This window comes from Quercus lobata, chromosome 2 (assembly GCF_001633185.2).
Source record: "Quercus lobata isolate SW786 chromosome 2, ValleyOak3.0 Primary Assembly, whole genome shotgun sequence".
In the NCBI taxonomy this organism is placed as follows: domain Eukaryota; kingdom Viridiplantae; phylum Streptophyta; class Magnoliopsida; order Fagales; family Fagaceae; genus Quercus; species Quercus lobata.
The window spans coordinates 7,011,722-7,155,900 of NC_044905.1; the positions used below are offsets into that span (position 1 = coordinate 7,011,722).

The window sequence follows — 144,179 nt, forward strand, 5'->3', positions numbered from 1 at the left end:
TTTTTTCCTTATTTTACAATGCATTATTTTAAAATAATAATGTTTTTTTGACAGTTAAAATAATAATGTTAAAGTAAGAGAAAAGTGGAAATAAGTGAGACACGAAAAGAGAGTAATAAATAGGGGAAAAAAAACTATGTGCATGTTGCTACTCTAGCAACATGCAAAATCTTTTGCATTTTAGGCCTTCTAGCTCACCGGATGTGGGTGTTTTTTTTTTTTTTTTTTTTTTTTTTTTTTTTTTTTTTTGTGAATGTTTAGTGAATAATGTAAAATCTATTTTGCATTTTACTGGGTAATGCATATCGTAGTGGTCCTAGGGAACAAAACGCATCCTACGAATATCTCATTGTCCTATATCTCTCATATGGAGCAAAAGAAAGTACTAGTAAATGGGAAACAACGCCGCTTGCTGATGTTATCTTTTCCCACTAAATAATAACAACAACAATAAAGCGAGAGTTTTGATTCTTATCAAGATTTCCCTCAATAAAATAAAAACAAAAACTCTTATCAAGAACAACCGACAATATCACTAAACACTTATTTTGGATAAACACTTTGGTGTGATGAATTATAATAGGCATATATAAAACCAGTTAACTTTATACGTCACGCAAAGTTCAATCTAAAAATTACACACTTTTTTGATAAACACTTTGATGTGAAGAATTATAATAGGCATATATAAATCCAGTTAACTTTATATGTCACGCAAAATGCAATCTAAAAATTACATATACATTGTAGACATAAAGAGTTAAAAAGACTGTTAACCCTTTGTTTTTTTTTTTTTTTTTCTAGTGAAAATAAAAAATAGTCCCGGAAAAAGTTTTCTAGTCGGTCCGAGATTACCGACAAATAATAACTCAACACATCTATCAATTCCGAAAGTACCCTTCAAAAAGAAGTCGAACCAGCCATGATCAGTGATCAAAAGCTGGCCTTTTTGAGGGACGTTACGGTGAGAGCAGCCCCCAACGGCGTTGAATCGACCTCGATATCGATCGAATCGTATCGAAGGAACAACTCGACCACCAAAAGTCGAGCCACCAAGATCACCAAGTCCTTTCCAGCACACTGTTTGTTCCCAATACTTGGGCTCTCAGACTCTGGCCCATTCGACCACAGCACGTGCTTCAACAATTTCTCACCTTCCTCACCCACAAATCGATCCGCCACAAACTCTTCAGCCCTCTCGAATATTTTCGGGTCCTTGGTCGCAAATGGCTGGTACCCAAATATCATTTCACCTTCCTTGACTCGAAAAGCAGCGTCGTGGCTCTCGATGACTAAGTCTTTCTTCGCTTTCCCGTATTGTAGAGCAACTGGTGGTTCGATCCTGAGAGATTCGTACACCACGGATTTCATCAACGGCATCTGTTCCATCGCGGCCATCGTGATATTCCCACCGTTGGATCGGATGACTGATCTGATCTCTTCGGCTAACTGGGTGTGGAGTTTGACCCCAGCTCGACTAATCCACTTGACCATGTTTGGGAAAAGGAATCTCATGCCTCCATAAGAGTTGAAGCAGGTTGCAAAGAGCAAGTTATGGCAAGCTTCTTCTCTCGAAATGCCTAGCCTTTCAGCCTCGTCGAGAACGAACCCTGAGGACGCGTAGAAGAAATCGTATAGCTTTTGATAATCAGCTTTGACCAAAGCTGGAGGGAGACGAACTGTGCGAAGAAGAAGATCATCGAGATGCTTTGGAAGACCGAGAGTGAACAGTGGGCTAAGCTGTACCAAAAGCCACTTGCCGATCATCTTTGGCGCATCGAGTCCAAGCTTGGTATCAACTGGGTTAGTCCCATACAGAGATCGAGCCAAAAAGTTAAACGCAGCCAAGTCACTTGGCTCTCCAAAAGCAGCTTTTCCTTTTGTAGCGAGTTCATTCTCGAGGCCCTCAAAGAGCTCGGTGTAGCTCGAATGAAACTCAGGGATAATATGGTCTCGACGAGCCTTGAGGTGAAAGAACAAGAGGCGCTTGAGCTTGCCGTGGTTTGGCTCTGATGGGTCGAGATAAGAGAGGACTCTGTAACCACCGGTGAGTTCTGTGGAGGGCATGAAAGTACCAGTGAAAAGGTCTTTCTTTTCGACCTTTGTCACGTCGAACAACACGGGAAAGCTTTTCCCGTCGAGCAAAACGACGACGTTTGGGTTGGAAGCGATGAGAGGACCCGGTGGCATGTTGGCTCTGAACACCGTTGACTGGTACTTCTGGACTCGAGACTTGAAATATTCATCACGGCCTTGGTTATAGAAATAATCAAATCGATCTCTGATTGGACCGACAAAAGGGAGACCATAGTTTCCCGGGATTTTTTTTATTGGAAGTTTGGTGGGTTCAGGTTGTGCCACCACCGTGGCCGGTGGAACCGACACAGATGGCTTTTCCGACACAGAGGCAGTGATCGGACGGACAATAAATCGACGCGTGGAGGGCTTTGATGATTTTCTTGAAGATTGGAACTTTGGTTGCAGAGAAGGAAAAGCTAAAAAAGAAGTGGATGCCATCTTAACTACTGGGATTTTCCTTTTCTTTTTTTTTTTCTTTGAGAGAAATCTAAGGCTAAAATGTTACAAGGATTTATGGGTCTTAACCTTGTGGTTTTGATGCAGAGACTCTCAACAGTCTTACTAAAAAGGGTTTTTTAAGAGGTATGGGTAGTGGCTTGTGGGGAAGGGAGAGGCTATATATTTATAGTGGATATTGAGTGGGAATTGGTGTGGGGTCTCAAAACTCGCATCAACGAGAGTCGTGAAAGGTGTGCAATATATGTAATACTTTGTTTTTGTTTTTTAATTGGTATAAAATTTACTTTTTTTGCTTAAGTTTTTAGAGAAAGTTTTTTTTCCTTAAGTTGATTGGATGAGTTTTCCACTTTTAAATGTCTCTGTCATGATGAGCTATATCCCACTTTTATTTTAGAGACCTATATGCATCATCTTTGATTTTTCCTTTTCTTTGGAAATTGTCAGCGTATATGCCTCTATTTTGTCATCTACAGCAAGGAGTAGGTGTATTTGTAGACAAGCCAATATACTTCCTAATTTGGATTTTTTTTTTCTTTTTTAAGATAGAACCTGTGTTTGTTTTTTATAATAGTTTTTTTTTTTTATTAAGTCAACAATTGGTTTTTTGCGTAGCGGAGATTGAATTTTGAATCTCTTATTCAATTTTTAGAAACTTTACCAGTTGAGCTAATTGAAACCTACTTTCTTAATTCGAGCTTTGATTTGTCTCCCAAAGGTTCTTTTCTTGTTACTTTATTATGGACTTTTGTGCAACGTTTGAGTACAAATGCACAATACATTATGCTATTTTCTTTGGGAAATTAGTTTCTTTGAAAACTTTGATAATGTTTTTTTTTTTTTTTGCTGAATAAAAAAACTTTGATAATGTTAGTTACCCATAAGTTTGTAATTATGATAAAAGTGATTAGGTACTTTATGGATTTTTCTATCTCTGTGTAATTATTACAAATAATACTAGTAGTTAATTCCAATCTTGGTTTTGTAGAGCTTGTTATTCAACTTAATGTCAAGGTTGTGAATCTTATCCTTCCACAGTTCCATTACACGTGAGTTTAGTTTAAATATAAGAACAAGTACGTTGTGACCTAATTGAGTGCCTTATCCAAGTAGTAACTCATTTAATAACTCAATACAATATCTAGCATAGAAGAATATCCAATTCATGATGTAGGATCTGCATTACCTAATTTAAGAGCCTTATCGTAGAGTAGTAAAAAAAATAAAGTTTTGAAATTGTTTGTCTTTTAGTAATTAAGAAAGAAAAAGTTAGGAATCATATTTTAATGAAAAAAAATTAATTTAAAAATTATGAAAGAATATTTTATAGTTTTAGAGTCTCGGTTAATGATTTTTTTTTTCTTAAAAAAAAAAAAAAAAAAAAAAAAAAAAAAAAAAAACCCAAATCCCTTTCAAATATATTTATAAAAAATTTATATTAAATGATGTGGAGTTTTCGTTATAAATAAACAAAATTAAAATAAAATTGTTTTTAAGAAAATTTGTTTTCGTTATGAGAAACAGTTTGTCACATTAATTTGAAGAAAATGCTATATAACTCTTCTGTATGTATTCATGTATTGTACCAAAACTGTAAGGACACGATTCGTAACGAACCGTAATAGTGTTGGGTCCGTACGTGAAAATGCCCAAACAATATCATTTGTAGAGCGTGGGTTTGAAAGGCTAGGCCTTGGTCACTAGATGGTGGGTTTTTCGTGGTGTTCATGCGTGGTTAAGTTTTCTTCACCCCTGGAATCTTTCTCCTGGAGGTGGGCTGGGAGGCTCTAGTTTTTGACCATTTTTCTCAGCCCCTTCTCTAGGTCACTTATTTTCCCTTTTATACTGGCCTGTATTCGCTGTCCTTCGTCCACGTGTAGGGTTAAACTTTCCAAGACTGATACTTGTCCCATCAGCCCATATCCAAAGTCGTTGGGGGTGGTTGTAAAAGCCAAAGAATGCGGCTCTGTCAGGTGCAGAGCATTGAATGGCAGTAAGGGCAGCTTTCCCCGGATATTTTAGATTTTCTTTCAAAGTTAATCCTATACCGTTTTTGCCCCTCTCTTCGGTGGGACTTTGGGTTTGCCGAGGACTGAGCGATCTTCGGCGGTATCTTAAGACTGTCCTATACTCTACATTATTGGCCTTGGGCCATAACTCTCTTCGGCTTGGGCCTTTGGACTCCCTACGAGTAAACGGGCCCGGCCCATAAACTATTGGGCCCCACAAAAACAATAATGATCATTTTTTTTTTTTTTTTGGTTAAAATTTTTTTAGAGACCTATATGCATCATCTTTGATTTTTCCTTTTCTTTGGAAATTGTCAGCGTATATGCCTCTATTTTGTCATCTACAGCAAGGAGTAGGTATTTATTTATTTTAAACTATAATTATTATCTATCCTCGTTTACTTCAAAAGAAAATTCAGCCATTTCCAAAAAGGGCCCAGACGATTAAAATTATTATTATTTAAAAAAATGAAAAATATGCATTGGAAAACGAATTGAGGATGGCTTTTTAGTCCTAGCGCAAGTTTTCCACCACGTGGTAATTTTACTAACTACAATGTGGCAGAGGAACATTACACCACCGTCTTAGGAAATGTCTAATATTCTGACACGTGCGTAGCACTTCACAGTCAGTAATGGAGTCTAAAGATGTAAATTTTGACCTTTTACTTTTTAGAAATAATGAAAAGAGGTCCAATTTTTTTTCCTTCTTAAGAAAAGGAAATTTCATAAAAAACTCAATTAACGTGTTAAACTTATAAAACTACTTATTTCAATTTGAAGCTTCTGTGGAGCTTCGTTATTTTGGACAATAACAATGCAACAAAAAAGAAAAAAAAGACGTTGATAAACTTGGGGCATGTTTCATATACTTGAGTAGCAATTATAATCGGAATAATAACCTTTATTACTAATAATAAAAGATGTAATTGATCAAATTAAATCAAGTTAAATCTATTCACATTTGGTTATAACATTAGATTTATATTAATTTATGAAAAATTTTACTTATACAATTATTTGTCCTAAAAGGAACATTTTAAAAATTTTAGAGACAGAATTTTTTTGATGAATTTTTATATTTATAATTATTATGTGCATATGGAAAGTTTATATTTTTTAGAAATATATTAATTTTAGGCTAAAATATTATTTTGCTCCCTAAATTTTACCATAAGTTTGTTTTTTATTCCTAAACTTTTCTAAAAATTCATTTTCGTCTCTAAACTACCGACAATGTTTCACTAAATGTCCTTAAACTTTAAAAATATATATTTTTTCATTCCTAAAATATTGAAAGTTTTTATTTTTTGTCTTTATTGTTTGGCTCTAAACTATTGGGGAAAAAATCTCTTTACAAACATTAGGGACAATTTTTTTTTTTTGTAATTTTGGTAAAGTTTAAGGATAAAAATAATGTTTTATCCCTAATTTTAAAAGATACCACACCTATTAAGGAATAATTATTAGCTATTACATCACTTTTTGGAATAATTATTGCTCAATTTAAGAAAAATTATTCCAAAAAATAATCATTATTTATAATAAATATGCAACCAAATAGTTGAATAGTTATTTCAACATACCAAAGAAACATATATTTCACCTAAATAACGAACTTCGATTTTTGGCATGTAAGATTCATTTTTCAATTTTCCACTTTAAGCAACCAATTTCTCTCTCTGATCAAAGCTTTCTCTCTATTCTCTATGATTAATGACTACTAAATTGATTTATTAACAATCCCAAAGGGAAATGTATAATATTATCAAGAATTTTTCATTATTCTTTATTTTGTTATTGTGTAGGAAAACATAGACAAATAATGAAGATGGACAAAAACTTCAAATTAAAACAATTTCATATCTTCGCACAAAAAAAAAAAAAAAAAGTTTTCATAAGTTTGAAGTTTGAATTAAATATAAAATATGGTATAAAATAGGTGTATAAAATTAATCAACAAAAAAAGAATGGTGCATAAAAATAAAACCCTCCAAATTCACACTTTCACACTAAATCCATTAAAATAATGACATGTATTCACTTTCGATTACGCGTCGCTATTACAACATATATAGACTGACATGACCTTAAATAACAAGAGGAGAGGCCACATGTCAGTGGCATTCTTCAAGTCATACGAGAACATATGGCGTTCGTCATGCACTCAAAGCACTAGACTCAAGCCAAGTTCTTAAATTAAAATGAATTAATAAGTTTGAATTTTAATTAAGTGAGGGTTTGGATACACGTTTGCGTTTAAAATTTGCGTTTTCTAGCTTTTTTTTTTTTTTTCCCCATTACGTGAATAGTAACATTACATGGGTTTACTGTGCAGGAGATAAAATGCATTGTTTACGCACTATTCACGGATTCCACTATTCACACATTAAAAAATTATTTTGTTACAGTGTTTTCAGTTTTCAATTTTAGCAAAAATAAGTTGTATCCAAACGGACCCTAAATACAAAATATGGTATAAAGTTTTTTTTTTTTTTTTTTGAGAAAGAAAACTGGGAACTTTTATTGAAAAAAAATATATATATATATATATTTATATATTGTTGACTAGAAGAATATCATGATAATAAAAAGAAATATCCTCTATCCACACCGATAAACTCTTCGCACTTTCACGACTTTCACAATTTGCTCTAGGTAGCAGGTGAGGCCGCGGGGTAACAGTAACGTAGACAAGTTGGGTCCTAATGCAGCGTGTGGGTAGACTTTTTATTCATTCCTAGTCAAGCCCAAACTAAGGACGGAGTTGAAAATTACTAATAGGAGACTATTATTATTATGTGATTCCTGATCCGATCCAAAAAAACGAAAGCAATGACCATTAATTATGAATGATTGTGGGTTTGAACTTTGAAGTTGAATGTCAACAAAAGGCCGAGGTCAAATGTCCGTACCTTATCCCACTCTCCGACCGCGTTCCTATTTACCACAACTATGTATTATCAATTATGTAATGAGTTCGGTTCTTCCGACCCCTCCAAAAAAGCAAAGAGAAACTTGTTGTGGTTCTAACAACCGGCCAAAAAAACTGCACGTTAATGACACACGTGACTTTTCTACTTGAATATTCTGAAATGAAATTGCGCAGTAATTCAGAAGAGGACGCCGCCATTTCGATTTGGCCGGCTGTGGAAATCAGAAAAATGTGGGAATCGTTTGCAGAAAAAAAGTTATAAGTAGATGATTTTGAGTTCTTCGTCCATGCATGCTCAATACTATTCTGCCTGATATAGAGCTGTCAATGGTGGTGGGGGCGGAAAATCTTTTTCATGAATATTGGATTTTGGATTCCAAATGTAAGTGATTCCAAAATCTTCTTCATGCTCAACGTGATTCCAAAATGATTGGAAATTTATGGACTCAATTTGAAGCTATACGAACCTACCTTCAGTTGGAGGACCGTCCTTTGGTGTTCATTAATGTTTTGCTGCAGTAACGTTACCAAGGCTGGATTTTATTTCCACCTAAAATATTGTTCAGAAAACATTTTCTCCAATATATATTCCGAAACATTATAAAAAAAAAAAAAAAAAAGATTAAATAAGAACAATACATAGTTCAAATTTCTTAATGGTTGTGTAAGTGAACAAAAATTAGTTACCAATCCCAAATGGATAGGGAGTTGATATGAAAATGCCCAATACAACTAATTTGTAGAGAATGAGTTTCCAATATAAACTTTTGTATGCTTTAATAGTTTAATTTCAAGTCTATTGGAAAAACAACAAGTAAATTATAAGGAAGAAGATTTCAATGTTTAATTCTTCCTCGATCAGGTTAGTCTAAGGATTTCTAGTTCATATAATATTCAAGTCTCAGTTACAGAGTAATGATACACAAAGAAAACATGAACACAAGTACTGAAAAACATAGATAAATCAAAATTTTGTTAAGTAATGGTCATGACAGACAATCGCACCATAAATAGTGCACCCTCATACATTTAATAATTGCACTTGGTGAATGACGGTGCTCCACATAAACAATATTGTTTATGTGGACCTCTCCATTATGACTTTGTTGATTTTTATTAAAATTTTGATTTGACAGAAATTATTCAAGAGATGGAGCATCCTGTCTATTGTCAATCACCCTAATGATTGATTGCTCAATTTGATAGTTTATTAGGGAGATTAAACTTGACCCCATAGTTTAGAGGGAAAAGTAAAATTAAACTTTTCTTTAAGTACGTATTATAAAGAAGCTTATTCTTGTTTCCTAGCTAAATATTTTAACCAAATTCATGATTGATGGTTTAAACGTATGGGCATATCTATAAAACTTGAAACAAGGTAAATCCATTTTTTATTTTTAGAAAAAAGAACATTTTTTTCCCCCTTTTTTTTTTTCGATGGAGGAAAAGAACTTCATGAACAAAGGCTTTAGCTGTTATAAGATCAGAAAGAACTCAGCAAACTTTGACAGAATTCAACTCCCAAAATGAAGTTGCAGTCTGTCTCTTGAGGGCTTCTCGACCACCCCGAAGTCAGGATTATCCCCCACATTGCGTGGTATCTCATGTACGCAAATTTCACTCGGTAAATAGTCTCTTAAATTCGACTTCAAAATTAATTTTAACTCTTAAACACTTGTTATTTATATTTGTTAATTCTCAAGGTTTTTGCAAATCAAGTTGGAGTAAGGGATCAAAGATATAAGTTTGGAAGTTCTTAAAAAATGTAAGGGTTTTTATCGTATTAATACGACCCTTTTTTTTTCTTTTCTTTTCTTTTTTTTTCTTTTTTATAAACCATGCATGCTTTTGGTCCTTGAACCATATATTAGAATTTCAATTCATCTATGAAACTCCTGAAGTCTAAGAACAATTCAATCTCATCCTTATCCCCACTTTACCTTAAGAAATCAGCTTTAATTCTTATTAGTACGAGACAACAAAGTTTGAGAAAGACACAATTTTGTATAATTGCAATAGTCTCTTTGACATCAATTGGGGATCAAAATAACATTGCGTCATTTTTAGAATCCAACAACTAAATTGACATAATCAGTATTTTAGAACAAGATTAATTTAGAGATTAAAGTAATAATTTAGACTTTTTATTTAATATTTTGGCTAAAATCCAAAACTGACCCTCTCAGTTTCACCTTTTATTATTTCAGTCCTCTAAGTTTCAATTTTGTCATTTCAATCCTCTAAGTTTCAATTTTTGTCAATTTAGTATTCCATTAGGGTTCAGTTAAGTAGTGCCACTAAATAAAGCCAAAACAACACCATTTGGGCTCTTTCCCTCTATTTTTTTTTTTAATTTAAATTTCGTAATTAAGACAAAATAAGAAAATGTTATTAAAAAAAGAAAGAAAGAAACATGCCCAAACTCGATGAATCTATATGCCAAATTGAGAAAATCGGGGGAAAAAAGGGACAGGGAAAAAGAGAGAAGAGAGTTAGGGATCGGTAGGGGAAGAGACTGAGATTGATAATTGGCTCGTGAATATCACGAGTTTGATCGACAGTGACAATTCGTTGAAGGGCCACGAGGAGGATCGGTTCACTTCAGCGGATAAGGTGATTTTAAGGTGGGATCCGAGTTTGGAAGGTTCGAGAAGGTTGTTGAATTGGGAGGACTCAGGTGACGAGGCCGATGAGTATTTGCTAGCGATTGATGAGATTTTGAATTTGATGGACGAGTTATCAGTTTGGTCCGATTCCGAGATTGTGGATTAGGCTCATTCGACAATTTAGCATGCGATGTCTCGGCTTGAGGATGAGTTCTCTATCTCGATCTATCTTTCTCCCATAGTCCAATCTTGTAGTCTCTCTCTCTCCCCTTTTTTCCTTCTCCCCATAATTCTCAGTTAATTGGGTGGATCTAGGGTGTCAATCAATTTTGATTTTTTAGGGGTAGAAATTTTTTTTTTTTTTAATAATAGTTTTTTTTTAATGGTTTTAATAACATAGTTTTTTATTTTGTCTTACTTAAAAAAAAAAAAAAAAAAAAAAAAAAAAAAAAAAAAAAAAAAACCAATGTAGTTTTGCCCTACTTAACAGCACAATAAAACTGAAGTTTAACAGAATACTAGGGATTGAAAAAAATTGAAACTTAAAGGATTGAAATGACAAAATTGAAACTTAGAGGACTGAAATGATAAAATGTGAAATATAGAGGGTTAGTTTTGGATTTTAGCCTAATATTTTTATGCCATGTGAGAAAGAATGACTAAAAAAATGATTAATTTAGAGATTAAAGTAATAATTTGAAATTTTTATTTAATATTTTTATGCCATGACAGCCATGTGAGAAAGAATGATTAAAAAAAAATGTTTCTTTCTCCTAGTTTGTGTTGGAATGAGATTTGTGCATGTTCGGAAAAAGTTAAATAGCTTCTTTTCTTCTTTTTTTTTTCTTTTTTTCTTTTTGCTTTTTTTCTAAAGGTTATTTATTTTTCAAAGGTTAGTTTTTAGCTTTTTGTCATATATTTAACATAAAACTTATATTAAAAAATATATATATATATATATATCTTCTAATAAACACTATATAAATAAGTTATCGGAAATTACGTGATTCCCAAATGGACACGCAACATATCAAGTTTCAATCTCAAACACTACTTTAAGCTTATTTGCTTTTATTTTATCCTCAAACAACACTTTAATAAGCTTATTCGCTTCTTTTATTTTTATATATTAGAAGTGAGAGGAAAAATTACTTTAAACAAATAAATTAGTATTTTTGAAAATAAAAAATTGACATAAATCTTTTAAGCTTCAGAATGGCAAAAAAAATTTCCTTTTATTTTTTGGTAATTGACATCAATTTCGTAAGTGACAAATGACTTTTTGCTTGAAAATAAATGGCCAAGATTGCGGAAATTCTATGGGTTTGACCATGTGTTTTGGAAAATGGAAATGCAGAACTCGTCAAAATACCAAACAAAAAAAAAGTATACTTCGTCAACGAAAGTGTCAATGAATAAAACGCTGTGTTGACTTACTTTTCCCGTGCTCTCACTTTTCAAAGCTTATTTTCATATCAAAAAAAAAAAAAGATCATATGAGAATTTATATTTAGGACAAAACTTAACAGCACATCAACTAAATAATTAAATAAAATAAACCCACATGAGAAAAGTTATATAGTTATTTAACTAAAAAATACACATTCATCTTACGAGAAAAAAATTCACATCATGACAGAATTTTAAAAGTAGAACCTAAAAAACAATATTTAAGTACTATATTTAAGTCTTGTCCTTATTTTTAATATCAATTTATTGAACTTAAAAATAAGTTCGACAAATAGATAATTATACTAAAACAAAGTTATAAAAAATAGTACATAAACTCTTTTCTTCTTCTTCTTCTTCTTCTTCTTTTTTATTTTTTTATTTTTTTTAAGAAAAAAAGTAATAGTGCATAAACTAAATAAATAAAATAAACCTAAAAATCAATTCTGACTAATGAAGCCAAGCATCAACACTCCACAATGCTAAAGCCAAATGTAAGGAAGATTTACCATTTCAAGCCTTAAAATCCTCTCCATCAAAAAATGCTACCACCAACTATTGCAAATTTTTTTGCAATAGTGCTACAGTGCAATTCTATTTTTAGAATTGCATTGTAGCACAATTCTAAACCAAAATATTATTTATTTATTCACATTTCTGACTTCTTTCTCTCTCGTCTCTTCTCTGTTTCTCATCTCCATTCTCTCTCCACAATGGCCTCTCTCTCTCTCATCACATCTCTCTCTCACGGTGGGCTATTCTGACGTGGGTCGTGGGTCCGGCGTGGAGGTGAGGCTGGGAAGTCGAGATCGGCATGGTATGGTGGCGATTTCTGGGTTTTTTGGGTCCAAATCAGCGTGGTATGATCAGCGGTGTGTTTAAGCTTCTTCCGACATGGCTTGCGGCGTGGTTTCCTCTCAACAAGTGCAGGCAAGCCGAGTTGTACCACCCATGGAAGTGCGAGACTAAGCGCCAGAAATGAACCCCACCGGGAAATGCGAGATTGGGCTATTCAATGGTCATTTTCTTGAACCTCGCCAGAAATGAAGGCTCCGGCGGAAGTTCCAGACAGAAATTTAGGAATTTTTGTTTGTGGGTTTTGTTGATTGATGCGTTTTTGGTTGATTTATGAAGTTTTGGGTGTTTGAGTTGATGGGTTATTGCTGGATTTTGTTTGAATGATTTTTGGGTTTCTTGAAAATATTCAATGGCCTTTTTCTTGAACCTCGCCGGAAATGAAGGCTTCGATGGAATTTGCAGATAGAAATTTAGGATTTTTTGTTTGTGAGTTTTGTTGATTGATGCGTTTTTGGTTGATCTATGAAGTTTTGGGTGTTTGAGTTGATGGTTATTGTCAGACTATTTCACCACCTCGACGAAAATGAAGGATTCGGCGGAAGTTACAGAGGGAAGAGCTGAAAATGAGAGAGAGGAGAGAGATGGGAGAGAAAAGAAAAAATTTTGATATATATTATTTTATTTTGTAAATATATTATTTTAATGAATAAAAGAAGGAAATAGAAGTTTGGGATGTAGAGGTATTGTAAAATAAGATGGTATAATGATAAAGTGAGTTTTTAGAATGGTAAAATAGAATAGCATTAGCATTTCCCAATGCTAATGCTCTAAGTAAGGGTCCATGTGTTTGATTTTCTTAACAATTCAATAATTACAATAATAGAAAAAAATGGGGATTTAAATTAGGTTCCCCTTTTAAAGAACAAGTATTATTAAACTGACACCCTTGGCATTTAATTTTAATTTTTTTTTAAAGTCAGTTGTGGAGAGTGGAAGAGTCCTCACCCTGGCCTTTAGCCCAAGAAGTAATTGGGCCACAAGGAATGAATTGGGCATGACCTGTGTATTGGAAGGAAGACTTAGAGGGTAATAAGCTATGGAAGAAGGGAAGCTGGATCATCCCAAGTATTACAGAGGAGAAGAGCAACATGAGAAATCAGTTCCCGTGGAAAAGGTAAGAAGCTAACTTACCCGAGGCATGGTGCACGGGTAATCTACATGTAGCTTCTAGAAGATGCTTGTAACCGTGAGAAACTTCTAGAACGCACAGGAAGATTGAAGATTTTTACCACCGCATTAACGAGGGGGTTCTCACCTAACCTCTGCCGCTTTAAATATATATAAGACAGCCTGAATAGTACCAACACCCTCAAAAGTCAGACCTCCAAGATAAGACAGGGAAGGAAACCGATAAAGTAAAGAAAAATATCTCTGATAGTGCAGTTGGCAACAGAACATCTATAGAGATAAGAGCAAGAGATGTGCCTATAAAAAGAAAAAAAGGGAGGTAGGAAAAAGAAAATGAAAAAATAGAGAGAAAAAAGAGAAAGAGAAGACAAAAATATGTGCTGTATAAGAAAGCAAGAGTATGTAATACCTCGAGAATAAGAGAATATCCTATTGTAATAGTGTAGCTTGATATGGAAAATATGTCATCTAAGAAATCCTGTTTGAGTTTCCCATTGTTGAGTGTTTTTTCCCTGTTACTTATTTATAAATAAATTGTGATAGACATTTCACTTCTGATTCGTGGACCTCACTACGGGCTCGTTTTTGTCCCCCACATCAGTAATTCACAATTTGTATCTTTATTCAACTAATTTCTCAAGCCAATAAATTTAAGCTATTCAATTGAACACTTTGAAAGATCAATTTTTCCCTTGCATGTCCTTTCTGCTCCATTATAATTGAAATGCAATAATGCTTTGTCATTTTTATTGTAAGTTCAAACACTTTTTGTATTATTGAATGGCAAGTACTTATATTGAACTAAAGGTTTAGTACCTGTTTGGATTGCGTTTCTGGTCCCCAACGTTTGCCGTTTTGGTTTTTTTTTTTTTTTTGAGAAGTCAATTTTCACGTGATTATGCACTGTTCAATGAGTCCCATGCACTATTCATGGGACTCATAAACTTCTTTTTTTAACAAAACTTTCATTAAAAATAGGTCACACAGCACTATTCACGTATTTAAAAATTATTTTGTTACAATGTTTTCAGTTTTCAGCAAAATAAGCGGTATCCAAATGGACTCTAACTCTACATGTGGAATAGGATCCCTCTAGTGTGCACATTTTATTATTGTTAATGTTTTACTTTTTATTTTTAATAGAATTTTAACTTATAGTGTCTTTTAAAAGATCAATTTTGCCCTTGCATGTCCTTTCTGCTCCATTATAATTGAAATGCAATAATGCTCTGCCATTTTTATTGCAACTTTAAACACTTTTTGTATTATTGAATGGCAAGTATTTATATTGAACTAAAGGTTTAGTACCTGTTTGGATTGCGTTTCTGGTCCCCAGCATTTGGCGTTTTAGCTCTTTTTTTTTTTTTTTTTTTTTTTTTTTTTTGTGAAGTCAGTTTTCATGCACTATTCACGGGACCCATAAACTATTTTTTTTTTTAACAAAACTTTCATTAAAAATGAATCCCACAGCATTATTCACACATTTAAAAATTATTTTGTCACAGTGTTTTCAGTTTTCAGCAAAATAAACGGTATCCAAATAGACTTTAACTCTACATGTGGAATAGGATCCCTCTAGTGTGTACATTTTATTATTGTTAAAATTTTACTTTTTATTTTTAATAGAATTTTAACTTATAGTGTCTACTCTTGAAAGATCAATTTTGCCTTTGCATGTCCTTTCTGCTCCATTTTAATTGAAATGCAATAATGCTCTGCCATTTTTATTGTAACTTCAAACACTTTTTGTATTATTGAATGGCAAATACTTATATTGAACTAAAGGTTTAGTACCTGTTTGGATTACGTTTCTGGTCCCCAGCATTTGGCGTTTAGGCTTTTTTTTTTAGAAGTCAGTTTTCACGTGATTATGCACTGTTCAATAGGTCCTATGCACTATTCACGAGATCCATAAACTTTTTTTTTAACAAAACTTTCATTAAAAATGGGTCTCACAGTACTATTCACATATTTAAAAATTATTTTGTTACAGTGTTTTCAGTTTTCAGCAAAATAAACGGTATCCAAATGGACTCTAACTCTACATGTGGAATAGGATCCCTCTAGTGTGTACATTTTATTATTGTTAACATTTTACTTTTTATTTTTAATAGAATTTTAACTTACAGCGTCTGCTCTTGATAATAGTTATTTATTAAAATTTTACTTACTTTATATAACATTATAAATAGTATATTAAATAATGTGACACAAAAAACTTTTAAATTTGTAATACTAATCACGACCATGAAATAGATCAATTAACAAGTGTATCAAACATGATATTACCATAACTTGATTGTATTAAGTTATTAATATGATGCATGCCCTTGTTAATTGATTTTTTATACAATTTTGTTCGTTCTCTCTCAACTAAATCGTGAAAGTTTTCTGTGTGCTTTGTCATTGTTGGATGAATTAACACTTTCAGTTGTACAACACTTCTCGAAGGCCTTCCAGAGTCTTAATTTTTTGGACCAGAATCAGATCGAGTTTGATGTTTTCCTGAAAGCCCTCATTATCGCATGCCCTTTTTTTATGCACTATATTGGTGGTTTGTGCTTTGTTTATAGTATATCTTATTTATGTTACAAACAAAAAATATTCTCAACCAGTTACGTATTTTTGTTGGGGATGGTTACAATGTACTGTACTAATCACATGATTTCTTTCATATCCCTTATGGCTTTATTGGTTAGATATGCACATGGACATGTCTTTTTTTTGTTTTTTGTTCTTTGTTCTTTTAAAGATTGGTGAAAAGTTTCACTAATATTTTTTAACCCAATTATCGTGCAGATATTGTGACTTCATTATCTTTTGAGGCCCTATTTTACATTGGACTTGCAACATTCCTATTTGTAAACCGAACGAGTTCAAAGGCCTTATCTGCAACTTAAGCCCTCGTACGTAGGTGGGATCTCATCACAGGCCTCAAACTCTCAAAGGGTAAATGGTACATGCTTTTCTCACAATGAGACTCAAGATTATTGTCCTTTTTGCTGTGTACTTATTTGGGCCACCATTGCTTGACTTATCAATCCTGGTCGATGTGGTTCCTTTTGTGATTGATTGTGTTGCCCAACTTGCATTTGAAAGCATACTTTACAAACGTGGATCATCTTGTTGGCCCTTGGTTCCTATATAATCTTCGAGGTACATGGGCTTGTAATTATTCAAATGTTACTTATTTAAAGCCAAAATCATGATTTTGTTGATGGATTTGAATTAATTTGACAGGTCTATAGACTCTGTTACCTGTGAACCATGAACGTAAGCCATTAGGTTGATCAATGTATTCATTTGAAAATAACTTAACTAGCTTTTTACTAAAAATATGTAATCTATTCATTAGTTTAGCCGTGATATAGTTACCTTTTATGTGAGATTCTTGTCAAAATTCGATACTAGTCTTTGTCTTACCAAAATGTCTGAATTTTATTTTTAATTACTTAAGTTTTTGTACAGTGTCACACTTGGTACCATTTGGATAAGGAATAATCTATCCATTATATAAGTGGGCCTAAAGCAGGTTTTGTGAGAACAATGAAGATAATTACTTGATTTATTGTCAGTATCTAATTAATTTATTAAACTTTGTCTCTCTCTTTTTTTATTTTTCAAAATCAGAAACAGAGCTTATAAAAAAAGTGGGTTCCGGTTAATTTATTTGTATTTTTAAATAGAATAATATTAAATGTTACTTATAATATTATTATTGTTATTAAAACAAACTCTAGGGAAATTCTGTCATTTCTCCTATAAATTATTGTGTTTTTTTATAAGAAATTTTAAAAGGTCGGCCGTGAAAAATGAAGAGGGTGAGGGGGGTTGCCTTCGATTGGAACGTGAGCTCAAAAATGGAACGTTATTATCTTCTTCCATTACAAAAATAAAAAAATAAAAAAATAAAATAAAAAATAAAAAATGATAATTGATTTTAAATCATTTGACATTATTTTTTTTAGGAAAATTAATTTAACATTAAATTTACCTTATGATTTTTTTTTTTTTTACGCAAACAACCAAATTTTCCTATAAAGGGGAATTACAGCAAAGAACTATTTTCCTCCTGGTATAAATAGCTCAGTTTCTCTATCCTATTTTTTCCATTCAATTTTAAAATTTAATACTAGTAGGATAAAAAATAACTATTTCTCTTTTAGAAAATAAATAAATACATAAATAAAAACCCTTCATAATTCATACTCCAAGTCATATTTACAAAAGGGTGAAGCCATTTAACTTGAAAAAATCAGATAAAACTGGTCGCACTCTGCTAAAACCCTAAACCCCACCCAAACAAACCAAAAAAAAAAAAAAAATGGAACTGCAATCGGTTTGTCATGGGCTTCCCTCCCCAAAGATGGGGTTACCAACTCATCGTTCGGTCTCTCATCAATTTGTAAGTACCTACTGTTTCTTTCCTCAAACTCCCAACTTTTCATTTCAAATTTACTCTCTCTCACACTCTCTACTCTCGAATTTATTCCATTTCATTATTATTTGCTATTCTTAAGGTTTCTACAAGTCAGTTTGGATTGAGGAATCAAAAATTTCGACTTGGGGTTGCCTCAAAATGTAAGTTTTTCTTTTAATATAGTAGACTATATGTTTAACTGCCATTTTGGGTTTTGGGAAATAAGCTCTGTTTATGCTTTGATATTTGATAGTGTTTTTGGTATCTTGAAATGCAATAATGCTCTGATAGTGTTTTTATTGAATGGGTTGTTTGGTCCCAGCATATTTGAGGCTTGGTTTGAAGAGGGCGTTTAAGGAGTCTTTAGTGCTGAACTCAAAAAAAGGAACTATTGTATGTGCTGTTAACTCTAACCCAGATGCTCAGTTGGGGGTTTTGGGAGGGGAGAATTCTGATTCTGGTGTGCCTGTTACTTCATTTAATGGGGTAGAGCCGTTTCGTGGAAAATCGGGTTCGATTTCATTTTCTGGGTTGAGCCACCAGCTGGTAGAGGAAGGGAAATTGCAGTCAGCCCCTTTTAATGAAGAGAAGGGATCATTTCTTTGGCTTTTAGCCCCTATTGCGCTGATATCATCTTTGATTCTTCCGCAGTTCTTCTTTGCTAACGCAATTGAAGCTTTCCTGGAGGACATGCTTCTCGTAGGTATTTGTACTTCTGCAATCTTTGTTCTCCTTTATGAGCTAATTTTTGATAGCTTTATACTGCTTAAAACAGATTATATTATGTTCTATGTTTCACGTTTTAATGATGAATTGTAGGCAAGGGTCAATTGTGACAATGTGTGACTTGGTTTTCTACTTTATTGTCTGGTGATATGTAATGAGTGGCTGGTCTTGAACTATCTAATTGTGTTTTCCATTCAATAGAAATGCAAATACCTGTTTAAATACTTTTTGATCAAGGAGATGCTAACAGATGAGTGTATATGGTGGCAAAGAGAAGGCCTTGTGGACATCATTTGAGGTGCTTAGTTGATAAGTCTGATAAGACATGGTTGCCTTTTATCTAAAATATCTTTTAGATATGGGTTAAGTATGATTGCTAGTGCATATCAGGGATTAGATTTGTTAATTAAGTGTTTTCATCCTTAGAGTACAAAGGCTCCTTTTTTTTAGTAGTGAGTCTCTTTTATGTATTTATGAATTTCTTGTAAAACTTTTAGTTATGCAGTGGTGAGAATTGGTTTTAAGCATGTTAGGGACTTTGTTTTGAAAATGAATAATCAGATAAATGAAATTGCCAGGCTGTGAACAGGTGCCTCTAGCAAGACAGCTTTCCCTTTTGCCTGGTTAAGCGATAATTGACTGTGATGCACTAGGAGTTGGTGATATTTGGGTGCTGGGCTTGGTGTAAAGAACTTATCAATTCCCTACTCCCCTGTTTCCTCTTTTAAATTTACCTCCCAATAAACAATAACTGAAAGAAAAAAAAATATGGAAGATTTTGTTTGTTCCTTTTTGCCTAAAGCATCTTCATCTTCTTAAAGATGGTGCTTAATCTTAGAACCTAAGCAGGCTTTGAGTGCTGCTGATGTTGCAGCGTCCATTGCTACATAATTTTGTATATCATGAGTCTAGGATTTAAATTTTGAAAACATATTTTGGTATTAGTTACTAATGTTATGCCATGAAAGTGAGGAATCCAATTTATAATGTTTTTCAATCTCACTTGTAGAATTTAGAAGACCCTGCAGCTCTCACAAGTCATGTTATTGATTTCACTTTCTTCCTTGTTGATGTGTAGTTATACAGTTTGTCTGCAATCCTTGTAAAATAGTTTGTTGGGATCTGTGTGCATAGAACACTTTTTCAAGAACAAATTCCATTGTTTGTCAATTCTGTCAATCAAAGTCTTCCCTTGTTTCTTTGTTTTGAACCTTAGTTTGATCTTTTGGTGAAAATGAGCTTCTTTTTCATGCTCAAAACTGATGTTTTCCATTTTTTCAACATTGTGTTAATGTAGTCTTTTTTTTTTCCCCACTAATCATTTCCATGTCAATTGTTATGTAGAAATTGTGACTTCTTTATTTTTTGAGGTCCTGTTTTACGTTGGTCTTGCAATATTCCTGCTTGTCACTGACCGTGTTCAAAGGCCATATCTGCAATTTAGCCCAAAAAGGTGGGGTCTCATCACAGGTCTCAGAGGATATTTAACATGCGCTTTCTTCACAATGGGCTTCAAAGTCATTGCCCCTCTCTTTGCTGTGTATGTAACCTGGCCGATGATTGGCCTGCCAGGCCTGGTTGCAGTGTTTCCTTTTCTAATGGGTTGTGTTGCTCAATTTGCATTTGAGAAGAGTCTTGAGAAGCAAGGATCGTCTTCTTGGCCCTTAGTTCCTATTATTTTCGAGGTATATGACTTCTGTTGATTCAAATGCTTCTTTATGTAGCCCATATCAGGGTTTTGATGAATTTAAATTAATTTGGCAGGTCTATAGACTTTATCAGCTGACCAAAGCTTCCCATTTCATTGAGAGGTTGATGTTCACATTGAAGGACCTTCCTGCTTCTCCAGAATTGCTGGAAAGAAGTGGTGCCCTCTTTGCTATGATAGTGACTTTCCAAGTTCTCGGTGTGGTCTGCCTGTGGTCGTTGATGACATTTCTTTTAAGGCTTTTTCCTTCTAGACCCGTAGCAGAGAAGTACTGATGTTTGCATGGGATGCTGTATTTCTTTTTACTTCTTCTTTTTATTTTATTTAATTATATATATATTTTTTGTGCTCATGTTCAAGTTCTGTACAATCTCAAACTTTGTATCCTTACTTCGTTAGTCATGTTGTAGAATCTAAACTGGTGGCTTTGTATTGTAGGGTTGATGCGGGGTTTAATTTTTTTGGGAGGGGCAGCCGCCCCCGCCGGGTGGGGGGGGGGGGGGGGGGGGGGGGGGGGGGGGGGGGGGGAGGTGGGGTCAGTGGGGTGTTGTAAAAGGGGGAATGAGTTAATGAAATAGAAACAACACTACTAGCAGTTTTTCTTTTTTAGTATATGCCAGTTTTATCAAGATTCTTGTAGTTCAACTAATATCATCTAACGTTTCCAGTGGAAATATCCAGGTTTCAAATCTCTCATCTCCCAACTATCGAAATTTAAAATAAAAAATAAAAGTATATGCCAACCTTGTCTAGATTTAACAAGGCTGTTGATTTTGTTTGTATGATGAAGCATGTACCCTTGATGCAAATATTTTCTAACACTTCTGAATGAAGGGAAATTCAAAACTCAAACACTCGAGCTTTTGAAGAATATCTGCAAAATTGGTAAACGTAAAGAAAGGTTTTATTCGTTAAACCCAATTTAAAGTATAGAATAAACGATTAAGTGGTGCTACAGGCACTAACTTTTTCACACCCCTTCACATGACTCATATGTGCATCCACTAAAAAACATGTGGGGTAGAAAATGTGAAAGATATGGTGTCAATGGACTTACCGTTAACAATTACAAGTGTGCTATTATTAAAGTTGCACCGGATGAAATATTACAAAAGTTACATTGCTTAATGATTTTTTTTATTGAATATATGCATATCCATCTTTGGATTTTATTTTCTTCTTATACTTTTTATTTTTGCAAAATTTTCAAGATGATAAGAGATCAATAGCTATTTACTTTACAAAATATTTAAATTCCAATTTTTTTATGTTTTATACATAAAACACGAATCTATGGATCAAATAATAAATATCTTATTAACAGAAAAATTGATGTACATGTTAAGAAAAATGAAAATGTATAATTCAACGATAGAATTTTTAAAATATTAATTTAATAGTGAAATTTGGTGTGTATGCGTTCATGTTCCTGTGGGTGTGCACTTGTGGTTATTCCCCAACACCTAGTTTCTAGATTTTTCATGTAGTATAATGCAAGATTCACTTGTAAAACATATACTGGATTGTCATAAAATTATCTGTGTTTCTTTCACATGTACACATCACAATAAATGTATACTTGTTTTTCTCTTTTTAAAAGTAAGAACATTGCCAATACCATCTAAACATACAATGTGTGCAACTTCATCATTTCAGGAGAAAAAAAAAAAAAAAACCTATATTACTTTAAGAGTGCATTTCTGCAGAGAATGCCCTTGGACTGTTGAACAATATGATTTTATTTCTGAAGGCCAACCATGTCATCAAATGACATATATAACCAAACTTCACGCATTAAGAAGGAACTCAACAAACTCTACAGCAACCAAGCCTAAGGAAGTCTATTGATTCTAAAAAAACCCAGTTCTTAATTACCAATAATCCCTACAGGAACATTTTCCATCCTTGAAATGATGAAACCTTTTAATGTCTCTAACGATAATCTCTCGCTTCTCAATACTTGATAGGATCTTAATGAAATTGTGACAATCAACACAAATCCTGAGGTTTTTCATGATCCTCAGTGTGGTCCCAGGAGGTGTATTGATAAGCCCGAAAGCAACGGCTAGCCTTTCACTGTGATATAACAATGTCTTCTCTTTTGCTTCATGGTCAAGATCATGTAATACATGTCTAGACTCAGGCACATAGCCTGCTTCCTTCACCTCCTTACTTAAAGACCTCAGTTTTTTAAATGCCTTGCTCTTCTCTGGACTTGCTTTCTTTTGATTTGAAACCAGCATGTCCATTACCTTTTTTTTATTACTAAGTTTCAAACCAGAAGGTCCAGCTTTAGAGTACTTCTCCAATGTCTCCCAAACACGGGAACTTGGTTCAATTGGCATATTTGCAATTAACTCCTTTGCCTCAGTTATCTTCTTTGACTTTCCTAGAAGATCAACAATAGCCACATAATGCTCCATTGATGGAGTAATTCCATAGTCCCTGCTCATTGATACAAAGTGTTCTTGCCCATCCTCCACTGCCCCTACGCATCGACATGCCATAATAACACCAACAAAAGTAAATTCATCAGGCCTCACTCCATCTTTCTTCATCATTGAAAATATCCTAAGAGCTTCTGCTCCTTCCCCATTTTCTGCCAGACCCACTAGCATCTTATTCCAAGAATCCAAGTTTCTTTTCGGCATTTCCTCAAACACCCTTTTCGCACAGCTTGTATCACCTAATTTACAGTACATCTCTACAAATTTATTAAAAACAGCAATATGGGGTTTTGATGGAGACCTCATTGTGTACTCAAAGACCCTTTTTCCAGTTTCCAACAACTTCATATCCTCACAAATTTGCAGCAAGTCAATAAGGTCTAGTGAGTCCACAAAAACTCCATTCTTCTCCATTTCATTCATAGCATCAAGGGCTGCTTCCACGTTTCCTTCTCTGCAAAAACGCTGGAAATCCAAACTCGCTAGATTCCCTACTTGAAAGCTAACAGCTTTATGCTGAGAGAATTTTGAAACAGGCATTGAATATTTCCTCTGTTTGGTATGGAAGCCCCTCCTAGTAACTTTTAAAGCATTGATAGACTTGTAATTCACGTAGCCAACACACCCACCCACTAGCTCATGAAATGAGCTTTGAGAAAGAATGAAGCTTGGTTTCTCAGGTGCAAGCGTGGTAGAATTTCTAACTCCTGGGATTGAGCAGAAGCTGATAAAATTAGCAACCCCTTTAGCCATATATGGTGTTTGTGAAAATGTCGGACAGAGAAACTCACGCTCTCAATTTTGGCAAGGTTGTATGATAGTAAAGTCGCTGAGAGACTCACAGCTTCTTGTTGTTTTTTCTCTGATTTTTGAAGAAACCAAAGTATGTAATGTAGTTATGGAAAGCGTAATTGGGATCAATTAGTAGAGGATAGCGAGGAGTGATCGAATGTTCAACTGGAACGGAATGGAGAAGCAGAGGGACACAGAAATAAAACCGATGAACTGTGAAAAGAATGGATAATTGTTCTATGAAAGTCGACTTCCATATAAGTTTTTGTTTTTATTTTTTCCCCTACTTTGATAAGGAACACATCACAGCCTGTGAATTTGGTTTGGAAAATATCTTATTGCTGTTATTATGGAAGCACATCTCATTATTATTTATTTCATAAACGTGTTTAGAACTCTTCGATTATCTAATTATTCTTTCTTATGTATGTAGTCTCTTATTTCATATACTCCAAGGTTATTACATAGAAGAATCACATGTGGTGGCTCTAAGATACTAGCAAGAGGTTTCGATTCTTTCGAATCTATGATCTCATGGATATCATAAGACCTTAAAAACCACTAAACACGTCTTATTATAAAAAGAACAAAGTTTCTTTCCAAACTAGTTTGGAGAGAAACTTTACAAACTCTTCATATATCTCTATATTGAGTGTAAATTTTGAAAATCTAACCGTTAGATTGCATGTTCTTATTATATTCTTCATGCATGTAAAATTTCAAGAAGATCAAATATCAATTGCTATCTCATCGAACAAATGTTAAAATTTCAAATTTTTATGATCTAAAGTTGTGTATAAAAAATAAGTTTATTGATCGAATAATAAATAATATCCAATTTGAACGAAATTTGATATGCATGTTAAGAACATAAGGAACATGAAATTCAACGGTTAGATTTTCAAAATTCACACAAAAAAAAAAAATTTTGTTCTTATATAAATTCATACTTGTTCTCAGGTACTCTTTTGCTTTTACTACTTGCCAATAAGTAATATGGATTTATCCAAAAATAACTTTTTGGTTTTTTAAAAAATGATTTCTAACCTTATGGTTTAAGAGGTGTAATAAATTAAATCTCTGGGTTAATATAAAATTTCAACCTGCTATCCAACCTAGCTTTTTCTTTAATAGTTGAACTTGCCAGACTCACATGGAAATCTATATCATATTCATGTGAGCTAGTGCATGATGGAGAAGGCTAGATGGTTTTGAGCGAGATGATGCAAATTAAAATTTTAATAACAAAATGACAATTGACTAAAATTTTGAGGGTGCAATTTAAAGATTAGGGAGACAAATGTGTTTAAAAAAAACCATGTGATTTCAACAAAATTTTATGTTCCTATCGTAAATCCCATAAATTGAGGGAAAAAGGCAAATTATAATTTAAATCTAATACTTTAAGGGTTGTTTTAATTTCAAATGTTCAAAATCAAGCCTTGAAGTTTGAGAATTGATACTACAACAAATTAAACATTAAAATTTTTGTTAGTTTTCTCAAAAAAAAAAAAAAACCGAAACTATAATGTTTAATTCGTAATATCTCTAAGTTTGAGGGGGGTTAATTTGAAACACTTTTAAAATATAAGGATTAAAATGTAAATAAGAAAACAATGCCTAAACCCTAATATGGGGTATTATAGTGCTTCTCTTTCCTATAAATAAAGAAGAACGCAAAGAAGTGAAGCCGTCCCGTCCTGCACAGATTCACAATCCTCACTCCGCGCAGTTCCTAGGTAAGTTTTAAGATTCAGGTTTAGAATTCGTTGTAATAACGGGTTTTTCTATGAATCATATGTTGTACATGTGAATTGGGTTTCTCTATGATGATGAACATTGATCAAAGATGACGAGTCCGATGTTTATCCATTCACCTTGACGACAAAACGAGGCATTTGTCTGAGAGAAACCCAATACACCCTTTTGGTTCTTATGTATGTAATGTGTCTTAAAATTTTATATTTAGGTATGAAATTTTTGGGGGATTTCTCTGTGATGATGAAAATTGATGACGAGTCTGATCTCTTTATCCATTCACCTTGATGACAAAACGAGGCATTTGTCTGAGAGAAACCCTCTCTTTTGTTTTCTGTTTGGCTTTTTGGTTTTGGATTTTGCCTCTGTTTTGTTCTGTATTCTGAGCTCTGTTTCATTTATGTTTCACATTAGGCTCAGCCAAAAATCACTTTAAAGTTCACATTTTTAATGTACAAAACTATCCCATTTTTTAGATCGAAGTAATGTGTGTGAAACTGGGAAATACTGTGATATATTCTAATTGCAATCTTGAATATGAACTGTTGCTCAATGTGTGGGACTGGAGATGTGTTTTGTTTTGGACTCATGAACAATGCTGATTTGATCACTGAAGATTGTTACAACGTGATCAGCTGTGTTGATATTAGTGACAAATCTTATAATAATAACTCTACAACATAGATTTTGAGGCGTTGGTGTTTGGTGATTTTAAAGACCTTATCAGTTAGGCATGTAAAGGGAATAAAAGGGAACAACGGTGGTGACAGTGCGAAGAGTAATATTGGTAGTATGATACCTTTCAAATGAAATTTGAACATGGGGTTTGGATGCATAAAAATTCCAAGTTCAAAGTTTCTCACAAATTTTGTAATATAGGTTTTACCCAAGAAAGGGATATCAGTATGTTAAATTTTTAATCATCAACTCCAAGGTAAAATCTCACTTAAAAATCTTGAATTAAAATTTTTAGACACAGACAATTATCCTAAGTTTTGTTTAGTCGAAATTAACAGGTTTGATATGAATCCCTATAAGATTAGGTGTTTAGGGTACTATGCTTATGTTAAATTTTTAATAATCAACTCCAAGGTAAAATCTCACATAAAAATATGGAATTAAAAGTTTCAGACGCAGACCAATTATCCTAAGTCTTGCTTTGGAGAAATTAACAGGTTTGATATGAATAGGTTTGATAAGATTAGGTGTTTAGGGTCCTATGCTGTACTTGGGCTGTGAAATAAACCTTTTGATGTGGTTGAGAGGAGCTGACTAATGGTCCATTTGGATTGAGGGAGAGAGAGGGGTAGTAGAGAAGTGTAGAGTAGAGTAGATTTAGCACAAAATTAACTTATTTTTAGTCAACTCTATTCTACTCCTCTTCACTCTTCCTCCTTCCCCCTTCCCCCTTCCATCCAAACAGGCCATAAAGGTTAATAGGTAGGGATCAGATCATGATTTTCAAGTATCTCACCCTAGAGGAATACATCAAATACCTAAAAAGACAGTCTGGCTATAATTTTCATCACTCTATAATGACAACCCAAGGAGGTTACTATAAAGTATAAACTATAGTATATCATGAGTTCAACATGAACTTCAAGTTGAAGCAAGCTAAATCAAATATGTTTATGGTGAAGCACTTAATATATAACTAACCTTTCATGGAAACAAACTTCTGATCTGCATATATGATCTCCCTATCAGGCTGTATACTCATTTTGGTTTGTATTTGAGAAGTGCACTCAAAATTGGATGTGGCCCTATTGACAACCTTTATCATTTACTGTAGTTCTTTTCCGTTTCCAGTCCCCCCACCCCGCTCTAATTATCTCAGATTTGATTTCAAATATGGAGCATTCTGCAAAAGCATTGGGCAGAGCCCTGGATGATCTCATTTATTCAAAGGCAAAGGCCTTCTTACAACCTTGTGTCATAACTGTCTGTTGTTCACCATCTTTCATTTCAGCAGAAAACTTCATCATCATACAATGCTGTTATTACTTTGGTTCATTGTGGCTCCCCCCCCCCCCCCCCCCGCCTTTTTTTTTTTTTCTTCTTATTTTTATTATGTGGGGAGGGGTTTCCAGACATGGCCTTGTTTTAACAGATTCCTATTTTTCTAAATTGTGACTTTATTCATTGAGATATGCTGGTTTGTGGATACAATTTGAGAAAATGTGGCAATGATGATTCTAAGGCCTTTTATTTACTGAGGCATTACCTATGATTTTTTCTCAAGTACTTTTGAGCCACATCTCAATTCTTGTATTTTGCATATCCTTTTGGAGCTTTCATTTTCACATTTTTCTGTGTTTTCTGTCTATTAATTTTGCTTTGTAAAAACTATTAGAGTTTAAGTGGAAATGGCTGTGTGGAATTTTCTATGTATGGGTTCATGAACTTATGATTCATTCCCCCCTCCAATTTTCTAGGCCAGGGAACCTAAAATGCAGTGCACTAATTGGTGACCAATTGGATGGCCTTAGTGTTTGCCTCAAGTCTATCTTCAATGAAATTGGGCTCATAACCCTGAATTTCTGTTGAAGGGCTTGTCACTATGGCCAATGGTGATTTTGAGGCTGGTACCATGTTTCCAACCAGCCAGTAATGATTCCTATTCATTTAGACACTCTTCGTCATTAAAATTTTATATCTTTTTTGTTTTCTATGCCTCTTCGTGTTTTCTTTTGGTTTTATCAATACAAAGCAAACATATGTGATAGTGGGATGTCACTTTTATTGTAAATTTCATTTGAAATGCAAGAAAAAAGTTTATTTTGTTGAACCTCCAGCATTATGGTATGGAACTTACGGTGCCTGTATATTTTTATATATGGAGTCTAGTAGCGTGTCCTTCACACTAAGGCACTTATGGTAAATGGTCTACATTTGTGGCTGAGCTGCTAAATCACTTTTCTTGTTGAAGCTGCTGAACTGAAAATTCTTTGGGTTTTTGGAGGTTTGGACCTCCTGCTTTTGAGGTACTAATGATGTTGGACTAAGCTGTCTGGGAATGTAGTGTTACCATTTTGTTTATCCAATATTTATTCAATGTTGGTGCTCTGGTTTCTGCCTATCTGCAAATGAAATTCCTGGCTGCTGATGGTCTATGGTGGTCTATGGGTTTATGTATATTTGAAACTCTTGGTTGTTGTTGGGTGGTGGTGTTATTCTTCATTTATACGAGGTGCCAAAAATGGGGATTGAGAACATGTAATACTGTATCATGATTACATAACATTGTTCACGATTACATTACTCCCAATTAAGTTAGCTATTATATTCCGGAAGAGTTTTTTGTGATGTGCTGATATCATTTTTAAGCAATGAATCTGTTTTAATTTTTGAATAACTTATGAATGAAATGTTTCTTGGCAACAATGGTACTGAAAATTAAGCTGAAAAATGATGCTGCTCTAAAAGGGATTTGTAGGAATTGCTGGGTGCTTGCTGATTTAATTTAATGCAAGCAAGGCATGTTTCAACTTGCAAGTAGCTTTTGTGAAGCCGCTATAGATTATTAATGGATGGTGTACATGTGGGAAAATTTACAACTTAAAAGTAACCTGTTGTGTTTTGTAACTTGTGTTTTTAACTGAAGCCGTATAGGATTTATCACTACTTCGTCTCCAAGTGGAGGTGCAAAATTGGACTCTTAATTTTCCACTCTAATTTTATTTTACTTGCGTACTGGGAAAAAATAAAAGACTTAAAAGAAGTGTGTGTTAATGATTTTCCTGATGCATGATATTATGCTATAACAAAAATAGGGCAAAGATTTGCTACGAACTAAGTTTCAGCAATTTTTGAAAAATGCACATGTCAAATGACTATTTGGTGAAAAATTTAATCTTGGTAAGGAAATTTTTATTTAAATATAAGTTTAGACAGGTGCTTATCTGAAGCTTTTGTAGCAAATCCTTGCCCTATATATGGAAACTGAAGCTCATAGCAGGCACCAAGCAGAGCATCTAGGAAAAGTTAAATACTCTATTAGTCCATTTTCGATTTAGGCCCGGTCGGCTTTCATTTGCTACTTGGTGTCTGGGTCTATCAAGCAGCTGCTTTCGTCTAATTTTCCCCGCCAACTTGGGCTCACAAAGGAACAAAATCCTGGATGTGTATACAATAGCGATTAGGGGACAAACTTTATATAGGATTCGGTAGGAATAACATTAACGTGGAGTCTCTAGAAACTATTTTGGTTTACACAAAATGTTTGTGAGCGCAAGATATTTATTATATGGATTTTACTAATGTGTGCCTTACACAATAATAAACCAATTTTCAAAAAAGTTTATCAGGAATTGAAAACGTTTTAACAATTTTTTCAATTCCTAATAAAACTTTTCCAGAGCACACATTAACCAAACCCTTATTATATATCCGAGTAATGTTATGGTAAAAAATTATAAAAAATTATTGATGTGGTAAATTTTTGCTTGTTCTCATTTAAACTCACAATTAATATTATTATTTTTATTTATCAATAATTACTCACTACATTGATTGTTTGTAAAAGAGTCTATTTATTATTTTCTTTTTTCATGTGCGTTTGGCTTAGCTTAAAAAGTCGGATTATTTTACTATTCAGTTTAGTGTTGCTACTATTTATGAATCATACTACACTTTTTAGTACTATTCTTAGGTCCCACCATCATACTATTTTAGCTAAATTTTATCTTTATTTACAGTACTTTCAGCAAAAAAATTTCAGTTTCAGCAAAATAAGTAGATCCTAAACAGACTCTTCACAATGATATTTGGGGATGAAAAATGAAAATAGTAATCTGTATCTGACTAACTAGGGGTGTCAAATGGATGGATTTGGGGTGGACATAATTAGGTTGGGTATATAAAACTCATTTGCCCATTAAAATCCATTTAACTAATTGCTTTTAACTCAAATCCAACTCAACCCAATTATTATGGGTAAACTCCAACTTACCCAATTACCCAATTACCAAAATGCCACTAAAATGAAAATGCCTAAAGTACTTTAAAATCTTCAAAAATGACCAAAATATTAAACAAATTTCTTGTACTTTCCCACACTATTCTCACCTACCAAACAGTTGAAATCTACCAAAAATAAGAAAAATACAGAAAAGCCATAAATTTTTTTACTCCAAATCAAAGAAATACAGAGAATCCTAAAAAATCTAACGCCAACAGATAATTCAATATTTCCAAGTCGCCAGGTGTTCCTTTTTTTCTCTCACACTCTATAAAAACCACAAAAAAGTTGGCTTTTAAAAATTTTTCTAGTCCATTTTTTCAGCAACCAAACAAATCTTAAATTTAAAGAATTGACAATTAAAGAAACCTTACAGGCTTACACTCTCAAATCTCAAATCTCCAATCTCCGGCACGTCACCCACCTCCGAAAACTAAGTAATTTTGAATCCCACCATGAGTGGACAACCACCACGAAGCCACCTCCAACTTAGACGAGTTAGAGCCACCGCTCGCTTACGATCAACCCTTGGAGAACGACCTGGACGCGGATTATTACAAGGCACACTCATTAGCCACGATTTTTCCTCATTTTCCATCATTTTCTTGCCAACCAAACATAGCACCACCAAACTCATCACCCATTTCCACAATAGATTCTTATTTCCACCACAAATAACGCCTCCATTGAAGAGCTTCGTGCTCAAAGAGAAGCATAGAGAGTGAGGGAAAGAGAGAGGCTAGGGTTTGAGTAGAGAGAAGAAGATGATGGCTAGGTTTGAAAAGAAACACAGAAACGGGCTAGGTTTTTTATTATTTTTTATTTTTAAATGGAATGGGTTGGGTAAAATTGGTTAGATTGTTTTTGGGTTAAATGGGTTTTTAGTTAAAACCCAATAATTATTAGGTCTAATTAGGTTAATGTCCATTTAACTTAATTAATATTTGGGTGGATTTACATTTAATTAGAGTGGGTGGATTTGAACGGACAAATGAGTTTGGGCTTACTTTGTCATCCCTATTACTAACCTACACTTACTAGTAGTAATTTCCGCGGCGCTAGCTTTTGCCACGTTACAAACGTTTTAGACGTTGGTGTGCACATTGTAGGTGCTGCGAACCAACAATCGAGTTCAAATTCTACAAGGAGACATGTGCCTGAGTCGAGAGCTAAAAGTTAATAAACGGTTCCAATTGCTGACAATCGAGAACCCAATACAGTTCCTAATTCGTACACACGTGGGTTGGGTTGGCTTGGCTTGGCTAATAAGCTTCCACTCTTGTCTCTTGCTGATGACGAACGCCCAAGCTTCACTTCTTTACGTTAAAGTCACGGACACATTCAAATATTCCAATAAACTTTGTTTGGCCTTCAAATTTTCTCAAGCATACGGTGGAGAATAACTCTCAGTGAAAGTTCTCCGATAGATACGTGTGCGACTCACAAGCAAAACGGACCCACACGCATGTAAATAACGTCACATGAGAGTTGAGAATCGTGAGAGTTTGGTTTTGATTTTGGTTCGTTCAAATCAGAACACTCGGAAATGTCTTTGATTCAAAACCTAAAACCCACATCTCCAAGAAAAAACGAAAGTCCTAAAGAAATGGCCACCCATGTCCCGACAATCCCAGCTAATATATATGCCGCGAATCTTCTTTGTACCATAGTCTCTTGTTTGTTTTCTACCTTCTACATTGCATAGTATAAATCAACCAAGCCTACATGACCAACCAAACACCTTGAAACTCCAAAGTAGTAACATTACTACTACTCTACTACACCAACAAAGAACAATTAATGGCAACCACTAGATTATTACGTACGACTAGGCCATTGGGTCTTGGTCTTCCTTCTTCTACTTCTTCTTCTTCCTCTTCTTTCTCTGTGAGGTGTCTAAACAAGGTGGGGTTTGATGGAGAGAAGAGAGTTTCTGAGAATTGTAGGAGGAAACCAATGGTGGCCGTGAAAGCCTCAGTGGCTTTTTCGAAGAGCTTGATTACGGCACAACCTCAAGTCAATCGGGGACTTTTGGATTTGGCTTCTTTGGTGGCAAATGTTAGCAAGGCTACGATGATTCTATTAAGGATTGCTGTGAAACAAAGGCCACGGAAATTTCACTTGCAAATGTTCATTGAAAGGGTAGGCCACTTTTTCTTTTGGAGCACCTACTTAGCTAGCTTTTAGATATTTGATTCTATACGGTTTTTAAAATCTCACTTATTTTAGCCATGAAATTGTAATTTAACTGATATTTTTTAGTGTTTTCAATGAAAATATTTATGTTCAAATTTTCAACTATTGAAAAAAAAAAAAAAAAAAAAAAACTCACTCATATATAATTATACTTTTACTCAACTTTCAGCAAATAATCAGTTAGTGAAAAATTGCATCCAAAGTCTAAACTCACCCTCATGTACCTGTTTTGTAATTATTCATTTGTGGGTTACTTGTTCACGATGAAGTATCAAGCTTAATCATGGGGTCATAAAAAATTCATGGATATCTAATATTGATGAATCTAAGCAGGTTCAAGTTAGGTGATAATTGAAATTTCCGAGGACTGCTTGTTTTTCATTAACAGAATATTTAGCTTGTATATTTCACAAAACATTGAAGTCCTAAATTTTTTGTTTCCTTCTTTGTTTTGGGTTAATGCGCAGGCTATAATTGATTGTCGATTCTTTACATTATTTGCTGTTGCGGGAACTTTACTTGGTTCAGGGTTATGTTTCCTTGAGGTAACGGCTTATTTCTTTTTCCAGCAAAAGTTTAGGACTGTGACTTTGTTATTGTTTTCTTTCTTTTATACGTATATTTTTCTTTCCAATAATGACAAAGACATTATAAATTGCATGCAGGGTTGTTTTACCATACTAGAGGCATATCTCCAATACTTCCATGCGTTGTCACATAAGTCAGATCAAGGACATGTGATGCAGCTACTTATTGAAGCCATAGGTATCTCTCTCAATATTATACACATGCATAATCAAGAATCCATTTAATAGTTTGAATTAGACAAAATAATAATAATAATAATAATAATAATAACACAAATATTTCATATTTACTATTTTACTTGTTCTGTGCGGTTCTATATATTGTTGAGCTATATGTTTATCAGTTTATCATTCTTGCAGACATGTTCCTAGTAGGAACCGCCATGCTTATTTTCGGGATGGGCTTGTACGTCATGTTTGTTGGAACAAAGACAATGAAAGAAAAGGGGTCAGGGCTTTCGGGATCAAACTTCTTTGGACTCTTCTATTTGAAGGTAAACTTATCAGAACAATTTCAAAGTAATATATATATATATATATATATATTAATATGTCCTTAGTCAATGTGTTTGTGACTTCAATTAATTACATGATTTCTGTATCTTATTTCAGTCAATACCAACATGGGTTGGGATGCAATCAGTTTCTCAAGCCAAATCGAAAATCGGCCATGCTGTGATGATGATACTTCAAGTGGGAGTGTTGGACAAGCTAAAGAGTGTACCTGTGGTTACGGGGTTGGATCTTGCATGTTTTGCCGGGTCTGTGTTTATTTGTTCGGCTTGCATCTACCTTCTCTCTAAACTCTCTGTCGGAAGTACTATGGAAGATTGGTAAAGCAATAGGAGTTCATACATGGGTCAATATATTACAGGCCTCAAAAGGAAATGTTATAGCTAGAGAAAGCAGGGAATCCCTGCGTTTATGAGAGTTATGTAAGATTATACATACACAGAGGAAGAAGCATAGAAGAGTGTCTCGAAGCCCTTTACAGATCGATATTGTAGTTCCCAACCGTAAAAGGTCCCATCACTGACAGCCGTCAACCTTTGATCTTCTTGAACAAGTGTTTAATTTATTCGTGTAATAGCCCATTCTTATTTATTTTCTAAGTAATAGCGAGATATGCCATGAACGTGAATAATGCGCATGATGCCATTATATTGTACCATTCATTTCAATGGAAAAGTAAATATGTTATTAATTCAAGAAAAAAAAAAAGAAAAGTAAATATATTATTAGTCTTTTATTTATTTTTAAAGTTGTTTCAAGTTACGTCTTAGAGTAGAAATCAAAATGTGTTTTGTAAGGACACAATTCTTTTGCGGCCCAATAATGATGTTGGGCTCGCACATAAAAGATCCTTCACAATATGATTTGTAGAGAGTGGGCTTGAAAAACTAGCCGTTGGTCACGGGGCGGTGCCCGGTCTTGGTTTTGGAGGAATTCATGTAGAAAAAGGAGTTGGGCTTGAACATTTAAGCCTTACGGCGTCGCACCCTATGGGATGGGACTCCTCGGACTTGATCCGAGGACCATTAAGGTCTTACCCCGGTTACCTAACGATGGGCTTTTTCGGTGAAGTCAGGTGTTGTTGAGGTGTTCTCACCCATGTAGTCTTTCTTTTTTGGAGGTGGGATGAGCCTCTCTTACCAGATTCACTTACTTCTTCTTTTATACCAGCCTGTGTTCGCTGTCCTTCGTCCACGTGTAGGGTCAACCTTTACAAGACTGACATTTGTCCCATCAGTCCAATCCCAGAATTGTTGGGGATGGTTGATAAAACTGAAGAATACGGCTCTGTCAGGTGCAGAGTCTTATCTGGGAAGGGTAGTAAGGATAACTTCCCCCAAGATATTTTAGATCTCCTTACAAATTTGTTCCTATATCTCTTTTTTACCCCTCTTCTCAATGGAGCTTCGGGTCTGCCGAGGACTAGACTGTCCTCGGCTGCGTCTCCGGGCCATTTTTGCCTTATATTTTTGAGCTCGGGCCATCACCTTTTTCGGCTTGGGCCTTTGGACTCCCCATGAGCAAGTGGGCCTGGCCCATAAATTATTGGGCCCCACATGTTTTTTTTTCTCTTCTCTTGGGTTGTTATTTGGGATTTAAGTTTAGAATTTTTTTTATAATAGATTTTTATTTGAGTGGATTTTATAATAGACTTTTAATTTTAATAAAATTTAAATTTGTTGAAATTTAAATTATAAATTTTTACCTAAATTAAAGAGTATTTAAATATTATCCCTTAATTTGAGAAAATATATCATAAATAAAATTAATTAGTGAGACTAAAATAATTTAAAACTTACACAAAAGAACCAAGAACTTAAACAAGTGTCCATTGTTTTGTTTCTTTATAATAAACTTTTTTTAGCATAATATCCTGTACACAAATTCAGAATTAAATAACAATAAATAAACTAGATTTATTAGATTAAAACATGAGCATAAGTTGCATTTTGAAAAAAAAAAGAAAAGAAAAAAAATACAACAAGTTGTATTGTGTGGAATTTAATTATAGGGATGACTTAGATAATAAAGTTTTATTTAAATTAAATTATTGTTAAATCTTATTCTTTAGAGCAACTGTATCAGTAAATGTAAGAGTTTCCTTTTATTTTACACTAAAAACTTACTTTTTCTATTTTATACACCCATTTTTACAAAACACACATATCAGCCTATCTATTCTACATATTTATTCAATAAAATATTCTTTCTTTTACAATTTTTTATTATTTCCTCACTCACTACCCCTCTCTTTCACTTACCCAACACTACCAAAAAAATATTAAAATATTATATGCACGAGCTACAGTAACCATGCATATATGCAGAATTACTATAGCATTTGTACATTTATGCACAATTTTACACCTACTGCTATGGGTATTTTTTTGGTCAAAATGTGCATATCTCAACACTTTTTCTATTTTGCACTATTTTACATTTATGGATGCAAGTACTCTTAGTCAAGAGTCTTGTTGTTTAATATTCTAATAAAATATTAAATTAATAAGATGTAACTTGAAGAAAAAAACAAAACCAAAAACATGAGTTGTGTGGAATTTAAGTTTAATTAGAAAATTTTAATGATAGACTTTTAATTTTATATTTAAATCAAACATTTGTTAAATATTATCCCTTAATTTGAGGAAATATATCATAACAAATAATATAAAACTAATTTACTAATTAATTGTTCTTAAAATGTTGATAATAGACTTTTAGTTACAGTGGAAGTGAAAAGGGTTTTTTTTTTTTTTTTTTTTAATTATTTTATAATATAAAAAGAAAACATAAGTTGTTGTAAGAGATTTAAGTTTAGAATTTTTTTATAATAGACTTTTAGTTTAAACAGAATTTAAATTCGTTGAAATTTAAATGTATAAAATTAATTTACTAATTAGTTATTCTTAAAATATTGATAATAGACTTTTAGTTGGAATAGAATTCAAAATTTGGTTTTTTTTTTTTTAATTTTTAATTTTTTTTTTAATTTTAGAAAGAAAATGTAGGTTGTTGTTTGGGATCTTTGTTTGGGATAAAGGAATGGAATTGGAAAAGGTAAGTAACTTTGTTTGGGAGTAATATAGAGAAAAATTAATGAAATCATTTTGACCCCTATTTTAAAATAAACGACTAAATATATAAGGGTATTTTGGAAGTTTTAGTAATAAATTCATTAAATCTAATTCTATTTCCTCCAATTTCTTCCAATTTCAGAGAGAATGAAAATTTGAAAATTTGAATGAATAAAGAGGAATGAGTAATTGAGTATTCCTTCCTACATGTTTCATTCCCTCTTCACTTAAACTCCTAAACAAGGGAATAAACTTTATATTATTCATTCCATTAAAACTCCGAAATAAGGGAATAAAAGAATATTTTAAAATTATTTTTTTCATTCATTTTTATTCAATTTCTTTTCCTCCCAAACAAGAGCTTAAGTTTATAATTTTTTTATAATAGAATTTTAGTTAAATTTTTTTTTTTTTTTTTTTTTGAGAAGAAGTTTGAATAGAATTTAAATCTGTTGAAATTTAAATAACAAAGTTTTATCTAAATTAAACGATTGTTAAATATTATCCTTTAATTTGAGGAAATATATCCTAACAAATAATATAAAATTAATTTACTAATTAGTGACCGTAGCTGCTTGGCGCAACCATGACTTCTAAGCCCAATTTTTATTATATAGTAAGTATATAATATGATATGATGCATGTGTGTCGTGTATGTATGAATAAAGTAGCTCATAGTCTGTCACGGGCAGCTTATAATTTTTCTCCTTTTTGTACTTGGATGGAGGAAGTTCCTATAATTTCTTATACTGATTACCTTCCATAAATTATCAATAATACGTAAGCCCCTTCTCTTTCTTTATATGAATTCTCTTGAAATTTTAGTTTCATTTTAATTTAAACCTTGGATTACTTGTTGCAAACTTGCCATTAAAATCCCACACTTTTTTCTCCTCCCCTCTCTCTTTCTCTCTCTCTCTCTCTCTCTGCCCCCAAAGAAAAAATGACATTGTGTTGTCGAAAAAAAAAAAAAAACACACACACACACACACACAGAGGAAAATAAAATAAGTACTTGTCTCTGTCCACCGTTCTCTTCTCTTTTGTCCTCTCTCTCTCTCTCTCTCTTCGCCTTCACAGTTCGGTCACCCACCACCATCGCCTACCCCAACTCTCCTCCAATGTGCCTAGGGTGTACGACACATGGGAAGAAGCCCGTGCCCAAGTCCATCAATATTCTAGGGCAGACCACAAAGCGTTTAAGCATAAATTGGAAGTAAAACTTGCTTTTATGAAGTTTTGGCAGATTGAAGGTGGGAATGTGCAACAAGGTTCTTCATCCAATACTCCTTCAACTGAAGATAGTTCCAGCATAGGAGACGTTAAATACGATTTATTGAAATATCAATTAGATATCGCAATTGAGCAACAGAATCATGCAATGAAGATTGGAAAGTTGAATGCAAGAATGCAAAACGTAGTGGCATCTCAGGTCTTGCCCGATGATGAGCTCTATAAAATGCCAAAATGGCACATCTAAACTTGGGTGAATGACCATGAAAGTTGTGTTAGGGCTGTGATTTTTGTATTTGGGTACCTCTGTCATTGTTATGTAAAACTTGGATGTGTATAAATATTCATCTTTTTTGTGATTGGAATTAATGGACATACATATATGATGTGTATAGGTATTTTGAGATGCCCAATTATGTTTATAGAAATTTTTTTTTGGCATTTTCCTGAAATGTTTTACTTTGGGGGCCCAAACGTAGGAAAATATTTTCTGGAAAAATGCTTTTACATGCATGACCAAATGCTGAAAATACTTTTTCAGTGTATTTCCTAGAACCCAAAACAAACATTTGAAAATATTTTCCTTTTCGTAAAATATTTTCCCCTGAAATTATTTTATGCTCGGAAATTCATTTACATGGAGCCAAACGCAGCCTAAGCTATTATATTCGGGAAGAGTTTTTTGTGATGTGCTGATATCATTTTTAAGCAATGACTCTGTTTTAATTTTTGAATAACTTATGAATAAAATGTTTCTTGGCAACAATGGTACTGAAAATTAAGCTGAAAAATGTTGCTGCTCTAAAAGGGATTTGTAGGAATCGCTGGTGCTTGCTGATTTAATTTAATGCAAGCAAGGCATGTTTCAACTTGCAAGTAGCCTTTGTGAAGCCGCTATAGATTATTAATGGATGGTGTACATGTGGGAAAATTTACAACTTAAAAGTAACCTGGCGTGTTTTGTAACTTATGTTTTTAACTGAAGCCGTATAGGATTCATCAGTATTTCGTCTCCTAGAGGAGGTTCAAAATTGGACTCTTAAATGACTTGGTTCTTTTTCCACTCTAATTTTATTTTACTTGCGTGCTGGGAAAAAATAAAAGACTTAAGAAGTTTGTGTTAATGAATTTCCTGATGCATATATTATGGTATAAAAAGGATAGGCAAAAATTTGCTGCAAATTAAATTACAACAACTCCTGTAAAATGCACATATGTCAAGTGGTCATTTGATGAAAAATTTAATCTTAACAAGGAAATTTTCATTTAAATATAAATTTGGACATGTGTCTGAGGCATTTATACATATGCATTTTTTGTAGGAGACATTAATATATATGCATTTTTACAAGAGTTACTGCAACTTAGTTTATAGGAGTTGCTGCAACTTAGTTTGTAGCAGATCCTTGCCCAAAAGGATATATGTATGGAAACTGAAGCTCATAGCATAGCATATAGGAAAAGTTAAATACTTCATTAGTCCATTTTCAATTTAGGCCTGGCCGGCTTTCATTAGCTACTGGGTCTATCAAGCAGCGCTTTCGTCAAAATTTCCCCGCAAACTTGGGCTCAGAAAGGAACAAAATCCTGGATGTGAATACAATAACGACTAGGGGACAAATTTTATATAGAGTTCGGTAGGAATAACATTAACATGGAGTCTCTAGAAACTATTTGGGAACTTAGTAATATTTTTTTTTGGTTTACACAAAATGTTTGTGAGCACAAGATATATTTATTATGGGTTGAATTCAAGTTATACCTAATGTAACTCTAAGTAATGTTATACCACTCAATAACTTGTTATAAAATTAATAATTTGAAAATCTCACTGTTGAATTACATGTTCTATATATTCTTAATATTCATGCCAATCAATATTATATACTATATGTAATAGCAGAAGCTTTTTCTTGCAATTAAGGAGGTGCTGTTATATAGGAAAAAAGCCCCCTTAAAAACTTGCCACGTTTACAATTATAATGTCAAAAGTTACACGGTTTTGCTAAAACACATCTAAAAACTGAAACCTAAAACATTGCGTTAGAATAAAACCCAAAATACGTTTTAGAGAGACTCCTCACCATTGTTTTTCCTATTCGAATTAGAATCTTAAATCTTCAATATATCTATGTTTTTGAATTCATAACCGGTAGTTCCCCTTACTTAGTTTTCTAGGGTTCTTCTTTTACCCCTTTTAAAAAAAAATAAATTAAATGGGTTGATTTTCTTTCTTTAGATGCTTTGGTTTCAAATTGTCCCTCTATATTTTGGTGGTAACATTAGGGATTTTGCCCTTGATTTACTGTGGTTAAAAGTCAAAATTCACCTTGGATTATTTTAAATCTGAATGTATTAGACAAAAAACTTAATTTTTAATACACAATTTGTTTGATAAAATTATTGATCGATCTTTTGTTTTGTTCTAGAATTCTTAATGCACATTACCTATTAAATTGTGAAAGGTTGTTTCGTACGCATCTCAAAACTCTAAAAAGTTTTTTTTTTTTTTTTGGGTTTGTTTCCTCAATTTTAGATATTTGCTTTTGTTTTGGGCTTTTGGGTTTTCTATCAAAATGTTTGTTTCCTCAATTCTAGATATTTGCCTTTTTTTTTTTTTTTAGATTAAAGAAATCACTAAATCATAGAGATTCACTAAATCATTGAGATTGCAAGATTGAAATCATTGGTTATTTCCGTTTCTAACATTTATTTTCCTTCTTCAATCTTATTTTAGGGTTTTCCTTCCAGAACAGCATGCACCAGTTAGAGTCCGTAAGGCATACAGAGACAAGCCATATACTGTAATTGGTAAAGTTTTTTTTTTTTTTTTTCCTTTTCGTTTTCAAATCTGGGGATTAAATATGATTTAGGTTTGAATTTCTTGGTTGGATTGGTTTAGATTTAGTTATAGTTAGATTTGGTTTTGAGTTAGGCTTCCATTAGCATGCTTCTGATAGGCAATTTGGCTAGTTGTTTGTTTTTTACATTTTAAATTATTTTTGCGTTAGTATTGGCTTGAATTGGATTGGTTTACTTTTGGGCAATCATTTACAAAATTCATTGTATTTGTTTCTCAAGAAAAAAAGAAAAAAATTGTCACCTACAATTCCATCTTCTCCCACTTTTCTACTCCTTCCCTGTAACAAGAAAGGTTCCATTCTTAATTTCCGATCTTACATAGTTTGTGCCTTATTATTCTTTCTATACCATTCGCTGTTGTTTGTATAATTATATTCCATCTTCCTAATTAATCTTTCCTTTTTATTCAGTCTTTTTGTCCAATCGCAAAATACTAATTTTCTATTCCAGATAAAGCCATTGGGTTTTCTACAAAAGGAATTACTCAATCAAGGTTAAAGGTTTGGCCACCTGTTACCCTAATCTCCCATTTATTTATTTTTTCAATTTCTTGAGTTCTGTTTTGTCGATTATCGTGTTGGTCAGATTTTTTTTTTTTTTTTGGGCTGATTTTTGTTAGATTTTGTTTTGTGTTTTGTGTTTTGTGTTTTTTTTTTTTTTTTTTTTTTGTTGGTTGATTTTTGTTAGATTTGTACTATTTTGCGTTTGCCCTTGAAATTTGAATTGATTTATGTTTTGTTGATTATTGTATTTTGGTTAGATTTGGTTTTTTTTTTTTTTTGGGGCAGTTTTTTTGTTAGATTTTTTTTTGTCTGCCTCTAAATTTTGAATTCATTTAATTCTAGCATTAAACTCAATGCTTTATATAAGTTCACACTTTTGAAACTTTTGATTAGATAACTAAAGGAATATGAATGCTGCTTAAAGAAAACACACACATTGTTTACATTAAACTTTAGGTAGATGGTATAGCTCCATACGAGAAATTCATAGATGAGTACGTGGACTAAAAAAAAAGATTGTTTAAGTTGTTAGTGTTATTCCTCGAATCCTCTGTATAATTGACACCTACCTTTGTAATTAATATTTAGGATATAACATCCCTACAACTCTTTGGTAACAAAGGCATTCTTTCTGTTTGGTGGAAAGTGAAATCCTTTTGGCATTTGTAGCATTGTGTTGTAGTTATATGTGCAACATTCAATTGTAGAAGTCCTAAAATAATGTTTTGCAGCTGAAGATGCTATTACTTTACAATTTGATTAAGAATTTAGTAATGAAAACAATTACCACCGGTTATTGATGGCATTACAAAACTTGACTAGACTTTGCCCTTCCTATTTTTAGCAAAAAATCCTGCCTCTCAATCTTCAATTATATCAGAATCATCTATGTTATGTCTTATGAGTCAATATCTGTTTCTACTTTGTTTCTTGAGGAAAATAAATACAAGAATTTCTTTTATTAATTTGATTAATGTATATATCTTCATCAATATTCTTAATGTGACTCACTTATCAAAAACAAAAATTTTAAGGCTTTTGAAAAAAAAATATATATATATATGCCCAGTCATCATTTGCTTCTAAACTCTAATTTCAGTGTAGGTGTGAGGAAGAATGTAGGGTATTATTCATTTGATGGAGAATTTCTATTTGGACTCATTAGAGAAATTTGTCATTTGTAAATTTCATAAATTAGTTTAGTTGCTGTAATTTTTTTTTCATCTCTGTTAATTTCCTCATTTAGTGTTATAAATTTTCATTCTTAGGTTTTCTAACTTTGCCTAATAGAACCACAAAATTATAAGATTTGGGGAGAAATAAAAAGAAGTAGCTTCTTCTTTTTTTGGAATTTTTAATTAAGTTTTCTAGTCTTTGTTGAGTATTATGTAGGTATGAGAGTTGCCTATGGGAATATGTAGAATATCATTGATGGATGTGATGAGGCTTGAGTTGGAGGTATTCAATTTGACTTAGGAGCATACTAGAGCAAGATGACAAGATAAGATGGTGCTGAACAACCTTGAGAAAACATGTAAGATTCTACAACTTATTAATATTTTATGTAAAATCAATTTTTGACAAGTTTAAAAATTTGCACCTATTACAAAAAATAAAATTTTTATTTGGTGTAAAATTAGTATTTTTCATGAACACTATTTTCCAGTTAGATACCTACTTGACTCTTTTTTTTGTTCTTGATTTAGTTTTGGTTGATTGGATGAGGTTTGATCCTTTAGTAATTTCAGATTTTGTTTGTTCATTTCTCCAATGCATTTTAGTCAATGGTTATTTCTGTGTGCAAAAGAATCCTCTTCTGTAAGTAGATCAATTGTATTTATGACACTATATAGCTATTTGTTATTTTTTTGGAACCTATTTTGCGGTGGTTGCATTTTGGAGTTGGTTAACTGAATCTTATTTACTAATTTAATGTCAGTGGTGCCTTTTCTCTGCACGTTATTTGGTCTTTGCATTATGTGGGAGGCATGTCTTTATATAAAAGAAGCTAGATTACTTATGAAACCAATGCTTTCTCAGCCTCCTAATTTTTCACAAAGTCTGTCAATGTCACATGAAAATTATATGCACTGCAACATTGCTTTTTTTTTTTTTTTTTTTTTTTTTTTTTTGCCTTGATGATCAAAAGTGAAGTGCAAATCCAGTGTGTTAAAAAGAGGAAAAATTAGAACAACTATCCTGGGATTCTACTTTCAGTGGTTTAAGTGGGTGTGTAGTGTGATCCTCAATAGCCAAATACTCTTTCTAAGCCTTTTGTTATTTCGACTATTGAATTATTAACATTCTATTGTAGGTGAAGAAATTATGAGATTAAACGCAATGTTCAAAAGTATGGTTGTTGACAACTTAATTTGGGTTGACAACTTAATTTGGACCTACAAGATTTAGAGATGAAGCATGAACTCATTAAGCAAGGTTGTTGCAACACATAGGAAAAAACACCCCTTAAAATTCTAGCATTTCTCCAATTTAAAAGTTCTAAAATACCGCATGTTGCACTATTTGAGGGCTTTCAAATTTATCCATTTACTGTGCACACAGTTTAAAGCAAAAAAAGAAAAGAAAAAAGAAAAGGTTAAATTGAAAGAGACCGAGAGAGAGTCTGATGCCTTTTCTGTTCTAACGTATGACAAACAATATTCCAAAGTTATTATATGAAGACCAAAAGAAAATTACAGTTGTATGGTTGTTTGTAATTTTGTTTAGCAAGTCAATGTAGTTAAGTTTTGTTATAGGTGATCTGCAAGTTATTATATGGCAGTTTCTGTTTTATTTTTTCGGGTCTGAGAAAATAGTGTTATAACTTATAAGTTAATATATTGTAAACAAAATTTAGAGTTATGAACTTCAAATGAAAGTTTTAAGACCTAAGGTAAAAGTTTTTGTGAACATGTGCAGAGAGAGAAGCTTGTAACTATCATATAAGAACAATGACTGAAGAGTTACAAAAAGGTTATTGTTTCGTTCTTTTTTTTTTTTTCTATCAAATTTTTATTGCCTCCCACCTATCTTCATAATTACCAGGGTTAGGTACTTTAAACTTTTGTTGCAGACAATGTATTTTGTTGTTGTAGCTTTATGGTTGCTGGTGTGTGAATTTTCATTAACAAAACAATGAGTGTGGTTGCTATTAAGTTGACAGGTTTTGCATGTAATTCATTTAGTAAACCATGTTTGGTTGGGGGACACCTCTTATTCTTTAAGTTTCACACTGTAGAATACATTCAAAGGTCTTAATCAAAATTTTTTGATAGTTTACATTAAAAAAATTGCAAAAATGCTCTATTCATGTACTTCTTTTCTATAGAACAGGTACAATATTATTCTAATAATTATTGTTTATTTGTTCCTTAAGCTTATTGGCATATCTAGTTGAATTCCAATGAGCCAGGAAATTGTATTTCCTAACAGCTTTGAAGTTGTGAAAGTCTTGGCTGCCAAAGGGACCATGATATTATTTGAGATAGTTATGGATGTAATGCCACCACCATTGTAGACCCAACCTTCAGCCAATAACCAATTTCCTACCACCTTCATACTGCCAAAATTACAAAGAGAAACCCCATAAGGCACAGAGAGAGAGAGAGAGAGAGAGAGAGAGAGAGAGAGAGAGAGAGAGAGAGAGAGAGAGAGATCTTAAGACCGCCTGTAGGGAATTAACTCGAAATTCCCAACCTGTGAGAAAAAAAAAAAAAAAAAAAATAGAGAAAAACACATGCCAAAGAAAAACAATCACACAACACAAGACAATATTTACGTGGTTCGACAATTTGTCTACATCCACGGAATTGTAAGGATTTCATTATTATCAGGTAAAAAATACAAAGTGCGGCTACAGTGTTTTCAGTCTCTCAAGAACGACAACAACAAACCCTAATCACAAAATTGGGTTTTCTACATCTTGCGCTCCAGCTTGGGCTAACAGGCCTAAGCCTCCACTCTATGGACTAAGCCTCAGAAAATCTCCCATTAAAAACCACGCAACATTATTTGGGTTGGGTTGGGTCATCAAACCGGATCAAACAAAACTAAACTCCACAAAGCCCAACAAATCTCCCACTTGGAGACTATTTCAATCACCAACATCAACCGCAATCCTCCAAAACACAATCCCTTATCCTTGCAACTCATCCTCCTGTCCTCAAGCTAGAAAGCCAACTGAAACTGCACATAGTTTCAGCTTCTCAATAGTAACACCCTTAGTCAACATCTCTGCTGGGTTCTTAGATCCACAAATCTTCTCAAGTATTACCAGCTTATCTTCAACAAGGTAACGGATAAAGTAGTATTTTGTCTGTATATGCTTCGACTTTGAATGAAAAGCCAAATTTTTGGCAAAAAAGATTGCACTCTGACTATCACTATGTAGAAAACCCATCTCTTGCTTCTTACCCAATTCATCTAAGAAACCATGTAGCCAAATCATCTCCTTTCCAGCTTCAGTTGCTACAACATACTCAGCTTTTGTAGTAAACAAAGTGACAATCTTTTGTAAATTTGAAGCCCATGATATAGCTATACCACCTAGAGTAAAAACAAACCCAGCAGTACTCTTTCTACTATCAATATCACCAACAAAATCAACATCTACATAACCCTGCAGTTTCAAACTTGCACCTGTGAAGTAAAGACATGTATCTGATAAACCCTTCAGATATCTCAGAATCCACTTGACTACCTCCTAATGCTGCTTTCCAGGCCTACTCATGAATCTACTCACAACCCCCACTGCATGTGTAATGTTTGGCCTTGTACACACCATAGTATACATCAAGCTACCAATAGCTGAGGCATAGGACACCTTGCTCATATAGTCCCTTTCTTCTTCTGTCTTCGGTGACTGTTCTTTGCTTAGTTTGAAATGACTATCCAAGGGTGTGCTCATTGGTTTAGCTCCATTCATGTTGAATCTGCTGAGAACTTTCTTCACATACTCTAATTGTGAAAGCTTCAAGGTACCATTAGCCTTGTCTCTAATAATTCTCATACCAAGGATTTGCTTTGCAACTCTTAAATCCTTCATTGCAAACTGTTTGGACAATTACTTCTTCAGATTATTAATCTCTTCAATGCTAGACCATGCAATAAGCATACCATCCACATACAACAGTAATATGATATAAGAATTATCAAAAGACTAAACATAGCAACAATGTTCAGCTTCACATCTCTTGAACCCAATTCTATGCATAAAACTGTCAAATTTCTTGTACCACTGTCTAGGAGCTTGTTTTAGGCCATACAAACTCTTTCTCAGTTTGCAGACTAGATTCTCTTATCCTTGAGCAATGAACCCTTCTGGTTGAATCATGTAAAGGTCTTCCTCCAAGTCACCATGAAGGAATGCCATCTTCACATCTAACTGCTCAAGATGTAAGTTTTCTGCAACCACCATTCCCAGTACCAGTCTGATTGTTGACATCTTCATAACTGGAGAAAATATCTCTGTGTAATCAATGCCCTCCTTCTGCTGAAACTCTTTAACAACTAATCTAACCTTATAACGTTTGCTACCATCATGCTCATTCTTTATTCTATATACCCACTTGTTATGCAAAACCTTCTTTCCTACTGGCAATTCAGTCAATTCCCATGTCTGATTCCCCAACAAGGAATCTATCTCATCCTTCATGGCTAACTTCCACTTGCTTGAATTCTCATCTTGCAAGGCTTCATCATAACACTCTGGCTCACCACCATCAGTCAATAGGAGATAATTTAGAGCGGGTGAATAATGTTGTGGAGGTCTAATGTTCCTGGAAGATCTGCGGACTTCAATTACAGGTGTACTCTAATCTACCTGTGAATCTACAATCTCCTTATCTTCTTCACCCCTTTTCTAAACAGTACTTTCAGTCAATTCATTTAAGTTGACAAACTCAGATTTCTTTTGATCTATCTTTGTAACATCTAACACTACAGTTGACATGTCCTTGTACATAACCTGTTCATTAAATATCACATTTCTACTTCTGATAATTTTCCTCTTTTGTTCATCCCAAAACTTATAGTCAAATTTCTCATCACCATAACAAATGAAAAAACATATTTTAGACTTTGCATCAAGTTTACTACGAGTATCAGAATCAATATGAACATAAGAAACACAACCAAAAACTTTTAAATGTGAAAACTTTACCTCTTTACCACTCCAAACCTCCTCAGGAAGTTTGAACTCCATGGGAACTGATGGTCCTCGGTTTATCAGGTAAGCTGCAGTGCTAACAGCATCAGCCCAGAAAGTTTTTAGTAATCCAACATGCAACCTCATACTCCTGGCATGCTCATTGAGAGTTTTGTTCATGCGCTCAGTCACACCATTTTGCTGTGGTGTCCCATGAATGGTCTTCTCCATCCTAATTAACCCTCCATCTATGTACTCTCCTCCATTATCTGACCTCAAACATTTTACTTTCAAACCTATTTCTGTCTCAACCATAACCTTCCACTTCTTAAAAGTTTCAAATACATCAGATATATTTTTTAGAAAATAAACCCATACCTTTTTACTTGAATCATCAATAAAAGTGATGTAGTACCTTGAACCTCCAAGGAATGCAACCGGAGAAGGTTCCCACAAATCAGTGTGTACTAATTCCAATTTTTCAGCCTTCGGTGTCCTATCCGTTTTCAAGAAGCTCACCTTTTTCTTCTTTCCTAAGATGCAACTTTCACACATATCAAAATCAAAGGACTTCAATTCTGGTAGTTTTCCTCTAGACAACAACATCTTCATCCATTTCTCACTCATGTGACCAAGTTTGCGATGCCATAGGCTTGTATTAATACTTGTATCAGTAACTGCAATTGTCAAACCTAGCTCCTTTTGTAACCTTTCAAGTACCACCAATAAATAGTATTGCATGTCTTTCATCATCAAGTTGTCTAACAGAAATCAGATTCCTACTCAGGTCAAGAATATGTCAAACCTTCTCCAGTAACCAAACAGATCCATTGGGCAACAATATCCAAACGTCTCCTATACCTACAACATCTAAGATTGAACCATCAGCCAAATACACCTTACCAAAATCACCTGCAACATAATTCTGTATGATATCTCTGTATGGAGTGGTATGAAACGAAACTCTTGAGTCCAAAACCCAATCATCAAGTGAACTGTCTACTGCAAGAAGTAATGCATCTTGTACCTTTTCTGTTACAGCATTTGTAGAATCATCTTCATTCTTCTTCTTAAGACTTTTATATTGCCTCCTAAAGTGACATGTTTTCCCACAGTTCCAGCATTGTACTTGTTGGCCTGATCTAGATTTACTTCTATTCCGATTAGAATTTCTGGATTTTGATCTATCTCGATTTGAATTTCTGTCATTGCCTCTTCCTCTTGTCTCAAAGTTTAGGGCAAAACCAGATCTTAAGATTTCGCCTACATCTCTTCTGCGAATCTCCTCAGCTAGAATTAAATCTCGTATATTATTGTACTTGAACTTTTCCTTTCTTGTAGAATTGGTTACTGCCATTCTCATTGCCTCCCAACTGTTTGGCAAAGAAGCCAAAACGATCAATGCATGGATCTCATCATCAAAATCAATTTCTATAGACGACAATTGATTTGTAATAGTGTTAAATTTGTTCAGATGTTGTGCTATTGATGCATTCTCCGCCATCTTCAAATTGAACAGTTTTTTCATCAGATACATCTTGTTGTTTGTTGACAGCTTTTCATACACACCAGAAAAAGCCTTCATCAGATCTGTTGTGGTTTTTACTTTTACAACATTGTATGCAACAGACCTAGACAGAGTTAACCTGATAACTCCCAGTACCTGTCTGTCAAGAAGAGCACATTCCTCAGCCTTCATAGTCTTAGGTTTTGTCCCTAAAAGTGGCAGATGCAATTTCCTCCCATAGAGATAATCTTCAATCTGTATCCTCCAATACGCGAAGTCTGTGCCATCAAAATTTTCTATTCCAGACGCCTTTTCTGCTTCCTCTGCCATTGATCCCACTCAAATCTAACCCTAGGCTCTGATACCAGTTGTAAGGAATTAACCTGAAATTCCTAACCTGTGAGAAAAAAAAAAAAAAAAAAAATAGAGAAAAACACATGCCAAATAAAAACAATCACACACACAAGAAAATATTTACGTGATTCAGCAATTTGCCTACATTCACGAAGTTGCAGGGATTTCACTATTATCAGGGAAAAAAAATACAAAGTGCGGCTACAGTGTTTTCAATCTCTCAAGAACGACAACAACAAACCCTAATCACAAAATTGCGTTTTCTACATCTTGTGCTTCGGCTTGGGCTAACAAGCCGAAGCTTCCACTCCATGGACTAAACCTCAGAAAATCTCCCATTAAAACCATGCAACATTATTTGGGTCAGGTTAGGTCGGGTCATCAAACCAGATCAAACAAAACTAAGCTCCACAAAACCCAACACCGCCTCCTACCACACTCTCCCCATCTCTTGGCTTTTTCTCTTCCCAATAATCCCAAACATTACTTATGCCAGTTATAGTCTTATATAAGATGAGTTTTCTCTATTTATTATTAATATTTCAAACATTTTTCCAATGAATTTATGTTGGTTTGTGGTTGGTAAACTTTGGGTAGTTGTGGATTTGTGTTTGGGTGTTGAGACATTTTTTGTTGCGGATGATATGACCATTTTAGGGCTTTGGCTAGTGTTTCAGTTTACTAAGAAATTATATATATTTGTGCATCCTATTCATTTGAAAAAAAGTTTTGGAAATCAGTTGCATCAATATAGGTTAATTGCATGAATTCAACATTTTTTGTAACAACAAATTTGTTTATTGCTTTTTTGTAACTATGGGGCATTTGCATCTTATAAATAGTTAAAAGTGTGGTCAAACCTTACATATGTTGCAGCCTGTAAATAGCAATGAAGCATAAATTTTAGTTTCTACCTATTAGAGGAACTTCCATTCATATTTCCCACACACACACCCAAACTTCCAAGCCTTGACTTCACATTTTCATCATTTTTGTTACTTTGTTTCTCTTTTCTTTTTTCTTTTTTCTTTTTTCGATCTTATAAAATTTGGGGAATTTAAAATATGATAATTTACTATTTGTCAGATTGGAGACAATGAAGGTTTTTAATTTAATTTTTTCACTAGACTTCTAGTTATGCATTTTCTGAATTTTCTTTCAAATACCTCCTTTTAGTGGGCAAGAAAACGAGTACAAACTACATTTAATACTTACCATAAAAATGATTGTTTTTTTCTTAAGCTCATGGTGAAATTTACAATAGTATAAATGCCCAAATGAATTCTCCAACTGACATTGGCTGAATTTTCTCTTAGATTGTTGATTGATACAAAAATTGTTGAAGTCATTTAATTCTCCTTTGTATTACATCATTACCACAAATGATTTACAAATTTTTTTTTATTATTAAAATTTTTTATGGTAGTAGGTAGACGCCTTACAATAAGTAAACAGTTGAACATACATATACATTACCCTTATCAATTTTAGTATATTCTACTTGGGTTTTTACCAAATTTTTCTTTTTTTTACTCTCTAATCTTCCATGGAAATTCGGCAACACCTTATCAAAAGATAAGAAAAATATGATTATATTCTAATAGATACTTTCCTATGTTTTTTTATTGGATTTTGTTTTATAAGTAAAATTTTGATTTAGGAATTTTTATTAGACATGTTTAAAGGAAAAAAGAAATGATAAGAGCTATCTAACACTCATTCATGTGATCTAGATTTTAGATGGCAGAACTAATTTCACATTTGTATATGATCTTCATTTGGAATCAATTTAACATTAACATTTTGTTCTGAATCTTCTGATATGTCCAGGTATGCAAAAAGATCCTCAATGGTTTGGTTGCTTACAACATTAGACCCATAAAGACTTTTAACAAAGAAAGCATGAAGTCCATAAACAAAGGGTTAAACTATTTGAATTTTGGTTTATTTTAGGATTATAAATGTTATTTTGAGCTATGACTCTAAATTTTTATGATGTTATGAAGAAAGGCTTTTGTTTTTCTTCTACTGTAAGTTTAATTTTTTCCCGTTATTCAAATTATGTTAATATATATTGTTATGATGAAGTATTATTTACTTTTGATGATGTTATATAAAAAAAGAAGTGTACGGGTTATAAAAATCTCATGCATTTGCACAGGTTATAAGCTAGTATATACAAAAGCAGAGATCTCATGTGGGAAAAAGCATGAGGTTTTGTCAAGTGGCACATTGTATAACATCCTTCTTATTTAGGATTCCGCCTCATCTAAATTTAGCATTTATGTCAAACTATTAAGTAATGGCAAATGCATTTATTTCAATGTATGGATAAAATTCAAAGAATTTGTATACATTTATAACTTTACATGCTTTGAATTGATACGGATGGATTTAAAAAGTCATGGGAAATGTAGGAATAAAATTCAAAGAATTTGTATACATTTATAACTTTACATGCTTTGAATTAATACGAATAGATCTAAAAAGTCATGGGAAAGGTAGGAATCAAAAAAACTTTTCAATTTTCTACATAAGACTAACTTCAATGCAGAATTGCAAAAGTCGAATTCAATGAATTTGGCAAATATTATTTGTCTCCACATCAATTCAATTCAATATTCATTCAATATATATATAAAAGCAAAGACCTTATGTGGCAAGCATGAGGTTCTGATATGGATGGATTTAAAAAGTCATGGGAAATGTAGGAATAAAATTCAAAGAATTTGTATACATTTATAACTTTACATGCTTTGAATTGATACAGATGGATCTAAAAAGTCATGGGAAAGGTAAGAATTAAGAAAACTTTTCAATTTTCTACATAAGACTAACTTCAATGCAAAATTGCAAGAGTCAAATTCAATGAATTTGGCAAATATTATTTGTCTCCACATCAGTTTAATTCAATATTCATTCAATATATATATAAAAGCAAAGACCTCATGTGGGAAGCATGAGGTTTTGCCAAGTGGCACATTGTATGACATCCTTCTCATTTAGACTTCTACATTTATAACTTTACATACTTTGAATTGATACGGATTGATTTAAAAAGTCATGAGAAATGTAGGAATAAAAGTCAAAGACATGCTTTAAATTGATACGGATAGATCTAAAAAGTCATGGGAAATGTAAGAATCAAAAAAAAAATTCAAATTTCTGCATAAGACTAACTTCAATGCAGAATTGCAAGAGTCGAATTCAATGAATTGAGCAAATATTATTTGTCTCCACGTTTGTCCAATATAAATTCCCATTTCCATTGGACTTAAAAATTAAACATCCATAATTTCCTCACAACATCTTTGTTTTTCTTTCTAAGAGGTATGTTGATTTTCAAAATATTACATTCGTCTTAAATATTTTGTTTAGATTTTATGTATACGGTTTTACTTATGTAGCATTGTAATTTATTTAGGCTTATTTTTTCATATTATGTGCCAATTTATATTTTTGGTTTTCTTTATGATGCGTATACTTGGTAAGAATCTATTTTTGGCTACTTTTAGTTCAATTAAAATTTGGAGGTTAAATTGTGATATTATTGCATCACTATGACATTTTTTTTTTCTTATTGTTGTATCATGAAATTTTAGAAGTTTTTATAGCTAATTGATATATAAAACATAAATAATACAAGAAAGACACCTAGGAACCAACAGGTTTGTAGGTGACAATTTCATTATGATCTGGTGACATTTCTTGGTTGCATGAATTAAAGGAATTTTCCCCCCCAATGTATTTAGTCAGAATTTAGTTTTAGAAGAAAACCTCATAGATTAAGTGTGACTAACAATAATGATATTCATGAAATCAATATGTTATAAATAATTTCTTACAAAATTTATCAAAATGCACCGCGCATCACATGGGATATCGGCTAGTTTTTATGTTAATTGGATGTTATTTACCATTTGATCCATAAACTCATCTTTTATGCATTGTTTTAAACTATAAAAACTTGAATTTAAACAATTGATTTACGATATAACTATTAATTTTTTATCACCTTGAAATTTTGCAAGTATGGAGAATATATGAAGATAATGTAATATAAGGGTGGATTTGTCAAAATTTGCATCCAATTAAAAAATATTGAGTGGTGTAATATTGCTTAAAGTTACACTAAGTGTAACTTGAACTTAACCAATTTATTATATACCCGAGTAATGCTATAAAGTATAATCACAAATTATTGATGTGGTAAATTTTTACTTGTTCTCATTTAAGTTCATCATTAATAGTTTCTTTAAAAAAAAGGTTCATTATTAATATCATTTTTTTTATTAACCAATAATTACTTATCATATCAACTGTTTATAAAAGAGTTCATAAAATCATTTATTATTTTCTTTTTCCATCTTGATATTTGGGGATGAAAAATGAAAATAGTAATATGTATTTGACAAACCTACACCTACTAGTAGTAATTTCCGCGGCGCTAGCTTTTGCCACGTTACAAACGTTTAAGACGTTGGGCTGCACATTGTAGGTACCAACCAGTTCAAATTCTAAAAGGAGAAATGGGCCTAAGAGTCGCTAAAGGTTAATAAACGGTTCCAATTATTGACAATGGAGAACCCAATACTGTTCCTAATTCTACTCTTGTATCTTCTTGCTGATGACGAACGCCCCAATAAAGGTTAATAAACGCTTCACTTCTTTACGTTCACAATTCTCAAATATTCCAATAAACTTTGTCTGACCTTCAAATTTTCTCAAGCAGATGGTGGAGAATAACTCTCAGTAAAAGTTCCCCGATAGATACGTGTGCGGCTCACAAGCAAAACGGACCCACACGCATGTAAAAAAAGTGACGTGAGAGTTGAGAGCCATGAGAATTTGGTTTTGATTTTGGTTCGTTCAAATCAAAACACTCGGAAATGTCTTTGATTCAAAACCAGGGGCGGCCCAAATCCCAAAAAAGAAAAAAAAAAAAAAAAAACCCAGGGGCAGCTTCACATACATTGCAGGGGGTTCAAATTAGACATGACAAAACGGACGGATCGGGTCGGATTCGGATTGGGTCAATTGATTTACGGGTCACGGGTTAAAAACGGGTCATTTTAAGCGGGTTGAAAGCGGGTTTGGGCCAATCGGGTTGTGGGTTGGGTCGGGTTGACCCGTATTTTTCACATGAAATTTTTTTTTTAATTTTTATTTTTATAAAGAAAACAACGTATATTTGCTATTTGGAAAGTTATGCAACAAATTACTTAATGTAAAATGCATTATTTTAAATTCACAAATTATATCAAGAATGAACTCAGTTAACTTATTAATACTTATTCAATAATTTTAAAATTATACAAATCCTAACATTGTTATCTAAAACAAAATAACACAAAGATAAGTAAAACAAATACACAAGTTTTATTTCTACACAATATCAACATCCCAAAACATAAAACAAAATTACAAATGATTTATTGGATAACTCATTTGATAAAGAATAAAAACATATAAGAAATTTACAATCTTGAAAATTAATTTTATAATCTATTATCAATTGTGGTTGACACTCTATTTCAATTTAAGATATACATTAAAATTTGATTGCTTACTTATTTATACATAATCTTTTTTATGAATATCATATCATTGTTAAGCAACACATACTCTAGGAAATATCATAATTTACTTTGAAAAACCATTTATTTTGAGCATAAATTGTTAAAAAATAGGTCTAAGCATTCATAATTTATGCTAATTTGATACTTTGGCTTCACTATTTTCACACTTGTGAATGTTTCTCACATATGTCTACAATTTTAAATCTATATTTTTAACTCTACAGATTATCTTGGCATGTACTTTGCTATTTGATATCTAAAAATCTTTACTCATTACAGAATACTCAACCACATGCATTTATCTTTCAATTAATTTGCATGCAGTTATGTAAATGTATCAATTGTTTCCTTAAAGCTCACAATAAACAATTAAACTAATATTGTCTTAATTTTACTCTTTTTTTTTTTTACCAAATAAAAATTTTTTTAAAAAAATGGTTCGTGTTCGGGTCGTGGGTCGGGTTGGGTTGACCTGCAAAAAACCTGGGTCGGGTCATGGGTCAACCCGTTTTTGCTTCGAGTAAAAAAAATCGGGTTCGGGTCAGGTATTTTTCTGGTCGGGTCGAGTTGGGTCAGAAAATTTTGACCCGTTTTGCCATGTCTAGTTCAAATGAACCCCTGACTTGAAAAAAAAAAATTATATATATATATATATATTAAATATTGCTTTATTAATTTAATTTACTCTTAAAAATATTTTTTATACCTTGTTTTAAATTTTGCACACCTGATCACATATCAGCTTATCCCACAATCAAACAACAACTTAGTGTATTATTTATGTATTGATGAGTGTGATTGTGTGAGTTAATAATTATATAGTGCAAGTAGAGTTGAGTTTTTTCATTTAGTTTAAAATATTTTTATAAAAAAAATTGACAAATATATAACCACAGTTGCATAAAAACTAAAATATTATACAAACTTAACAAAAAAAAAAAATGGTCATACTTACATTGATAATAGATAATGAAAACATATAAAAAACTATCATAAGATGATTTCAAAATATAAAAACTCATATAAGGAAATTGTAAAATTTCATGTGTTTGCGTGTTTTTTTTTCGATAATTCAATATATTCAAGTTCTTTTTTTTTAATTAATTTTTTGTTTAATTTAAGTTTCTTAATGACCCCATAGAAAAATTTCCTAGAACCGTCACTATTCAAAAACGAACAGAGCCGCCACTGTTCAAAACCGAAAACCCACATCTCCAAGAAAAAAACGAAAGTCGTAAACAAAAGGTCACCCATGTCCCGACAATCCCAGCTAATATATATGCTGCCAATCTTCTTTGTTCTATAGTCTCTTGTTTGTTTTCTACCTTTCACATTGCATGGTATAAATTAACCAAGCCTACATGACCAACCAAACACCTTGAAACTCCAAAGTAGTAACATTACAACTAATTAATGGCAACCACTAGATTGTTACGTACGACTAGGCCATTGGGTCTTGGTCTTCCTTCTTCTACTTCTTCTTCCTCTTCTTTCTCTGTGAGGTGTCTAAACAAGGCGGGGTTTGATGGAGAGAAGGGAGTTTCTGAGAATTGTAGGAGGAAACCAATGGTGGCCGTGAAAGCCTCAGTGGTTTTTTCGAAGAGCTTGATTACGGCACAACCTCAAGTCAATCGGGGACTTTTGGATTTGGCTTCTTTGGTGGCAAATGTTAGCAAGGCTACGGTGATTCTATTAAGGATTGCTGTGAAACAAAGGCCACGGAAATTTCACTTGCAAATGTTCATTGAAAGGGTAGGCCACCATTTCTTTTGGAGCACCTAGCTAGCTAGCTTTTAGATATTTGCTTCTATACAATTTTTTAAAATTTTACTTATTTTAGAGCCTTCACAATAGGAATGCTAAATGCTATGTTGCCTCTATTTAGCATTTGTCTCTTAAAAACCTCCACCATCCCGAACTTATAAAAGCTTAGAATTGCAAAAAAATTTGCAATACTACTACAGTACCATCGTAAATTTACGATGTTACCGTAGCAGCATTGTAAAACAAAATAATAATTTTTTATTCTCACCAATAAATATATGCCACTTTCTCTCTCCTCATTGTCTCATCTTCTCTCTCTCTTCAGAACATTCTCTGTCTTCTTTTCTCTCTCTTGTTTTTGTTCTATAGCTGCTCTCTCCTCTCCTCAAACCCAAAACCCCCATTTTTCTCAAACCCAAAACCTCGTGTGGTGATAGTAGTGGCAGAGGTAGGCGTGGGTCCTCCAATACGACGTCATCTTCCCTGTGGCGGCAGTGTGGGTTGTGTGGCAGTGGTGGCGGAGTGGGTTTGTGGTCTATGATGTGGCACGATGGTGGCAGTGGATGTAGGTATTCAGTGATAGTGGGTAGTGGGATTTTGATTTGTGTGGGAGTGGGTTTTGGGTTTGGGTTTTAGATTTGTTGTGATTTACTTGGTTGATTTGGGTTTTGCTCAACAACTGTGTGTGTTTTTCAATGTGGGGCGTGGGAAGTCATGGTGGGTTTGAGGCATGGTGGTTGTGGGTATGTGGTGGGTGGGGCGTGGTGAGGCGTGGTGAGTCGTGGTGGTGTAGTGGTGGGTTATGGGTTGTGGGTTTTGTTTGGTTGTTGTTGTGTGTGTGTGTGTGTGTTTTTTTTTTGGCGTGGTTTTTATGGCCGGTATCTGGTGGTTTTTGTGGCCGATGTCTGGTGGTTTGTGTGTGAGTGTGTTTTTTTTGTTGTTGTTGTTGTTGGTGGTTCTTGTTGGTGGGTTTGGTGGTTTTTTTAATGGGTATGCAAGTTGGCATGGTGGTGGTGGTGGTGGTTGCTGGCCGGTGTCTGGTGGGTTAGATGGGATGTGAGTGGTAGTGTTTTAACGGGTTTTGCTGAAGTTGGTTGAGGGAGAGAGAGAGAGAAACAGTAAAAAAAATAAAAAAGAATATTTAAATAAAGTAACAAAAGAAATAAAAGTTGGGATGTTGGGAGTATTATAAAATGATATGGTATAATTAATAAAATAGCTTTTTGAGATGGTAAAATAGGATAGGATAGGATTTTGGGATGGGGATGCTCTTAAACTTGAGCTTGTAATTTAACTAATATTTTTTAGTATTTTCAATGAAAATATATTAAAAAAATAAAAATAAAATAAAAACTCACCCGTATATAATTATACTTTTACTCAACTTTCAGCAAATAATCAGTTAGAGAAAAATTGCATCCAAAGTCTAAACTCACACTCATGTACCTGTTTTGTAATTCTTCATTTGTGGGGTTACTTGTTCATGATGAAGTATGAAGCTTAATATTCATGGGGTCATAAAAAATTCATGGATATCTAATTGATGAATCTAAGCAGGTTCAAGTTAGGTGATAATTGAAATTTCCGAGGACTGCTTGTTTTTCATTAACAGAGTATTTAGCTTGCATATTTCACAACACATTGAAATCCAAATTTTTTTTTCCTTCTTTGTTTTGGGCTAATGTGCAGGCTATAATTGATTGTCGATTCTTTACATTATTTGCTGTTGCGGGGACTTTACTTGGTTCAGGGTATGTTTCGTTGAGGTAACGGCTTATTTCTTTTTCCAGCAAAAGTTTTGGACTATGACTTTTTTTTCTTTCTTTTATACGTATATTTTTCTTTCCAATAATGACAAAGACATTATAAATTGCATGCAGGGTTGTTTTACCATTCTAGAGGCATATCTCCAATACTTCCATACGTTGTCACATAAGTCTGATCAAGGACATGTGATGCAGCTACTTATTGAAGCCATAGGTATATCTCTCAATTTTATACACATGCATAATCAAATCCGTTTGGTACATGTTAAAAAATGACTCTATTTTAAAGGAATCCATTTAATAGTTTGAATTAGACAAAAAAAAAAATAATAATAATAATACACAAATATTTCATATTTACTTGTTCTATGCGGTTCTATATATTGTTGAGCTATATGTTTATCAGTTTATCATTCTTGCAGACATGTTCCTAGTAGGAACCGCCATGCTTATTTTCGGGATGGGCTTGTACGTCATGTTTGTTGGAACAAAGACAATGAAAGAAAAGGGGTCAGGGCTTTCGGAATCAAACTTCTTTGGACTCTTCTATTTGAAGGTAATTAACTTACCAGAACAATTTCAAAGTAGTATATATATATATATATATATATATATTTTATGACCATAATTATATGTCCTTAGTCAATGTGTTTGTGACTTTAATTAATTACATGATTTCTGTATCTTATTTCAGTCAATACCAACATGGGTTGGGATGCAATCAGTTTCTCAAGCCAAATCGAAAATCGGCCATGCTGTGATGATGATACTTCAAGTGGGAGTGTTGGACAAGCTAAAGAGTGTACCTGTGGTTACGGGGTTGGATCTTGCATGTGTTGCCGGGGCTGTGTTTATTTCTTCGGCTTGCATCTACCTTCTCTCTAAACTCTCTGTCGGAAGTACTATGGAAGATTTGTAAAGCAATAGGAATTCATACATGGATCAATATATTACAGGCCTCAAAAGGAAATGTTATGGTTCATCACACAATATTCTTTTATTAGAATGAACTGTGTGTGTGTATATATATATATATATATCTAACTAGAGAAAGCAGGGAATCCCTGCGTTTATGAGAGTTATGTAAGATTATACATACACAGAGGAAGAAGCATAAAAGAGTGTCTTTAAGCCCTTTACAGATATTGTAGTTCCCAACCATAAAAGGTCCCATCACTGATAGCCATCAACCTTTGATCTTCTTGAACAAGTGTTTAATTTATTCGTGTAATAGCCCATCCTTATTTATTTTCTAAGTAATAGTGAGATATGCCATGTACGTGAATAACGCGCATGATGCCATTATATTGTACCATTCATTTCAATGGAAAAGTGAATATGTTATTAATTCAAGAAAAAAAAAAGTAAATATATTATTAGTCTTTTATTTATTTTTAAAGTTGTTTCAAGTTACATCTTGGAGTAGAAGTCAATTTTTTTTTTTTTTTTTTTTTCATGGATTGTTGTTTGGGATTTAAGTTTCGATTTTTTTTATAATAGATTTTTTTTTAGTGGGTTTTATAATAGACTTTTAGTTTTAATAGAATTTAAATTTGTTGAAATTTAAATTATAAAGTTTTATCTAAATTAAAGAGTTGTTAAATATTATCCCTTAATTTGAGAAAATATATCATAAATAAAATTAATTTACTAATTCATGAAAGTAAAATAATTTAAAACTTACATAAGGGAACCAAGAACTTAAATGAGTGTCCATTATTTTGAGTGTCCATTATTTTGTTTCTTTATGATAAACTTTTTTTAGCATAATATCTTGCACGCAAATTCAGAAGTAAATAACAATAAGTAAAATAGATTTATTAGATTAAAACTTAAGCGTAAGTTGCATTTTGAAAAGAAAAGAAAAAAGTGAAAAAAATACAACAATGTGGGGTGTATTGTGTGGAATTTAATTATAGGGATGACTTAGATAATAAAGTTTTATTTAAATTAAATTATTGTTAAATATTATTCCTTAGTCAAGAGTATTGTAGTTTAATATCCTAATAAAATATTAAATTAATAAGATGTAACTTGAAGAAAAAAACAAAAACAAAAACGTGAGTTGTGTGGAATTTAAGTTTAATTAGAAAATTTTGATGATAGACTTTTAATTTTATTTAAATAAAACATTTGTTAAATATTATCCCTTAATTTGAGGAAATATATCATAACAAATAATATAAAACTAATTTACTAATTAGTTGTTCTTAAAATGTAGATAATAGACTTTTAGTTGCAATAGAAGTCAAAAGTTTTTATTTTTATTTTATATATATATATATATATATATATAAAGAAAATGTAAGTTGCTGTCAAAGATTTAGGTTTAGAATTTTTTATAATAGACTTTTAATTTAAATAAAATTTAAACTTGTTGAAATTTAAATGTATAAAATTAATTTATTAATTAGTTGTTCTTGAAATATTGATAATAGACTTTTAGTTGAAATAGAAATCAAAATCTTGTTTTTATTTATTTATTTATTTAAATTTTAGAAAGAAAATGTAGGTTGTTTTTTGGGATCTTCGTTTGGTACAAGGAAATGGAATAGAAAAGGTAAGTAACTTTGTTTAGGAATAACATAGAGAAAATTTAATGAAATTATTTTATGACCTGTATTTTAAAATATGCGGCTAAATATATAATGGTATTTTAGGAGTTTTAGTAATAAATTCATTAAATTTAATTCCATTTCCTCCAATTTCTCTCAATTTTGGAGGAAATGAAAATTTGAAATTTTGAATAAATAAAGAGGAATGAGTAATTGAGTATTCCTTTCTACATGTGGAGCCTAATAATTTATGGGCCAGGCCCACTTGCTCATGGGGAGTCCAAAGGCCCAAGCCGAAAAAGGTGATGACCCGAGCTCAAAAATATAAGGCAAAAATGGCCCGGAGACGCAGCCGAGGACAGTCTAGTCCTCGGCAGACCCGAAGCTCCATTGAGAAGAGGGGTAAAAAAGAGATATAGGAACAAATTTGTAAGGAGATCTAAAATATCTTGGGGGAAGTTATCCTTACTACCCTTCCCAGATAAGACTCTGCACCTGACAGAGCCGTATTCTTCAGTTTTATCAACCATCCCCAACAATTCTGGAATTAGACTGATGGGACAAATGTCAGTCTTGTAAAGGTTGACCCTACACGTGGACGAAGGACAGCGAACACAGGCTGGTATAAAAGAAGAAGTAAGTGAATCTGGTAAGAGAGGCCCATCCCACCTCCAAAAAAGAAAGACTACATGGGTGAGAACACCTCAACAACACCTGACTTCACCGAAAAAGCCCATCGTTGGGTAACCGGGATAAGACCTTAATGGTCCTCGGATCAAGTCCGAGGAGTCCCATCCCATAGGGTGCGACGCTGTAAGGCTTAAATGTTCAAGCCCAACTTCTTTTTCTACATGAATTCCTCCAAAACCAAGACCGGGCACCGCCCCGTGACCAACGGCTAGTTTTTCAAGCCCACTCTCTACAAATCATATTGTAAGGGATCTTTCATGTGCAAGCCCAACATCATTATTGGGCCGCAAAAGAATTGTGTCCTTACAATTGGCGCGGTCTGTGGGAAGCTTGCGCGTTGGCGCGGGTGGCGTTGGAGTCAACTCTCTAGCAAGCAGAAATTCCTGGGGTTTCCCCCGTCTCCGGCGACATACAGTTGCTGCTCTAGCATAAACTTCTGCTAGGGGCTACGCCTTGCAGTGCCAAGGGCGTGGGCATCTCTAGGGGCTTCCGGCCTCAAGTCAACTTTCCCCGCCCCGGTATAGGGGCTTATGGTTAAAAAATAAACCAAGTAAAAAAAAAAGCACAAGTTTTGGACAGAACTAAGGCCTTGCATGGTCCTCGGACTCAAGCCTATGGGGAAACCAAGTACATACAAAAAAAAAAGCACAAGTTTTGGACAGAACCAAGACCTTGCATGGTCCTCGGACTTAAGCCTATGGGGGAAACCAAGTACATAAAAAAAAAAGCACAAGTTTTGGACAGAACCAAGGCCTTGCATGGTCCTCGGACTCAAGCATATGGGGAAACCAAGTACATAAAAAAAAAAAGCACAAGTTTTGGACAGAACCAAGGCCTTGCATGGTCCTCGGACTCAAGTCTATGGGGAAACCAAGTACATAAAAAAAAAAGCACAGTTTTGGACAGAACCAAGGCCTTGCATGGTCCTCGGACTCAAGCCTATGGGGAAAAGTACATAAAAAAAAAAGCACAAGTTTTGGACAGAACCAAGGCATACTCAAGCCTATGGGGAAACCAAGTACATAAAAAAAAAATCATAAGTTTTGGACAGAACCAAGGCCTTGCATGGTCCTCGGACTCAAGCCTATGGGGAAACCAAGTACATAAAAAAATCATAAGTTTTGGACAGAACCAAGGCCTTGCATGGTCCTCGGACTCAAGCCTATGGGGAAACCAAGTACATAAAAAAAAAAACATAAGTTTTGGACAGAACCAAGGCCTTGCATGGTCCTCGGACTCAAGCCTATGGGGAAACCAAGTACATAAAAAAAAAAAAGCACAAGTTTTGGACAGAACCAAGGCCTTGCATGGTCCTCAGACTCAAGCCTATGGGGAAACCAAGTACATAAAAAAAAAAAAAGCACAAGTTTTGGACAGAACCAAGGCCTTGCATGGTCCTCGGACTCAAGCCTATGGGGAAACCAACTACTTGTAAGGAAAAACTACATTACATGCACTTTAGGATTTGTCCGAGGAAAACTCTCCATTAACAATGGGGTTAGTTCCTAAATAGCGAGGATTCTCAAGTCTGCTTTCGGATCTGCAGCACCAAAGGAACTGATGTGATACGGTGCAATATATTACCCAAAAGCACAATCAAAGTCCCTCGCTACTCGGCTACCCTCTCGGACGAATTATTTAGAGTTTATCGTTCTCGGACATTGGTCTAGCATGCATCGCGCAGCATTCAACGGTTATCCCGGTTAGTTTCAAGAGTTTAATTTATTGAAGATTACCATTGTTATACTTGATAATATTTGTGAGTTTAAACCAGTAGGAATCTGTGTTAAGGCATTTTTATGCCCGGAATATCATTAAGGGCAAGCTTACATTTAATATTCATGCGCAAAGTAGTTGTTGCGGAGAAGAAAAGTATGTATAAAGAAATAGACACATCTTTTATTAAGACAAAGGAACAGTACAGTGTACATTGAAAAGCTGAAACAAGCTTACATTGAAGCTAACTGCGTAAGTAAAGAAAGATACAAGAGAGTAAAGATAAAGCCGAGGAGGTAGCACAGAGGAGAGGTTGGCTACTGCCTCGAGATCTTATTCCTCCTCAATGCTTTTGCACGCCCATAACTCAGGCAGCAAAAGAACCCGACTTAAGCCTCACACCGCTGAGGGAAAGATGCAGGGAGCCGGAAGCTGAGGAGCCTTCACTAAAAATTTGCCTGCGACAAGGCAGAGGTGCTGGAGGCGGAGAATCTTTCTTCTGACACACCAAAATTCTGGCATGAACAGAACCTGCTTCAGATTTTGACTAAAAGAGGGAGAAACACCCTTTCTCCTCTGTCGAACTGGAATATTCTCTTGAATTTATGCCTCCTTTACCGGTACCTCACTATCTGGAGTCTTAGGAGGACACGGCGCCTTTGTGGCGGAGAGAGTTCCTTTACTCCAACCCTCGCCTCAAACATGATGTACTGGGAGAGGAGACTGAAGGATTTGTGCGAAGATAAAGCAACTTTCTCTCCTATTTATTTAAAAGATAAGGTGGTGGCATTTAATTCACGCAGCGTCCCAAGGAACGCTACAGACAAAATGTCTCCGGCTCGATTTCCAATGCCGTCTGCAACCCTGAGATTAAAGGAGTCTCGTGAAGGCGCACCTCGAACACTGGGACGCCAAAAAGTATCGCGTGACCTAAGACTACGGAGATACCTCCTAATTTATGGGCCCAGTAAATTCGCGGCCCAGGCCCGTTTAGCATAGGGGCCCAGGGATAGAACCAAGGTCTTGCATGGTCCTCGGACTCAAGCCTATGGGGAAACCAAGTAAAAAAAAAAAAAAAAAAAAAAAAAAAAAAAGAAAACTACAAGTTTTGGACAGAACCAAGGCCTTGCATGGTCCTCGAACTCAAGCCTATGGGGAAACCAAGTACAAAAAAAGAAAATTACAAGTTTTGGACAGAACCAAGGCCTTGCATGGTCCTCGGACTCAAGCCTATGGGGAAACCAAGTACAAAAAAAAAGAAAATTACAAGTTTTGGACAAAACCAAGGCCTTGCATGGTCCTCGGACTCAAGCCTATGGGGAAACCAAGTACAAAAAAGGAAAAATACAAGTTTTGGACAGAACCAAGGCCTTGCATGGTCCTCGGACTCAAGCCTATGGGGAAACCGAGTACAATAAAGAAATCCTACAAGTCTTATACAGAACCAAAGCCTTGCATGGTCCTCGGACTCAAGCCTATGGGGAAACCAAGTAAAAAAAAAAAAGGAGAGGAAAGTTACAAGTTTTATAACTGCTCGGATGGGAAAAGTCCCCGGCTCAGATACTGAAATGTTAAGGCCAATAAAAGTGTTAGGATGATGGTGGGGCACTCCACTATTCGGTAGCCTAAGGGGGCTGTTCATTTTTGCAGGTGATATGTCTTCGAACGATTACTTCCTACCCCGCATAGATCATCCAGTTCTAATCTCGGCATTGCTTCGGGCAAGTATCGTTATTCACAGGTACGCGTTGCTAAGTCAAGCGATTCTGTTAAAGTTGTGGTGACTTCTTTTTATTAGCAAGTATTTTGGCCTTAGTTGTCATCGATTCAAATGCTATATTATTATGCCGAGCAGCGTTTGCAAGTTTGTAAAAACATAGAGACAAAACATGCGAAGTAAAATAACAACAATTTTTATTAATATGAAAAATTATTACAACGTACAAAAAGGGGCTCAAACAAGCCTATACAAAAGGTGAGCTGCCGAGGCAACACTAACATTCGCAGTACAGATAAGTAAACAGTCAGGTGTCTTTTAAACTCGTCTTCAAAGTCTCTCCAATCTCTGTCTCAGTATTGCTCATATCGAAAGAAGAACCTTCTTTGGAAAAAGATGAAGGAGAAGGAAGAAGAATTTGAAGAAGAAGGAAGAAGAAGATGGAGGAGATGAATGAAGAAGATGGAGGACATGAGTAAGAGAAGGAGGAGAAGAAGAGGGGAAAAGATGAAAAGAAAGAGAGAGGAACAAAAGAGGGAGAAGGACAGCACCAGGACGGAGCTGGTGCTGGGAAGACTAAGAGAGGAAGGCGGAGGAGGGCACCAGTGAACAAAGAGAGGAAGAAGCAGAGGCACTTGGCCCCTGCCTCAGTCCTGACTCCTAACACACTGGTGCCATGTTAGGTATGCTCATGAGGAGCCGGGTGGTGCTGATAGTGGGTGTTCTCGACTCAGTCACGACGAAAGTTTGACGTGACGAGCCCCTGCTTCGGATTTTGGCTGAAAGGGAGGTGGGGCAAATCTTAAGTCACCGCCATCCTTACCCTGACCGAGCCATTTTGAGCTTTATTAGAACATGATGTTTTGAGGAGGGGTATGGTTCCTTCATCACTCGTTATAGTAAACGTATTCTGATGTAGGGAATAACAATTGGGTTAAGTGAACGTTAAGGGAGGTTGAGGGTTTCAGATCTCAGAAAGATGGAAGGGTGTTTGCACGAAAGTGATGGCTTCCTACTTGCCTTCTTATAGGAAGGGCAAAACGGAAGGTATTAAATTCATTCGGGTTTCCAAAAGAATCTGAAGAATAAAGATGTGTCCGTTCCACTTCCCTACCTCACCAGATGAGCCGCCGGACGTAAATGAGCCTCGTAAAGGGAAGTCATTAAAGGCGCGTCTTGGACAGCCAAACGGCAGGAGCGGGTCACAAGCAAATTAAAGGGAATACCTTGTAAACCGGTGAGTTTCCTGGACAGGTGGAAAACCGCCCACATTAATGCAGGGCTGAATTAAATAAGCCATACTAAAGGCCCGGGTTTACCAAAACCCTCCCTTCCAACCAAAAAGTCGGATAGCAGAGTTTTGAGGGGCTATTGTGGGGCCCAATAATTTATGGGCCAGGCCCACTTGCTCATGGGGAGTCCAAAGGCCCAAGCCGAAAAAGGTGATGGCCCGAGCTTAATAATATAAGGCAAAAATGGCCCGGAGACGCAGCCGAGGACAGTCTAGTCCTCGACAGACCCGAAGCTTCATTGAGAAGAGGGGTAAAAAAGAGATATAGGAACAAATTTGTAAGGAGATCTAAAATATCTTGGGGGAAGTTATCCTTACTACCCTTCCCAGATAAGACTCTGCACCTGACAGAGCCGTATTCTTCAGCTTTATCAACCATCCCCAACAATTCTGGGATTGGACTGATGGGACAAATGTCAGTCTTGTAAAGGTTGACCCTACACGTGGACGAAGGACAGCGAACACAGGCTGGTATAAAAGAAGAAATAAGTGAATCTGGTAAGAGAGGCCCATCCCACCTCCAAAAAAGAAAGACTACATGGGTGAGAACACCTCAACAACACCTGACTTCACCGAAAAAGCCCATCGTTGGGTAACCGGGGTAAGACCTTAATGGTCCTCGGATCAAGTCCGAGGAGTCCCATCCCATAGGGTGCGACGCCGTATGGCTTAAATGTTCAAGCCCAACTCCTTTTTCTACATGAATTCCTCCAAAACCAAGACCGGGCACCGCCCCGTGACCAACGGCTAGTTTTTCAAGCCTACTCTCTACAAATCATATTATGAGGGATCTTTCATTTGCGAGCCCAACATCATTATTGGGCCGCAAAAGAATTGTGTCCTTACACTACACATTCCATTCTTTTTCCACTTAAACTCCTAAACAAGGGAATAAACTTTATATTATTCCTTCCATTAAAACTCTGAAATAAGGGAATAAAAGAATATTCTAAAATTATTTTTTTCATTCAATTTCTTTTCCTCCTCCCAAACAAGGGCTTAAGTTTAATATTTTTTTATAATAGAATTTTCTTTTTCTTTTTTTGAGAAGAAGTTTAAATAGAATTTAAATATGTTGAAATTTAAATAATAAAGTTTTACCTAAATTAAACAATTTTTAAATATTATCCCTTAATTTGAGGAAATATATCCTAACAAATAATATAAAATTAATTTACTAATTAGTGAGAATAACCGTTTGACGCAACCATGACTTCTAAGCCCAACTTTTATTATATAGTAAGTATATAATATGATATGATGCATGTGTGCCGTGTATGTATGAATAAATTATATGAATTCTCTTGAAATTTTAATTTCGTTTTAACCTTGGATTACTTGTTGCAAACTTGCAATTAAAATTTTAAAATCCCACACTTTTTTCTCCTCCCCTCTCTCTTTCTCTCTCTGCCCACAAAGAAAAAACGACATCGTGTTGTCGTAAAGAAAAAAAAAAAAAAAATAGAGGAAAATAAAATAAGTACTTGTCTCGGTCCACCGTTTTCTTCTCTTTTGTCCTCTCTCTCTCTCTCTCTCTCTCTCTCTACTCTCCGCCTTCACAGTTCTGTCACCCACCACCACCACCACAGTCTACCCCAACTCTCCTCCGGTGGCCAAATTCCGTCCATCTTACCGGAGCTAGGAGCTAGCCCCCTAGGCTTGGCACCACATTGAAAAACTAAGGTAAGTTTTTTCTTCTTCTAAATTTCCTCACAATCTAAAACTGCTCGATTCATGTTTATAAATGTTGAATTCGGAACAATCTAGCATAATATAAGTTGATGATATACCCATCACTTTTGTTAGTGTAGGTTCGGATTTCTGACTTTGTTATGAAATTTATTCTCCAATTTTTGATTGTCTTACTGGGTTAGGAATGTGCTGGAGATATTAACTTAAAGCTAATTTGGATGGAGTGCGTGGTTCAGGGAATTATAGAGACACAGGTAAGTTTTCAAAATAAAATAAAGGGTCCCTTTCTTTCTAATTGTTCCTTGTGATTTTTGCATTGATTTCGTTTTTGAATGCTTATAGTGTTTTGCCAATTTATAGGAGCCATAAACTTCTATTTTCATCTATCTAACAATTTCTGTAACAACATAGGTATAAAAAAGTTTTAGTTGACACATATGTTATGCCAATTAAGGAAGTAACAGAGAGTATGACTTCAAATATAATAGACTGGGGGGAAAAGAATAATACATTTGACTGATGTTGAGTAGTTTGTTGAGGATCCATAACCCACCCCAAATCTTGGGACTAATGGTTGGTTGTTGTTGTATTGACTTTTAGTAGTGTAGAGGATGATGAAGTTGTTCAAGCGGGGAAATGGATACATATTTGTACTAATTTAAAGAATGAGAATGCTATAACCACTTAGCAACACTGTCTTGATTTGAATTCATTGATTGGTAGAAGTATCTTACTTTAAGATCATCATGAGATCCTGAAGTCGTTGAAATTTCTATAACCCCGCCTCTATGGGGAGATGTTGATGTCAATTTTCGCTTAGGCTTCTTTACACTTAAATAGGCTGTGATATACACTAATCTACTTTTGGTGATTGTAACCTCATGTATTCGAATAATATATGCACAAGGTGGAGTAGAATGTTACATGCAATTCCAAAAGAGAGGTAGTAGGATGATTTACAAACTGAGTCCTGTTGGTCCTTAGGAACCTCACCCCCCCCCCCCCCCCTCCTTCTCTCTACCAAAAAAAGAGAGCAATAAATTACCAAGAAAAAAAGGGTTCCTTACAATAGACAAAATCATATTTTAACTTTAAGTTTGTAATTAATACAACATTTGGGCTACTGGTGGTGTTGGAAAACTCGAGAAATTTTTTGCTGTAAGTATTCTGAAATTTGAAGCTACCATATGTAGCTTTGAGGTATGGGTAATCTATGTTTCATAGGTTAAATATTTCTGAAATTTCTCTTAATTCTAAATGCAATGCTTGCCCCAAATGGTAGCAATTGGTTGGGGATCATGCCTCATGAAGTGGAAGTCATTAATTTGAATCTCTCATGGGGACCAAAACTCACTTATCCAAAAAAAAAAAATCAAGGTGCAGTTCTCAATTATTTCAATCTTTTGCTAGAGAAAGAAAGAAGGGACAAAAGTATACCACTCTCTTGTTGGCTCAAAATGGAAGGTTCCTGTAGAATGTCACACACCATTGGTTTTGGTTTGGGTTCAATTCATTGTCTTGTTTATCAATATAATTGGTGTTAACTTCTGCATTGTATGGGACATGCTTAAGCTTTGTAGAGAATCTAGAGATTGAAGAGCTTATATTCAAATTTAAACAAGTTGAATTTGTTGGCCTACTAACATTCTATGTTGCAAAACTTTTACCTCCTTTTGTTAGTCCTTTATTTTTCTTTGGGATAATTACATATTACCCACCTCTAGATTGGCTCAATTTCACTTTGCCATTTGTGGTTTGAAAGTTGTTACTTTACCCACCTAAGGTTAATTCCATTATGCAGCCATAACCCACCTCACTCTTTTCTGTTAGAAAACACTTTTTAAATTTAAAAAATAACTTAGAACAGATCGAACAGCCTCTGTACAAGAACTTTCTCTTATCTTGTCACAAAAATAAGAGAAACAATCTACGGCTATACTTAAACAGTCATTAAAAAACTTTTTAGGAATCTTAAATCTCTTGCTAAAACCAATAATCTTAAATCTCGTAGTGTTTGTAACTGTAGGTCGAGCTTGTTCTATGACAACGCTCAATTTTCTTAGCCTCTCTTTTCCAAATGTACAAAGTCCTCACCAACACAATCCGACTCTTCAAAAATCTCTCTCTCTCTCTCTCTCACACACACACACAAACATATAAAAGAGCAATAATGAACTTGTTGTGGGACCTGGTAAGAGAGAACCAATTTGCTTTGTGCCTCACTTGGAAAGCTTTATCCATTTTGCAGCCAATGTTAGTTGGGGGGGGGGGGGGGTCCTTTTTTGGGTGACAAGGTGAGTGAAAATATTTTGATAGAGGTGTTTGATTCGTTTTAAGTTAAGTTTTAGTTAAAATGTGTTTTTATAATGGAAAAGAGTGAGCTGGAAGTTATGGCTGCGTAATGGAGTTAAACCACAAATGACAAGGTGGGTAAAGTGACAATTTTCAAACCACAAATGACAAAATGAAATCAGGCCAAACCACAGCCACAGGTGGGTTATATGTAATTATTCTTTTTTCTTTTTTTGATAAGTCCTTTTGTTGGTCATTTATTTTATTGTTTATATAATTAAAATCATTTTTAATGTCCACGACTTGCCGATGATGATTATCAGCTCCTATTTTCTTTTTGCTGACCCTTCAAAATTTTTTTTTAATCATTTCTCTATTTTTTAATTTTTGGAAAAAAAAGGGTTCGATGGTATTTCAAGTTGTCTTAAACATGATTTACATTTTTGCAGCATGTTGAGGCCCTCGAAATTCTTCTTCAGGGTCTTTGTGGTGTTCTTAAAGAACGCTTGAGGATCCATGAAATATGCCTTAAAAGTGGCCCAAACCTTGGTGAGTTTATATACGTATATTTCTTTCTGATATGGAGCTGTGTGTCTAGGTCAAGCTTTGATAGTTCATGCGACAAACTAATCAGGTCAACTTGGAATAGGTCCTTAACCTTTTGTAAGCCTATACTGAAGGCAATGAAATATCCTTCAGTGGTTATTTGATACAATGTTGACCCACATTGGTCACCTATTTGATTCTTTCACTTTGTGACTCTATTCTTGGTTCATATTTATTGTTCATTTAGCTTCCATGTTATGAAGTTTTGATACAATTTTGAAGGCAATGAATTTCTCCCGTGAAAGTTAGGTGCGACACATAAGTTGATCTTTATTGTTTATTATTTTTAATATGTTTCATGTCATGCTTAAAATGCAATAAGCAGGGTGGCTAAGGTCATTGTTGGCTACTCAGCCACCTAACAATGAAAGAAAACAAAAGAGAAAAAGAATTGGGGTGTGAAAGCTTACCTTGGTCATCTACATATATAGATGCATACTAAATATGACCACATTTTATATGTAATTCCCCCCACCCCCCGATAAGTAAGTTTTATACATAATTAAGAGCCTGTCATGATTTTCTGAGGATGTTTGTTATCTGACTCCTTATTAGTAGTAGTTCAAATAAAAAGCATATCAATGGGTTTAGAAGTTCTCTCCCTCTCCTTAGTTCTCTTTCCTTTATTTCTTTTTTCTATGTTCTTTTTCTTTTAGGGGCTGTAGCTTCAGAGGTTCGACTCTTATGCGATCTTGAGCAGCCTGAACCCACATGGTAAAACTTGGATCTTTCCCCTTCCCATCATGTTTATTAAATTTTGTACGTGTGTTTGTGTTTGCACCTGTGCATATTATTGTGCTTGAGTGTTAAAAATAAATTTTGTAGGACCGTTAGACATATAGGAGGTGCAATGAGGGGTGCAGGTGCTGAGCAAATTTCAGTTCTAGTAAGGACCATGGTGGAAAGCAAAGTCAGCAAGAATGTGCTCCGCTTATTTTATGCACTAGGCTACAAGTTAGACCATGAGCTGCTAAGAGTGGGATTTGCCTTCCATTTCCAAAGGGGTGCTCAAATCACTGTTACTGTGTCCTCAGTTAATAAGATGCTGAAACTACATGCAACTGATGAGGCTGTGCCTGTAACTCCGGGAATACAGGTGGTTGAAGTGACAGCCCCCGCATCTGCTGAAAATTATACTGAAGTTGTTTCTGCAGTGTCATCTTTCTGCGAATATCTTGCACCGTAAGAGCTTTTATCACTCTTAAAATGCATAGTTAGGAAGCTTGCTACGCTTAGCCATCCTGCATATTGCATTTTAAGCCTAGGACCACTGGTGTACACTTGTTAACTGGCCAGATTACTCAGTCCATGAACTTCTATTCTTTTAAAGGGACAATTGGGCCATCACCCTTTAGTGCATATATATTTCAATAGTTGAGGGGGGGGGGGGGGGGGGATTTGAACTTTTCAGCATAGTTTAAAATTTAAATAGTGGTTTATGAGAAAATCTTTGGCGTGGCATTTATGATATGCTTTTAGATAATGTGGTTCCGGACATCTGTTAGGTCAGGATAATCAACTTTATCAACCAAAAAAACAAAGGTTAGGATAATCAAGATCAAGGTTGAACTTGCCATGAGCCTTGTAACTCAACTGATTGACACCTCTTGTTGTTAAAAAGACGTCCTGGGTTTAAATACACCCTCCCTTGTAACTACTGAAAAAAATAATAATAAAGATCAAGGTTGAACTTGCCTGTCCTGAAATTTTGTAGCACTTAACTTTTTGGTCCAACAGTAACATCTGTGAACTTCTGGCATTTATATTTCAGGCTCCTGCATTTGTCAAAACCGGGAATTTCAACAGGAGTTGTTCCAACTGCTGCTGCTGCTGCTGCATCTCTTATGTCAGATGGTGGGGGTACAACCTTATAGTGGGGTTGTAAATTACAAGAGTTGAAAGTTATGTATTTATGATGAATTTGCTGGCGAAACTGTAAAAGTTGGTAGTATTTTCGTAACTATATGAAGCCTTTGTAGGGTCTTTGTTTAGAAATGAGAGTTGTAAAATTTAAATGCTTTTTTTGAGGCTTCTGCTAATCAACTTGAAAAGATTGAATTCTTTACTTTGGTAGTTAAATTGACTTCAGTAGTCCATTTCTTTATCATTTCCCACAGATGGAAGAATTTGAAAGGAAAGTTTTTATTAGGTATCCAAAACCTTCATTCAAGAATGACTTCATGCGGCCACAACTGAGAACAGAGTGTACTTTACATGTCCTATTCTATTGGCATTCTCAAGGACCAGGTTTTTTGTACTGATCTATAGTTGAGTTTAATTGGAAAACTAACGCACAATAATGAATGGATTGTTCTTAAGTTTTGTCCTTATAAATTATGAGAGTTTTGTTTCAGGTATGTTACATATATCCTTGGAACATCATATATCATTAAATTACATTACCTGTGACAGAGTCTTCTAAAAAAAGAAAATTACATATATCCTTGGAACATCATTATTTTACTTACTGGTGACTCGTGAATATCATTACATTACTAGGGATTGTGAAAACATATAAACAAAACAAAATATCATTACATTACTAGGGTATAAAATAATTGCAAAAAATTGGGTGGGCATGAGTCTCTGTATATGATAATCGACTTATCTTCCTCTGGTCTCCACTACTCTCTCTTTTCTTACCCATTAAACTTTTGGGGTGTAAATAAGAAAACCCTGCAAGTTTCATTAATAATTAAGATGATGATTTTGATGAGTTTAAATATGACCTCGATCTATAGGTTTTTCAAAGCAATTATCTAAAATTAAAATAAACAAATCTTTTTTTTTTTTTCATGTGCAATGCTATGCACGTATTTGTACTGTATCTGCACATATATATAACTTGCTCTGTAATGGTACATAAATATAACTTATCTTCGCCCTTAATTGGAAGAAGAAAGTGAAGGTGAGAGGACAAACAACTAATTAAACAAAATTGTACAAACAGAGCATACATGGAAATTGGAATAAAGGAGATAAAAATTATTTTCACCTAAATACAACCAAAAGCCTAATTAGGGAGTTCACATATCTCAAAGCATGAGATGCTCTCCCAAAGGATAGATTGTAAAACCATTAAAAACGTCAAATGATAATCGGAGAAACAGACCAATGCGGCTTTACAAAGAACAACTTGATGGATCTACAATAGATTATTTAGACTTGGAAATAGACAGAAACTAAATATACAGTACCAGTGCTTCCCTTTCACCACAAAGAGATGCTGAAATGTCTTTCACTGGTGCATGTGACACATCTCGCAAGTTACATTTTCCCAGGAATTGGCAAAAGTACACCGATCACAATACCAATGCTCTTCCATATAACTCTTGCCAGCTTCTTGCACCTCTGATAGGCCATTCTCTAATGCTCTAACCAGCTTCTCAAAGTAATTTTTGGTAACTCCCGTTAAGCTCTTCAGCTTTAACTCGAACCCTTCGAAATTTACTGATCTCTCATCAGCATTAAGAAACTGCCTCACTTCCTTCTCAGCATATCCATGAAGCCTTTCAAGACCAGCCTCTGCTTCCCCTTGCAAAAACTCGAAAAGCTGCTTCTTAGCATCCTCAGCCTCAGGCAGATAGTACCCATATGCATAGGTCCACTTCAACACTCTTCTACATTCAACTATCTGTTGCCAAGCCTCCGCTATGAACCCCAGCTCAATTTGGGTTTTGCCATGTATCTCACTAAGCTGCTCAATCTGCTCGGTTTGCACTCTACCCAAGTCTGAAACAGCTTTTAGCCTTGACAAGTTATGAGCTGCCCATCTTTCATAGTAATGATTGTACTTTTGCACATGTCTCTTTGCCTCTTCTACCTCTTTTCTCTTGTCTTCCTTATAACCATTACAGTTGATATGATTATGCCAATCACCAAGGCATATCCAGCAAAACTGATAACGACAAGGTGAATGGCATGTCATATGCATACAACCCTCGTTTTTTTCAATTGGTTTTGCACACTTGGGACAAGGCTTTGTTTGAGCCAATATCCAAGTCTTGGTTTCGGACTCATCATCATTCTTTGCCATCCAATTAGCCACAGTTTCACAATCCACAGGTCGATGAGCATCCTCAACACAATTCCAACAAAAACTAAAATCACAAGCACAAGTCACATCCCAACCTTGATTATCATCGAACTCAATTGCGTGCTCGCAACCCGGACCAGGACACCACTTGATCTTCTTATTCTCCTCAACATAAGACCTGTACAGATAAGTCGAATACTTCTGCTTTTCCTCCTCAGAAACCAAACTATTCACCATGTCTCGATCAACAACCGCAGAACAAGACACGTCCGGGCACCTCAGCATCAAACATCCAGGACCATCGTTGATCGAAGTCCTAATATAACCTCGAAAACATTCGACACAATAAGGATGACCACATGCGGCAGAGACAATTTCATCGCGTGTTGGGAACAAATCGAAACATATTCCACACTTGACTTCAGTACTGTCAAGTGGGAATTCGATGATGGGTAATAAACCCAAGTTTTTTCTGACTCGATCTTCATCAGAAAACCATGCCTCGTGAACCTTAACAGCACTCCAATTATAGTGACGGAGTAAAATTGTTGCGACGGCTTTTGATACAGAGAGAACCGTGGCAACTTCTGCAATAGTGTTCTCTTGGCGTTCACGTATATCTGATTGCTTCAACACCGTGTAGTTTCGGTCTGGAGGACCTTCAAGACGAGGCCTTTTAGCAACAGGACTATCGGAATCAGAATCCATGGAATCCTCTTCTTTGATCAACGAGTCATAGTTACAGTCAGTGTTGTTTGCATCTTCGCCGTAATAATCGTTGACCTCATTGTCGCTACCGATGTTGATCTCGTCGCCGGACTCCATGGCTTAAAAATCAAAGCTTTGAGGGAAAATCGAAAACCCTAACAAAAGAGAGAGAGAGAGAGAGAGAGAGAGAGAGAGAGAGAGAGTAAAGGTTGTATTGTGTTTGGGTTTGGGTTTGGGTTTGTGTTTGGCCAGTTTGGGTGTGTACTTTGTTGAAGAACACTTTACTGATCAAAATGCCTTACAAAAGGAGTGAGAGATTTTCACGAAAATAGCAGCCCACTTGAAAAAGAGTTTAGATGCTAATATACTACATATTGGTATTATCGATTACGATTCCTTTCTTAGTCCCAAAAAAGAATATTAAAAAGTCACCGGGGAAATAAAACCAACAGTAAAAGGTTAAAAATTTTATGACTACATATAAAATCACAATTTTTATCATAATTGACTATGTGTCAAATTATAAGTGGTGAAGAAAAAGTGTTGGTTTATATAAAAGTACATACTATCAATTATAATATTCCGTTTAGAATAATTGTGGCAAAAATTATAAACTTTTTTATATCGTCCTAGAATTATATGTACAAGTCTTGTATGAAACAAAAATGTTTTACTTAAAAAAAAAGAAAGAAAGAAAAAAGTGAAGGTATACAAAATGTTTTGAAAAAAATATTAGGGTTTATTTAAGTTTTTTTTATAAAATTATAAATAGTTGCAAATCCTACTTGCCCGAAATATATATTAATAGGTCATTTTCTATAATTTATATGATTTTGTTAACGAGTATCTTAAGATAGTTATTAACAAATTATTCTAGGAAAGTTTTTATATCACTTTTATAGAAAATAGATAAAATTGTCAAAATATTAAGGTTATATTTTGTAACAGTTTTTGTTTTCTATTTTCAAAAACTTGTTTTGGGAATATAAATAAAAAACAATTTTCTTATATTTTTGAAATCAAAAACATATTAGGTTAGTTGAAATTAAAAAAAAAAAAATAGTTTTTTGAAGAAAAAATAGAAAATACTAAAATATGTTATTACTAAAATTTGAACTCTAATACTAACTCATTAAATGAGATACATTTATTAAATTAAATGTATATTTTCATTGACTTTTGAAAATTATAAACAAAAAAACAGCATTTTGCATGTTTTTAGTTTCCTTTACAAATTGAGTTTTAAGAACTGGTTTTGTTTTTTTGTCCATTTTGGGTTGTCAAACAAGTTTTTTAGTTTAAAAAATAGAAAAAATTTTTTGGAAATAGAAAATAAGGAAAAAAAAAAAAAAACAGTTACCAAACATACACTATTGTTTTTTTTTTTTTTTTCCTATTCCTTTTCTTTTCCTATAAAAACTTTCATATAATGATTAACTAATAAATGCCCATAAGGCATCCGTTTACATTTCCCTAATTTATATTTTGATATTTAAAAATTGTGAAATACAGGAATCTAATATATTAGGATTCATTGAATTTAATTAATTTTTTATGTTATAGGAATATTTTATGTTAGTTTGATTTACAAAACTAATTGACCATATTTAGGTCATAATTAAACAAAAAGTATTGAATTTAATAATTATATTGGTTAACATCAAATGGTTAATGTAAGGATCAGATTTGAATTCTTAGCCCAATGTATGAATGGACTTAGGCTCAAAAAGCCCAAAACAATGAATTTGTAGAGAATGAGTTGGAAAACTGGGCTCTAATGAATTAGACTAACTAGAAAATAGGTTTAGATGAAAGGAATATGTAAATGAACAAGTTTATAATCAAGAAAATCGTCATCGGCAAAGTCCGAGGAGATCTGTTCTTATGTATATCTTTCCGGTTTGATTACAAAGTCAGTTCTAGATACTACAGTAATTTTCTCTCTTTTCCAATCCCCTTTGTCTCATTGCCTCCTTTTTCTTTTATATTGTCTCTCCTTTTCGTCTCCACCTTCCATGTGCATGCCAGACAGTCGATGTTGATACTTGTCCCATCAGCACTCCCTATAAGTCCTTATGTAGTAGCTGAACACTAAAATCCACTGTTCAAGTATCACCTTCACATTAATGCGGCTAGAGAGTTAGCTGTAGTGCATTTAATGCGAATGCAGCAACTTTTTCCTAAGATATTTTTAGGACTTCTCCTAGTCTGATCTCACTGCAATACATATTTACACCAATGGAACTTCCTGGAACGTTATCCGAGACGACAGATAACCCCTTCAGACCTCGGTATTAGTTAGCCGAGGATGTGCTTATCCTCGGCCTACCCCCTTGAGCTGTTATGACCAAGACTGATCTCTCTACTTACTATTGCAGTCTCTTCTGACAAAGATATCTCTTCCTCAGACAAACTCTCATCCTCAGATTAGGCCACAGCCCCAATATATAAATAGATAAAGAACTTCTGGGCCCAATATCCCTACAATAGCCCCTCGGGATTCTTCTTTCTGGCTCCTTTACAAGAAAAGAGGATTTCAATGTCACCTTAGTTAATCTGTGCCTATCACGCATCACTCCTGTCTGCGCAAACACCTTTTTAACTACCCGAGACACGCTCCTGACGCTTCTGCTTACGAGATGCGCTCCTCATTAAATTTTGATGGCCTCATATGCCCTACATTTTACGGTGTGATGCAAATCCAACGGCTGAGAACTCTGCTGGGACTTGGGCAGGAACTTTCCCGCTCTGTAGCTCTCTCTTTGATATAAATACCCTTCAAATCAACTTCTCCTCTCACTTTAGCATTCATACCATTCCAGCGCACATACCTTGAACTTGCTCACCTTTCCAACTCACTTAAGCCCTTTACAAATACCAAAGGCTTGTCCGAGGACCCCTTTATTCTTTCTATAAGTCTTCTCGAACTTTTACTCTTTATTTTTCTATACGCTCTTCTTCTCTTTGCGTTCTTTCCTCTTCGTCTCCACTTCCCTTTCTCAATCTTCTTAGTTTCTCCCACCCTTTCCAAAAATGGATAGATTCAAGAGTTTGGTAAAGTCTGAGGAGGGAATGGAGAACTTTAGGGTTCGGTACAAGATCCCTCCTAGGGTAGGTATGAGGTACTGTAAGGAAGGGCAGTGGTTTGAAGATAGGCGGGAGGGAGAAGTGGTAATCCCAATGATCGCTTTCATAGAAGGGGGGATGAGAATCCTTATAGGCACGGTCACTAGGGATTACCTTAAAGCCCATAGATTAGCTCCCACCCAGTGTGCTCCCAACATGTTTAGGATCCTAAGTTGTGTCGACGTCCTAAATGAGAGAATGGGTTTAGGCCTTACCTATCATGATGTAAACTGGATTTACAACCTCCACCACCTAATCGGACAGGGGTACTACCTGAAATCTAGGTACCCTGAGGTTAGGCTTATCAAATGCCTTCTCGACTCTAATAAAGACCTGAAAAAGGATTTTTTGATCCTATCAGGGGAGTGGCATGATGGCCTCCTTTGTCCGACGAGGGAGGGGAAACCAGGTGGGGTTTTAAGTCTAAATTCTCAATTTTAAAGTTATACCCTTCTCTTGTTCCTTAACTCTCGTTTACCCAAATATTTCCTTTGATTTGCACTTTGCTAATGAATGAATCTTTTGTCCTTGTTGATGACTTTGTATACCCACACGCTGCTACGCCCAACTTCAACCTTGTAAACTGAGTAAGTTTGGACAAGATCTTGATGGTCGAGATCTTCGTCCACACAGACAGCCAGCTCAGAGCAGCTCATTTGATTTTGGACTATGTCCTGATCTCCAAGAGCTTTTTGGCGCCTAAGTGTGTCATCAAAGCTAGAGATCCTCAGCTACAATGAATCAGCATAGCAGCCTCAGGTTTTCTGCTCTCCGGCCCTATTCCAAAAGGCACACACGCTGCTGATCCTATACTTGAGGGCATACTGAAGGTAGCCTCGCCACCATCACAAGCCACCAGAGTAGCCACTTCTTCCCACCTTGCCAGCACTGAAGAGGAAGAAGTAGTTGACGTACTTGACTCCGAGGACGAATTTGAGGTCTTCAACCGAGCTTGGTTCCCAGAATCTTCAACTTTTGATCTCAGCCTTCCATTTAGTTCGTTAATAAATGAGATGGCAATCCAGCACAAGCAAAGGTCCAATCTCCAGGACTTGCTGGAGTCCCAATGGGGGAAGGATGTGCCGGGGAAGGTTGCACAGTCCAAGCCTCCCACCCCCCCACCTGCCTTTCCCTTCCAGCTTGAACCTGCTAGATTAAAGAGGAAGAGGGAGCTTAAAGGCAAGAAGGTGATGGACACTGGAAAAACCCACCCCTCCCAAGAGGATGAGGCCTAAAAAGTGGCCAAGAAAATTAAAATGAGGCAAAAGGGGGCTGAAAGAAGGAGTGAGCCTTAAGATATGCCCCTAGCTTGTCTTCCTACTACAATGATGGATGGGGCACCTCTGTTAGCCACTGCCTCTATTAGAGACTTCCAGGGGGGAACTGCCGACTACGTGGCCGATGCAGTGGAGCAGGCTTTGCTACTCCCCAAGGATATGGCTGATTGCGATCAATGAGGAGGCATAAGGTCTTCCTTAGCCTCAAAAGGTATCTCGCCATGGTATGTCTTCTACTTAACCCCTTCTTCTTCTCTTTCTCCTTCATTCCTTTAATTGGTTTACTTACTTTCCTTTTCTAAACCCCCTTTCTTTCTTCAGCAGGCTGTATAAGCCTCCTTCCGAGCAGAGGAGATTACCAACTACTACCATCGGCAAATGAAGGAAGAGGAGGGAAGGCGTAACTCCATTGTGGAGGCCTTCAATGTGGCCGAGCAGAGCAATAAAGAGCTCAAGAAACAACTACTGGAAGAGTAGAGAGAAAGAAAAAGTGCAGTAGCAGCTTTTGATAGTGCTGAAAAACAGGCTGAGAGCTAGAGGGTGCTCCTTCGCAACGCCGAGGATCAGCTGGCCGCCTCTAAAACTCAAATCGTTGCGCTTAAGAAGAAATTGGAGGAGGTCGAGAAGGCAAAGGCACAAGCAGAGAGGGCTTGGGATCAGGCTGAGCAGGATAGGTATAATGTCGAAATGGTAGGGACCGAGGAAGCCTTTAGGGCTGAGGTCCCGGGGGTATGTAGGACTTACTGCTCCCAGACGTGGTATGAAGCTCTCAACCAGGCCGGAGTTGAGACTTTATCTGCGCTTAGGAAGGCAGAGAACGTCTACTACCTCCTGCCATCCAGCAGTCTGTTCCCTTTGTTCCGAGGATTTATGCCGAGCCCAAGGTGGCAGAGGTGAGCAAGGACAGCACAATCAATGTTACAACCTCCTCTGTCAACCTCTCCGAGGAGGCTGAGCAGCCCGGGGCTACTGAAAAAGAAAAGAACACCAATCAAGGGGTGGCCCCTGATGCCGTGAAACGCCCAACTACCTCCCAGGACCCTCATATAGAAAAAGAAGCATCTAAAACAATGGAGATTGTCTGGCTTCTCTGCCCCTGCCTGCCAAATCTAATCCTGCGAGCAAGGGCCTTGAGGCCTCAGAAGCTGCATCTGCTCAGCCCATTGGGGGCCCTCCAAAGGAAAAGCTTGTAATAAAAAAGAAGTAGACTTAGTGTAGTTCTTCTTTTCGTTTTGTCTGTTTATTTTTCTTCTTTTTCTTTTACTTGAAACTTTTGTTTTAATTCCCAAAGTTTGTAAGGAAGTTGCTTATTTTGTACTCTATCTACCTAGCTTGAAGGCTTTGATTAATGAAAGTTGTGTATATTTTCTTTATTTCTATGATTCTTATATTAGTGTTGATATAACTTTTATCTTATCTAATACTTAATAAAGGTAACAATGGGGTAAACCCCTTCTTACTAATCTATGTAAGTAACAAACAAGTTATCTCATCTCATATGGTCAGCTGCAAAATAAGTTAAAACCCACTAAGTCCATTACCTCGGCAGGACATAACTTTAACTTTTAAGAACATACACAGTAATATAATATGTGTACTAGTTTAAACCTACTCTGCTCTTTACTTATTGATAAGTTTAATGGAGCAAAGGGATAATCAACTCTTAAACAAATACTGGTAAGCCTGTAAATGCTTTAAGTGATGCTCATGAATATGCAAGTGAGTTTGTTACCACTATGAAGATCTTTGTTGTTTAAAGAAGCTGATCATATTTGACATTTAGGTAATTAATAAGAGATATTTGTTTTACCTTAAGTATGTGGGATGAACTGAGGTTTTGTTTGGACATTTGTCAAAAATGATATGAAGTATTGGTGATTAAAGGACACTGATTTATCCAAAGCATGTGGTCCAAGGAGCCAGGCATAGCTAAGGTTCTGTTTGATACTTAGATAGATGTCAGGGAGTATTAATTTTTCCAAAGCATGTGGTCTGAGGAGCCAGGCATAACTAAGATTCTGTTTAATACTTAGAACAGTGATTAAAAGATATCAATTTACCCAAGGTATGTAGTCCGAGGAGCCAAGCATGACTAAGGTTCTGTTTGATACTTAGATAGATATCAGGGAGCATTAATTTTCCCAAAGCATGTGGTCCGAGGAGCCAGGCATAGTTAAGGTTATGTTTAATACTTAGAACAATGATTAAAAGATATCAATTTACCCATGGTATGTGGTCCGAGGAGTCAGGCATGACCAAGATTCTGTTTGATACCTAGATAGATGTCAGGGAGTATTAATTTTCCAAAACATGTGGTCCGAGGAGCCAGGCATAGCTAATTTTCTGTTTAATACTTAGAGCAGTGATTAAAAGATATTAATTTACCTAAGGTATGTGGTCCGAAGAGTCAGGCATGACCAAGGTTCTGTTTGATACTTAGATAGATGTCAGGAAGTATTAATTTTCCCAAAGCATGCGGTTTGAGGAGCCAGGTATAGCTAAGATTCTGTTTAATACTTAGAACAGTGATTAAAAGATATCAACTTATCCAAGGTATGTGGTCCGAGGAGTCAAACATGCCCAAAGTTCTGTTTGATACTTAGATAGATGTCAGGGATTATTAATTTTTCCAAAGCATGTGGTCCGAGGAGCTAGGCATAGCTAAAATTATGTTTAATACTTAGAACAGTGATTAAAAGATATCAATTTACCCAAGGTATGTGGTCCGAGGAGCCAAGTATGACTAAGGTTCTATTTGATACTTAGATAAATAGCAAAAATGCATGACATGCAACATAATAAACCCAAATAGGGTGAAGAAAACCTTCGTTAATAATAATATCTTCTAAGGTTATGTACATTCCAGGGGCGTGGTACAGCCTTTTCCTCTAGATCCTCAAGATAATACGCACTTATTCTGGCTACTGATATGATACGATATGGCCCTTTCCAGTTGGGACCCAATTTTCCCTACACTAGGTTCTTTGCAGTTCCTATAACCTTTCTTAAAACCAAGTCTTCAACTGTTAGTGGCCTTAACTTTACGTTGGCATCATACCCCTGCTTGAGATTGTGTTGGTAGTAGGCCAATTAGACCATGGCATTTTCTCTACGCTCTTCAATTAAGTCCAAGCTTTTCTCCAATAGCCCATCGTTGCTGCTCGGAGTGAAAGAACTTGTTCTCAACGTAGGGAATCCAGTTTCCAAAGGAATAACAGCCTCAGCCCTATAAGTCATTGAAAGGGGCATCTCCCCAGTGGACCTACGAGGAGTAATCCGATATGTCCAAAGGACGTGTGGCAACTCTTCCACCTACTTTCCATTTGCGTCGTCCAATCTCTTTTTAAGTCCATCTACTATGACCTTATTAACAGCCTTGACCTGTCCATTTCCTTGTGGATAGGCCGGAGTGGAATACCCGTTCTTTATTCCCAGATCACAACAGTATCTTCTGAAGGCTTTACTATCAAATTAAAGTCCATTGTCCGAGATGAGGGTGTGGGGGATTCGAAATCATGTGACAATGTTTTTCCAGACAAATCTTTTGGCATCCATGTCCTTGATATTTGCTAGTGGTTCAGCTTCAACCCACTTGATGAAGTAGTCTGTGTCAACCAACAAATACCTCTTATTCCCTGTTGCCTTAGGGAAAAGGCCTACAATATCCAACCCTCATTGAGCAAAAGGCCAAAGGCTGGATAGAGGATTGAGGACTCCTCCTGGTTGATGAATGTCTGGTATAAATCTTTGGCATTGGCCGCACTTCTTCACATAATCCTGTACTTCTTTGTGCATATTTAGCCACCAATAACCTTGTGTGAGGGCCTTGTGAGATAAAGATTTGCCCCCCGTGTGGCTTCCACAAATCCCTTCATGTATTTTTTTCAAAGAGTAGCTCAACTGCTTCAGGGTGTACGCATAGCAGGTATAGGCCAGAGAATGATCTTTTATACAACTTTTAGTCCTCAGACAGCCAAAACTGAAGAGCTTTTCTCCGTATCTTGTCGGCCTCAGATTACTCTCAGGCAGGACATCTTCCTTAAGGAATAGCACAATAGGGTCCATCCAGTTAGGCCTCACCCTTATTTGATGAACATGAACCACATTCCTTTCCGCTTCAGAGGGTATGCACAAGTCCTCCACAAGGATTACCCGAGGTAAGCTCTGTGCCAAGGAGGTTACCAATGTAGCGAGAGAGTTTGCATGTGCATTTCTACTTCTAGGAACTTGTGATAAAATAAAAGACTCAAATTCAGACTGTAAGTGTCTAACCTGGCTCAAATATTCCTGCATTCTAGGATCTCTTGCTTCCAGCTCTCCCTAGACTTGGCCTACAATCAACCTTGAGTCAGAGAATATCTCCACTGATTTTCCACCCATTTTTTGAACCATGGTCATCCCTACCGATAGAACTTCGTACTCGGCCTCATTGTTTATGGCCGAGAATCCCAATCTCAAGGATTTCTCAATTGTGATCTTCTCTGGAGATACCAGAACTAGCTCCACCCTAGATCCTCTATGATTAACTGCACCATCAACGTAGACCTTCAAGGACAAAGGCTCTTGTAAGGAGATTACACTAACCAATTTTCCATCCATGTTTTGCTCCTTTAATCTATCTTCTGATGGGGTCTTGGCAAACTCAGCCACCAAGTCGATGAGGACTTGACCATTGACAGAGGTGCAAGGCATATATTTGATATCAAAGGCCCCTATGATCGTGCCCCATTTTGCAATTCGCCTAGTGTAGTCAATGCTCCGAAGTAGAGATCTGAGCAGGAGCTAAGTCAAGACAATAATCGTGTGTGATTGGAAATAATGGGGGAGTTTACGCGTACCATGCACCACTGCTAAAATGGCCTTCTCAAGTGGTAAGTATCAGACCTTGGCTTCATGTAGTGACTTACTCACGTAATGGACTAGCCTCTGCACACCACTGTCAACCCGGATCAACACCAAACTTACTGCATGGGAGGCCACTACAATGTAAGCAAACAGAACCTCGTCCACCTCGGGCTTAGACATAATGGGTGGCCGAGAAAGGTACTCTTTCAACTGCTGGAAAGCCAGGGCACACTCTTCGGTCCATTCAAATCCCTTCCATTTGTTCAAAAACTGAAAGAAAGGCCTACACCTGTCTGCTAACTGAGAGATGAATCTATTAAGAGCAGCAGTCATCCCAGTTAGCCTCTGGACCTTTTTGGGATTCCGAGGTGGTTACAGGTTATTGATTGCCTTGATTTGGTCAGAGTCGATTTCAATTCCACAGTGTGTGACCATGTAGCCCAAGAACTTCCCTGATCCGACACCAAATGAACATTTGGAAGCATTAAGTCACAATTTGTGCCTCCTCAAGATCTCAAAAATATTCCTGAGGTCATTGACGTGCTCAGATTCCAACTTTCTCTTGACTACCATGTCATCTATATAAATCTCAACGTTTTTCCCTAACTGTGGTTCAAACATCCTGGTCATCATCCTCTGGTAGGTAGACCCTGTATTCTTTAAACCAAAAGGCATCACCTTGTAATAGTAATTCCCAATAGGGGTGACAAAAGTTGTCATCTCTTGATCATCCAAAGCTAAAGGTATCTTATGTACCCTTGAAAGGCATCCAAAAAGCTCATCCGAGGATGGCCTACCGTTATGTCCACCAGCTGATCAATCTGAGGCATGGGGAAGGAGTCTTTTGGACAGGTTTTATTCAAATTCGTAAAATCTACACATACACACCACTTCCCATTCTTCTTCTTTACCACCACCGTATTAGCCAACCATTCAAGGTAGAACACCTCTTTAATAACCCCGGCCCACTTAAACTTCATCACCTCGTCTTTGACAGCGTTAGAATGATCTTTAGATGAGCGCCGAGGTGGTTGCTTTTTGGGGGCGATGGAGGAGTTGACATTCAAATGATGACAGATGAAGCTTGGATCCACCCCTGGAGTTTCATAAGCATTCCAAGCGAATACGTCAAGGTTCCTCTTGAGGAATTCCACCAACTCCTCTTTCTCTTGAGGTGGTAGCTAAGCTCCAACTTAAAAAAAAAATAATAATAATAAATAAATAAATAAATAAACTTCTCTGGATCACCACTTACAGTAAATTTCTCTAAATCTTCACATTTGGCATCCTTGGCTGGCCTCTTCATGGTTAATACCAGAGACTTTGACTACAATAAGCCACCCTCAACAGAAGCCAAGGCCTTAGCTGCTGGCTGATGCAAAATTGCAAACACAAGGCGTTGCCTAGCCATTGATTAATCCCCTATTAGCTTTTCAATCCGGTCTCCTGACAGATACTTCACTTTCTGATGTAAAGTTAAAGAAACAACTCCTAGGGTATGGAGCCATGGTTTGGCCACAATGGTTGTGTAGGGTGAGTATGCGTCTACCACAATGAAGTCTACTTCCACCACCTCTGAGCCAGCCTGAACGGGCATCCTAATCTGGCCTTTTGGAATAACAATTTTCCTATCAAAACTTACCAAAGGTGAATCATAGATTGTCAAATCTTCAGGCTTTAAGTTCAGCCCCTTGTATAAGTCAAGGTATATGACTTCTACACAACTGCCCTGGTCTACCATTACTCTCTTAACGTCATACCCCCCTATTCTAAGGGTAACAACCAAAGCGTCATTATGTGGTTGGATGGTTCTAATATTGTATTCGTTCAAGAAACTCAGCGGTGGTCAGACCTCTATCCTAGCTCTCTTCGGCTCGAAGTGAGAATCCTCGCACGGTAGCCTAGCTACAGACATTACCCTAGAAAGGTGAGAACCAGTTCTCCTAGGCGCAGCAAAAATGACATTGATGGTACCTAGCGGGGGCCTTGAAGGAGTATTCCCCTGAGCCACTGACCTTGATTGGTCCCCTTATCCGTTGGGCCGATACAAAAATTGTTACAATTTCCCTTCCTTGACCAGTTGCTCTAGATGGTTCCACAGTGTTCTATAGTCCTCAGTGGTATGTCCCCTCTCTTGGTGGTATTAGCAGTGAAGGCTTTGGTTGCACCTCAAAAAGTCTCTACTTATTCTGTTCGGCCACTTGAAATATGGCTCGTTTTTATCTTCTCCAAAACCTGATGCACTGATTCTCTAAACACAGCGTTAATCGCTTAAGGAGCTGCAGGCTCAAACTGCCCAGCAAAATCCCTCTGGGGTCTGTTATTGTTGTAATGGTCCGACCTGAAATCCCTCATCTCTTGAGGGATAACCTTGCCATTTCCTTTGCTTTGCTGTTGGTCCTCTTCAACCCTCTTATACTTGTTAATCCGATCCATGAGCTGGCGTACACTGGTAACAGGCTTCCCAGTCAAAGATTTCCTTAAGCCATGCTTGGTAAGTAGGCCGAACTTGAATGTGCTGATGGTTACATCGTCAAAATCACCATCTATCTCGTTGAACATCTCCCAATATCTGTCCGAATATGTTTTCAAGGTTTCTCCTTCTCTCATGAATAAAGACCACAAGGAAGTTAAAGGCTGAGGAACCCTGTTGCACGTAATAAAACGGAATCCAAACATCTAAGTGAGTTCCTTGAAGGAATCAATGGAACCTGCCCTCAAACCATCAAACCACCTCATTGCCATAGGCCCCAAACTGGATGGGAATACTTTGCACATCAAGGTCTCGTTCTTGGAGTGTACAGCCATTCTTTGATTGAAGTGGCTGACATGCTCCACAGGGTCTATTCTACCATTGTACATAGTGAATGTGGGCTAAGTGAACCGCCGAGGAAGTCTTCCTCCCTCAATCCAACGCGTGAAAGGTGACCTGGAAATTAAGTTGAGTACTTTACTCATAGTGTCATTTCCTAGGCCTACCAAGGACGAATTTCTGTTTCTGGGTTCATGATGATAGTTCTCATCATATGAGAAAGACTCGCTAGAAGGAGTCCTTGATCTATGCCTATAGCTGCCATCCTCTTCACCATCGGAAGAGAAGTCAGAATTGGATGGAGCTCGCTTTCGCCGTTCATGGTGCAAGCTTCTCTTTAGGTGATCAATTTCCTTCTGCATGGCTTTAGTATCTTTCTCCTGAAAGAGATGGAAACCACCCCGAGAATGGCTCTTACCAGTATGCATAGTACGTACACTCCTCTCCCGGTCTCTCCTTTACTCAAGTTCATGGAAGTGATCTTGACGTTGAGACCCCATGGATTCTGCTCGGTTTAAACCTGAAACTGCCATAGTTGAACGTCAAACTCACTATCACACCAGTAATTTTCCACAGACGGCGCCAATTGTAAAGACCAGATTTGAATTCCTAGCCCAAGGTATGAATGGACTTAGACCCAAAAAGCCCAAAACAATGAATTTGTAGAAAATGGGTTGGAAAACTGGGCTCTAATGAATTAGACTAACTAGAAAATAGGTTTAGATGACAAGAAGAAGTAAATGAACAGGTTTATAATGAAGAAAATCGCCCTCAGCAAAGTCCGAGGGGATCTGTTCTTATGTATTTCTTTCGGGTTTGATTACAAAGTTAGTTCTAGATGCTACAATAATTTTCTCTCTCTTTTCTGATCCCTTTTGTCTCATTGCCTCCTTCTTCTTTTATACTGTCTCTCCTTTTCATCTCCACCTTCCACGTGTATATCAGACGGTTGGTGTTGATACTTGTCCCATCAGCACTCCCCCATAAGTCCTTATGTAGTAGCTGTAAGGCTGAAATTCACTGTTCAGGCATCACCTCCACATTAATGCGGCCAAAGAGTTAACTGCAATGCATTTAATGTGGGGGAAGCAGCTTTCTCCTAAGATATTTTTAAGACTTCTCCCAGTATGATCTCACTGCAATACAAATCTACACCAACGGAACTTCTTGGAACATTACTCGGGCCAACAGATAACCCCTTTGGACCTCAGTATTTGTTAGCTGAGGATGTGCTTATCCTCGGCCCACCCCCTTGAGCTGTTATGACCAAGACTGATCTCTCTACTTACTATCGCAGTCTCTTCTGACAAAGATATCTCTTCCTCGGACAAACCCTCGTCCTCGGATTGGGCCACAAGCCCAATATATAAACAAATAAAGAACTTCTAGGCCCAATATCCCTACAATTGACTTAGTGGTTTTTAAAGTTTTATGATATGAATGAAATCTTGGATTTGAAAACTCTTACAAGCATCTTAAGGTTCCAAGGAATTATTCCTTGTAATAACTTGGTGTGTGGGGATGAGATGGAGGGATTGCATATACCTGAGAAAATAGTTAGATACTTGAAGAGATTTGAACACATTCATTCACCATATTGATTGTGACATAATTTTATATTATTGGAGATTGTGAAATACAAGAATCTCATATATTAGGATTCATTGAATTTAATTAGTAATTATTTATGTTATAGGAATATTTTATGTTATTTTGATTTTACAAAACTAATTGACCATATTTAAGTCGTAATAAACAAAAGTATTGAATTTAAAAATTATATTGATTAACATCAAATGGTAGTATGTGTAGGACGGATGGATTGTATATACTTGAAAAAATAGACACTCAAAGAGGTCTGAATATATTTATTTATCATATAGATTGCATAATTTTTTTTATTATTATTGGAGAAGTTGTTACTTTCTATTGTGAATGTTTAATTCAACCATAATTTGTTTACTAATTTGTACATCTACAATTCAATTGAACAAAATATTGCATATTACATGTAATTCTTCATCTCTCTAAGGGTAAAAGGGTACTCACGGAAATAAGCTCACTAGAAATTCTTCATCTCTATAGGGTTAAGGGCATTCACGGAACTGAGCTTATTATAAAATGAGAGCTTTTGCTAATCAACCTGAAAAGATTGAATTATTTACTTTGGTATTGACTTAGTAGTCGATTTTAATCATTTTCCACAAATGGAAGACTTTAAAAGGAAAGTCTTTATTCAAGAATGACTTCATGTGGCCAAAGTGAGACCAAAGCGTACTTTTTATGGCACTTTGTATTGGAGTTGTCAAGCACCAAGTTTTTTCTTGTGCTATTCTATGATTGAATGTGCTTGTTTGAATGTAAAATATTTTCATTAGGTAATCAAGATGCAGCCTAGATGTTTAGAGGCTCGGGATGAGTTGTATAGCTAAATATTCTAGATTCAACCCCACAAAGAATTTCCATGAATTAGCAAATACACAATTTTGGTGTATGGGGTTGTGTATCCGTGGTTTACTCTTCAAGAGTACCATCCAAAGGACTCTACTTTGGTGAGGTTCCACCTCATTGTAAGAAAAAAAAGTTGTTTCTGGTGTTCGATTGCTTCTTGTTCTTGAAAATATTATGAGAAACATTTTTAGGGGTTTGACTTGTATGAAAAATAAGAAAATTATAATAAAAAAAACTTGAAAATACAATAATCTCACAATACACAAAATCAACAATAACATCAACATGGAATCTTACAAAATTTAAGCCAATTTGAAAAGCTAGCGGTGATGGTGTAACTAGATTGGTGCGGAACATTGGTTTTTCAGACTTACAACTCGACTTGTCTTCCTCATTTTGGTCTCCACTACATTACTCTCTCTTCTCTTACCCTTAAAACTTTTGTAGGTTATATAAGCAAAGCCTTACAAGTTTCACTAATAATTAAGATGATGATTTTGTTGAGTTTAATTAAGACCTCGATCTATAGGTTTCTCCAACAATTATCTATAATTTTTTTTTTTTTTGATAAGTAACAATTATCTAGAAATAAAAAGATTTGTTTTAATTCCAACAATTATCTAGAATTAAAACAAATCTTTTTAATTTAATTTTTCATGAGCGATGCTAAATGCACTATTTATGAGTAATGCTATTCGCACATGTCAAAAATTATTTTCACCTAATTACAACCAAAAGACTAATTAGGTTGCGTTTGGATTGGGCGTCTTTTGCCCAATCCGCGTTTGCGTTTTTTTTTTTTTTTTTTTTTTTTTTTTTCACGCGATTTTCCCACAAGCGGCTACTGTTCATGCACTGTTCAATGAACAGTAGCCGCAAACTTTGACTTTTCAAATTTTTTTGGACCAATCACAGCACATCGTATACTGTTCACGCACATCGTATACTGTTCACGGACCCACAAATTTCACTTTTCAGCAACTTTTTCATTAAAAATAGGTCCCACGATACTATTCACACATTTAAAAATTATTTCGCTACAGTGTTTTTCAGTTTTCAGTTTCAATTTTCAGTTTTCAGCGGTATCCAAACGCACCTTTAGAGAGTTCACATATCTCAAAACATGGATGCTCCCCAAAAAGAGAAAGGTTGTAAAACCATTAAAATCATCAAAAATCGGGTAGATAGAGCAATCAGAGATTACAAAAAACAACTTAATGGATCTAAAATAGATTATATAAATTTGGAAATAGATAGAACCTAAATAAATAGTAAAAGTGCTTCCCTTCACCACAAAGAGATGCTGAAATGTCTTTCACTGGTGCGTTTGACACATCTCGCAAGTTACGTTTTTCCAGGAATTGGCAAAAGTACACAGATCACAATTCCAATACTCTATGAAAGTTTGCACCTCTGATAGGCCATTCTCTAATGCTCTAACCAGCTTCTCAAAGTAATTTTTAGTAATTCCCGTTAAGCTCTTCAGCTTTAACTCGAATTCTTCGAAATTTACTGATCCCTCAGGATCTTTGAGAAACTGCCTCACTTCCTTCTCAGCATATTCATGAAGCCTTTCAAGGCCAGCTTCTGCTTCCCCTTGCAAAAACTCGAAAAGCAGCTTCTTAGCCTTCTCACCCCTAGGCAGATAGTACCCATATGCATAGGTCCACTTCAACACTCTTCTACATTCAACTATTTGTTGCCAAGCCTCTAATATGAACCTAAGCTGAAATTGGGTTTTGCCATAAATCTCACCAAGCTTCTCAATCTGCTCGGTTATCACCGTACGCAAGTCTGAAACAGCTTTTTGCCTTGACAAGTTATTAGCTGCCCATCTTTCATAGTAATGATTGTATTTCTTTACATGTCTCTTTGCCTTTTTTACCTCTTTTTCCTTATCTTCCTTATAACCATTACATTTCCTATGCTTACGCCAATCACCAAGACATATCCAGCAAAACTGATGATTACAGGGTGGATTGCATGTCATGTGCATACACCCTGCGTTTTTTTCAATTGGTTTTGCACACTTGGGACAAGGCTTTGTTTGAGCCAATATCCAAGTCTTGGTTTCAGACTCATCATGGTCCTTCCCTATCCATTTAGCCACTGTTTTGCAAACCACTGGTCGATGAGCATCCTCAACACAATTCCAACAAAAACTAAAATCACAAGCACAAGTCACATCCCAACCTTGATTATCATCGAACTCAATTGCGTACTCGCAACCCGGACCAGGACACCACTTGATCTTCTTATTCTCCTCGACATAAGACCTGTACAGATAAGTCGAATACTTCTGCTTTTCCTCCTCAAAAACCAAACTATTCACCATATCTCGATCAACAACCGCAGAACAAGACATGTCCGGGCACCTCAGCATCAAACATCCAGGACCATCGTTGATCGAAGTCCTAATATAACCTCGAAAACATTCGACACAATAAGGATGACCACATGCGGCAGAGACAATTTCATCGCGTGTTGGGAACAAATCGAAACATATTCCACACTTGACTTCAGTACTGTCAAGTGGGAATTCGATGGTGGGTAATAAACCCAAGTTTTTTCTGACTCGATCTTCATCAGAAAACCATGCCTCGTGAACCTTAACAGCACTCCAATTATAGTGACGGAGTAAAATTGTTGCGACGGCTTTTGATACAGAGAGAACCGTGGCAACTTCTGCAATAGTGTTCTCTTGGCGTTCACGTATATCTGATTGCTTCAACACCGTGTAGTTTCGGTCTGGAGGACCTTCAAGACGAGGCCTTTTAGCAACAGGACTATCGGAATCAGAATCCATGGAATCCTCTTCTTTGATCAACGAGTCATAGTTACAGTCAGTGTTGTTTGCATCTTCGCCGTAATAATCGTTGACCTCATTGTCGCTACCGATGTTGATCTCGTCGCCGGACTCCATGGCTTAAAAATCAAAGCTTTGAGTGAAAATCGAAAACCCTAACAAAAGAGAGAGAGAGAGAGAGAGAGAAGGTGGGATTGTGTTTGGGTTTGGGTTTGGGTGCTTACTTTTGTTGAAGAACAACACTTTACTGATCAAAATGCCTTACAAAAGGAGTGAGAGATTACTCCACAAAAGTAGCAGCCCAATTGTAAAAGAGTTTAGATGCTATTATACTACATTACTTATTGATATTATCGATTATGATTCCTTTATTAGTCCAAAAAAAAGAATGTTAAAAAGTCACCGGGGGAATAAAGCCAACAGTAAAAGGTTTAAAATTCTTAAAAATTATATGACTACGTATAAAATCACATTTTTTTTTGTCACAATTGACTACATGTCAAAATGTGAGTGGTGAAAAAAAAAATTAGTTTATATAAAAGTACAGACTATCAATTATAATTTATCACGTAAAATAATTGTGGTAAAAACTATAATTTTTTTTTTATATTATACTAGAATTACTTGTACAAGTCTTGTAAACGGAACAACAATGTTTAAGTTATTAAAAAAAAAAAAGTTGAAGATGTACAAAATGTTTTGAAAAAAATCTTAGGGTTATTTAAGTTTTTTTTTTTTTCCAAATTATAAATAGTTGCAAACCCTGCTTGCCCGAAATATATAATTATTAGGTCATTTTCTATAATTTATAAGATTTTGTTAATGAGTATCCTTAAGATAATTGTTAACAAATTATTTTAGGAAAGTTTTTACATTACTTTTATGGGAAATAGAAAAAAATGTCAAGATTTTAATTGTTTTTTTTTTTTCCTATAAAAACTTTCATACAATGATTAACTAATAAATGTCCTTATGGCATCCGTTAACATTTCCCTAATTTATATTTTGATATTTGAAAATTGTGAAATACAAGAATTAATCTAATATATTAAGATTCATTGAATTTGATTAATTATTTATGTCATAGGAATATTTTAGGTTAGTTTGATTTACAAAACTAATTGACCATATTTAGGTCATAATTAAACAAAAAGTATTGAATTTAATAATTATATTGGTTAACATCAAATGGTTGATTTAGTGATTTTTAAAGTTTCATGATATGAATGAAATTTTGGATTTGAAACCTCTTACCAGTATCTTGAGGTCTCGAGTAATTATTTCTTGTAATAACTTGGTGTGTGTGGGATGAGATAGGGGGATTACATATATCTGAGAAATTAGTTAGATGTTCGAAAATGTATGAATATATTCGTTCGTCATATTGATTGTGACATAATTTTTTATTATTGGAGAAGTTGTTAATTTTTATTGTGAATGTTTAATTCAACCATAATTTGTTTACTAATTTGTACATCTACAAATCAATTGAAAAAATATTGCATATTACATTATTACATGTAATTCTTCATCTCTATAAGGGTAAAAGGGTACAATTGGAAGACTTTAGAAGGAAAGTCTTTATTCAAGAATGACTTCATTTGGCCAAAGTGAGACCAGAGTGTACTTTTTATGGCACTTCGTATTGGAGTTGTCAAACACCAAGTTTTTTCTTGTGCTATTCTATGATTGAATGCGCTTGTTTCAATGTAAAATATTTTCATAATGAAAATATTTTTGGAAAAAAAATTTGGTTTTTGATCCATCAAGATGCAGCCTAGTGGTTTGGAGGTTAGGGATGAGTTGTAAACCCGAATATTCTAGGTTCAATCCCCACAAAGAATTTCTCTGAATTGGCAAATACACAATTTTGGTGGGTGAGGTTGTGTTTCCACAGTTTACTCTCTAGGAGTACCATCCAAAGGACTCTACCTTAGTGAGGTCCCACGTCATTGTAAAAAAAAAAGGTTGTTTCTAGTGTTTGATTGCTTCTTATTCTCGAAAATGTTATGGGAAACATTTTTAGGGGTTTAACTTGTATGAAAAATAAGAAAATTATAATAAAAAAAAAAAACTTGAAAATACAATAATCTCACAGTACATAAAATCAACAATAACATCAACATAGAATCTTACAAAATTTGAGCCAATTTGAAAAGTTACTGGTAATGGTGTAACTAGATTGGCGCAGCACATTGGTTTTTCAGACTTACAATTTGATTTGTCTTCCTCATTTTGGTCTCCACTACATTACTCTCTCTTTTCTTACCCTGAAAACTTTTGTAGGTTACATAAGCAAAGCCTTTCAAGGGTGTGTTTGGATACCGCTTATTTACTGAAAACTTATTGCTGAAAATACTGTAGAGAAATAATTTTTAAATGTGTGAATAGTGCTGTGGAACCCAAATTTAACTAGAAATCTACGTTTTGCTGAGTTTGGTAGTCCGTAAACAATACCCATAGGAACCACTAAAAAAATGCAAAACACACAGATTGAGCAAAACGCCCAATCCAAACTCATGCCAAGTTTCACTAAGAATTAAGATGATGATTTTGGTGAGTTCAATTAAGACCTCGATCTATAGGTTTCTCCAACAATTATCTAAAAATAAATAAATCTTTTTAATTTTTTAATTTAATTTTTCGTGAGCAATGCTATATGCACTATTTATGAGTAATGCTATTCGCAGATATTAAAAATTCTTTTTACCTAATTATAACCAAAAGGCTAATTAGAGAGTTCACATATCTCAAAACATGGGATGCTCTGCTCTCCTAAAAGGGAAAGATTGTAAACCCAATAGTATCAACAATAATCGAATAGACAGAGCAATGAGAGATTACAAAGAACAACATAATGGATCTAAAACAGATTATTTAAATTTGGAAATAGATAGAACCTAAATAAATAGTAACAGTGCTTCCCTTCACCACAAAGAGATGCTGAAATGTCTTTCACTGGTGCGTTTGACACATCTCGCAAGTTACGTTTTCCCAGGAGTTGGCAAATCACAATTCCAATGCTATTTGAAAGTTTGCACCTCTGATAGGCCATTCTCTAATGCTCTAACCAGCTTCTCAAAGTAATTTTTAGTAATTCCCGTTAAGCTCTTCAGCTTTAACTCGAACTCTTCGAAATTTACTGATCCCTCAGGCTCAGGATCTTTGAGAAACTGCCTCACTTCCTTCTCAGCATATCCATGAAGCCTTTCAAGACCAGCTTCTGCTTCCCCTTGCAAAAACTCGAAAAGCAGCTTCTTAGCCTTCTCACCCCTAGGCAGATAGTACCCATATGCATAGGTCCACTTCAACACTCTTCTACATTCAACTATTTGTTGCCAAGCCTCTAATATGAACCCAAGCTGAAATTGGGTTTTGCCATAAATCTCACCAAGCTTCTCAATCTGCTCGGTTAGCACTGTACGCAAGTCTGAAACAGCTTTTTGCCTTGACAAGTTATTAGCTGCCCATCTTTCATAGTAATGATTGTATTTCTTTACATGTCTCTTTGCCTTTTTTACCTCTTTTTCCTTATCTTCCTTATAACCATTACATTTCCTATGATTCCGCCAATCACCAAGACATATCCAGCAAAACTGATGATTACAGGGTGGATTGCACGTCATGTGCATACACCCTGCGTTTTTTTCAATTGGTTTTGCACACTTGGGACAAGGCTTTGTTTGAGCCAATATCCAAGTCTTGGTTTCAGACTCGTCATGGTTCTTCGCTATCCAATTAGCCACAGTTTCACAATCCACTGGTCGATGAGCATCCTCAACACAATTCCAACAAAAACTAAAATCACAAGCACAAGTCACATCCCAACCTTGATTATCATCGAACTCAATTGCGTACTCGCAACCCGGACCAGGACACCACTTGATCTTCTTATTCTCCTCAACATAAGACCTGTACAGATAAGTCGAATACTTCTGCTTTTCCTCCTCAGAAACCAAGCTATTCACTATGTCTCGATCAACAACCGCAGAACAAGACATGTCGGGGCATCTCAGCATCAAAGATCCAGGACCATCGTTGATCGAAGTCCTGACATAATCTCGAAAACATTCGACACAATAAGGATGACCACATGCGGCTGAGACAATTTCTTCACGTGTTGGGAACGAATCGAAACATATTCCACATGTGACTTCAGTACTGTCAAATGGAAATTCGATGATGGGTAATAAACCCAAGTTTTTTCTGACTCGATCTTCGTTAGAAAACCATGCCTCGTGAACCTTACTAGCACTCCAATTATAGTGGAGGAGCAAAACTGTTGCGACAGCTTTTGATACAGAGAGAACCGTGGCAACTTCTGCAATAGTGTTCTCTTGGCGTTCACGTATATCTGATTGCTTCAACACCGTGTAGTTTTGATCTGTAGGACCTTCAAGACGAGGCCTTTTAGCAACAGGACTATCGGAATCAGAATCCACGAAATCCTCTTCTTTGATCAACGAGTCATAGTTACAGTCAGTGTTGTTTGCATCTTCGCCGTAATAATCGTTGACCTCATTGTCGCTATAGATGTTGATCTCGTCGCCGGAATCCATGGCTGAAAAAACAAAGCTTTGAGTGATGTTAAATATTAGCAACGAGATGTGTTATACCATGTTGTGTATGCTAGAGTAGATGCGGAAGGGGAAGCATAGCAGAGGAACACCGAGAACACGAGGGTTACGTGGTTCAGCCTTGACGGCCTACATCCACGGAGGAATCCCTTAAGGGCTACATCTTTATTGTATGAGAGTGTAGTACAATAACTTCCTATGTTACAATGAACCCTAACATGAGTATATATAGGCGACTAAACCCTAGACTACTAGTACAAGCAGGAATGGGCTTGGGCCTATTACATTGGGCTAATATGTCTAATATATATCTCTAACACCCTCCCTCAAACTCAAGGCGGAAGCTCGATGAAGGCTTGAGGTTGGATAAGCATTGAGAAGATCACTTGGAAATGCCTTGAAGAATGCCTTTGAAGAAACCATAATGAAGAATGTGCCAACTGACTAAATTCGGAGTCTCAAATGCGGAAACGGAGTCCAAAATTAGAATCTACGCGAAAAATTGAGCAAGATAGGCCCTTTTGGAAATTTTGACTTTTGGTCAAAAGTCAACGCAAAAAGTCAAAGTCAACTGGTCAAAGTCAACTGGTCCAGAGTCAAGTCAACAGTCAAAGTGCTCACGGGTCAGATCTGGGTGGTCCGGGTCGGGTCGGTCCTGGTCGTGGTGCTGACGAGACTACACTGCTAACGTGGCTGATGACGTGTCGATGACGTGGACTAGGGCTGACGTGGACATGCTTGCGTGGCTGCTGACGTGGAGTGATGACGTCATCCAATGGCGTCAAATGACAACAGCGGAAGTCTTCGGCGCGTGGCAGGCGCGTGGGTGTTCCGCCGGCGCGTGGAGGAGAAGCCAGAAACTAGGGAGGCGCGTGAAGGGGCGTGTTAGCTCGGTTGAGGCCCGTAATTTCAGGTTTCGTAGATCGGCGGACGAGGAGGCCGACAGGGCGGCGCGTGCGCCCGGAAGACGATCTAGAAATCAAGAATCTATGGCGGCGCGTGGAAGATTTTTCAGAGGCTACTGCGGCGCGTAGAGGCGCGTGAGAGCTCGTATGATTACCAGATTCTCAGGCCAAGTGGATCGGTGGACGACAAGGCCGGCTTGGCGGCGCGTGTGACTGAGATCCGAGCTGGGAGTCGAGAATCTTCGGCGGCGCGTGTGAGAGTTCCAGGAGCCATTGGTCGCGCGTGGTGGCGCGTGCGGCTGCCGTTGGAGGTCGGGTTTCTAGGTTTTGGTCGCGATATGCCATGGAGCACGTATGTCTTGTTGGTTTCATTAGGCGAAGGCTTGATGTGCACAGATTTGATAGGGAGAGACACTGATTGCTTGGGTTTAAGATCTGGACACAACAGTGAGAGCCATAGCGGCTGCGAGATGCCGTGGAGTCTAGATCCAGCCGACAAGCATATGACTTTTGATGGCAGTGTGCACATAAGAATCTTCTTTGTTTGCTAGAGATATTTGTTTGATGCCAAGAACGAAGTTTGGCTCTGATACCATGTTAAATATTAGCAACGAGATGTGTTATACCATGTTGTGTATGCTAGAGTAGATGCGGAAGGGGAAGCATAGCAGAGGAACACCGAGAACACGAGAGTTACGTGGTTCAGCCTTGACGGCCTACATCCACGGAGGAATCCCTTAAGGGCTACATCTTTATTGTATGAGAGTGTAGTACAATAACTTCCTATGTTACAATGAACCCTAACATGAGTATATATAGGCGACTAAACCCTAGACTACTAGTACAAGTAGGAATGGGCTTGGGCCTATTACATTGGGCTAATATGTCTAATATATATCTCTAACAAGTGAAAATCGAAAACCCTAACAAAGAGAGAGTAAAGGTTGGTTTGTGTTTTCGATTTTTTTTTTTTTTTTTGCCAAAGTGTATGGCCAGTTTGCGTGTGCTTTGTTGAAGAACACCTTTTTCTTTTTCTTTTTCTTTTTTTGCTGAATTTGTTGAAGAACACTTTACTGATCAATATCACAAAGATAGCAATCCAATAAAAAAGGAGTTTAGATGCTAATAAGCTACATTACTTATTGGATTATTGATTATGATTCCTCTACTAGTCCAAAAAGAATAGTAAAAGGTATCCGTGGAATAAAACCAACAGTAAAAGGTCAAAAAAAATTCGTAAATACATTAAATAATAATAATAATAATGTTAGACCATTGAAATTGGCACAAATTTGTGCCACAACTTACCACGTGGCAAGTTGTAATTGGTGAAGGTGTGATAGTGAGTCATGTGAGGACACACTTTCACTAATCACAACTCGTCAGACAACAAGTTGTAATACAAAGTTATGTCAATTTCAATAATCCTAGCACTACTCTAAAAAAAACCACAATTTTTGTTACAATTGTATATATGGCAAACAGTAAGCGATGGAGAAAAAGTGATGGTTTATGTGAATAGATGGTTAATCACAGTCTACAACATAAGATAATTGTGGCAAAAATTATAGATTTTTTTTTTTTTAATGTTTATTAGAATTATTTGTAAGTCTTGTAAACGAAACAAACATGTTTTAGTTATTAAAAAAAAAAAGAAAAAAAAAGGGAGTAAAGGTAGACAAAATGTTTTAAAAAAAATTCTTAGGGTTTATTTAAGTTTTTCTTTTTTATTACAAATACTTGCAGATCCCTCTACTTGCCCAAAAAATATAATTATTAGGTCATTCGATATAATTTATAAGGTCTTACTAACGGTTGCCCTTAAAACAATTGTTAACAAATTATTTTAGGAAAGTTTTTACACTATTTTTAAGGAAAATAGAAAAAACTGTCAAAACATTAATTGTTTTTTTTTTTTTTACCCATAAAACTTTCTTAAAATGATTCACTAACAAATGACCCTAGGATATCCATTAACATTTCTCTAATTTATATTTTGATATTTGAAAATTATGAAATACAAGAATCTAATATATTAGGATTCCTTGAATTTAATTAATTATTTATGTTATAGGAATATTTTATGTTAGTTTGGTTTTACAAAACTAATTGACCATATTTAGGTCATAATTAAACAAAAAAGTATTGCATTTAATAATTATATTGATTAACATGACTTAAGTTTCATGATATGAATGAAATTTTGGATTTGAAACCTCTTACCAACATCTTGAGATCCTAAGGGATTGCATATACCTAAGAAAATAGATACTCAAAAATGTTTGAATATATTCGTTTGTCATATTGATTGACATAATTTTTTATTATAGGAGAATTTGTTAATTTCTATTGTAAATGTTTAATTCAACCATAATTTTTTTACTAATTTGTACACTCCAAATCAATTGAACAAATATTGCATATTACATGTAATTCTTCATCTTTGTAAGGGTAAAAGGGTATTCATGGAACTAAGCTCATTAGAAATGAGAACTTTTGGCAATCAAATTGAAAAGATTGAATTATTTACTTTGGTTTTGAATTTGTCATCCATTTTATCATTTATCACAAATGAAAGACTTTAAGAGTCCGTTTGGTTGAAGGGATATGAAAAAGTAGAATAATAGAAAATTAGAAGGGGATAGAAAAGTGAGAGGATATAAAAAAATTTAGTTTTCTCTCATATATGTTTTGGTTGGGGGGATGGAAAAGTAGAGAGATGGAAAATTATGAAAAATTAAGTTGATATAAATTTACAATTATGTCCCTATTAAATAAAACAAAAGACAACACAATTTTTTATACACTTATTTCAAAAAAAATTATATATGGACACTTCACTTTTTTTTTAAGTTATTATTTTATAATGCAGAAGTCGGATCCAAAACTGGTGAGAGAAAAAAAAAATGAGGAGCTAACTATGGAAGAAATTGATAAAAACAAAAAATAGGAGAAGAAAAAAAAAAAAAAAAAAAAAAAAAAAAAAAAAAAAAAAAAAAAAAAAAACCAAACAACAAAGTGAACGAACAATGAATGGAAAAAACAGAAAAATAAAAAGATGAAAAATACAAAACGAGGGGTGAAAACAAGAAGAAGAAGAAAAAGAAATAATTATTAAAAAAAAATAAAAAGAAAAAAGTGATGAACAACGTGAACTAAAAAACAAGAAATATTATTAAGTTGGTTGAAGCAAAGTCAAATGCCAATGGTTACCTAAGATTTTCATGTTCAACGTTACAAAAAGAGGGGCAAAAATGTAATTGAATAGGTTGAAATAAAGTCCCTCAAGTTTTCTTTCCAAATTAGAGAGATGGGATTTTAGTAGGCCCGGTGAGAAACCTAGGCCCCACCAAAATTTCCTTCCACTCTCCCTCCCAACCAAACACTTCTCTCACCTTTTTTTTTTTTTTACATAAATGCACTTTTAGTCTCTACATTTTGAATTTTTTCCATTTTAGTCCCTATATTTTTTTTACCACTTTTAGTCCCTAAACCCATGAACGCCCTTCATTTAAGTCCTTAAAGCATCATTCCGTCACCAAACTAACGGGGAAATTGACAGATGAATAAAATAATAAATTTTTTTCCACGTTGGACAATAAAATAATAATTTTTTTTTTGTCACCAAGTACGCGTTGTCTCTTTTTTTCGTGTTTTTGCTAGCCTTTGCAATCGAGGTGTTGTCCATCTTGCCCGATGTCAAGCCTACAAGCACGAATCCCATGCTAGGTGCCTTGACTCAAACCATCATATATACTTGTCGCATGGGTTTTGTTTACTTAGTCATGCTCTCTGTCATGTCCTTCAACCTTGGAATCTTCATAGCCGCCCTGGCTTCCATTTCTAACAAGTACCCGAAATATACAAAAGCATAAACCAAATTATTCACCAACAAGCACATCCCAATATTTCCAATCATTATAAAATCCTATACCTGGAAAACAACACACACACACACAGAGTGAACAAAAAATAGGGAACTGTAGGGAAAACATATAGTTCATTTGCTAATTGCTAAGATCCACTCACTCACATACCAGCTGTTTTTATAAACTAGGGACTATATTAAGTCCCAACCTCACTGGGTAAGAAAATACTTATACGGGAGAACACACTCATAATTGGTGTATATATATATATATATATATATACCAAAAAACATAATGAGAATAAAAATAAAAAAATTGACAGCAAAATGAAAAGGCCATTACAGACTTGTGTTAAAGCAGAAACAATTAGCCAATACCCCTACCCCTATTACTACATAATTCATAGCAGACTTAGGGGAATGGTTTCAAAGTTCAAACTCATGTTTAAGTAATATGTGGATTTTCATAGTTTGTGGGTAGGCATTAAAATTGTGATGTGTTAACAGAAAAACAGAAAAACAGCTGCTAAAATTTCTGTTGCATTAAATTTATGCTGCTAAAATTTCTATTGCAGATAAAACCTGCTGCATTGAAAAAGTTCTGCTGCATTAAAAAAAAAAATAAATAAATTACTCAGTAATACAAATAAAACCTATTGCATTGAAAAAATTATGCTGCATTGATTATACATATATAAGGTTATCACTTTCTACAAAACAAAGGGCATTGTTCCATAGTTAACCCTATCACCATTACCATCACTTTCTACAAAACAAAGGATATTGTTTCATAGTTGACCCTATCACAATTACCATCACTTTCTACAAAACATTGGATCCTAGCAATTAGCAAATGAACTATATGTTTTCCCTGCAGTTTCCTATTTTTTGTTCACTGTGTGTGTGTGTGTGTTTCCAGGTATAGGATTTTATGAGGATTGGAAATACTAGGATGTGTTTGTTGGTGAATAATTTGGTTTATGCTTTTGTAATTTTTGGGTACCTGTTAGAAATGGAAGCCAAGGCGGTTATGAAGATTCCAAGGTTGAAGGACATGACAGAGAGCATAACTAAGGGGGTGTTTGGATGGCCTATTTCCATAACTCATAACTCAAAAATGGTGGGACCCATAGCGAGAAGTCTGTTTGGCACCACCATCACCCTATTTCCATAACTCTGTTTCCATCACTCAATTCTCTGATTTTTGAGTGATGAGTTATGGAAACTGGAAACATATTTTAGCTGTTTTCAGTTTCCATAACTCATAACTGAATGACATTTTTGTAATTAAACACACACAGGGGACCCACTAGTCATAACTCAACCGCACCTTTTGACCAATCTACTTTTTCTTTCTTTCTTCTCCTGGGTTCAGTCTTAGGTGTCTTCTCTCTTTTTTTTTTTTCCTGTTCGGTTCCTTAGTGTCTTTTTTTTTTTTTTTTTTCTTTTTCTTTTTTCTTTCTTCTCCTGGGTTCGGTCTCAAGTGTTCTTCCTTCTTCTTCTTTTTTTTTTCTTCTTCTTTACTGGGTTCAGTTTCTGGGTTTCTTTCTTCTTCTTTTTTCTTCTTCTTCTTCTTTTTTTTTTTTTTTTTTTTTTTTTTTTTCACTTGGTTCGGGTGATCTGGGTTTCTTCTCTCTTTTTTTTCTTTTTTTTTCCTTTCTGTTTCGGGTTTCTGGGTACTGGGGAAAAAAAAAAAGCTACACCGAGTGACAGGTATGGAGCCCACAAATAGTGTGAAAAATATTGATTGATGGTAACTAAGTGATGGTGCCAAACGGCTGTAGTATTTTAAAGTGATAAGTGATGAGTGATGAGTGACGGAAATTGAGTGATGAAAAATATGCATCCAAACATAACCTAAATAAGCAAAACCCATGCGATAAGTATATATGATGGTTTGAGTCAAGGCGCCCAACATGGGATTCATGCTTGTAGGCTTGACATCGGGCAAGATGGACAACACCTCGATTGGCTAGCAAAAACACGAAGAAAAGAGCCAACACGTACTTGGTGACGGAAAAAAAATTATTATTTTATTGTCCAATGTGGAAAAAAAATTATTATTTTATTCATCTGTCAGTTTCCCCGTTAGTTTGGTGACGAAATGGTGCTTTAAGGTCTTAAATGAAGAGCGTTAATTGGTTTAAGAACTAAAAGTGGTAAAAATAAAATGTAGAAACTAAAATGGAAAAAAGTCAAAATGTAGGGACAAAAAGTGCATTTACGCCTTTTTTTTTTTCACCCTTCCTATTTCACCTCCAACCAAACGAAGCTTAAAAGTAAAGTTGTTTAAGAATGACTTCATGTGGCCAAAGTGAGACTAGAGTGTACTTTTTATGGTCCTTTGTATTGGAGTTGTCAAGTACGAAGTTTTTTCTTGTACTATTCTATGATTGAATGTGTTTAATCAGTGTAAAATATTTTCACTAGGTGAAAATATATTTTTTTTATCCATCATGGTGCAACTTAGTGATTTGGAGGCTTGAGGTGAGTTGTAGACTCAAATATTCTGGGTTCAATCCCCACAAAGAATTTCCTTGAATTAGCAAATACACAATTTTGGCAAGTAGGGTCATGTATTCATGGTTTACTCTCTGGGGGTACCATCCAAAGGGCTTTGCCTTGGTGAGTTTCAACGTCATAAAAATAAAAATAAAAATTGTTTCTAATGTTTGATTGCTTCTTGTTCTTGAAAATGTTATGGGAAACATTTTTAGGGGTTTGACTTCATGAAAAAAATAAGAAAATTATAATATAAAAAAACCTTAAAAATACAATAATATCACAATACACAAAATCAACAATAACATCGACATAGAATCTTACAAAATTTGAGCCAATTTGAAAAGCTACTGATGATGGTGTAACTGATTAGTGCGGCACGTTGGTTTTTCAAACTTACAACTCAACTTGTGTTCTTCATTTTGGTCTCCACTACATTACTCTCTCTTTTCTTACCCTTAAAATTTTTGTAGGGTACATAAGCAAAGCCTTGCAAGTTTCACTAATAATTAAGATGATGATTTTGGTGAGTTTAATTAAGACCTCGATCTATAGGTTTCTCCAACAATTATCTAAAATTAAAACAAACCTTTTTAAATTTTTTATTAAATTTTTCATGAGCAATGCTATATGCACTATTTATGAGTAATGCTATTTGCATATTTGTACCATAATTGTACACATTATGAGTAATGCTATCTACTTATCTTTGTCCTCAATTCGAAAAATAAAGCTAGGGTCAGAATACTCAGAACAAACAATTTATTAAACAAAATTGTTTAATCAGAGCATGGAGTAGAGGAGATAAAAATAATGTTCACCAAAAACATATGGGACGATCTCCAAAAGATAAAGATTGTAAAACCATTAATATCAACAATAATCGGATAAATAGAGCAATGAGAGATTACAAAGATGAAAGAACAACTTAATGGATCTAAAATAGATTATTTAAATTTGGAAATAGATAGAACCTAAATAAATAGTAATAGTGCTTCCCTTCACCACAAAGAGATGCTGAAATATCTTTCACAGGTGCATTTGACACATCTCGCAAGTTACGTTTTCCCAGGAATTGGCAAAAGTACACAGATCACAATTCCAATACTCGAAAGTTTGCACCTCTGATAGGCCATTCTCTAATGCTCTAACCAACTTCTCAAAGTAATTTTTAGTCATTCCTGTTAAGCTCTTCAGCTTTAGCTCGAACTCTTCGAAATTTACTGATCCCTCAGGATCTTTGAGAAACTGCCTCACTTCCTTCTCAGCATATCCATGAAGCCTTTCAAGACCAGCTTCTGCTTCCCCTTGCAAAAACTCGAAAAGCCGCTTCTTAGCCTTCTCATCCTCAGGCAGATAGTACCCATATTAATAGGTCCACTTCAACACTCTTCTACATTCAACTATTTGTTGCCAAGCCTCTAATATGAACCCAAGCTGAAATTGGGTTTTGTCATGCATCTCACTAAGCTCCTCAATCTGCTCGGTTATCACTGTACGCAAGGTTGAAACAGCTTTTTTCCTTGACAAGTTATTAGCTGCCCATCTTTCATAGTAATGATTGTATTTCTTTATATCTCTCTTTGCCTTTTCTACCTCTTTTTTCTTATCTTCCTTATAACCATTACAGTTCCAATGATTATCCAAATCACCAAGACATATCCAGCAAAACTCATAATTACAAGGTGGATTGCATGTCATGTGCATACACCCTCCTTTTTTTTCAATTGGTCTTGCACACTTGGGACAAGGCTTTGTTTTAGCCAATATCCAATTCATGGTTTCAGATTCATCATGGTCCTTCGCTATCCAATTAGCCACAGTTTCACAATCCACAGGTCGATGAGCATCCTCAACACAATTCCAACAAAACATAAAACCACAAGTACAAGTCACGTCCCAACCATGATTATCATCGAACTCAATAGCGTACTCACATCCCGGACCAGGACACCACTTGATCTTCTTGTTCTCCTCGACAAAAGACCTATAAAGATAGGTCGAATACTTATTCTTTTCCTCGTCCAAAACTAACTTATTAACCATGTCTCCATCTATAGCCGCACAACAAGTCATGTCGGGGCATCTCAGAATCAAACATCCAGGACCATCGTTGATAGAAGTGCTAATATAATATCGAAAGCATTCGATACAATAAGGATGACCACATGCGGCTGAGACAATTTCATCACGTGGAAACAAATCGAAACATATTCCACACATGATTTCACTGTCACATGGAATTTCGATGATGGGTTTATCAAATAAGCCCAGGTTTTTTCTGACTCGATCTTCGTCAGCAAACCATGCCTCGTGAACCTTACTAACACTCCAATTATAGTGACGGAGTAAAACTGTTGCGGCGGCTTCTGATACCGAGAGAATCGTGGCAACTTCGGCAATAGTGTTCTCTTGGCGTTCACGTATATCTGATTGCTTCAACACAGTGTAGTTTTGGTCTTTAGACCCTTCAAGACGAGTCTTTTCAGTATAAGAATCATCGGAATCCATAGAGTCCTCTTCCATGATCAAGGAGTCATAGTTGCAGTCAGTGTTGTTTGCATCTTCGCCGTCATAATCGTTGACTTCATTGTCACTATAGATGTTGATTTCATCGCCGGAGTCCATGGCCGAGAAAACAAAGTAAAAATACACTAGAGCGAAATAGAAAACCCTACTAAGATATCCCTTAAGCGAAGTGTTTAAATACGATTAGGATTATGATTCCTTCACTAGTCAAAACAGAATAGTAAAAGGTTAGATAAGGTATAAAAATAAATAAATAAATAAGGAGAATTACACTATTTAAAAAAATAATAATAATAATAATGGAGAAGAATTACACCGTTGATTTGCAATATTGGTCTTTTTTGAAGTTTAAATAGAGAGCACTATTTGAGCCTTATGTTGACTTCGATTAGTTTATTTACTTACCTATGTTTAACAGAAAAATGATACGGTAATTTTTAAAAATTATTTTAAAAAATTAAATTTAAGCATAGGTCTAACCTGACCCAAATAAATGGGTTTTTCCCTTCTCAATTTGCTTGGCATACCCAACACTAACAACGCAACCCATCTCTGAAACTCAAATTTTAAAATCTGACCTAGATATTGGTTCATGTCTTTCAACTTTCTTTAAACAATATTTAATGAACCGTTGATATTGAGAAAGTCTTAAAATAGAAAGAAAAAAATTAATGAAATTCGTCACAGCTCATTAGTCTCCTTTCTAAAACCTTATCTTAACCTTTTCTTGCACTTTCCTACACTTTCCTATTATGAAATTGAAACAATGATAAGCGAAGTGAACCCCAAAAATTTTAACTTGAAGGATTTGAAAAACTGAATTTTATAATTTGAAAGATTTGAAAAGCTAAATAGAGGTTTGCAATTTGAAATCGGACTTGGTTTAGGTCCAATGCATCTAGTGCACTGGACCAGATCAAATAGTGACACATGTCCAAAAGTGGACATACGTCATCATCTCAACGGATCTAGTATTACTGACACTAGACCTAAGTCTGACCCTCTGAAATCAGTTCTCATTTAGAGCTTAGAGTTGTGCAAAATCCTCTCTCTCTCTCTCTCTCTCTCTCTCTCTCTCTCTCTGTTTTGAGACGGACTTGAAATCAAATTTCATTTGGCTTTTGTTGGGTTTGTTCTTACTATTGCCATTTGTTACCTTTATGGATTGGAAATTAGATTTCATTTTGCTTTGGCTGAGTTTGTTCGTACTATACTATTATTGCCAATTTTTATCTTTAGGGTCTTTTTGGTTGGAGGGGTGGAAAAATAAGAGGATAGAAAATATTTTAATTTCTCTCTTTTTTGTTTGGTTGGGAGTGGAAAAGTAAAAGGATGAAAAATTTGAATCTATATAAATTTACTCATATACCTTTGTTAAAAAATGATGCCCAATTAAAACCAAAAAGTGACAAAAAAGAAAAAAAAAAAAAAGAAAAAAGCAATCACCCAAATTTATTAAAAAATAAAAATCATGTCCAAAAAAAAAATCTTCTAAACAAAAAAAAAAAAAAAAAAAAAAAAAAAAAAAAAAAAAAAAAAAAAACAACAACAACAACAACAACAACAACAACGTACAAAGCCCATGTGCTTGCACATGAACGTTTTCGTCATTTCTCTATTAAATTCCTCCCACCTAGTTTTCTTTTCATTTTGCTTTTTGATAGGCCTGAGGAAAAAACACCTGAGCCCCACCATCATTTTTCCCCCTCCCCCTCTCAACCAAACACTCTTCAAAAAGTTTTCTTTTTCTTTTTCTTTTTTTTTTTTTTTTTTTTTTTTTTTCATCATCCCTAAAATCCACTCTACCAAACACACCCTTAGAGTTGAATAAATAGATTTCATTTTGCAACAAGGTAGTTATTGTTGGTGGATTGAGATTGTTATTGTCAATGGTGTTTGGGCATGCCAAGCAACTAGAGAAGAAGGGAAAAACTCATTTAAGAACCCCTTTCTATTTGGGTTTGGGTTAGGGCCATGATTACGTGTAATTTTTTAATAATAGAAATTTGCCACATCATTTTTATGTTAGACACATAAGCAAAAGAAAACTGACGGAAGTTAACTATACTAAAGGCACTCTCTTTTTATATTTAAGGGTCCAATAACACTCATTTGAAACTTTTGAGACTAAAAAGAGCAAGTAAACTTTAGGGACCAATAGTGAAATTTCATCTAAAATTTAAATCTTAGGGATTAGTTTGACAATTGAATCAAGGGCCTAAACTGAATGGTGGAAAACAGCCAGATACAAAAACACAAGAATATTATACAGTGCGCTGTGAGAATTGTACACTAGAGTTTTATTTAACCTATTTAGATAAAAGACACTTGAAATGCCTGTCCCAAAATCAATTTATATAGAAAAATGGATTAAATGAATGATTACATCGGGCTAAAACACCTATCTACTAAAACACAAACTATTCAGGATTTTACAAAACGCTCTTCTCTACAAGTTGGCCAGAAGTTCTCTCATTTCTGAGACAGTGGGGATGTTCTCTGAGGGGTGGTAAATCTTGGCAACAAGTTGAACAAAACTTTCATACTTGTCTAGAAACTCCTTCTGGAAAAATATAAAACAACCTCCATTAGATATTAAAATCAACAAAAAAATGCTGAGCTCATTAATGGTGTACATGTATCCAAAATTTTGCTGTTACAAACCGAATCCAAAACAGCATCTTAACTTCAATGAACACCTTATATAGATTTAATTCCTTAAAAGCCTTAAACAGATGAAGTGTAATCCAACATCAAAAACTACTTATGCGAATGTAGGATATCTACACGTTTTTATAGGTAGATAGTGGGAGAGGGGAGATGTGGGGTTCAAACCACAAATATATGGCACCACAAAGAATGTCATTACCAAGGGGTCATTACCACTGAGCCATACTAAATGGCCTAAGATATCTACTTAGCAATCTTCTTATCCCTTCATAACTACATTTATTTTTTCTTAAAAATAATTTTGGAGCTGAATCCCTTCATAACTACCTCAAATCATAAGAATCAGAAAAAATAAAATAAAATAAAATAAAAAATAAAGGACAACCAAGGGAAGAGGTAAAGGAAATAAAAGTCATTTAGGAGATTCACCACCTAACATGGCCGCAAAACTATTACCATCAAGACAACAATGATTCCTACTTATGATTAAATGTATCTTTGATAGTATAGGTCACAAGATTAATGATTATTGCTAGTAGAAATTAGGTTGGTCAGGAGGTTTTCTTTTGTTCCTTTGGGCATTGCACATTTTTAGACCAATATTCCATTTCAAAATTTGGTTCCTCTACACTTTGTCCTCCAATCGATCAAAATATTAGATTTTTGAAACATCCAAATATCTATCTATCATAATGCCAAAGAACTCACAAAAGAGCCTTAAAATACTAAGCCCTGAACGTGCTTTAGAAAAGAAGATACAATTTACCTTGCATTTATCCCATAAAGAAGGCAACAGTTCCTCTGAAGTTAAATTCTTCTGCAACTTCTTATACATAGCACTGATGGACTTGTCAACCTGTATCAAAGAAGCCACAACATTATTACCAAAGCATGTTTGAAACTACGGAAGGGATAATCTAACAGTAGCCACTTACCCCAGATAAAGTGGATTTTAACATTTTCCGGAGATCCATTTTTGACAACCCAAGCTGGAATGGGATCTGAAATTCGTGAAGGCACATGATTTGAGCCATAACATCAGGGAAATTAGTAAACAAGTAGGTAATAGTAATTAAAAACAAAAAAAATATAAATAAATAAAAATATAAATAAAAATAAAAAAGAAGAAGAAGAAGAAGAAGAAGCTACCAAGGCATAACAACCACTAGAAACAAACAGTTTTTAGTTATGACATCTCTATTTAAAAGAAAACTAGAACAATATTACCTTTGTGGTGGAGCAATAAGTGCTTTCTGATGTAAGTTTTAACATGGAGAATAATACCATGGACAGTTTCGAAATTCCATTAAATAGAAGAATATGGCAGAAGTGTGTTGAATGACATTTATTACTAACAAGGTCGTACCTAGTTAGTAATAACAAGTGTGGGGGAGAGAGATGCTGATTTCTGGACTTGAACATGTGACTTGTTAATATTGGTGGAAGGCACTTGCCATCACATCAAGGCCCAACCTCTAATCTAATTGATGCAACATTTTTTCTTTTTCTTTTTCCTTATAGATAAGGGGATTTGACCCCTTGAACTAAACCTTACATAAGGAGACGAATGCCACTGGGCCATAAGGCCATTGGCATGCCAAACTTGCTCCATAATCCCATACGTTGAAACAATATTCTTGGAGACATGTAATATCCCTTTTAAGTTTATTAAGGATCAACTGGTCAGAAAAATTGGATATATATTAACAAACAAACAAAAAAAGCTTTTAACTTAAACATCCCTTTTAATTTAAATTTATTTTTATAAATAAGATAACATCACTCAGACCAAGTCAGTGGCATTCATATAGTGTTTTGCTTCTATGCAAAGAACATGGGATGTTCTACAAAGCAAGTAATTTAAGATTTTCTAAGAAGCTAACAGATTGAACATGCTTAACAAATTATGAGCATAGGATGATACAATCACTAACACACTAACCTCTTCCGGCGTGATTGTGTACATCAAATCCTCGATTCTTCTAGCAAACTGGAAAAGGCGTTCAAATTGCTGCAGCATAACCCAAAAGTAAAATATTGAGGATGTGGACATTCCAAATAAAATGTCAAGGAATGCTCAAAAGTGGAAAAACTAGGAAAAAAAGGTAATGTAGGCACACTCACAGTGTAAATAATCACGCTGATATGACGAGTGCAAGCTTGCTCATAAGCTTCACTCGCCTGGTGATAAAATTTGGCTAATGTGGGCACCACATTGGCTAGGTCATACAAGCTGCACGTAACAGCTTCTAATCAGCTAAATGAACTAACTAGCAATTCCAAGCATATATTTTGCCCTTGAGAAACACTAAGAAGATCAAATTGTAACTGTGCTCGAGGAAAGGTAAACTACCTATTCTGAAAAGCTGCATAGTTTTCTAACAGAAAAATATCAGCATATTTTGGATCTGTTTGTGCAATCTTCTCCAATGTAACAAACATTATGCTAACCTGTAAAAAAACTTCCCAATGTAAGTGAGAACCAAAAATCCCTAACGCAAAAGTTCCATTAGAAAATCAAATCAACGAACCCAACATATTACATGCAATAATATAACAAAATCAAACCAACATGCAAAATATATCATCTGCAATAATTATCATACTACCAGCAGCTCTAGTTACAGATTTGATTTGATAAAATATGTAAATAAAAAATTAAAAAAAACACTGTATTTCTTGATGCAAAAAAGGTCAGGTGGACCAAGGTTATTAACAGCACTAAAATTCTTTCATCAGTATCAGTTCTTGTCTGGGTGAAGACTTGCAAAGGATAGGTTCACCACCACCTCCCATCATCACTTATCAGCAGAAAGCCAAAAAAATATTCCTTTCAAGGAAGCCAACAGTTGATAATTAACGAATTAATACTTTAATTCATTACTGTTTTTACTATTATTATTATTATTATTATTTTTTAGCTATGTGATCAAATCAATACATTGTTTGATGCCCTGTAGCACTCTCTACAACAATTTCATGAGTACATGTCTGAGAAGAAAGCACTCACAAATTTTGTGTATGCTTGATCTACCAAATCCCTAGATTGTCCCTGGATGTACTGCTCCATACGCGTTGCAAGAGTTGCAAATCTATGCAAAATAATGAGGACAATTTATTAATATAATGCCTCAAAAAAAATTATCTAATGTATATAAATTGAAAATTGATATTTACAATGTAATTATACTGTACAGTCATACATGCAAAACCATTTTAATTTCCCCAATCTCTACATTAATCAATCTGATATGAGCTTTTGGACCACAAGAAAATCCCGGACCCATCAAATAGTAAGGAAACTCAAAGAAACCACATAACCTTATAAAAGAAAGGGTTCTACACCCAAAAGGTAAAATTAATTATAAGTATGCAAAAGCCAAGGACAACTTAATCATCAAGATAATAAGTCCAGGGGGATGAACAGTCACTTTTTCCAATTTATGACACTGCATTCACAAACAGATAAAAGTGCTTCAACATCATTTAAATAAATAAAACCTCATTTAATTCAAAGAATATTCAAATTTAACCTATGGTCTTCATTTTAGAAGCAAATTAACTTTCTTCTACAAAACCATTCTAGCAGGAGTAATATCTTCAATAATTATGTTACACTTTTTTTTGTAAAAATTTCAAACTGAGCATCAATAACGATTTAGAACATCTACTTATAAATAAATAAATAAAAATTTAGAATATTTGGGAAATATTTCTGAATCCAGTATACTTATCAAAAAAAAAAAAAATTCTGAATCCAGTATGTGCAGCCTAAAATATTGACAGGCAACAGATTATTGAAATAGTTTGAGTGAACATTACCACAAAACATTTCTGCTAAATAAGAATTCCTCACTACTTCATGTATCACGATCCACAGTCAATTAATATGCAGAGATTACCAACCTCAGTAACCATATGTTTTCAGGTTGTCAAATCAAGTTGCAAAGCATAACTACTCTTAGCTCATTACTTGGCAACTTTGTGACATCTTGGTACAAGGATATGTACACAAAGCACACCAAAATTAAGCACAAATCAAGCATCTCAAACATAATAGCAAAAGAAAACAAAGAGTAAGCATTTATCCACTCAAATAACGATTTGAGGAAACAAAGCTTGAGATCTGGAATAGATTTTTCATGTCTCTCAAAAGTCCTAGCATTTTGCTAACACTAAAGACACCACATGATACAGAGGGGAATCTTGTTCCAAATCACACTATTGCTGCTTCTACCGAACCTGCCTTGCCAACTGACTAGAAGCTCCTCCACACCCTTTGGCATAACCCACAAGACCCCAAACAAAACAAATACAATACTCAAAAGTTCTTGATGGGGCAATTAAGAAGCAGGTGGTTTATAGTTTCCCCAGTTGATTTACATATTCAATACCAGTCTATGACAAGTATGGGTCTCCTAAGGTTATCAATAGTCAAGAATTTCCCCAAAGTTGCAGTCCAAAGAAAAACTGCCACCATAGTAGGGACTTTAGGCTTCCACAAACTTTTCCAAGGGAAGGAAGACCAGGTCAATGGGTGTAAGAGTTTATAATAGGATTTGTTACCTATCAAAAAAAAAAAAAAAAAAAGAATAGAGTTTAATAGGATTTGACCTCAAACACATTTTATCTCTTTTTTTTTTTAAGTAATAATGTTTGATTGAAATAGAAGATTACTTCGTGTTCACAATGATGAACACAAAGTATTTTTAAAAATTACAAGAAATAGAAAAAAAAATTGAATAGAGTTTGAAAACTCAAAAATGGAAGTACAATGTGTAAAACCCCATGCGCGAGACCATTCAAACAAGGTACGAATCAACAAGGACTTCAATTGATTTAGAGGTCTCGCAATGTCCTCAAACATATGGCTATTCTGTTCCCTCCACGCTATATCAAATACAATGGAGTAAGATTTCAAACATCCAAATAGTGTTTCCCAAACCAATTTCTCCATCCAAATAACAGGTCTGCTACATTCAATGGCATCACCCACTGAACCTCAAACATCTTAAATACTTTACTCCACAAAGCATAAGCAACGTTAAAATGGAGCAATAAATGATCCACCATTTCACCAATACACTGACACATACAGCATCATCATCATTAGTAAGAATCTTACTCCAAGCTGATGTCCACACAAATAAAAGACACCCCCCTTGGAGCATTGACATGCCATATACTCTTCCAAGGGAATGAGTTAAAATAAGTACCACGAATAGCCTTGTAATAAGAGAAAACATCAAACGTACCACTCCCATTCTATCCCACATGACACTTGTAAGTAAATAAGGCCTAGAAAGGATTCCAATGATGTGTATCCACTCCACTCTGGTATATCGGACTAGAATAAATAAGATCTATAAAAGTTGCCATGAATTCCAGCTCCTAATCCTGAATTGTTTGGAAAAAACTTTTTTTTGATCGGTGAATTGTTTGGACAAAAATGATATCCTAGTGATGAGTTCAGTGGCCTGCCATTGATGCCTCCGTATCAAATGCTATTCAAAATAATTAAGGGAACTCCTTTAGCAGTTGTCCCCCACACCAGGAATCACGCCTCGTACAAGTTGACAGCTATTTAGAATCCTATCTTGGAGAAGTTGATCAGAGGCTAGCGGGGTGGAGGAAACTCTATCTCTCTAAAGGAGGTCGGTTGACTTTATTTAAGAGTATGCTTTTGAGCCTTCCTACTTATTAATCATCTTTGTATACTCTTCCTACAAGTGTGGCTAATAGGATTGAAAAGTTGCAAAGGGATGTTTTAAGGGGTGTTATGGGGGATATGTGGGATAGTGAATCCATCAAGACCGGGACCAGGACCATTAAGAATATTTTTATTAAAAAAAAAAAAAAAACTTTATCTATCAGCTGAAAGTTACAGAATTATAAATTCAGTACACAGAAGACTGAAAGTTAAACATATACAATGAAGATATTCCATTGCTTCTACATCTATCAGCTAACCGGAAAATGTAATGTACAAATTTCCAATTGCCATAATCACAAGAAGTTGTTAATTTGCATCAAACAAAATAAGGATAAGCAAGGTTTCTACTTTACCTGGGGATGTATGAGAGGACACCCATCTGCCTAACATTGCGCTCATTTCTTTCAATCTGGTGACAAGCTTCATCCACAAACTGCAACACAATTCACAAGTTAAATAGGTAAAGATCATGCTCTTAATGTATATGGCGATAATTTGTTTCTCCTTGAAAGTTAAATCTTACTCGACTGAACTGCATGGAAATTCTTGACTCTAGGTCACCAAGCAAGAGACGTACAAATCCCGCTGCATCAGCTTTCTGACCTGAGAGATAGCGCTCAGTGATTCCATGCATTGATATGCAACGTAAAGGATCAATCTTGTAAGCCCAGTCTACCACAGCATAAAAGTCTTCCTGAAATTCATATATATTGGCATCTTCGGTCAAAACAAAATTATCTTGCAACCTCCAAACAGTGCCTAGTACTAAACAGCAATTTTACAAGTAAAACATAGAAGACAGTAATGAAGAAGATGCAAGCCACTTAACAATCCTCATCCAACAACAACAAAGCCTTAGTCCCAAAACTTTGGGTTTAACAATATTCATCCATGTTATAGAATTTCAGCTCAGAAAAAGATATATAAAATCTTACAATTAAGGTGTTATAAAACACATGGGTTGCTTCACTCAAGTATATTTGGGTTCTCTGCCGTTGTCATTTTAAATTTTTCTAGCACAGTTCGGAGAATACTCACTTGTCCAACCATCATCCCTTCATCACCCCTTCTATTAAGTTGACAACATGGCTATCATATCCAAACATACGACCAGTAGTTAAAATTTGACCACGTAAAACCCCCCTAGTCTTTAGACTTCGGAAATAGAATTGCTTATTGACTAAGATACAAAGAAGCATTTAACTTCCCTCCATACACAATTTTCATTACAATCCTAAGGCCAACCAGGCACCACCATGTAAACTTAGAATCCCATTGACAGCAGCAACAACCTTGCCTGACATGGATCTCCACTGGACACCTATCAAAATTGTGCATATGATGACAAATCACCCTTCCAAAAGTAAGATTAACCACCAGGGATTACATTCCACTTCTAAGCTCCACAGTGTTCAGTCATACATGGAGATCCTGAACCTGATTGGATGATTATAATAACAGATATAACAGAAAGATTGGCTTCAAGTTTTGGCCAAAGAACAGGATCTGAATTCTAAAGTGGCATCTACAAATTAAGGAATTCTTCTCTTTCCAAAGATGCATGGAAGCTTTTTTGATGGAGTCAACATGTTATAACAAAACAAAGCAACTGCAAATAGCCAAAGGCACATGTGGGGACATGAACATAATTAAGCAGTATCTTGTGCACATTACTTGGATTCCATCAAGTAAATCCTGAAGAGATTCATTTAATGCCGCAAGCTCCGCTGAAGTTTTACATACAAAATCAAATAATTTATTTGAAGTCACAGTTTGAAAACTAAGAGCAGCAGATCTTCAGCATACATTAGACAAACATAAACAGGAGTGACAGCAGATTGGGGGAAAATACCAGTTTTACTGTCATTGTCATCAATATCCATAATTCCCAAATCATCATCATTGGCATCATCATCATTATATCCTGTTTTATTACCATTGACAAGACCTCCTGGAGGAACAAGTGCAGGAACTTCAAAGCACATGAAGTGCGCAAAAAAAGAACTCTGCAGTTTGCACCATAAAATGGATCTTTATACTAGTATAGTTTGGATTTCAAGACATGTGTACAAAATTAGGACTCTGACCTCATCTACAAGGAGTGGGATAAAAATTGTCAGCATTTTGGCATAAGCCTCAGAGACTGTAGAAGTGTCTGCGGCATTCACATTTTGACCAGAACCTGTGGAAGCTTCCAGCCACACAGTTGGATTTCTCGACGCTTTTGTACTGGCACGAAGCTCATTGGCAAATTCACGAGCCTGTAAATGAATTATAGAAATTCGAAACCATATATTTAGAACCATCACACCAAGTTTCAGAGAAGTCAGTAAATAAATTAAAACCATAAAAGATGCAAGAGACAATTTGATCTGTAATCTTCATGGTTCCCCAAATAGTAGAATGTTGAAGATAGCAAATGCACATAATAGATTTCTCTTTTCTCAAGGTGGGAGAAGGGAAAATATGGGTTTTTCCTATATAACTGTTCAGCTTCTTAAAAATGAATGATTGCCCTGCAGAGAAAGTTGCAGTTATCAAAGAACTCAGCAAAGTCACTAAACATAAAACCATGGTTACATAGTTGACACAAAAAACCATATCAATAAAGTGTTTATAGACTTATAGGGTATTTGGGAGCCAACTGACAAATTATCTACACAGATAGAGATAGCTGGAAACTTGATTTGCTTTGTGTGGAAACTAGCTAAACTTCCTTAACTCCCACTCATATGTATAGACAGCATGGCAGTTGGAAAGAAGTACAACATACCAGACTACTGTAATATTGGTAGTTTTAACCACATGCAACATTAGCCCAGTTTCAACCATGTTTGATAAATGTTGGCCTGTCACCCAATTTTGTAGTCAACATCCGTTACAAAATTATACCATCATGGCTAGCCATACTGTACATGTCCTAAATTCTGATAGGGTATTGGTCATGGCATCCACAATAACCAATCCAGGCTATCCAGCTGCTAATATCTTCCTCTAGACAAGACAATACCCAATCTATCTAGTAGGGTTTTGTTTTGAGTAAGATGTTTTCTACAGGTGTAGATTTTTTTCTTTCAAAAAACGTTGATATTAAAATCTGTCAGATAAGACTCTTCCAGTCGGGGCAAAGATAGGATAGGTGCAGCAAAGCAGGCAAAATTGTTCCAACATCCAAGGACAGTGTAACTGAAGTTTTGCAGCTGCAAACGTAAAAGTTGAAACAACTCTACACGACCAAGCAAGGCCGCTAACTGAACCCGAGGAACTACACTTGGATAGGTTCAATTCTCAAATGTTTCAATATTGAACCAGTTGACTGGTGCAGAAACCTAGCCTACCCATGATGAACCATAAGGATTACAAGAAATCATAGCATCTAAGCCGTCACTTAATGAAAAAACATAAGTAACTGAAACTTAGTTGTACAACCTTCGCACGGATAAATATTTTGAAAGTATACTAAAAAAACACAGTAAGATCAAGACGATGTTATAAAAGATTTGTGATCATTCACCTCCCGACGAAGAAGCAAGTTAAGGGAGCCACAATAAGCTTTTCTCAGTGAACCCAGGCAATTCTTATCAAGACTCTGCACATTCAAACAGGTAAAATAATAAGAAAGAAAAAAAAAAACTTGGCATAGCATTTGAAATTTACAGCAATGTCTCAAAATGACCTTTAGATGTTGTAGAAGGCGAGCATATGTCCTGCATTTGTACCTCAAGTCAGCATGATCGGGCCTCTTCAACTGTCCCCGCTGTTCAATAAATCATAGAAGCAATACTTATAATTCCAAATTAATGAATATTATGATCACTTCCAAGATTTAAACAACATGAGGGTGGCGGGAAAAAGAGTACCTGAGAAAAGTAACTCTTGTCACTTATCATGAAATCCACCAAGCTGGCAAAGTAGTTGCTCAAGAACTCAGAAGCTCTCCTGACAAATGTGCTTTTCAACTTTTCAAGTTCTGCTCGCTTCTCTCTAACCTGTGAGAGTTTCAGCTACTATCATTAAAATGAGCCAGTTTTGCAGAATAAAGATATTCAAAAGACTTTCTATGCTAGAAGTCATAAAGAATGGCATTTACAATGAAAGTAAGAAATTAAGTCATAATTGGGTTCATTCTTGAATCCCACAATTGGTATGGTACATTTACCCGCTAGGCAGCTACTATAAATATGCTGCCAAGATGCTCACATTTGATGTAGGAACCAAGATTACAGAGAAACTTGTAATAGGGTACATATTCATAACTAAAAATTTGAATGATGAAAAAAAAAAGAAAAAGAGGCAAGAATTCCTGGGTCTATCTGCTGTGGAGTACAGACCTTCTGTAGGTCTAAAGGGATGGAAGTAAAGGGAAAGTTGTAGGTTGGGTTGCAGGATTCTCTTGGCAACAAGTATCTTGAGGACTTTTGACAGGCTAGGATTAGGATTTAATGGTGGAGAAAGATTGGTCAAAGTTAGGGATTTAGGGTTTTGGTTTGATGGCAAAACAAGGAACAAAACTTAGGGTCTGTTTGAATACCGTTTATTGCTGAAAACTGAAAACTAAAAACATTGTAGCAAAATAATTTTTAAATGTGTGAATAATGCCGTGGGACCCAGTTTTAATAAAAATTTTGGTGAAAAAATTACTTGTGGGTCCCGTGAACAGTGCACGGGACCCACTGACTGAAAATGTGAAAAACGTGAAACGCAGTATCCAAACGGATACTTAAGTTTGGGTTTGCTGTTCTTTGGTAGTAAACAGTATTTTGGGATTGTTTGGGAGCTATTTGATGGATGGCAGGTCTGGGGCTCTAAGATTTGGATTTTGAGGGAAAGATGGGAACACCATTCAGGTCTGGGTTTGCCAGAATAAGATTGAAAGTGCTGGAAATTTTTTGCTATGTAATAAACTTCATAGAAAAAAGAAAAAAGGTTTGACCCTCGTAAACATGGAGTATATAAGAATATATCCGGGGGAAAAAAACAACAAAATGTTTTCTATGCAATTTTAATATAACAATAGAATCATGAAAATTCAAAGAAGAAACGGGTTTCACAGCCTTCGTCGACTCAAAGAAAATCAAATATAATTGCTTCAAATCCTCCATCGTTAACTCCCTTCCTTCAAATGTCCACCCATTCTGCTCCCACCAAATAAACGACATCAACCAATGAAGAATAATTTTCAAATTGAAACCCTTCTTATTGGATGATAATGATACTTCCCAGATATAGAAATTCTTGATCAACAGAGGAATGATATCCAACTCTCCAAAGCTTCATGTCTTCCTCACCATCCTTTCCAACATGCCCACAATTCAATCCCGTCTGTGGCATCACCCAAGAAACACCTACAAAGCAGTGTGAAATGTAGGAAACTAAAGGTCTTTACACATGCAACACCAATCCATAACCACAATACCCCTTTTATGAAAGTTGTCTATGGTAATCTTGCCCCTTGCTGCTGTCCAAACAAATTAGTTCACCCTTGGTAGTGCTTTAGCTCTCCAAAAACTTCTCCATGGAAAATAACTATGACCCTATCACCTAGTTTTCCCTACGCATCGCACCTAGAGTTTCCTTAGATCACACCTTGGAGAGATTGCATCAAACAAACCTCAGCAGCATAATTGCTGCAAAACTCTCTTGAAACGTGTTCATTATTGAATTAATAGCATTGATCAAATTATGGTAAACTAAAGCTTATGGAGGAATACTAGGCCAGGTTGGGAGATATTTGCAACCTACATTCAGTATATGGTGGACGAAGGGTAAGGTTCTAGCATGGCATATGGTGTGGAAATCAAGCATTGCAGGAGTTGTTGCTGGAGTTGTATCTGTTCATTCCTATTTGGAAATACCGAATGTTGGAGAATTCGACTGAGGAATATCAGATTTATACATGATTTTAATGATTGGAGAATGGAATCAATAGCATCTATGTTTCAAAATAATTTATATTTCAATGTCCCAAATGAAGGGCGTTCGAATTATGATTAAGTGATTAAATTTATCATTTCCTAACAACTTAAGCTTTTGGGAGAATTGGTAATTTAACATGGTGTCAAAGCAGGAAATCCTAAGTTCAATCCCTATCTTTAATCTACTTCTCATTTAAAATGTTAAAAATCCCACATGTTAGGCCCTCACTTATTACAAGTTAGGCCCAGATGTGAGGAGGGGTGTTAAATTTTGGTTAAGTAATTAAATTCACCATTTCCTAAAAACCTAAGCTTTTGGGAGAATTGCTTATTTAACAGAGGGCTTGAGGTGGAAGCTGACTACTAGTGGTAAGTTCAATGTTCAATTGTATTATGAAACTTTAAGAGGCGCCACTAGAGTAAGTTTCCCTTGGAAGAGCATTTGGTGCACTAAAACTCCAAAAAGAGTAACATTTTTTATGTGGATAGAGGCATGGGAAAGAATTTTGACATGCAACAAGCTTACCAAGAGAGGCGAAATTTTGGAAAATTAGTGTTGTATGTGCAACAGTAGTGATGAAATTATGGATCATTTGCTGCTGCATTGTATAGTCACCCATAAGTTGCAGGTTTTTTTTATTTTATATTTTTGTGTTAGTCCTACTTATCTAGAACAAAGTTCTACTGGCTCATAATTTTTTTTTAAAATGAAAAAAGATGATAAACAAAGAAAATGGCAGAGTACATACAGCTCGCATGTTTGCATAGGTAGAATCCAAATTAGGTACTTCAAGGCCACGTAAAGCACCAGTTAACCACTCACATGCTTCAATATTTTGAAGCATGCGGGCTTCATCAAATGAACCTCCCGTCAAACATGCTGCATACTACAACCAAGGAAATGTCATCAGAAAGACCAAAAACAAGTTGTTCAAACTCAAACTAGTAATCCAATTGGAGAAAGTACCTCTGAAGGCACACGCAATCGTTCAAGAAGCTTATCAAGTTCCTCAATGAGAGCTTTGTTATTCACAGATTGCATCTCCAAATTGTTATTGCGGGTTTCTATCTGGACACGAGTTAACAATATTTTCGAAATCATGCTAAATACATAAAATTGAGAAGTAAAAACAGAATTTAGGATTAAAAAAAATTAGCCGTGTAAGTAACATGGCATATAGAACAATCACTTTTTCAACAAACCCTAACAGAATAATTATTTAGCAATTCAAATCAGATCCAGTAGTGGCAGCATAACTGTTTTTTTTTATCAACAAAATTACCACCATAAAAGATTTTTCTGCAACTATAATTGGAAAGTGAAAATAAACATGTATGGGACATAAATAATTTATATTGACAGAGAGAGAAACTAGAACACATGGAATGATCAACATCCTTATTAAAATAAATTTTAATGCCAAGACAAAACACGGCCTTGACCAATATATATGTATGAACAGCTATGTTTTCTGGGAAGAAAGGAGGGGAGGCAAGGAAACTTTTTTTTTTTTTTTGAAATAAATAATAAAACTTCATTGAATGAAACTAATCAACTACAAAGAGCCAAAGCACACAGGAAGTGTGCTGAGGTAAACCTGAAAACAAACAAAACTAAGATGCAAGAAAAGTACAACTATCAAGTAAAGCAGGCAAGGAAGTAAAAGTGAAAACACTCAAAGCCATTGTCGACCCAAGCAAAGTATGGAAAAAGATAGTTTCAGGTCTTGAGTTGAACTTTCGGTTCCTTCATAAATTAGAGCATTCCTCTCCCACCAAATACCACACATTTCTATATTTACTTAACTTACCCGGCCAGCTAGAGCAAGGAAACATTTTTATAACACATAACAACAAGCTAGACAAATAAATAGTGGGCACAATAAGTATGTTGAAGTCCTTACCGACTCAATGTCCTCTCTCATGTGTCTAAGCTTCACATTAAAGATGCCTAACCATTCATCCATATCATCAACACAATTTGTGGCTGACTCAAGCCCATGCAATACCTGCAAGACCCACAATCAAAAAATAAATCACAATACATATCTGTCAACTTAAAGGACTTAATAAAGGAAAAACATAAACAGCACAACCATTCATCAAGTTCTCTAAAATGAGAACAAAAATTACCTCATCTATCAAAGGTTCACTTTCCAAAATGGCATGCACATTTGCTGCTTCCAAAGCCAGAAGCTCTCGCTTCAGCCTTTCGGAAAATGCCTCCGCCTCACCAATTCCCATGACATAACTGCAAATCATTTTTTAAGAAATATAATTAAAAAGGTGGTGCCATGGTGACAATTTGTCTTTCTTTATAGTACTAACTGCAATTGGCATTTAAGGACATAAAAGAGTAAAATTATAACACTAAACTCTCAACAACTTCTTCATCAACCTAGAAAAATTTGGTAGCAATCAACTGTTCCTTCTTCAACAAGAACATGAAGCCCAACTCAAGCTCTAGGTCTACCAAGCTTTTTGGACCTTAAATGCAATTAAAAGAAAAGAAAATAAGATCCTGCAAAGCTTCAATGGAAAAGAAAATAGATAAAAAAGAATGTGGCCCACTTGGCACTTTCATTAAGTACAAAATGACTTTGATATGGATACTTCTTGAAAACTGCAGGGTCAACCAATGCCGACAGAATCACAAGACAAACTCTATACAAAATCTCTATGGCTAACAATGATTATTCAAATAAAACCTTGCATTGAAAAGAAACATTGAACCCCAAAAATGAAATCTGAATTTCAGTGGCCGAACCCCAAGAAATTAGTGTATCCATTAAAAACAAGAAAGGATGGAGAGAATGCAATCAATGCAGTCTTCCTCCTTTCATCAGACCCTAGGTTGGCGTCAATGCATACCTTGGCTAGCTCACACATGTCTAACCCATTTCCAAATATCAGTGGCACGAAATTGTCAAGGACCTTAAAACCTTTTTCTTCTCATATAATGGAATTTCAATAGTCTAGTAAAATTTATATATATCTCAACTTGACCAAATAACAATCAACAATAGTCATTCTTTATCAAATATCAATGAGACATCCCAAATTAACCAAACAACAATATAAGCCACAATTAAATAGATCCGATTCAGATCAAAGAATGCAAGCAATACGTACGTGCCCAAAAGAGCCTCCATATCCTCCTCCTCAGCCTGAGAAACAAGTTCTTTTTCAACAGTCACTTTCAAGTCACTTTCAGTCACTGTTGCCACAACAGGCCCGTCAGTTAGGTTCCTTTGAGTACTAACTGAGGGTGTGTTTTCCTATTCAGCGAAAAATTAAATGAAAGGGTTGTTAGATTGTGAATCCACATAAAAAATCAAACAGGTAGAACATCATTATACGCACCTTCGCCCAAAGAGCCATCTCCACAACATCTATTCCAACTACTTTAGGAAGACGACCCAGTACATCTTTACAGATGTTTAAGATACAAAGTAAAAGGCGGTTCCTACAAGAAAAGGTCCAAATCAATAATTAGCTACATGATAACACTATAAAAGAGCATATCAAATCAAAAACCTATGCTACAATCCCAAAATAGTGCAAGAAAATTAACACTTGCATTTTCTAAAGAGAGAGATTCTAGAAGGGGGGGGGGGGGAGTAGAGAAAGAGAGGGAATTCACACCTCAATCCAAATTCAAATATGAAATTTTACTATCAATCTATCTTTTTACAATGCATGTACATGGATATTTATAGCCTAGGAGTTAGCTATTGTTGATGACATCATCCATAACTAACATTTATCACATGCTAGAATACAATTATAACATATTAATCACATGCAAGACTTAATAAAGCACATGACTTCTACTTCTAACAACTTCCTAAAATCTAGCTTGTGCATGTGCCATTAACTAATTTTCCCTCCAATTTTCAAATACCACAACAAACTTGGCACATGTGGATTTAGCTACAATTATCATATGGCACATGTGAAATTCAGCCCTTAGGCTTGGCTGGCCTTGTACCATGTCACTCCCTCGTGCCATGTCACCATGCCACATCATCATCCATGTTATGAGTTATACTCCTACATCAATATTTTTAAGAGTGCATTGCTCCCATCATATTTACCTGTCATCAATATTGCGCATGGTCCACTGAGGTGGAGTAACACTTTGGCTTCTGAGGTTATCAAAACCCTATAAGAAGTTTGGTTAGAAGCTAAAAGACAAAAGAATGTGTGTACATAATCAGAATCCAAATGTAATATAGAGTAAGAGATTTAACATTACCAGTGTAAACGTACATCCACTGGGGTCATTTGCTATAACCTCCACTTTTGATAGATGTTTTAACTTGTACAACTTTGCAGGCTGCAAATGAAAGAAATTTTTTTCAAAAGTTATAATAAAATAGATCATTAGCAAAAAAATAAAATTTTACAGAAAATCATGAATAGGTAGGAAATGATGCAACTCATTTTCAATAGTTCTATTAACCAACTCATTACTGGCGATTATATTTCCTATCTTTTTCTATTTTATTTGAGTCGATCAGAATTGAAATTGCTTGCAAGATTTTGTTAGATCACACAAGCCTACAAATTGCCACAGCTGCCTCATGTGCCTAAACATATAATCATGCCAGCCAACAAGTCATTGTGGCAATGATCACACCTATACTGGGCTTTGGTGGAGTTTGAGTTCCTATTACTGAATCTCCATTCACTATTAACCTTATAAATTTTAAAAACATTTTGAAAATTTTCCGAATATGAAAAAATATAAGAAATTCAATATTTACCTCAAGAACTCCTCCAGTTGAATACTTCATGACTCGAAGAAAAGCTTTTATCCGCTGACCTTTTGATTTTGCTGCACAAACCACACACATTCACTAACAATGCCACACAAATTAAATACCAGAACCTAATCCTAGGAATCAATTTAATAAGCTGTTAATCATATATGACAATGTACACCCATGTGGGGGTATATGTATATTACCTAAATCTATAACTTTTCATTTATCTAGATAAATTTCAGACCGTAACCAAATCTCACGGTACCTTTCAATCAAGATGGAAAGCTCAAATTACACCTATTATGCATCAATTTTAAACTTTTATGTTAAGTACATATATACCCAAATCCTTAAACTTCTACCTTAAAGTGCATTGGCAGTATTTAAAGTAATACTAACCAGTGCCATCATGATCCTCATCAATACCAGTGTTGCGAAAAAAATTTCACCAAAACTAACAATTTTAACTTTTTACAGAATCATCCAAACAATAAGAACCACGGAAATCTAAAAGAATTACAATTAGGAGTATAATAGTTTATTAATTAAACTCATTCTCGCTTTCGACATTCAAAAACTAATTGAATTTCGATGAATGAGATAATCACATAGGTCAGAGGCTTTGGTAGTATTTAAAGTAATATTAAAGTGCTTCTGTTTAGTACAAACCGGGGACGATTTCGGTCCAATTCTTATGGTTCCCATTTGGATTAAAATGCTGCAACAAAGTTTACAACTTCACTTGTACAATACATATATCTAACACTGGCATCGATGTGGAAACCAATCCAAGAGAGTGAGGATCCAAAACTAGAATCATCCAAACAATAAGAACCATAGAAATCTAAAAGAATCACAGCAATTGATAATTTTAACTTCATGATTTTAAGCTGGAGATGAAACTCAATTTCGCTTTTCGACATTCAAAAAACTAATTGAATTTTCGATGAATCAGATAGAGAGAGAGAGAGAGAGAGAGAGAGAGAGAGATACGAACTTGAGAGAGCGAGAACCCTAGGTTTGGCCATTTGGCGGCCGAGTTTGCCGGATTTGCCCCAGATCCCTCGGCTCTTGGCGACGCGGATCGACATCACGATCTTCTGCTTGGTGCCTTCGATTGCGGCCTCGCAAGCTCGCCGCAGCTCATCGTCGTCCGCGCTCGATTTCGCCATTTCCTGATTTCGATTTCAACTTTTTTCTGGTATATGATTCAGATTTCACAGAGAGAGAAAGAGATAACACACAACACAGAGGATGAAGGTGGAAAATGTCGGAATGAATGAAAATTGAAAAGTACAAATTAGATTTCGATAATGTAATTAATGGGTCGGTGTTTTGGGCCTACGGGTTCGATCTATACGTATCAAACCCGGGTGAATTTTGTTGCAGAGAAACAATATTTTTTTATAAAGGTTAAAAATATATATCTTAAAAGGAGAAACTTTCTCCTATCAAAAATACACTTTCCCCTTTTGGGTTGTTTTTCATTTTTATTCTTTTTTTACGCTTTAAAATTTTTATTTTGACCATTTATGTTTAATTCTAATATCAAATCATCTCTATCTTACCCTTCATTTAATAAAAATAGTTCAGTGCATACATCTAGTTCGGTACCCTAACCAATCCATCTTTTTTTATAAATTTGAATTTAGTTTTTTGTAAATTTTTTTTTCTTTTTTTAATAGCCGACACAAGTACAATCAATCTATATGGACAAATTCGTTATATCGAATCGTTACATCAAAATAAAAGTATTTGATTGATCTAAGTTCATGTAATTTACTTTCTCAAAAAAAAAAAAAATTCATGTAATTTATTAATTATTAATGTAAGGACACGATTCCTTTGCGGCCCACTAACATTTTTGGGCTCACACAATAAAGGTCCCTCACAATATGATTTGTAGAGAGTGGGCTTGAAAAGCTAGCTGCTGGTCACGGGGCGGTGCCCGATCTTGGTTTTAGAGGAATTCATGTAGAAAAAAGGAGTTGGGCTTGAACATTTAAACCCTAAGACGTCGCACCCTATGGGATGGGACTCCTCGGAGTTGATCCGAGGACCATTAAGATCTTACCCCGGTTATCCAACGACGGACTTTCTTCAGTGAAGTCCGGTGTTGTTGAGATGTTCTCCCCCACGTGATCTTTCTTTTTCGGAGGTGGGATGGGCTCCCCTTAGATTTACTTACTTTCTTCTTTTATACTCGTCCGTGTTGATTGTCCTTCGTCCACGTGTAGGGTCAATCTATACAAGACTGATATTTGTCCCATCAGTCTAATCCCAGAATTGTTGGGTATGGTTGACAAGGCTGCAGAGTACGGCTCTGTCATGTGTTGGGTCTTATCTGGAAGGGTAATAAGGATAACTTCCCCAAGATATTTTGGATCTCCTTACAAATTCGTCCCTATACTTGTTTTACCCCTTTATTCCGGTGTGATTCAGGATCTGCCGAGGACTGAACCGTCCTCGGCTGCCTCCCAAAAATTGTTTTGTACTCTGTATTGTAGAGCTTGGGCCACAGCTCTCCTCGGATTGGGCCTTCGGATTTTCCAAGAGCAATTGGACTTGGCCCTTAAATTATTGGGCCCCACATATAGTTGTCGCTCCGACGAAAACTTCTGCTAGGGGTTTATGGTCGAAAAAATAAATCAAGTAAAAGAAAAGAAAATCTTATAAGTTTTGGACAGAACCAAGGCCTTGCATGGTCCACGGACTGAAGCCTATGGGGAAACCAAGTACATAAAAAGATCGTAAGTTTTGGACAGAATCAAGGTCTTGCATGGTCCTCGGACTCAAGCCTATGGGGAAACCAAGTACATAAAAAGATCATAAGTTTTGGACAGAACCAAGGCCTTGCATGGTCCACGGACTCAAGCTTATGGGGAAACCAAGTACATAAAAAGATCGTAAGTTTTGGACAGAACCAAGTCCTTGCATGGTCCTCGGACTCAAGCCTATGGGGAAACCAAGTACATAAAAAGATCTTAAGTTTTGGACAGAACCAAGGCCTTGCATGGTCCACGGACTCAAGCCTATGGGGAAACCAAGTACATAAAAAGATCGTAAGTTTTGGACAGAACCAAGTCCTTGCATGGTCCTCGGACTCAAGCCTATGGGGAAACCAAGTACATAAAAAGATCTTAAGTTTTGGACAGAACCAAGGCCTTGCATGGTCCACGGACTCAAGCCTATGGGGAAACCAAGTACATAAAAAAATCTTAAGTTTTGGACAGAACTAAGGCCTTGCATGGTCCACGGACTCAAGCCTATGGGGAAACCAAGTAATAAAAAGATCGTAAGTTTTGGACAGAACCAAGGTCTTGCATGGTCCTCGGACTCAAGCCTATGGGGAAACCAAGTACATAAAAAGATCTTAAGTTTTGGACAGAACCAAGGCCTTGCATGGTCCACGGACTCAAGCCTATGGGGAAACCAAGTACATAAAAAGATCTTAAGTTTTGGACAGAACCAAGGCCTTGCATGGTCCACGGACTCAAGCCTATGGGGAAACCAAGTACATAAAAAGATCTTAAATTTTGGACAGAACCAAGGCCTTGCATGGTCCACGGACTCAAGCCTTTGAGGAAACCAAGTACATAAAAAGATCTTAAGTTTTGGACAGAACCAAGGCCTTGCATGGTCCACGGACTCAAGCCTATGGGGAAACCAAGTACATAAAAAGATCTTAAGTTTTGGACAGAACCAAGGCCTTGCATGATCCACGGACTCAAGCCTATGGGGAAACCACGTACATAAAAAGATCTTAAGTTTTGAACAGAACCAAGGCCTTGCATGGTCTTCGGACTCAAGCCTATGGGGAAACCAAGTACATAAAAAGATATTAAGTTTTGGACAGAACCAACGCCTTGCATGGTCCACGGACTCAAGCCTATGGGGAAACCAAGTACATAAAAAGATCTTAAGTTTTGGACAGAACTAAGACCTTGCATGGTTCACGGACTCAAGCCTATGGGGAAACCAAGTACATAAAAAGATCTTAAGTTTTGGACAGAACCAAGGCCTTGCATGGTTCTCGAACTCAAGCCTATGGGGAAACCAAGTACATAAAAAGATCTTAAGTTTTGGACAGAACCAAGGCCTTGCATGGTCCACGGACTCAAGCCTATGGGGAAACCAAGTACATAAAAAGATCTTAAGTTTTGGACAGAACCAAGGCCTTGCATGGTCCACGAACTCAAGCCTATGGGGAAACCAAGTATATAAAAAGATCTTAAATTTTGGACAGAACCAAGGCCTTGCATGGTCCACGGACTCAAGCCTTTGAGGAAACCAAGTGCATAAAAAGATCTTAAGTTTTGGACAGAACCAAGGCCTTGCATGGTCCACGGACTCAAGCCTATGGGGAAACCAAGTACATAAAAAGATCTTAAGTTTTGGACAGAACCAAGGCCTTGCATGGTCCACGGACTCAAGCCTATGGGGAAACCAAGTACATAAAAGATCTTAAGTTTTGGACAGAACCAAGGCCTTGCATGGTCCACGGACTCAAGCCTATGGGGAAACCAAGTACATAAAAAGATCTAAGTTTTGGACAGAACCAAGGCCTTGCATGGTCCTCGGACTCAAGCCTATGGGGAAACCAAGTACATAAGAAGATCATAAGTTTTGGACAGAACCAAGGCCTTGCATGGTCCTCGGACTCAAGCCTATGGGGAAACCAAGTACATAAAAAGATCATGAACCTCAAGATCCATCCGAAGAGAACTTCTCGTTAACAGTTGGGTCAATCCCTAAGTTGCACGGGTTCCCCGGTCTACCTTTGGATCCCCCGTGCCAAAGGGAACGATGCGATACGGTACAGCATATTACCCAAAAGCACAAAGTCCTTCGCTACTCAACTACCGTCTCGGACGAATTGTTTAGAGTTTATCGTTCTCGGGAATTGGTCTAGCGTGCATCGCGTAGCACTCAACAGCTATCTCGGTTAGTTCCATGAATTTAATCTATTGAGGATTACCATTGTTATACTTGATAATATTTGCGAGTTTAAACTAATAAGGATTTGTGTTAAAGTATTCTTCTGCCCGGAATATTGTTAAAGTCAGGCTTAGATTTAATATTCAGGCCCAAAGTGGTTGTTGCAAAAAAGCATATATAAAAGAAATAAATTTATCTTTTATTAAGACAAAAGAGCAATACAGTGTACAGTGAAAAGCTAAGACAAGCTTACATTACAACTAACTATGCAAGTGAAAAGAGAAAAAAGACAATAGAATGAAGAAAAGCCGAAAAAAAAAGGCGCAGATGAGAGGTTGGCTACTGTTCCAAGATGACGTCTAAGGAAACTATTCCTCGACGCTTCTATATGCCCATAACTCAGGCAGCCAAAGAACCCAACTTGGGGCCTGCACCGGCGAAGAAAAGGTGCAGGGAACCTGACCTCAGGCTAACACCATCTACAGAAAGGGTGCAGGGAGCCAAAAGTTGGGGAGCCCCCGCAAAAATTTGCCTACTACAAGACAGACGGCGCTGATGGCGGAAATTCCTTCTTCTGACATACCAAAAATCTGGCATGACCAGAACCTGCTTCGGATTTTGACTAAAAGAGGGAGAAACATCCTTTCCCCTCTCTCGAACTGAAATATTCTCTTGAGTCTACGCCTCCTTGGCCCGTACCTCACTATCTGGAGTCTCAGGAAGACACGGCGCTTTCGTGGCGGAGAGAGCTCCTTTGCCTCAATCCTCGCCTCAAACATGATGTACTAAGAGAGGAGACTGAAGAATTCGTGCGAAGGTAAAGCAACTTTCTCTCCTATTTATTTAAAAGATGAGGTGATGGCATTGAATTCACGCAGCGTCCCAAGGAACGCTACAGACAAAATGTCTCCGGCTCGATTTCCAATGCCGTCTGCAACCCTGAGATTAAAGGAGCCTCGTAAAGGCGCACCTCGAATACTGGGACGCCAAAAAGTACCGCGTGACCAAAGACTACGGAAATGCCTCTAAATCTGTGGGCCTAATAAATTCGCGGCCCAGGCCCGTTCTGCATGGAAGCCCACGGACTATGGCCCACACCAAGGGATAACCGTTACCGAGGACAACTTCCTGCTCGGCAACTTATGAGACACCTGAGGAAAGACAGGTGCAAAAAGAAAAAGGGAGGGCATAAAGTTTTGGACAGAACCAAGGCCTTGTATGGTCCTCGGACTCAAGCCTATGGGGAAACCAAGTACAAAAAATTATTATTACAAGTTTTGGACAGAACCAAGGCCTTGTATGGTCCTCGGACTCAAGCCTATGGGGAAACCAAGTACAAAAAAACTATTATTATTACAAGTTTTGGACAGAACCAAGGCCTTGCATGGTCCTCGAACCCAAGCCAAGGGGGTAAGTATTACTTTTTATTGGTCTGCCTTATTATGCCAAGCACTTCCATTAAAGTTATGGCAACATCTTTTTATTATTATGTATGCTGGTCTTAGTCGTCATTGATTTAGATGCTATATTATTGTGCCGAGCGGCGCTTACAAATTTATAAAACAGAGACAAAACATGCAAAATGAAATAGAAACAACTTTTATTAATATGAAAAATCATTACAATGTACAAAAAGGGGCTTCAACAAGCCTATACAAAAGAGGGGCTGCCGAAGCAGCACTAACATCCACAGTACAAATAAGCAAACGGTCAAGCGCCTTTTAAACTTGTCTTCAAAGTCTCTCCAATCTCTGGCTCATTGTTGCTCATACTAAGAGAGGAACTCACTTCAAAAAAAAAAATGAAGAAGAAGGAAATAGTAAGGAAGAAATCAATGAAGAAGATGGAGGAGATGAATGAAGAAGATGGAGGACATGAGTAAGAGAAGGAGGAGAAGAAGGGGGGGAGAGATGAAGAGACAAAGGGAGGAGTAAAAGAGGGAGAAGGACAGCACCAGGGCGGAACTGGTGCTGGGAAGACTATAAGAGGAAGGCGGAGGAGGGCACCAGTGAGCAAAGAGAGGGAGAAGCAGAAGCACTTCGCCCCTGCCTCAGCCCTGACTCCTAACACACTGGTGCCATGTTAGGTACGCTCGTGAGGAGCCGGGTGGTGCTGATATTGGGTGTTCTCGACTCAGTCACGCCGAGAATTCGACGTGACGAGCCCCTGCTTCGGATTTTGGCTGAAAGAGAGGCGGGACAGATCTTAAGTCTGCGCCACCCTTGCCCTGATCGAGCCATTTCAAGCTTTATCAGAACATGGTGTTTTGAGGAGGGGCATGGTTCCTTCATCATTCGTTATGGTAGGCGTATACTGATATGGTGTATAACAAACGGGCTAAGCAGACGCTAAAGGAGGCTACGGGTTTCAGATCTCAGAAGGAAGGAAAGGAGTCTGCACGAAAGTGATGGCCTCCTGCTTGCCTTCTTATAGGAAGGGCAAAACGGAGGGTATTAAATGCATTCAAGTTTCCAAAAGAATCTGAAGAAAAAAGAGGCGTCCGTTCCATTTCCCCACCTTATCAGATGAGCCGCCGGACATAAATGAGCCTCGTAAAGGGGATTCATTAAGGGCGCGTCTGGGACAGCCAAGCGGCAGGAGTAGATCACGAGCAGATTAAACGGAATCCCTTGAAAACCGGCTAACTTCCTGGATAGGTGGAAAACCGCTCACATAAATGCGGGGTTGAACTAAACAAGCCATATTAAGGGCCCGGGTTTGCCAAAACCCTCCTTTCCAACCCGGAAGTCGGATAGAAGGGTTTTGAGGGGCTATTGTGGGGCCCAATAATTTAAGGGCCAAGCCCAATTGCTCCTGGAAAATCCGAAGGCCCAATCCGAGGAGAGCTGTGGCCCAAGCTCTACAATACAGAGCACAAAACAATTTTTGGGAGGCAGCCGAGGACGGTTCAGTCCTCGGCAGATCCTGAATCCCACCGGAATAAAGGGGTAAAACTGGTATAGGGACGAATTTGTAAGGAGATCCAAAATATCTTGGGGAAGTTATCCTTACTACCCTTCCAGATAAGACCCAACACATGACAGAGCCGTACTCTGCAGCCTTATCAACCATACCCAACAATTCTGGGATTAGACTGATGGGACAAATATCAGTCTTGTATAGATTGACCCTACACGTGGACGAAGGACAATCAACACGGACGAGTATAAAAGAAGAAAGTAAGTAAATCTAAAGGGGGATCCCATCCCACCTCCGAAAAAGAAAGATCACATGGGGGAGAACATCTCAACAACACCGGACTTCACTGAAGAAAGTCCGTCGTTGGATAACCGGGGTAAGGCCTCAATGGTCCTCGGATCAACTCCGAGGAGTCCCATCCCATAGGGTGCGACGTCTTAGGGCTTAAATGTTCAAGCCCAACTCCTTTTTTCTACATGAATTCCTCTAAAACCAAGATCGGGCACCGCCCCGTGACCAGCGGCTAGCTTTTCAAGCCCACTCTCTACAAATCATATTGTGAGGGACCTTTATTGTGTGAGCCCAAAAATGTTAGTGGGCCGCAAAGGAATCGTGTCCTTACAATAATATCTACTAAAAAATTTATGCAAAAACAAGGAATTTTAAAAGAATAGATTTTAAGGGAAAAATATTAAGATCTAAAAAGTCAAATAAAATCAGTATTTTAATATATTAGAATAACTTATTTTGATTGTCTTCAAAATGCATGGAGCATGTCCTCCTTGGCTCTTTTAAGAGGACGAGTCCTCCAAAGGACTTAAATGGATTATGAAAAATGGACAAATTATTAAATTATGGACTAACCAGTAGATACCACCTGGACTAATATTTGGTTTTCATTACCCCAATACCCCCCATCACATCCAAAAATTTCTCTCTTCCAATCCACTCTTGGTGCAAACTAAATTCCTTGTCTAAATTCAATACTGAATATACCCCATCCCCATGGAGTAACATCTTTGATTTCACTATTTGGTTAGGGCATAATTCCCTAGTTTTTAAGGGTCAAAATATCCCTCCTCATATCCTAAGAAAGAACTCTCTGTCCCATGCAATCAAATTCTACTTCTTAAGTAATATCCCAGCACAATCTATACACATCTAAACTCATATAGATATATTGGACACCAGCACAAATCCCTCTCATTACTATTAACATAGGTGGAAGTTTCTAAAGGTAATCCTGGTAATTCAAGAGCCAACAATATCATTCAGAACTGTAATGGTGAATTGTTATGGGGCTTCTCTTTAAATTCAGGAATCTCCAATAATACAACAGTTGAGCTCTAGGCTATCCGGGAAGGTCTAATACAACAGATTGATTCTTTATTAGCTGCTAAATGGGTAAAAGACCCCAAACCTGGAATATACTCCTGAGTAGCATCTCAAAGGGAGAGAAATCTTATACGACACATACCCGAAACCTTTTTGTTGCAATTTTTGTGCTGGGATTATATGAGTTTTGTTTCATCTCGTAATGTGTGTTCAAATAATGCTCTTAATGTTTGTTGGATTATGCGTAGTCAGTTTGTCTTTTGTTTTGTAAACAAGGGTATAGCTACTCTTGAAAAATTTGGACTGAGTCCCATTTCTATTCTTTTCTTTTTTTTTTTAATTTATGAACAAAAAAAATGGGTAAAGGAGAGCAACCTGAATTAGCGTCTTTCACCTGGGCGTGACCATAATTACAATTTACCCAGTGAGCCCAATTTTACAGAAGCAAAGGATCTGGATGACCCATAGTTGTGCATCCAATCCCATCGAGGACACTAGTGAGTATGAGCTAAGAACATAGAGTTAACATCCCACTTTTATGCACCCAAAAAAAAAAAAAAAAAGTCCTCTTGGTGGACATGATTTCAATATAGAGAGCTTGTACGATGACAATTGGTGCAAAACATGAGTGTCACAAGAAGTGGGCCTAAGTAAGTAATTATCAGACCCAATGAGTCATAATTGTCTCAACATGTATGTTGTACAAACAGGAATCAACCTTCCTCTGAAATAGTTTTAGATTTTGGACTCTCTCCTCTCAAGAGAGAGCTGCAAAGTACTAAAAACAAAAAAATTAAAGCAAGGCAGTAACGTTTCCACGGTCAAGCAGAGAAATATTTGGTATTATTCGACCTCCAAGACACTATCAGCCTCTTCTTTTAAGACAAGAAAAAAAAAAAGAAAAAAAAAAAAAAAGAAAGAAAAGTCATCATGGTATTATTTGTGATCGATTAGGAAATCTAAGTTGAAGTTTTACGTGGTAAGTTGATGCATCCACATCAGTTGGTAATTGGGTATGATCAGCCTGTGCAAAAACAGCAAACCCACGTGCAAAAGCAAAAGACCCAGTTCCACCTACCACAGTGAGTTCTTCTCTGTCCTTATGAGCAACATGCTTGGCCTCAACACTAAGGCTACCTGAATACTCTTTAGTGTCAAAGCTCAGATATATGATATTGAAAGCCGAGTGTGCAAACTGTTCCACAGGAACTATGAAGCCCTGGGCTTTTCCCACAACCCTGGAAGTGTTTTCTGGTCCCTCTGTTAGCATACGATGGAAAATAAAGGCTTCAGCATCATCTGATTTTGTCACGGGTTGAGTGTTGGAGCTTGCAACTTGTGGTTGTTGTATGTACAAAGACAAGGCTAGCCAAGGTGGTTTTGTGTTATTCTTTGATGGCTTTTTGTGGGACATGGGAGAGAGCAAAGCCAAGAGAATGACTGCCAGTATGGCTAAGGAAACTGTTGTGCAAAATATGACTCTAGGAAGCATCTTGCACCAACGAGATTGGAGTTGGGGTTTGAATTTGGTTTCTATAAGATCACTTTAATACTTCAATAGGTGAGATAAACTTGCTCCTCATTGTTAATGGTTTTGGCCACCTAATCCACTCTTCCAATACCAAAACTGGTAAACCTAAACCAATTATGAATCTGCATGCTTTCCTGAAGAGTTAGTGGAACCTTATGGCTAAAATCCAAAATGTGGATTTCTCACAACTACGTACAATTCACATATTTTGAGATGCATAAATCATATCTTCTCATTTTTTGCCCATTAGAGAAGAACAAAACAAAACCTCCCCTTAAAAGAAATCTCTTCCTCATTATACTACCTTTGAATTCAGGGCACAAACATTTATGTTGGGATTCTCCACAGACAGAGCAAGTGTGCATTCTTGAGATTCCCCAGCACCTAAGAACAAATTAAAGATTAGCGTAAAATAATAATATAAAAAAATGGTCTTCCCCCTTCATATACACTGCATATGTGATGTATAATTTTTTGAAAAGACTAACCTCAAGTGATCAATTGAATGGACTGATATGGTTAATCACTTTGCCCCTAGCAAAATCAAACATCATGTAGAAAAGATGATCCAAAGTCATGGAAGAAAGCAGCATTGAGACAATGGATGCATTTATCTATGAAAGTATGCCAATAGGCTATATATACACTTTTTTTTTTGGTGCCAAAATCCTAGCAAGGTAACACCTCGGAATTGCTGAATGAACACAAGGCTATACAAGCCATTTGCATGCCTTATTGATACACAAAGACTTCAAAACACAAGATATTTGACACAAACATTTTACAGTTCACAACTTATAATGAAATATAAAACGGCAGCATCTCAGTGCAAACTGGCACCTCCAGGTACAGGACCCTTTGGGATGTAAATCTTGCTGTGTCTTCTGCAAACTGGCAAGAGAGATTTTCATTAAATCAAACTTAGCCACTTAAGCTGCTAAGCAGCAAAAATAAAATAAAAAAAGATTCCTGAAGACGTGAGGAATAGATTTTTATCATGCGCTAAGAATGCAAAACAATTAATTGAAAAACTACAATATTTCAATGGAATCCAACAATTATAAAGATAAATTATTCGAACTCTGAAATCCCAGGTCTTCTCTATTGCCAAATATTAGGTGACAAGATCTCAATCAGCAACAATCTAAGTTCACAAATTATGACACAAAGTAAATGTATCTTAGAAACTTGATAAGAAATTATAAATAAATAAATAAATTCATAAATGCATATAGACCACAAAGTTTTATCAGAAACTATGTTTTGTTTAAGTTACTTCAGGACACAAATTTTCTCAAGCCCATTAATTCAGGACACATATTCTCCATACTTTATCCATTTAATAGATGGCTAATTACCACTGCGCACCATTAGCATGATGGTCACTCCACAAGTACGAAGTTCTTGTGAGGTGGGAGAGTAAGGTAAAAGCCGGGGTTCAAGTCTCCAAGAAGCTGCAAGAATCAGAAATAACCAATGAAGTACATTACACCAAGAATCAAAGCATAACTATTATCGCATCATGCTTAGGCAAAGAAAGAAGCCTCAGTTTAAGAATTCTACAAAAACATTACTATCAGTTAATATAGTAGAACCTAAAAGGAATCTGAAAATAGAAAAGGGAACACCAAATTAATCCTTATCGGACTGATAGTGTAAGTGCACCATTCAATGCAAAGGAGCATAAATTTTCAACCAAAGCAAGTAATTTATCCATGGGAACTGAGATATTATTAGTTCCCTCCACTTCAAACAAATTTACACCATTTGTGGATAATGTTTCTCTTTATAAGTCAATCTCATAGGACACATGGCACTTAAATAAAAATCAACCCAACAACATAATGGCATCACTTTCCATGAGACTCTAAATGGGATATCTCCACAATCTGTATATATATGCCCACCAAATATATAAAATAAATAAATAAAGACAGGACAGGATAAAGCAAGAGCCCGTATTATTTTTCCCTGGCAACCATTGGCTACAAACTTTGTTAATTTACCTGTCTTACAAAAATAAGAGGCATTACCATATTCGGATTGAATGAGCAAAAAATTAAACAAGACAGGACAGATGAAAAATAATTGCTAGGGAAATTTCAAACCCTCACCAGGTGGGACATTGAATTTATGGCTGCCCAGAAAAGCGAAGCCTAACAAAAACAGGCCCAGGAATTATAAAGAATTAAAAGAGCCAAAAATTGTACAATTCTTATGATTGCAAGAGAGAACGATGAAAGTGGGACAAAAAGAGAGCTTATCACTATATCAAACTCAGCCACTTCTGCTAAGTACCTGTTGATGCCCACATTGGCAAGGAGGCCAATAACAGGAAGAAGTCCAATAATATTGGAGAAAAAAAGTTAGTAAATTGAAAAGAAAATCATCAAGCACGAATGGCAGGAATAATGGATCATAGGCCTAAAAAATAGCAAAAGGGCCTCAAAGAAAACAAGTGAGCCCAAAGGAGCTCAGAAAAAGAAGTGGTAAACCTATGGACATTATAAAAAATAGAAAACAAGAAAGAATGGACCAAAGAAGCCCAAAGTAAAGAATTAAGTAAATAAAGGGTTGGTGAAAAAGTCCATAAACCCCAAAATTAAAGGAAAAGCCCAAAAGAATTAGCAAAAGCCTATGGGAATGAAGAATTGGAATGGACTTAGGATGCCCAAGGAGATGAAACAGCTGGGGATGCCCAAAAGAATCAAATGGGCCAAGGAAGCCCAGAAGCAATGAAATGGGCCAAGAAAGCCCAAAACAGCATGAGTACTAGCCCAATAATAATGCTAGACTATTGGAATTGAGCAAAAGAAAAGCATACAGCAGGCCCAAAAGAGGCCCAGTAAGCACAACTTAAATAATAGCATGGCAGAAGTATTAAATGACCCACAAAAAGGGTAAGGAATGGATTAGAGAAGGAAAAGCCCACGAACAAACAAGACCTAGCCCAGGAAAGAAGTAAGATATAAAGAATGAAAGCTCAGAGACTCATTCACGCCATAAGAGGTCAAGAACAAGTAGCAGAATGTGCAGAAGAGCCCTCAGGTCATGACAAACACATGAACAGCAGACAAGCCATGGATACACATGGAAGTGGAACACACACAAGACTCAGGCACCACTAACTTGTACCTAGCCAATACAGGAGTGATGGGCCATGAGTCAGAGGTAAGAGAAGATATGGTCTGGCGATGGGGAGAAAGGGAGAGCTTATTCTGAGGTTCCCGCTCAAGCTCTTTTGGGGGAAATGTTCTACTGGGATGACATGCCCCCCAAAAGAGGGAAAGATGAGTTGGAATCACTAGGTGCATGCCATTAGGGATGGTGAGAAAGAATACCCACCCTTACCCGTATGGGAATGCCACGGTGAACAAGAAAACAAAATAAGACTCTTTGTTTGGGAATGGGATGTGGCACGGCCAAGACAGATAAGCAATGATGGCTGGGCAGCTGACAAACTAGTGGGTGATCTGAGAAGGACACCCACACTAAGACAAAAACGGTTAAGAGAATAGTAAAAACCCGACACGGCAAAAACGATTAAGAAGCAAAATAGTAAAAACCTGACACAGCAGGTAGTATAAAAAGGGCCTTAGAAAGGAACAAGAGAGTGAAAGATAGAGCAAAAAACTTAGAAAGGAAAAAGGAATTAGAAAGAAAAGAAAAACAGAGAGTAAGTAAAAGTGTGATAGTGGGCATGCAATAATAGGCTATTCCCTTCTCTCCCTCTAAAAGCCTACCATCTAGTAATAATTAAGGAATCTAAGGATAAGCCATTTAGGCCCATTCTCTCAAAGTGGGTAATTTTCGTGGCAAGATTTTCCTATGAGATTGCCCACATTGAAGAGTGGTTCCCTTCCTGGACTTAACTCTATAGAGAAATCAAGCATGGTAGACTGACCATTCTCCCTTTTTTATTTCATTGATCAAGCATTAGTGTGATTTTCATTTCCTCATTGTTATCATCCTAATCATGTTGCATTTATATTATTGCATTGCTTCTTCCTTTATTAAGATCATCATTTAGTATTTTTTGTGTTCTGACTGACAGTAAGCATATTCTTTTTTTATTTTTGTCATATTACACCTGTCTGCCATGACTATTTTGTAACAATTTCCTCTGCCGTGAGCATGTGACTAAAGTTTTAGTGAAGAGGTTTTAGTTTATGCACAAGCTGGCTTGGGGTGGGTGTGTTGCAGTCAAACCAGTCCTAACTCTCATACCCAAAACCATTGGGCCATAGTGTGGTAGGAGGTAGCCCAACTCATAGTTGCAAAAAAGGCCCACCACAATACCCAAAAAGAAAATACCGGTTCCTGTAGACTTAATGAGGAATAGATTTTTAACATGCACAAAGAATGTCAAAACAGCAAATAAAAAGAACTACTATATTTCAGCATAATCCAACATATATAAAGATAAATACTTATAACACCGAAAGCCTAGCTCTTCCCTGTTGCCAGATTTTTGGTGACATGGAAATGAATCAACAACAATCCAACTTAACAAATAATGACATGAATCCAGAAATATAAAGTGAATTCCATGTAACTCCCTAAAAGTCCAACTACTGCTAAGAGAAGAGAAAGCAAAACCTGTATTGTTTTGCCTTTATAACCAAATTCAGGTCACACATGGCTATATTACTACCCCACACCGGGGGGGGGGGGGGGGGGGGCAAGTGCTCACCCTGAACTTCCAAATTTTTTCAGTGCTAATATAGTACATATATCATTATGCCCTCCCTGACAAAAGAAGACACTAGGCGTAGTTGTGCACAAAAGGTAGATTCTACTGCTATAGGAAATCATGTGGGAGACCCACCTAATAATGATTTGGAAAAAAAAAAAAAAAAATTTCTACAGCAAAATGAAATATGAATCACACAACGTCATCCTACTACCATAAGGAAATAGAAAATCATGTGAGAATGGGACTCACCTAATAATGATTATAAAAAAAAATTTTAAAAGAAATCCTACAGCAAAACAAAATAGGAAAAATATATTCAAGACTATTGAGTGTGAACAAATCATGCAGTGGTTTCAAAATATGAAAAATCGTCGAGGGCAATTTAGTAAATTAAGCTAGGTGTGAAAAGACAAATTAAAGTTTAGATTTTATGTTAGATTCTATATGACAATTACATTAGCATATAGTTGTCTATTTATTTTGTTATTAATATTGATTAGTTTTTTTAGATTAGTTTTTTTACTTTTAATCTTGCCCCTCCAACCTAAATTCCTGACTCCGCCACTGCCCCACACCAATAAGAGGCATCACAGGATTAAATTGAGAATTCATTATTGAGGTTGCCAACACAAAATGACCAAAAATTAAATAAGACAGCAAGAAAAATGAACAAAAATTACCATAGAAGTTTCAAAACCTCACTCAGGAGACTGGAACTTATAACTCGCCTAGGAAAAGCAGTCACACACCTATTAGAAAGGAATTAAAACAAGAAAAAACTATCCTTCAAATTCTTGTAATTGTAGTAGAGGAAAATGAAGTAACATAAAAAGGGAGGAAAAGAGAGCCTATTGCCAAATCAGACTCCACTGCTTAAGTTGCATACCACCAAAATGCAGCCTCAAATACACACAATCCAAGCACATTGTTTCTTTCACAAAGTCACTTCAAATTTTTAGGGTCATAATTACCAAGCCAACCAACAATAAGGGAAAGAAGAGTTGGCATATTTGGGCTCAAGAGAACTAAATTGAACTAGAAAAACCGACTTTGCAGCAACACACACCTGAAGAAGCTCCCAAGGACCAAAACCTATAACATAAGTCGAACAAATAATAGAATTAAGTTCAAGGAAATGGTATATTAAAAGACTCATAAGCAAAATATGAGATCAAGAGAGAAATTTAAAATTTCCTCTTCAGTAGACATATCAAGATTAAAATAGTCTTTGAACTAACTAGCATACAAAGAGAATTGCAGGAACTATGTAAGTGTTCATCACAAAAGAAAAAAATAAACATCATCCACACATAAAGAACTTTACACACTTATGCACCTCTAGTAGCAAATCGATTTATTCAAAAGTTTGCTGCAACAAAACCTTAATAAAAATAAAAAACCACACCAAATCTATATTATAAATGGAACAAGGAACTAGTATTACTTTCGAGAGAACAATATATTAGATGTATGCACAAAAAGTGAAATCAAGAGAACAAGAGGAGTTCTAAAATTTAGACCCATAATTACCACCAAGCCAACAATAAGGAAAAGGAAAATTTACATATTTATTCTCCTACAGAAGAAACAAATTGATCTACAGAAGCTTGCTGCAACAAACACCTTTAAAAATAAAAATCCCACGCACCAAAATCTATTAAATAAATGGAACGAAGTCACACAAAATAAAAAAATAAACATCATCCACACATAAAGAACTTTACACACTTATGCACCTCTAGTAGCAAATCGATCTATACAGAAGTTTGCTACAACAAAACCTTAATAAAAATAAAAAAACCACACCAAAATCTATATAATAAATGGAACAAGGAACTAGTATTACTTTCAAGGGAACAATATATTAGAAGATGTATGCACAAAAAGTGAAATCAAGAGAACAAGAGAAGAGTTTTAAATTTTAGATCCATAATTACCAGCCAGCAACAATAAGGAAAAGGAAACTTTACATATTTATTCTCCTATAGAATAAACAAATTGATCTATAGAAGCTTGCTGCAACAAAAACCTTTAAAAATAAAAACCCCACGCACCAAAATCTATTAAATAAATGGAATGAAGTCATTCCTTAACTTTTGTTAATCTACTGGTCCCTTGACAAATGTCTTAAAAAGAAGCCATGCACCAAGTCATTCCTAGAAAACCTAACTCATGCCAATAACAATAGGATGAAGCAAAAAACTTTACTATTTTCCCTCAGCAACCATATTAAGGTCACGATCTTTGTTAATCTACCTGTCCCTCAACATCAAGAGGA

General features: G+C 35.7%; 11 protein-coding genes, 2 non-coding genes and 1 pseudogene across 15 annotated transcripts; 6 read left to right on the plus strand and 8 right to left on the minus strand.

Annotated features, from left to right (window-relative positions):
• Positions 1-777: 777 nt before the first annotated feature.
• On the minus strand, positions 778-2,688 carry LOC115974259 (allene oxide synthase 1, chloroplastic). Its single transcript, XM_031094522.1, has one exon. The coding sequence runs from the start codon at positions 2,515-2,517 to the stop codon at positions 934-936; it is 1,584 nt and encodes a 527-aa protein (XP_030950382.1). The 5' UTR covers positions 2,518-2,688; the 3' UTR covers positions 778-933.
• Positions 2,689-17,736: 15,048 nt separating this feature from the next.
• Positions 17,737-20,792, plus strand: LOC115974260. The gene is made up of 5 exons (XM_031094523.1): positions 17,737-17,925; positions 18,041-18,101; positions 18,263-18,643; positions 20,011-20,351; positions 20,431-20,792. The coding sequence occupies exons 1-5, from the start codon at positions 17,845-17,847 to the stop codon at positions 20,647-20,649; spliced, it is 1,083 nt and encodes a 360-aa protein (XP_030950383.1). The 5' UTR covers positions 17,737-17,844; the 3' UTR covers positions 20,650-20,792.
• A 1,113-nt stretch (positions 20,793-21,905) lies between these two features.
• Positions 21,906-23,907, minus strand: LOC115977746 (pentatricopeptide repeat-containing protein At2g15690, mitochondrial-like). Its single transcript, XM_031099765.1, has one exon. It carries the CDS (start codon positions 23,572-23,574, stop codon positions 22,246-22,248), a length of 1,329 nt encoding a protein of 442 aa, XP_030955625.1. The 5' UTR covers positions 23,575-23,907; the 3' UTR covers positions 21,906-22,245.
• Positions 23,908-25,434: 1,527 nt separating this feature from the next.
• Positions 25,435-25,524, plus strand: LOC115978486. Its single transcript, XR_004088761.1, has one exon. It is a non-coding gene; the product is annotated as a small nucleolar RNA SNOR75 (small nucleolar RNA).
• Positions 25,525-25,603: 79 nt separating this feature from the next.
• Positions 25,604-25,688, plus strand: LOC115978485. The gene has a single exon (XR_004088760.1). It is a non-coding gene; the product is annotated as a small nucleolar RNA SNOR75 (small nucleolar RNA).
• A 6,305-nt stretch (positions 25,689-31,993) lies between these two features.
• Positions 31,994-34,347, plus strand: LOC115975039. Its single transcript, XM_031095675.1, has 5 exons — positions 31,994-32,473; positions 32,995-33,072; positions 33,193-33,292; positions 33,475-33,608; positions 33,727-34,347. Exons 1-5 carry the CDS (start codon positions 32,132-32,134, stop codon positions 33,949-33,951), a joined length of 879 nt encoding a protein of 292 aa, XP_030951535.1. The 5' UTR covers positions 31,994-32,131; the 3' UTR covers positions 33,952-34,347.
• A 24,247-nt stretch (positions 34,348-58,594) lies between these two features.
• LOC115956984 lies at positions 58,595-59,535 on the plus strand. The gene is made up of 3 exons (XM_031075242.1): positions 58,595-58,628; positions 58,837-58,970; positions 59,109-59,535. The coding sequence occupies exons 1-3, from the start codon at positions 58,604-58,606 to the stop codon at positions 59,331-59,333; spliced, it is 384 nt and encodes a 127-aa protein (XP_030931102.1). The 5' UTR covers positions 58,595-58,603; the 3' UTR covers positions 59,334-59,535.
• An 8,239-nt stretch (positions 59,536-67,774) lies between these two features.
• Positions 67,775-73,307, plus strand: LOC115974261 (mediator of RNA polymerase II transcription subunit 18). 2 transcript variants are annotated; one of them, XM_031094525.1, is made up of 7 exons: positions 67,868-68,066; positions 68,258-68,329; positions 70,817-70,916; positions 71,630-71,687; positions 71,799-72,155; positions 72,745-72,875; positions 73,091-73,307. In XM_031094525.1, the coding sequence occupies exons 2-6, from the start codon at positions 68,294-68,296 to the stop codon at positions 72,845-72,847; spliced, it is 654 nt and encodes a 217-aa protein (XP_030950385.1). In that variant the 5' UTR covers positions 67,868-68,066; positions 68,258-68,293; the 3' UTR covers positions 72,848-72,875; positions 73,091-73,307. The 2 variants fall into 2 exon arrangements, with proteins under 2 accessions (XP_030950384.1, XP_030950385.1); XM_031094524.1 differs by having other exon boundaries at positions 67,775-68,066; positions 72,745-73,307.
• Positions 73,308-73,882: 575 nt separating this feature from the next.
• LOC115974262 (probable E3 ubiquitin-protein ligase ARI8) lies at positions 73,883-76,041 on the minus strand. The gene has a single exon (XM_031094526.1). The coding sequence runs from the start codon at positions 75,832-75,834 to the stop codon at positions 74,212-74,214; it is 1,623 nt and encodes a 540-aa protein (XP_030950386.1). The 5' UTR covers positions 75,835-76,041; the 3' UTR covers positions 73,883-74,211.
• Positions 76,042-91,539: 15,498 nt separating this feature from the next.
• Positions 91,540-99,473, minus strand: LOC115974578 (probable E3 ubiquitin-protein ligase ARI8). Of its 2 annotated transcripts, none has more exons than XM_031094990.1 (2): positions 99,448-99,473; positions 91,540-93,220 (listed from the first exon to the last, which is right to left on the minus strand). In XM_031094990.1, the coding sequence occupies exon 2, from the start codon at positions 93,149-93,151 to the stop codon at positions 91,544-91,546; it is 1,608 nt and encodes a 535-aa protein (XP_030950850.1). In that variant the 5' UTR covers positions 93,152-93,220; positions 99,448-99,473; the 3' UTR covers positions 91,540-91,543. The 2 variants fall into 2 exon arrangements, with proteins under 2 accessions (XP_030950850.1, XP_030950851.1); XM_031094991.1 differs by having other exon boundaries at positions 91,540-93,215; positions 99,447-99,473.
• Positions 96,058-97,593, minus strand: LOC115958246 (probable E3 ubiquitin-protein ligase ARI7). Its single transcript, XM_031076653.1, has one exon. The coding sequence runs from the start codon at positions 97,591-97,593 to the stop codon at positions 96,058-96,060; it is 1,536 nt and encodes a 511-aa protein (XP_030932513.1).
• A 6,304-nt stretch (positions 99,474-105,777) lies between the features above and the next one.
• On the minus strand, positions 105,778-107,514 carry LOC115958254 (annotated as a pseudogene).
• Positions 107,515-109,576: 2,062 nt separating this feature from the next.
• Positions 109,577-127,858, minus strand: LOC115974264 (exocyst complex component SEC3A). Its single transcript, XM_031094527.1, has 25 exons — positions 127,480-127,858; positions 126,483-126,553; positions 125,972-126,052; positions 125,811-125,878; positions 125,077-125,179; positions 124,846-124,991; positions 123,847-123,964; positions 123,618-123,722; positions 122,681-122,782; positions 122,463-122,600; positions 119,659-119,787; positions 119,475-119,555; positions 119,313-119,387; positions 117,886-118,059; positions 117,651-117,804; positions 117,473-117,537; positions 116,322-116,492; positions 116,152-116,231; positions 113,096-113,177; positions 112,439-112,536; positions 112,210-112,318; positions 112,028-112,096; positions 111,021-111,086; positions 110,852-110,941; positions 109,577-109,978 (listed from the first exon to the last, which is right to left on the minus strand). The coding sequence occupies exons 1-25, from the start codon at positions 127,652-127,654 to the stop codon at positions 109,865-109,867; spliced, it is 2,664 nt and encodes an 887-aa protein (XP_030950387.1). The 5' UTR covers positions 127,655-127,858; the 3' UTR covers positions 109,577-109,864.
• Positions 127,859-136,599: 8,741 nt separating this feature from the next.
• LOC115975937 (dirigent protein 8) lies at positions 136,600-137,376 on the minus strand. The gene has a single exon (XM_031096995.1). The coding sequence runs from the start codon at positions 137,164-137,166 to the stop codon at positions 136,603-136,605; it is 564 nt and encodes a 187-aa protein (XP_030952855.1). The 5' UTR covers positions 137,167-137,376; the 3' UTR covers positions 136,600-136,602.
• Between the last annotated feature and the right edge of the window lie 6,803 nt (positions 137,377-144,179).

What these genes read in the sequence shown, in the direction of transcription:
- LOC115974259 (XM_031094522.1), bottom strand. Translation starts at nt 2,517, where the DNA reads ATGGCATCCACTTCTTTTTTAGCTTTTCCTTCTCTGCAACCAAAGTTC.
- LOC115974260 (XM_031094523.1), top strand. Translation starts at nt 17,845, where the DNA reads ATGGAACTGCAATCGGTTTGTCATGGGCTTCCCTCCCCAAAGATGGGG. An exon ending in GTTCGGTCTCTCATCAATTT is followed by an intron (nt 17,926 to 18,040) that starts GTAAGTACCTAC and finishes GCTATTCTTAAG; the next exon opens with GTTTCTACAAGTCAGTTTGG. An exon ending in ACTTGGGGTTGCCTCAAAAT is followed by an intron (nt 18,102 to 18,262) that starts GTAAGTTTTTCT and finishes GTTTGGTCCCAG; the next exon opens with CATATTTGAGGCTTGGTTTG.
- LOC115977746 (XM_031099765.1), bottom strand. Translation starts at nt 23,574, where the DNA reads ATGGCTAAAGGGGTTGCTAATTTTATCAGCTTCTGCTCAATCCCAGGA.
- LOC115975039 (XM_031095675.1), top strand. Translation starts at nt 32,132, where the DNA reads ATGGCAACCACTAGATTATTACGTACGACTAGGCCATTGGGTCTTGGT. An exon ending in CAGGGTTATGTTTCCTTGAG is followed by an intron (nt 33,073 to 33,192) that starts GTAACGGCTTAT and finishes AATTGCATGCAG; the next exon opens with GGTTGTTTTACCATACTAGA. An exon ending in TTGGACTCTTCTATTTGAAG is followed by an intron (nt 33,609 to 33,726) that starts GTAAACTTATCA and finishes ATCTTATTTCAG; the next exon opens with TCAATACCAACATGGGTTGG.
- LOC115956984 (XM_031075242.1), top strand. Translation starts at nt 58,604, where the DNA reads ATGCAGCTACTTATTGAAGCCATAG. An exon ending in GCTACTTATTGAAGCCATAG is followed by an intron (nt 58,629 to 58,836) that starts GTATATCTCTCA and finishes TCATTCTTGCAG; the next exon opens with ACATGTTCCTAGTAGGAACC. An exon ending in TTGGACTCTTCTATTTGAAG is followed by an intron (nt 58,971 to 59,108) that starts GTAATTAACTTA and finishes ATCTTATTTCAG; the next exon opens with TCAATACCAACATGGGTTGG.
- LOC115974261 (XM_031094524.1), top strand. Translation starts at nt 68,294, where the DNA reads ATGGAGTGCGTGGTTCAGGGAATTATAGAGACACAG. An exon ending in AGGGAATTATAGAGACACAG is followed by an intron (nt 68,330 to 70,816) that starts GTAAGTTTTCAA and finishes ACATTTTTGCAG; the next exon opens with CATGTTGAGGCCCTCGAAAT. An exon ending in GAGCAGCCTGAACCCACATG is followed by an intron (nt 71,688 to 71,798) that starts GTAAAACTTGGA and finishes TAAATTTTGTAG; the next exon opens with GACCGTTAGACATATAGGAG.
- LOC115974262 (XM_031094526.1), bottom strand. Translation starts at nt 75,834, where the DNA reads ATGGAGTCCGGCGACGAGATCAACATCGGTAGCGACAATGAGGTCAAC.
- LOC115974578 (XM_031094990.1), bottom strand. Translation starts at nt 93,151, where the DNA reads ATGGAGTCCGGCGACGAGATCAACATCGGTAGCGACAATGAGGTCAAC.
- LOC115958246 (XM_031076653.1), bottom strand. Translation starts at nt 97,593, where the DNA reads ATGGATTCCGGCGACGAGATCAACATCTATAGCGACAATGAGGTCAAC.
- LOC115974264 (XM_031094527.1), bottom strand. Translation starts at nt 127,654, where the DNA reads ATGGCGAAATCGAGCGCGGACGACGATGAGCTGCGGCGAGCTTGCGAG. An exon ending in TCCCACTCCTTGTAGATGAG is followed by an intron (nt 117,805 to 117,885) that starts GTCAGAGTCCTA and finishes TGCAAACTGCAG; the next exon opens with AGTTCTTTTTTTGCGCACTT. An exon ending in CTTTATGGGATAAATGCAAG is followed by an intron (nt 109,979 to 110,851) that starts GTAAATTGTATC and finishes ATATTTTTCCAG; the next exon opens with AAGGAGTTTCTAGACAAGTA.
- LOC115975937 (XM_031096995.1), bottom strand. Translation starts at nt 137,166, where the DNA reads ATGCTTCCTAGAGTCATATTTTGCACAACAGTTTCCTTAGCCATACTG.